General features: G+C 52.5%; 1 protein-coding gene across 1 annotated transcript; it reads right to left on the minus strand.

Annotated features, from left to right (window-relative positions):
- Window positions 1–7,117: 7,117 nt before the first annotated feature.
- Window positions 7,118–77,367, minus strand: LOC148821631 (voltage-dependent T-type calcium channel subunit alpha-1I-like). The gene is made up of 35 exons (XM_088930502.1): window positions 77,260–77,367; window positions 71,505–71,638; window positions 62,108–62,205; window positions 53,794–53,953; window positions 52,236–52,572; window positions 51,504–51,596; window positions 48,042–48,363; window positions 46,171–46,601; window positions 37,000–37,151; window positions 35,026–35,211; window positions 34,567–34,684; window positions 32,784–32,939; window positions 32,601–32,691; window positions 31,767–31,927; window positions 30,956–31,483; window positions 28,661–28,761; window positions 27,776–27,899; window positions 26,707–26,775; window positions 25,686–25,864; window positions 24,601–24,727; window positions 24,194–24,319; window positions 22,471–22,560; window positions 21,133–21,325; window positions 19,881–20,032; window positions 19,655–19,764; window positions 19,004–19,137; window positions 18,323–18,393; window positions 16,634–16,712; window positions 15,656–15,777; window positions 14,936–15,352; window positions 12,299–12,445; window positions 11,631–11,765; window positions 10,895–11,042; window positions 9,967–10,166; window positions 7,118–9,601 (listed from the first exon to the last, which is right to left on the minus strand). Exons 1-35 carry the CDS (start codon window positions 77,350–77,352, stop codon window positions 8,753–8,755), a joined length of 6,633 nt encoding a protein of 2,210 aa, XP_088786628.1. The 5' UTR covers window positions 77,353–77,367; the 3' UTR covers window positions 7,118–8,752.
- Window positions 77,368–139,993: the final 62,626 nt, after the last annotated feature.

Below are 139,993 nucleotides of genomic sequence, written 5' to 3' on the forward strand. Positions count from 1 at the left end.
CTTAACCTTCACTCTCAAAATCTGATGTTGATTAAACGTGCCTAAGCCTACCCCTGTGTGCACATAGAGTAAGCCAGCTGTTGGGACTCTTCGTTCGTTATTCTCAATTGAAATGAGTCACATCTTGGATTCACGACCCTGGTGGGATTCAGCTGGAATTCTTTCGAAATTTGCTGGTGCCTCTCTGCCAGCTCTGTAATCCTTGGCTGCCCATGACCGGCTTGTGGCAAATAAGGGGGAAGCCGTGACGCGACTCTGCTTGGAATAACCGCTGAACTCGGGCGAGCCGGATCTCAAAGCCAGACGCGCCTCACGTGGCTCCACTGAGGAATGGCTAACGCGGTCTTGAGCATGATCATTATCTCGGAGTGCCGCGCTCTCCTGATTGATTGAATTCCCAACGAGCAAACTAATTTGAGGGGCTCGTTCACAGTCCTGTGCGCCGCAGACATCTGGGAGGGATAATTAAAAAGCGGATTGGCGACGCGGCCTACGTTGGCAGCCCGTTACTGGAGACGGGGCCCCAGCGCACAAGAGCCCACGAACTCACCACGCCACGGCCCTGGCCCTCTTCTCCAGTCGCACCATTGAAATCTGACGCCCCCCGAAAAAAAAAAAACAGTTTTGGAAGGTACAGATGACTGGCTCGGCCCAGCTCTGCCACTCCCCCACGGACCCAAGCCAAACGTCAAAACCTCTGCAGAGGCCGAGGCTTGGAGACAGACGTCCTCCTGAACCATACCAGCTGGGAAGAGTGAGGACTGGGCTCCGGGTTCGGGTCAGATCGGGCGTTATTTAGCGTTAGGAGCCCAGATCGCACAAATCGCAAGTGGAATCAAGTCAGAGCACCAGGGGTCTTTATATACATTGTCATAGGATCCTTGAAGTCTAATTGAAAACATGCAGTATCTCCACCTTAACAGAGCTGCTTTGTATCCACAGTTAAAGAACTGATGGTCTAAATTATCTTGTGAGTGGCTCTATGGAAAAACCCCTTTATGTAGTACTGTTGTGCACTGCTTTACAGAAATGAAGTCTGAGCCCAGTCTCAGTGCTTCTCATGTCCACCTCCATGTGACTGCTGCAATGCCCAGTGCACTGGTTAGTGGCAAACTCCAGCAGAAGAGGGTATTAAGAAAAACACAAACGGAAAGCAGAATGTTTCACCGCACACGTAATAATGTGTGTGGCTGTTTCAGGATCACGCAAATTTGGATTTACTAGAAGAGCATGCCGGTTACTGTATGATTACGGTGCATATGAAATCACACAGTCCTGTCAAAACAGGCAAATTCCAGATGTGCTGATCTTACTGGCAATCTGAATGCACCACAAGCGCAACAGACTCACAGCAGCGGGCTGGAAGGGAACATGCAGGCCATATGCCGAGAAAGGAACATCCTGTTCCCGGATGAAAATGCCTGGACCTTCTGTTTCAGATGGTCGGTTTTGGTCATCTTCCTAAACAGCTAAGTGGAGACGCAGATCACAAAAAATACTTCTGTATTATGGTCTGTCATGCTCTTCCAAAAGATGAGAGGGTGAAATTAATGCTCCCTGCGCGTTTTGAAGTGTACTCCCTCTTTGTGTCACTGAATAAAAGGTTCCTGGCAGAGAGGCGACCAAATTGGAAAACATTCCTATTTTTAGAATGCAAGACTGGAGCACAAGGAATAAAAGCTGGCAGAGGTATACATCGATTATTCTCTTAAGAGGACGTTGCCAAGTGCACGGGAAATCTAAAGAGGAGTGCTTTATATATATTTTCAACCCACAGATTTGTTAAGACAAAGAGACAATCTCTTTGTTTCAGTGAGTCCTCCCCTCCTCTGTCTCGGGGCGTCCTGCCCTGGTCTCCGTCTCGGGGCGTCCTGACCCTTTTTGCTCCTCACCAAAAAGCTTTTGAGAGATTTTCCTCTTACTTATTCCAGCCTTAGCAAATTAATTTCCAAAAGGAGGACAGTGGAGATGGCCCTCGACAGTTGTGATTTCAATTGGACAGTAGCTACCGTCACACCGGTTAAGGACAGATCGAAGCCCGTTAGGAGATTAGCACCATGGCGGCAGTGTGGGCAGGGCTCTGGACTCTGAACTGAAAGGGTGCGGGCTCAGATCCAAGGCAGTGCCCTTAAGCTGCACTCACAGATCACAGCGGTCTAAGTGAGTAAAAGTGCAAGTCCCTTTGGGTAAAATCACCAGCCAAGGAAAAGAATAACAGCAAAGATAATGACTATTATGTAGCATGGTGCCTGGAGGCTCTGGACCTATGGTCTCCCGGGATCAGGCGTCTCCCGTGCCACCTTACCCCTATTGCTTCAGTCTGCCCAGTGGATATCCCTGGAAACCAGCAGGATCTGATGGGGCATTGTGTAAACCTGACACCTGAGTAGCTATAGCGCCACAAAGAGGGCGAGTGAGCTCCACGTTTCCGAATTTCTCCCGGGTTAACTCCAGGTAAGGTTCCCTTAATTCAAGGGGAGGGGCCCTCCGCGTTAGACAAGGGCTTTTGCTGGTGCAGTAGGGGCTCTCGGATCTACACCCTGTGGGGAAGGATCTCTTGCCTCCCCATCCCCAGGTACGGTGCGCGCCGACTCCATGGCAGGAAATCGTAAAGCTGTCCAAACGGATCAACGAAACCAGTTTCGGAGTTTCATTTCCTGGAGCCGAGTGGATTAGGAAACCGTTGGCAACTGCTCTTGCGAATCATAAAAAGCTGAGCACAAGAATAAGAAAATAAGAGAGAGACAGGATAAGACACTGTTACAATACTATTGTGCAGCAGGACGAGTCTCCCCGGCTCAACACTCACATCTGAAACGTGTGGGGGGGTGGGGTGGGGGGTTGAGAAACACTGCTACCCCCCCCCGATCGGAGCACAGCGGCTTGTCCCTCTGCCCTCCTGGCGCAGCCTCTGCATTTGAGAGAGCGTGCTCGCGCTCTCAAGATCCTGGACTCGCGTCAGATTCGTCCAACAGCTCGTCTCATTTCTGCTAGCTCGGAGGTGGGGACAGAGTCCCTTCCTATTCCTGCAAATGCAGTGTACTGCAGGATATCTGGGGCTCCCATGGAAATCGGGGAAACGTCCTGGCGGTACGGGCACCAGGGGTTGGGATATACCCCTCTCACCCCAAAACAAGAAAGGCCCTGTTGAATGTCAGTTGGAGACTCTTTAACACCTGGCGTTTTTTTTATTTCTTAACATCATAAAGCTCTGTTTTACAATTTGTATTGGAGCGCGAGATGCAATCCATTCAACAGCCTGGTTAATTTTCTTCTCCTGAATTGGAACCCAGAATGTGAGTGCCGGGGGAGTGTATAGTCAAACATATCGGAGCCCTTTTTTCTCCAAAACCGAACCGACAGGAACAATGTGTATCATACAGCACAAACAAACAGTTGTCACCAAGTATCATCACAACACAAAAATGTGGTTTTTGTCAATATTAATATATACCTTTGTTAACTTTGCCCTTCTGTGCACTTCTAAAATGATAACTGTCTCGCCCAAAATGAATATGCATTTTATCCTTTGTGTATCCACCCCCAATATGGTCATGCACTGAATTGCGCCGGTAACTCGAAGCAAACTAAATCTGAAACAAAAGTTTAAAATACAGAGCAATCCTACACACAGATTCCACTCGGCCTTTTAAAGAGAAATGATAGGCTATCTGGAAAAGGTTATAAACCACTAGAGTTTATAAAAGTGCCCTTGTCATTGATTGAAGAGCTCCTGTACTACTAAAAGATCACTCCAGGGGTATGGTCATTTTTTCAGCTTCACACACAGAAACGATGGGTCCTGTGGATATGCATCTCTAAAGTAATCTAAATGCACAAAATTAGAGAAATAATATGTGTATGTGTAGTGGAGACCCAAGGAGACAGTCCCCAAACAAATTCAATATGCTGACTCTCTGATGAGATGACCCCTATAACCTTGAGTTTACAGCCAGCATCCCAGTGCAGGATGAGCCCCTACAGCCTGATCACAGCCAGGGTCCCAGTCCAGGATGAGCCCCTACAGCCCGGAGATCACAGCCAGGGTCCCAGTCCAGGATGAGGCAATACAACCTGTACAGTCCTACTATATCTACTCGATGAATAACAGAGGTGGTAAATCATGTTAATGGATATCAGCCAGTCAGCAGGTTTGAGAGTCACTCAAGAACATTGATTGCCATACAGAGGTTTGTGAGGTCCGCAACCTCATCATTGGGACTGAGCTACCCTCCATTGACTGGATATATCTCGACCGCTGCCACAACCGGGCTGGGGCTATACTTCGGGACCCAATTCACCCTGGCCACGATCTGTTTTCACCCCTGGGTTCTGGTAGGAGGTATCGCAGTATCAGAACACTGACCAATAGATTAAAAAACAGTCAGCATCTTAAACAGCTCAAATTAGCACCTGCACTTTAAGGTACTGCACTGTTTGCACTATGTCCTGTTGGCTGTATTCTAACGTCTATTGTCTTAATTTATTGTCCATGTCTGTTTGTCATTTGTGCCTGTTTTTTTCTCTCATGTTACTGGGTACAGCTGAACGAGTAAGCATTCCAATACACTTGTTGTATATGGCAAATATAGAAATCTTGAATCTTGAAACATGTAACAGACAGTAAGTTTTGATCGATTGTGTTCAATATTCTAGGAGAGTATTTTGCATCATGTTCACTGTGTCTCAAAAAAGGCTATGCTCCAGATCTGGCTATAGCAATAACCCCACTTTAAACTTTTAACTGGCCTCCCACTCTCCTCCAGCTCACTCTCACTGCCCTCCCACTGTCCTCCAGCTCACTCCCACTGCCCTCCCACTCTCCTCCAGCTCACTCCCACTGCCCTCCCACACTCCTCCAGCTCACTCCCACTGCCTCCCACACTCCTCCAGCTCACTCCCACTGCAGTATGTATAGTACATATATACACTAGGTGTGCAGTGTGTACAGTACATGCAGTTTGTACATCAAGTGTGCAGTGTGTACAGTACATGTAATATGTACACTAGGTGTGTGCAGTGTATACAGTACTTGCAGTATGTGCACCAGGTGTGAGTAGTGTATACAGTACATGTAATATGTACGCCAGGTGTGCAGTGTACACAGTTTAGAAACAAGGCGTACATGTACTCGGTCTATGCAGTGTAAACTGTTAACATACCAGATGTGCAGTACACTGTACATCTGTCCACCAGGCATACAGTTTGTAGACTACACTATTCCAGAATTTCTATTTCTTATAATCGGATTTGAAATAACTTGTTTCTGGATGAGATTCACCCACACTGCAGCACTAAGAACACTACAAAACCCTCAGACCTCATACCGTCTTCCAGCATGTGAGAAACAAACATTAATCCCCCCACAACCCCTCGTGCCTCAGTGCTTCAGTGCTTCAGTGACAAAGAACACTGCATGGAGACTGTATTAGCTTCACACAGCACTAGCATCAGTGCCGGTTTGTAAACTGCGTGCAGAACACAGCTGGGATCTGCCCTGACTGCTTTTTAAAGCCCAGAAAATGCAGTGGCCTAACAGCAAATCAATGATGGCTAAATCTAATACCCTGTCAGATCTGTGCCAAAGCACGACTGGGAGCACTGTCTACAGTAATGGCTGTAAGGAGACAGCGATTGGCTGGCGCTCCTGCTCTGCAATATTCACCGGTGAATTCGGGCTGCCAGACTAACCTGCAATTCAAAGTGAGGCCGCAAGTCACCGATTAAACCTCTGTTGTGTCTAGGCAGATGAGACACAACTTGCTCCCTCTTCAGGAGTCTCTGCAAAATTAATTAGGGCTATGCGTCCAAAACCCTTAGGCACTAAAAATTCCTATCGTTTCCCAGTGGGATTTCAGTGCAGTGTTTTCCAATTTAGGGCCAGCAGACAGTGAACCGGGGGTCTGCTCCACTGATTCCTAAGCTTTCTATTCTGGGGTCTCCTTTTAAATTTGCCGGTCGAGTGGGATTTGGCATTAATATCAACACTGTATCAATTTCTGAGTTACATTGCAGAAAGAGAAAGAAACCTTCCCATGGGAGGCCGGATCCATCGTCTGTCCGTGAGAAACTGATCAGCTATTAAGAGCTATTGAGTCTGAAATCCATTAAACTAGTTGAGGAGAGGATGCTTCAGGTCCAGTGTGTTAAAACTGTTGGGGACAGTACCCCCTGAAGTGCAGGACTGCAGAAACAAGTTAACCAGGACTCCCATCCATCAGTCAACACAGGGGATTAAGAGACTGGTTGAATCGGTAAACAGCAAATATAGCGATCATCCAGTGTCCCTACTGGTCTTCTATATCGCACAACGGAAGCATTAAAAATGACAGGATAACACAGCCTAGGCAAGATCGATGAATGTAAAATCTAGGACAAATGTAGCAAAGAATGCTCGATTCTTCTGCCACTGGGTGTCATTATGTAGAATTTGATAAATTACAAAATCGTTATTTTGACACATGTCTCTTTGTGAAATGTCAGCGCCTGGCGTCTATAGCTATTCCATGTCTCCAGTTACTGCATCCCGGGAGACACACTTACTGAGTTAATAAAACAAGAGTTTTTTTGCAAACAAACCATCATGGCCAAACTGCTCACTGACATTTGTACCAATATGCTCAAGCTGTATGGATAGTGTGGACTCCTCACCCAAGATAAGATGGCTGTGATCTGCACAGAGCCCAGGGCATGTTAAAGAGAAAGTGACTGGATTACATCTGGTTTCCAAATTCTTCTAAACCCAGCAAAAATGTGTTCTGGACAACTTCTGTTCTGTACCAGAGCGCCACTCCTGTACATCCCTTGACTTACTTTTCAAACATGCTTATCTGCCAGTCCAAAAGTGGTCTCTAATTCTTTATCCCTACCAAAATAATGATGGGATAACAGGGATAATAATTCTTTACTGTAAAGTGTTGCCATTAGTTTTCCAGGCGGGTTTTAATTCTGACAGGAAACAAAAACCAGGATCCAGAGTTCAAATATTCTCTCCCGACCCACCCTTTTGTCTGCGGGAAACAGTGCTCTCTAATCCCTGCTTTCACATTGCTGGTTTATTCATTTAAAAAAAAAAACTGCTGGAACCAGATTCCATAGTCACTTGTACCCCTGGGGAAGCATTCTAAGAGAACTCAAGTCCGTCCTTGAACTTCTTCCCTCTTTTCTATTTTTGTCAATTATGGTTGTTTTTTTTTTCCTTCCCAAACTCCACCCCCCTTCCCAGAACGGCCTGAAAGAATACCATACCCTCTTCCCCATTTTGCTTTCTTATCCACATACAAAACTGGAAGCCGTTGCAGCATAACAATCTCAAAAACAAATGAAAATGGTAGCTCAAGACGAGATTAGAAGAGAGAGGCATTGCGACCCGTTGTCCCTTCGTTACCTCTAAAATAAAATGAAAAACTCCAACCGCACCTGCTTGCAAAGTTCTGAGCTCACACCACAATATCACCACGCGAGCGTAATCTTATCATGACCCTTTCCACTCCCCTTGTACAAAGCGAGGAACGAAAGAATTCCAAGATTCGGGCAGGTACTGTCAAAGAGAAAGAAGAGTGCTCTTTCCCCTAGTGGAAATTCTAGTAGAAATGTTTGCTTTGGTGTCTGCTTGCCACCAGTATCCTCCATTTCCGAACACTTCAAACCCCGGTACAGTACAGCATCACAGTAAAGAGAGTTTTCCATTCTACTGGACATTGTTAGCAGTACCTCACCGCTGAGCCGTTACCAGTTCGGACCATTAGAAACCCAATGCCCATTTCTGCTGGCACACACTAGAGTTTCCACTAGGTGCAGGCTGGTTGTGATTTCTCTGCACTCCAGGCAATGACAGAACACTGCCTCATTTCTTCTGGTCCTTCCCCCCCCCCTTCCTCCAAAGTGAAACCTGTTGATTTGTTTTGTATTTCATTAGCAGCAAGGGAGATGAGTATTTCATTCTTTGCCCCCGTCCGGCACATTTGTACCCGCTGGTTCTCCGGGGTACCCGTCTCTCTTCACCCTAGGAGCGCCACTGGGATAACGACAGACTCCGAGGCTCTTCTCCCACAAATCCTCTCCCGCAGTCTTCCTCTCTCCGTTCGTTCCGAGGGGAAGTGCAGGAATTTGCTCGTCCCCTGTATACCTTGCGATCGACTCTTATACAATAGACTCTTAGAAATAGAAAATGCTGCTGGCTGTACAAAGTTCCCCCGGCTTCCTAATGCTTTCACGTGCCAGGGTCTAAGGGACGGTCCCGCCTGTCCTGACATCAACTCGTGTTTTCCAAGACTGAGAAAGAACGACAGGCTCGATCCTCTTCTCCCCTCGTTTTTCCGAAATCCAACACGTTTGTTTTTTTTGCTTGTGTGTATTTCCCCACCCGTTGGCCTGCCAGAAGACGAGGACCCCCCGAGCTGGGAGAACTCAGCACCACGAGAGCCACGCGGCCCTCCGCGCCCGCCTTTCCCCGTCTCGCTCGTGCTCGTCCGGCTCCTTCCGGCGGCGCGTAAGAAATCCACTCCCTTCCCTTCCTCCCCTGTTGCGGGAAATCCCTCTCGCACAGTTTTTCCTCTGAACCCAATCCCGCCAGCCCCCGCGATTGTAAGGATACACGAACGTGACGAACGTCACCAGAGAAACGGATTGGGGGGCGGGGGGGGAGTTCGGCTGCAGACCGCCGTCGAAAAACACACGCTTGGTGATGAGAGAGGGCAGGGGGAGACTGGGGAGATGAGGAAGGGTGGGGTCACGGGAGAAACCAGGGGACTCATCTGTTTTTCTTGGATGCCATTGGCATACTCTTCATGCTGTATCCTGCCAGCCCCTTTCCCTCCGGCACCCCGCTATCTGCGTCCCCCACCTCCTCTTCTCCGTGTCCCCTCTGCCTGCCCCCCTCCTCTTCAGTCCAGGAGGCAGAGGTGGGGGCTGAGAAGAGGTAGCCCTGGGGGTCCAGGCCGTAGAACAGCCTGCCCTCCTTGGTCCCTCTCAGACTGGCGTGGTCCAGGCTGCCCGTGCTGTTGCACTTCTTCGCCAGAGGGGGAGCCAGGGAGCCCGGCGAGAGCAGCGAAGTGAGAGACAGGCTGCTGAGAGTCTCGGACAAGAGCTCGCTGTTGCAGGCCTGACTGGAGCCCCCTCCGATGACCAGGTCGTCATCCGAGGGCTCCATGGAGTCCTGCCGGTTGCAGCTGGGGCTGGTGCTGCTGCCCCCGCTGCTTTGACTCCTCTGGTGCCCCCTGCTGGCCTGGAGGCTGAAAGCGGCCGGGGAGTTGGCGGCAGCCCCCAGTCTCACCCTTGCGCTGCCGATCTGGGGGTGCCGCTGTGCCACCGGCTCCGGGGGAGTGTTACTGCACAAGGCCGGGGTGTTGTCATCGCTGGGAAGGGGGCACAACAGGGGAAGATCCAGCTCCCTGGGGGGGGAGACGCTGAAGCTCAGGCCCTCCTCCAGCGTGGTCTGCAAGCTGCCCTCTGAACTGCCCGTAGCCAGGGAGGAATCGCTGAGGGCCGCGTGCTGGAGGAGGGAGAGAGAGGACGACGGGGTCACGTTAGTGCCCAGTGGGCCAGCGGTTCTGAGGAGCACCGTTAACTCTTCCACAGGGGAAAGGCCACGATAAAATCCCTAAAGCAGAGGGAGCAGAGAGCAGAGATCACGCAAGCAAATCTAAACAAATCCCACCGACTTCCATCACCCAGATGGAGTCCTCACACAGCTCTCAGTGATGAAATACAGCAAGCTCACAGGCACCGGAAGGCCTGTCTGTTGGTAACTACAGTAAGTAACCACTGTTTCCAAGACTGCTGAATCTTTATATAACCCCCTGATAAGAAGGACCAGGACTCTCCAGGACCAGAGGTGTGGACCACTGGACTAGACAAGGACAAGACCACAAGTCAGGGGTGAGACGCCGAGACCCGTGTCCTCCAGGGCTCTCTTGTGGCTGGCGGTGGGAGCCCTGCAATCAGATCGGGTACCGCGGGGCTCACCTGCATGGTCAAGTCTCTGCTGTTGGCACCAGGAGACCTCAGGGACGCCCAGGAGGCTGGCGAGGTCAGCCTGCCCCCACCCCTCTTCTGGGACCCTCCCGCGCTGCTGGGGGCGGCCGCGGCGGCGGCGGGGTGGAAGAATTCGGCGGGGAGGTGAAAGAGAGACGAGCTGCCCCCCCTGCTGCCACTGCGGGCCCCCTCTGGAGAAGGAGACAGGCGGAGGCGTGAGACCCGCTCGCGCGGTCCAGGGTCTGGGGTCCGGATCTCGGCGCAGCCTGGGGCCTCAGTCATTTGCGTGCGGCATGGGGTGTCATTATGACAGAAAACTCAACAGCATTTCTTGTGTGCACCGGCGGGCAACTCAAACAGCGTGATAAGTCAGTAATTGTGCCTATCCATCACTGTGCCAGTCATTGCGCCCGTCAATTAATACGGCATTCAATCAGTGTGTGCCAGCCTGTGTGACAGTCAATTATTGCCATACAATCTGTCAGTGTGTCAGCCAATTAATAAACCTTTCAGTCGAGATGCCAGTCCGTCTATCTGTGTGCCATTCAGTCAGACAATGTGCCAGGTGGTCAGTGTGCCACTTATTAGTTAGTGTGCCATTCAGACGATCAAGATAACAGTTAATCAGTGTACCATTTTGTCAACCAATGTGCCATTTGGTCAGTGTGCCACACATTAGTTAGTGTGCCATTCAGATGACCAAGATAACAGTTAATCAGTGTACCGTTTTGTCAATCAATGTGCCAATTAGTCAGCGTGTCATTCATTAGTCAGTGTGCCATTCAGATGATCAACATGCCAGTTAGTCAGTGTGTCATTCAGACAATGAACATGCCAGTTAGTCAATGTGCCAGTTGGCCATGCTGCCAGTCAGTAATGTATCAGTAATGGAAGCTGCCAGCCGCTCAGTCGGAGGTACCTGCGCTGGGGCAGGGGAGCTGGCTGCCCAGCTCAAACAGCGCTCCCCCATCCTCTGCCCCTGGGCTCTGGGGCAGTGACCCTTGACCTCCAGGTTGGCTTCCCCCTAGCTCCTCAGAACTGCGGGACTCACTGCTGCCTCTCTCCTCCTGTGCACACGGAGCACACCAAGAGCAGGCCTTCAGCACAGACGCACAGGGGTTACAGCCTGTTTCCTGCCTCCCTGCTCTCCCTGAAATCTTCAGCTTCAATAGGTGATAATAAAGATCTCCCACAATCATGGGGCTGTGTGTATTGGGTCTTTGCAATACCTTCTTCAGTTCCCTGCGTTCTTGAACATCATTTAAATATCAGAATGTGATGAGGAACTCAATTTAACACTGAAGCCAGGAGGCATGTATTACCACAAAGGGTTGTGGGAGTCTGGAATGTGTAACCCAGCTACACTGTCAAAAGCTGATAAACAGGCTTCTTACAAGATGAGCTCTTCTTATCACTGAGCTACTAAAAATCCCAAAAGATAGTTAGGCTTATTGGTCTCCCCTCATTTATAACCTTTCTTACATTCTTCTCCTCCATCAGCACATGACTCATACACTGGGTAAGTCCATATTTGCATTTGAAATGTGTCCACACTGCCAATACCCTTCACAGGAGGTACATCTAAATGAACTCTGCTGTGGCTATCTAGTAGGAAGTGATGAGAGTGATGTCATCAGCCTGCGCCAGCCCCCCACCTTGCCATCCCGCACTAGGAGCTGGTACACGCTGTGGTCGTCCAGGCTGAGGTCATCAGGCAGCGCCAATGACGAGGACTTGTCCGACATCTGCTCTGACATCAGAGACGCCTGCTCCACCTCGGCCAATCGGATCTTTGAGAGACAGAGAGGCAGAGGAAGTCACAAAGTGTTTCATTTTGCCCTCATAACACGTTAACCAAAAAGATAAGCTCAGGAAAATGGTTCTGCAATTACCTGTTCCTGATGTGGCCTATTAGTGTGTATCCGTGTGTGACCGAGCGTGCATTCGAGCACAAGCCTGCGTGTCTGAGTGGGTCTGGGTGGGTCGGAGTGGTTTTGAGTGGGTCGGAGTGTGTCTGGGTGGGTGTTGGTGGGTCTGAGTAAGTCTGAGTGGGTCGGAGTGGGTCGGAGTGGGTCTGGGTGGGTGTTGGTGGGTCTGAGTCGGTTGGAGTGGGTCTGGGTGGGTGTTGGTGGGTCGGAGTGGGTTGGAGTGTTCAGAGTGGGTCGGAGTGTGTCTGGGTGGGTCTGAGTGGTTCGGAGTAGGTCTGGGTGGGTGTTGGTGGGTCTGAGTGGGTCGGGGTGGGTGTTGGTGGGTGTTGGTGGGTCTGGGTGTGCGCGGCTGTGTGGGAGCCTGTCTTTCCCAGCGGACACGAGTGAGTAAGCACCTCTTGCCGGTGGTGGCGGCAGTCCTTGCACACCGGTGGGGAGGAGTAGTGGTGGAAGACAGAGCCGGAGAGGTTGTCGATCATCAGCAGCTCCCCCTCGAAGGAGTCCTTGATGAGCAGGGACACACTGTCCAGCCACAGGCTCTCCTGTGGGGCAGGAGGGGAGAGGGAGGGGGTAGTCAAGGAAACAGCTCCACCGATAAATCAGCTTGCATCGAGATTGTGCGGTTATACTGTACGTTCAGTCGCGTTTGCTTCTGATCAAACCACTGCGCCCTAAAATCCAGGACAATTCTACAGCTCTCTTACACAGCTTGTACAGCACATTCAATACTCTCCACCCCCATGAGCGGCTCCAGTGCTCAGAAACAGCCCATCATGTGTGAAGATGGCCAAACCCAGGAGTGTCAGCCATCTCCACACAGGAGGTGGGAGAGGTATTTCATTCCAAACACCGGTCCAGCTGGGAAGACGCCCAGCATTTGGAATTTCAGATTCCCACAAGAGAAGGACTCTAAGCGCACACCTCCGGGAGACAATGAACTGGGCACGTAGTTAGGAAGTTAGGCTCCCGGAAGATGTCTTAGCTCGAAATGGGGAACTCTTTTCTGTGGTTAAATGACTTCGGAGGTGCATAATAAAGTTGGGGTTTCAGTACCAAGGGGGCATGCTGTATTAACTGTTCTGTGCAAGTAATGGAGCACAGAATTTCTGTCTGTCACACAATCCCTCCTGGAAAGAAGCCAAATGGGCATAATTTCATATTCCAAGGAAGAGCACGTTTCCAAGCACACCGAGTCAAATTCCGTTGTTTCTGCTGGATCATTCTAACGTGCAACAGCGTTCCTGATCTTTGAGCAGACTGCCCAGGCTTGAGGTGCCCAGGGCATGTGAACAGAGGGCCGCGAAGCGCTGTCCAGCGTAGGCAGCTGGTTGGGAGGTGGCGTGTCTTGTGTGAGGGGAAACCAAGCGCAGGCAGAGCCAGTCAATACGGCGCTCGGCGTGCGCCATTCAGGCATGGAGCCGCACGCAGACTGGCCTCCTGCTGTGAAGCCCCAGGGCGGCCCTCTGTCAAGGGCTTGATTGACAGGCCCTGCGCTGTTCAGGGCTGTGAGCACGCCGGCTGACCCTTGCGCGCCGCACCCCGCTAATTTGGCTGCCGATTTCCCGCAGCCCGAACCGTCATGGCTCGACGGCGCACAGCCAGAGCTTTCTGCAGTTACTAACAACCTGCAGTTCTTCTCTCTTTCTTTATACTGAGGCCCTCGAAAGAGTTCAGCTGGCACGAATACGGTATACGCGCACAGATCTGTCAGACTGATCGCATTGGAGGCTCCGTAATCAAGCCACAGAGCAGCCACAGTAAAGCACAGGTGATGGACAACCTGTGTAATTAACTCTGGCTGTTTCAGAACACTAAAAGCAAAGCCCTCAAAGCTGAGCTCCACTGCACATGAAGCCCAACGTCAGCAGCTACGCCAGCCAGCTATCCTGCCGTTATTAGCCTGATTATCCCTCTTTCTGGCCAGTGACAAACGTGCATGTACAGTATGTATCTTGTTTGGGATGTGTTTTTGTGGTTCGCTTTATTCCATCTACCTGAAGCAGATTGAGAAGTTGGCGCAGACGGTTCTGTGTTCTAGTGCTGCGAAACTGGCAAATATGTACTCCCATCATTCATAGCGACTCATGGCTCTCCTAATGTATGTCAGCCAGCGCTGGACCAGTTTGGACAGACAGATCAGGCAGAGAGATACTGGAGCTCTTTCCCCGTCACCCAGCGGCTGCCCGGCAGTGACAGAGACGAGAGGAGTGTGTTACTCACTCTCACCCTGACAGCCTGCGTGTGTGTGTGTGTCGAACGCTGAGCTCCATTGAAGAGGCAATGAAAGAGCAAATGATGCCGAATCCAATCTACAGGCCCCTTATCTCCCCAGGAAATTAGGCCTCGTTTATTAATCTCTCTTTCTTTATGGGGCCGAAGCTTTGATGAAGCCCGGGGATCTGTCGGGAGAGATAAGGGAAAGAGCCGGGCGGCCCCTCCTGCCGGGAGCACGACAGATCTTTTCTCTTTCTCCGAATAAACAGAAGCGGATAAAGGAATTGGCAGGCGGCTCCGAAAAAAACGGCTCCCTCCCTCGTCTCCGCTCTCTCACCTTTCTTCTCTCTTCCCGGAGTGCTGCGCTCGCCGCACTCTTCCAGCATGGGGCAACGTGACCCCCCCATTTTATCACCCGTATCCCCTCACCCTCGGCCCTGCCACCACCCCCCCCCCCCACCATCCTCTCTTCCCAGTGCGTCTGCGAGCATCTGACCAGGACCTGTTGCCATGGCGACTCTCGCCAGCGAGGCTCTGGTTTGGAGGTACGGTGGGTTACTGATCCTTCGCGCTTATGCGCCTCCCTCCCCCTCCCTTACACACCCCATCTTGTGCTCCTTGCGCAGGGATCTGTCCTCCCTGGGACCCAGGGCCAGAGGCAGTGGGCTCAGTGGCTGAAGCAGACGCCTCTCCCTTCAGCTGTCTAGTGGGCCATCTGGCACCTCCGCTGTCACTAACTGGGAAAGATCCACAGGGGTCCTGATGTCCCGGGACCACCGCTCGACGTGGCCGAATCAGAACGAGCAGCGGGGACTCACCTGGGCTGGGGAGTAGAGCTTGCGGGGGTCACAGGGGTCGTGGCGGTCGCGAGCGTGGGGCAGGGGGACCGGGGCGGAGGAGGTGGAGGTGCTGCCCCCTCCCCCCCCGCCCCGCTTCCCCCCTCCCCCGTCTCCCGCCCCGCCCCCCCCTCCTCCTCCTCCTCCTCCGCCGCCGCCCAGCCCCCCCAGGCAGCACAGCCCGCCCTGGGCCAGCTCCAGCTCGATCTCGGCGTCCATCTCGGCGTCCTCCTGCGCCTCCTTGTTGGAGTCGTCCAGGTGCTTCATGAGCACGGCCACCACCACGTTGATGAGCACGAACTGCGCCGTCAGCACGAAGCTCACGAAGTACAGCGGCGAGATGAACTGCAGGCTGCTCAGGCAGCCCTGCTCCCCGCTGGGGCAGTCCCGCAGGGTGTCCTGCCAGAAGGGACACAGCCGGGCGTCAGCATCGCGCTTTGTCTGACTCAGACCCTGCCAGGGTGTTACTGGGCAATCCCCCCCCCCCACACACTGGTGTGAGTGTGTGCATGTCTGTGTCTGTGAATGTGTGTGCCCTGTGGTGGACCCTGTGTGTGCTCTGTGATGGACCCTGTGTGTGCCCTGTGATGGACCCTGTGTGTGCCCTGTGATGGACCCTGTGTGTACTCTGTGATGGACCCTGTGTGTGCCCTGTGATGGACCCTGTGTGTGGCTGGGAAAGAGAGCAGGCGGCCACCTCACCTTCATGATCCCGTTCCAGTTGTCCCCGGTGGACACCTGGAAGAGTGTGAGGAACGCCATGCCGAAGTTCTCGAAGGTGGCGTGGCGACTCATTCCCTCGCAGGGGTAGTCTGCGTTGCACACTGTCGGGAGAGATTGAAGAGGGACTGAAACCGCCTTCCTGGCTGGTGACACTACTGATCACCAGCTATCCCAACAACAGCTGGCTGATGTGTTCAAGCTTTTGTTATGTGACTCTGTTCCCAGCTCAAAGCTCACACTGGGAAAGATAGTGAACAAAGGTAGAAGATAAAGATAATTTAACAGCGGTGCTGGAAGGAAAGAACTTTCTTTGCTTTGTAATCGTTGCTGTGATCTAGGATTTTCCTTTGTTTATTCTATCCATTGAAATGTTGTGGTTTCCTTGTTAGTACTGCCATGGTTTTATCACATTTCTGATCCTGGCTGTGATCTCCAGGCTGTCGTGTAGGGGCTCATCCTGGACTGGGACCCTGGCTGTGATCTTCAGGCTGTAGGGGCTCATGCTGGACTGGGACCCTGGCTGTGATCTCCGGGCTGTAGGGGCTCATCCTGGACTGGGACCCTGGCTGTGATCTCCAGGCTGTAGGGGCTCATCCTGGACTGGGACCCTGGCTGTGATCTCCAGGCTGTAGGGGCTCATCCTGGACTGGGACCCTGGCTGTGATCTCCAGGCTGTAGGGGCTCATCCTGGACTGGGACCCTGGCTGTGATCTCCAGGCTGTAGGGGCTCAAGCTGGACTGGGACCCTGGCTGTGATCTCCAGGCTGTAGTGTAGGGGCTCATCCTGGACTGGGACCCTGGCTGTGATCTCCGGGCTGTAGGGGCTCATGCTGGACTGGGACCCTGGCTGTGATCTCCGGGCTGTATGGACTAGAAACCTAGCCATCCTGGCTGTGCTACATTGTGTGTTTTTGTACCAGGCTACACCTGAGCTCACACCTTGTGCTTCTCACTCACCCAGCTCTCCGAACAGCTCAACACCCAGCGCCGCGTAGATGAAGAACAGCAACATGAATAGCAGCCCCAGGTTTCCCACCTGAAACAGAAGAGCGTAAGAGCAGCAATGTTACCTTTCACAGCACAGCCAGGATAATCGCACCCTGGGCCAGGCTCAGCTAAACAGCATAGTGTTGTGAAAGAAAACCTCACTGTGTGGTTGAAAATCTCTGTCAATCAAGTAAGAAAACAGTGTTAGCTGCTCATGCTAAATACATTTCCTTCAATCAACCGCTTCAGTGATACAACTGTAAGAAGATCCCTGGATCCATTTCCATTACATTGGATGTTTAAGGTATTTTTCCTGAGCAGGTGACGTGCTCTCATCGCCTTCGGGCATTGATCACATATCGACAGCCGAGATTTTTAAGTCTGCAAATCCAGCCTGTCTTTCAGGCTGTTAGATTGAAGCAAGGGGCCTGCGCAGGGGGTCAGTCTCACAGGGAGTTTCGCCAGCTGCTGTGAGTGTTGTGGGCCGACCCCCCCCCCCCCCAGACACACACACACACACATCTGGACAGCGAGGACAGTGAGCATGGCCACGGAGGGGTGAGAGACGTGTCAGGAGGCAAACAGGAAGAAGGGAGCTCACACAGCCCAGCAGCCGCAGAGAGACACGTGGGGCTGATCTGCACATCTCTGGCCATTTTTGTTCAAAAGCCTGCAAGGAACGGTACTGTATGGAACAGGAAGTTCATTTTTTAAAAATCCATCTTTTCGAGCAGTAGGCTCTTTTAAAAAAAAAACGCTCCTTCCTGCTAATTACCCAATAAAGCATTTAGTGAAGGGCTCATTATTCACTTCCCCCTGTTAATTACTCTCCAGATGTCCTTGAAATTCAGCGGAGGGATATAGATTAATGAAAGATGGACGTCTTGGCAAAAGCATCTGATTTTATTGCCACTTATTATCCCTGGATCGCAAGCAAGGAGGCTGGATCTCATGAGCTGGAGCCTGCCCCGAGGAGGACTGGTCGTGCCTCTGGTAACACATCCACTGAGATGCCGTCTCACTGAGACACCGGCACAAAGTGCATGGAGAGATAGAGACCTGCCCCCCTCTCTGGGGGGAACTGTGAAGACTATGCATTTTGTTTCTGGCCAGTCTGTACTTCATCAGGGCCATACCACGAAAGGTCAAACTAAAAATACAGGCAAAGTGCTCTCTTTCAATCATTGAAACAAAGGCTAAACGTTAAACAGGCAGCACGTTACAATAATATTCACAGGGGGCGCTTTCCAGATTGAGATTTTTTCCTGAGGGTGAGAATCCACTCATCTAAAACCGGCCACTCTGTTGTCAACGTGTGTCAATGCATGGGCTGTTCTGTCACCTGGGGCAGGGAGCTCAGTTGAACTGGCAGCCCAGTATGTGATCTCCTGTCGCACCCTGAGGAACACTGAGCCCGTCTCCCAGTAACGCTCTGCATGTTGTATGTTAACATCTTATGATGTGTCTGTGTTGTAAATGTCTGTAGATGTTGTGTTGTTTGTACACGCTTCGGCAACACTGAAATTCACCAGTCAGGCCAAAAAAGGTTCTTGAATGGAAATTGAGAGGAAGAGAGAGGAGAAAGGGGATAGAGAGAGGTAGGAGGAGAGAGAGGAGAAAGGCGATGGAGAGAAGGACAGAGAGAGACATTCACCGTACCTGAGGCAGGGCCTGCACCACTGTGTCCAGCAACGCTCTCATGCCAGTGGCCATCTTCAACAGCTTCAGCACTGACCAAGAGAGAGACAGACAGAGAGGGTGATTAGAGGAGAGAGAGATAGAGAGGGCGAGGAGAGGAGAGAGAGACAGACAGAGAGATGAGAGAAGAGGAGAGAGAGACAGAGAGGACGAGGAGAGTAGCTCTATGTTCTTTTCGGGCTCTTTGAGTTTTACATCAGAAAAGACCCACAACTGTCCGATCCAAGACCTTTGCCTTAAACACCGGACCACCAGGCCCCTGTCCTGCGGCTAACATTCGAGAGAAGTCTGATTCTCCGAGATACATCCAGAAACATCCCCTGCATGCGAGACTCGGGTTACGACTCTGCCTTAAAGACCAGCTATAATCTTCATAAAGAGCACAAAAGACACAAGAGAGCTGGAATGAGCAATAAGGGAGGGTCAATAGCTGTAAGTAGCAAACATATTCCTGAAGAAATCTATTCCTGAATAACACTCAGAGCTTTTGCCATGGATCCCAGAGAGCCGGCTCTAAGTTATATCTGGACTCTTCGCTCTGCGCATCCACGCTGCCGAGCACAGAGAGGGAGTCAGCAATCGTGCCCTGCGGCAGACAGACTCCCCCCAGTCCCCACTTCCAGCCTTGGCCTCCAGACTCACCCCTGGCGATCCGCAGCACTCTCATGATCCGGATGATGGTGGGGTTGATGGGCAGGGCCGCGTTGATCTCGATCTCCTCCAGAGTGATCCCCATCACCGACAGCAGCACGATGGCCAGATCCAGCTGGTTCCACCTGGGGGAGTGCACAAGGACATGCAGGGTGACCGCGAGCGGAGGGCCGACGGGGGGGAGGGAATTCAGCCGGGGCGCACAGGAAGTCTACGACCTCATCGCCCTGGGCGGGACCGCTTCTGTGTCGACTGCGCAGGAAGCAACTTATGTGCCCCCCCCCCCCCCCACCAGTACAGAAGGATCCAGTGAGTTTCTCCTGAGGGAGAGCACCGCTGGATTGCGGATGGGGGGGGGGGGGGCTGTAAGGGCTCCAGCCCCACGATCCTGCAGAGTTTCTCCAGGAGGCGTGATACGGTTCAATCGCCACCGCGCAGTTTCCACAGCGGTGAGCCGCGCGCGGTTCAGGACGGGAACTTCGCGGCTCAGTCGCTGAGGTCTGCTCGCGGTGCTTTCATTTTCATTTTGTTTACTTGGAACGCAGTGCTCCTGCAGCACCGGTGCTGCCCTCGATTATGTGTTAGAACACCCAGGGGCGTACGTGAACAGGAGATGAGAACATGAAGGCGGCGCGGCAGTACCTGTCCTTGAAGAAGCGTCGGAACCCGAAGGCGATCAGCTTCAGCACGGCCTCCAGGACGAAGGTGGTGGTGAAGAGGTAGTTGCAGTACTTCAGTGCCGTCTCCAGGGACTGGCGCAGACACAGAGGTAGACACAGTGAGTGCAGGCTCGGTGGGCATGATATACTGTAGGGGCGGAAAGGGGTCCACCTATACCTGCAGAGAGGTGGGGGGGGGTTGAACTCACCGGAGGCTGGCTGTAGTGCTCCAGGGACATGGTGACCACATTGACGCAGATGATGACGGTGATGAAGAGGTCCAGGTAGTGACTGGTGCACAGAGAGTGGATCATCAGCCGCACTGGGCTGTAGCTGGCGTAGTAGGGCAGCTTCTGTGCCTCTGAGAGTGGGAGGGGGGGGGCAGGAGGAGGGGAGGTAGACACAAGGGAGAGATCACTGCAAAGCAGCTCTCCTGTTCCCGAGTCCCCGCAGCGAGGAAAGCGCACCGCAGTCAATTCTGCACAGCGCGGGGAGTCCCCCACTATGTCGTACACTAGCTCTGAACTTTTGAACCACATGCTAAACTACAGATAGAGTAAGATCCTGCCCTCGCCGGCCATGCCGAGCCGGTCTCTCTCCGTGCGCTGGCAGCTGGATCCCCCTATCACAGCTGCCCTTGCTGTTCGGGTAAAGACATGACCCGTTTGTGCTGAACGGACCAGGACAGCAAACAGGAATGTGTTGGCCTGATTACTAATGAGAAACGCTCCTACAAAAGCAGCAGGTGTTCCTTTTCCAAAAAAAAAACCCAGAAATCGCTTTGCTATGATTGTTGTGACAAGTGTGCACTGAACTGAGGGCTTTCTGTGTGCTGGGGTCACTTTCTTCTTCTGTTATTCGCTGTGTTTCTTTTTCTCCCTCTTCCGAGGTCTCTCCCTCTCCTGCTTGGACAGCTTTGTTCGTCTCCTGGTTTCTGAGGGTCTCTGTCTCTGTCTCTGGCCCTGACTGGTCTCTGTCCCCCTGTCTCTCCCTCTCCTGCTTGGACAGCCTGGTTTTTCTGAGGGTCCCTGTCTCTGTCTCTGCTCCAGACCGGTCTCTGTCCCCCTGTCTCTCCCTCTCCCGATGGGACAGCCTGGTTTTTCTCAGGGTCCCTGTCTGTCTCTGCTCCTAACTGGTCTCTGTCCCCCTGTCTCTCCCTCTCCCGATGGGACAGCCTAGTTTTTCTCAGGGTCCCTGTCTGTCTCTGCTCCTAACTGGTCTCTGTCCCCCTGTCTCTCCCTCTCCCAATGGGACAGCCTGGTTTTTCTCAGGGTCCCTGTCTCTGTCTCTGCTCCAGACAGAGGTCTCTGTCCCTCTGTCTCTCCCTCTCCCGATGGGACAGCCTGGTTTTTCTGAGGGTCCCTGTCTGTCTCTGCTCCTAACTGGTCTCTGTCCCTCTGTCTCTCCCTCTCCCAGTGGGACAGCCTGGTTTTTCTCAGGGTCCCTGTCTCTGTCTCTTACTGCGTCTCTTCTTCTCCAGGCGCCGCAGCCTCTTCTCCTCACGCCTCTTGGCCTCCTCGGCCTCCTGGTGCTGCCGGCACTTGTGGAAGTTCTCCACCACCACGCCCACGAACATGTTGAGCACAAAGAAGCTGACGATCAGCAGGAAGGAGATGAAGTACAGCAGCATCCAGGGGTTGTTGTTGGTGACAGGCTGGGGGAGAGACAGAGGAGACAGAGGGAAAGGGGGTGAGACAGAAGGGCAGGTGGGAAGAGATTTCTGGGAACAGCAATACCGAGCAGTGAATGTAGTATGAACAGTGAGAAAGGCCTCTCCTTATTTGTAAACCTGCTCATGATCTGGTACTGGAGTACCTCTGTGCCTTTTGGGCTTTGGTTAATCTGAGTTTGTTTAATTAAGCTTTTTGAAACCTTACTGAGCTGATGTCTGATGATAATGTTTTAGTTTTTCCTCTGAGATTTTGTTTTTAGTAGTGATGTTAGTTAGAAAAGCACAGCAACACACTGTAACACTGTTACTGTAGTACAGCAACAGAACTGCTACAGCACAGTGACACTGTGACACAGCTACTGCAGCACAGTGACACCGAGACACAGCTACTGCAGCACAGTGACACCGAGACACAGCTACTGCAGCACTGTGACACTGTGACACAGCTACTGCAGCACAGTGACACCGAGACACAGCTACTGCAGCACAGTGACACTGTGACACAGCTACTGCAGCACAGTGACACTGAGACACAGCTACTGCAGCACAGTGACACTGTGACACAGCTACTGCAGCACAGTGACACCGTGACACAGCTACTGCAGCACAGTGACACTGTGACACAGCTACTGCAGCACAGTGACACTGTGACACAGCTACTGCATCATATCAAGAGTATTTCACTGCTGGAATTCGATTGCCTGTAAGGTTGTAATTAACTAGCTTCTTTTATCAACAATTCCTTCTAATTCTGTGCTGTATCACTTAATGTGATAGCTTCTAATATCTACACACAGAGGTCTGAGCTACCCTAGGTGGTACCTGCTGCAGGCTGTTATATATTAACCAGCATTCCGTGCCGGATGTGCTGCCTTACAGTGACAATGTACGCAGGGCAGAAATTTGCAATTAAAATGATATTTAAAATATTTGATGCTCCATTTCAAGCAATATGAAAAAAAATTCTGCGATCAGCAGGGTTTGTCCAAGAGCCGGCTGCAGCTGAAACCTGAAATGGATCGAGCAGCCCTGGAACGGGAATCATCTTTGTACACAAGCTGCAAGGAGTGTCCCCGATACTGCCCTGCAGTGAATGGCGTGCAGAAAGCCTGGGAGGCCTTTCTTACCTGTTGGTCAATGCCCACGGCGTCCAGTCCATTATACATGATATTGACCCAGCCGTCCTTAGAAGCCAGCACAAAGAGGGACATCAAAGCCTGTGGTGGGAATCACACAAGGACACACATACACACGTTGACATACATACACACACGCACAGAGTCACGCAGACATGAAGCCACAGACACACACACACACACAGACATGGTCAGGGTTATTAAACTGGAGGCAATCAGAGAGATGTCAGGTGAGGCAGACCCGCGAATCCGGCCAAGGGCACGCACAGGACCGACCTGCTCTGAGGCAAAAAGGGGATGAACAGCTCTCACTCGCTAGTCACAGCCAGACAGCCTCGCACACACGCCTCTGTGATGAGCGAGTACCAGGGCTCTGAAAATCCCAGCGTCTGCTGACCCTGACAGAGTCAAAGTCTGGCTCAATCCACTCTCAAGATGACGCACTGTACCGTACAGAGGGGGCGGCCTGACTTTGGGTATTTGTAACGACGTGTAGGTCAGGACCCTATGCAGACGGTAAAATCCGGAAGAGACTGGAGAACGGCAACAGGGAAAAACGACAGGATCAGGATGGGGTGACTGACTGGGGGGCGTGAGGGCAGTGTTCCAGGTGCTCGGGGGGCGTGGCGCAGGCGAACAAGTCCAAAACTATCCGGAAGGGGAAACCAGGAAGCAGTTCAAAAGTCCATAGCCGGGAGATCATCCGAAACAAAAACTAGACAAGGATAAAAACCGGAACGGCTTTTATCTCCGGTGCAGGGAGAGGGAATAAAAATGGGACCACGAGGCCAGGCGCTCTGAGCACCTGAGAAAACAGAAACCACCACAAATGCATTTCATATGCCTGCATCCATACTGGTAGTGTAGCGTTCCCGACTGTGAGACGTGGGAAGAGAATGAAAGGTACTGTACAGTTCATTAATTTTCAGCTGCAGCAGATGTGGTGGGAAGCATGAAGCTCTGCTTTTCAGAGCCCTGCTACCCTATATTTAAGAGAAGGACTTACAGACATACAAACAGCTGGAGCACAATGTCTGACCAGTGTCTCTAACATGTTCTACGTTGTTCACCACTATGCATGGCTTTATTTTCTCTGTGCTCCCCAATAATCAGACCGCACTGTGAAATTCCTCACTACGCCAAGCCGCAGTCTCATAACTCATATCAACTATGATAACTTTGTAAAAGTAGCTTCACAGTGTCTGCATGAACACGGGTTGCTGTAAATCACAGTATGGATATCACTGCAGGAGGGCATAGATTCACTGCAACAGTGGACTGTATCGCTGCAGGAGCTCTCCTTCAAAGCACAGTATCACAAAAGCGCAGTTCACAACCTATCATGAGATGTTTAATCACATGTACAGTGTATGCACATTATTGAGGACACACAATATTTTTTGTACATATTTTGGCAATTATATACCCGAAGCAGCAGATTTCTGAAACCAGAAACTGAAAACCAGAAACAAAAATGAATAAGATGAGATTTTTAAAAATAGGCTTAATTAAGGGCTCAGTTAGCTGGCAGGAGCCATGCTGCAATTTCTCCTGACAGACGTGTGTGTCCCAGGGATCAGGCTCGGAGAACTGATCTCGAAATCGAAGAACTAAAAAGAGCTTGTATTTTTATAGAAACTGCTCCGCATCAGTAACGCTGACACGGAGAGTGGCTTGCTTGGGGCTTGTGCCGCAGTGCTGTGCGATGACTCACCTGACCCAAGTTGTCGAAGTTGTACTTGTGATGGACCCACTTGTAATTGGCCAGGAGGCAGTCGGACTTGTTGGTGATGTTCTTGATGTCCGGGCCCAGGCAGTAGAAAAACTTCCCTTTGAAGAGCTGGGGTGGGGGGGAGATTGACAGAGGGAAGAGTGATACAGAGCACAAAGCAAACACTTTTACAAAACTCTGTGAAACGACAGTGAGAATGTGGAGATCAGTAAACTAATGGAGAGAACAAGTGACACGCACACTTTTTTATGGACTATTTGCATGTCTCTAAAGCTTTCGGATCGGCATCTACAATTGTGGGATACACAGCAGACACAGAAATGAGTCCGGAAGTACAGGATTACACCAGACAGCCGTGCGCCCCTTAAAACAGAGACAGACCGCAGTACCTGCACACCCAAAATCCCAAAGATGATGAAGAAGGCACAGCAGATGAGCACGATGTTCCCGATGGGCTTCAGGGAGGAGATCAGCGTCTCCACCACCAGTTTCAAACCCGGGGCTCGGCTGATGACCCTGCCGCACACAGACATGTAGACAGGAGTCAGGACTCCATGCTCCATACTGTGTGGAGACCCAGTGAGATCAAAGCGACTTGATCAAGGAAGAGAAAAATTGCATGACTGAGGAGTTCCAGTGTTACAGTGCTTTTCTAACTAACTGCACTACTAAAAACAAAACCTCAGAGGCAAAAGTACAACATTATAACCAGACAGCTGTTCAGCAAGGTTTCAAGAAGCCTAATTAAACAAGCGCAGCTGGAGCAGAGCCCACAAGGCACAGGAGTACTCCAGTACCAGATCATGAGCAGGTTGCCATTATTTATACACCTGCCCATCATCCAAAGTTCCCTCTAATTTTTAATGGCCTGTCTGCGCAAAAATTTCAAGTTGTACACATTTCTTCCCCAGTGATTAAAACGTGTGCGCACTAAATTGAGTGCATGTAAAGTTGTAAACCTGAAATTATTATTTTTTTAATATAGTCATCCTCATAGAAACATAGAGATCCAACAGACCGGGACAGGGACTCAACGAGCCCAGTCAGAGAGACTGAGTGTGGAGCGAGCATGAGCAGGGAGGTACGAGACGACGAGAGCAGAGATATCGATGATCGAGTAGCGATAATAACCCACAGAGCGAAGGTGGGCCTCTCGCAGCCAGTCTCATGTGGTCAATTTAGCATTTTTCAATTGATGACCCTGTTCGTTTTATTATCATATTTTTTGGGGAATTTAATTTTTTGTGCGCTGTTCAATTTCCTGTGTGCGCTGATTTCATCACCTGTGTGCGCTTAGAGGGGACACTGCCGTGATCTGGTACTTGATCTAGTAAAGGAAAGGCTCTCTCACCGCTCGTACGCAGTGAGATCGACGGCACGTGCCTGATGGGGCTTTTCCACGTCTCGGCACCTGTGCTTCATGGGTGCCGTCCGTGCAAAAGCCCCACAAACAGCCGCACACAAGTCCCTGTACCTGAGGGGGCGCAGGGTGCGCAGTAGCCTCAGCACCCTCAGGACCCCCAGGATCTTGGCCCCGCCCGCCATGGAGACCACGATGTCGACAAGGGAGACAAAGACCAGGAAGCCGTCCAGGACGTTCCAGCTGCTGCGCAGGTAGGCCTGCTCGCCGAAGTACAGCCCCATGGACACCACCTGCGCGAGGAGCACACACACCGAGCACTGAGGGCGGCCCGCCACTCTCGCCCTCCTGTCAGCCTAGCAGGCCTGGGCTCTCCGTTTGGCCGTTCCGCCCTTCCGTGGTCATTACATTCCCCCTCTGGGCGGAGCTGTGGGCCAGCTGCCCGCTCCACAGTGTGTGCATGAAACAGACAATTCCTGCAAAAGGGGGGGGGGACACAGGAGCCTGTGGAGCTGATGGGATTTCTCCACTAAAGGCTCCGAGCAGAAGTCATTATGCAGGGTTGTGCAGGAGATCCAGACAGGCCTGCCTGTTTTGCTTGTGGGTGTATTCACTAGTGTCACTCCACTCAGTGTGTTGAATTGCCCTGCAGGAAGGAGTCACAGAAGCCAACCTCTCCTGCACCACATCCTTATTCACAGGGCAACAAGGCGCTTCATCTGTGAGGAAGAAACTGGCAGATCAGCTCCAACGTCCAATGTCCTCTGCGCGTTTTCAGGAACCATCTGAGTTTGGAAGCAGCCGGCGTTTCTCAAATCGGTGCTCGTGCTTTGACCAGCACAGAGGGAGAGAAGATCTCATTCGCTTTCGCTCTCTGAAAAGCATGCTCTTGGCCAGTCCACGAGCCCAACAAACACCGAGGGCAAGGCCAGCTCTCAGCGGGTGACTCTCACCTGGCCCCCTGACCCGCCCACCCCTCAGCACCGAGAATGACCACTCTGATCCCACCCCTGAAGCATCAGTCAGACGGGTTCTAATAGTCCAGGGATGACCAGCACTGCTGCCCTTGTGGGAGTGTGACAGAACAGGTGGATGCATGGACAAATGGATGGACAAACACAGATCACCTCCTTACCTTGAGTGTCATCTCAGCCACAAAGATGGCAGTGAAGATGTAGTTGGAGATGGTGAGGAAGAGGCGCTCCTGTGGAAAGCACACAGAATTAATCCACTGCCTCTGTCTTCAGGGCTCATCAGGAAGTTGCAGGAGTAGGGGCTGGTTTGTGGCCAGGGTGGGCTACAGGCTATCTGGTCTGGAGCGATGGGGGACCTTGGCATGCTGTCTGGAGGCCACCATGAACACACCTACTCCTGTGCCGCACAACCGATTCACACACTAGGCACTCGCTCACACACATTTTTACTTGTGGACCTTGGCACTCATTTGCAATACGAACGTCTGCTTTCCATTTCAAACTGGCTTCAGTTAATGTTTTATTTATGTACAGGGCACTGTTTAGAAATCATGTGAATTATCACTGCAGGTGTAAATCCTGAAGAAGTACCCTGGCTTTGATCTCTGTGAAATAGGGGCTCCTCCCGGACTAGGAAGCTGTGCTCCAGGGATCTTATCTTCAATTTGAAACCAGGATGGAATTCAAAGACTGTACTCTGGAGGGGCAACCTTGGATGAGATCTCCAGGCTCTAATCAAGGGGACAGCTCTTGGATTGGGAAGCTGGGTGAGATCTCCAGGCTGTACTCAAGAGGGCTAGTCTTGGATTGGGAAAATGGATGAGATCTCCAGGCTATACTCAAGGGAATTACTCTTGGATTGGGAAGCTGGATGAGATCTCCAAGCTGTACTCAAGGGGATTAGTCTTGGACTTAGAAGGCAGATGAGATCTCCAGGCTATACTCAAGGGAGTTGATCTTGGATTGGGAAGCTGGATGAGATCTCCAGGCTGTACTCAAGGAGATTAGTATCAAACTGGGAACCAGGACGAGATCTCCAGGCTGTACTTGGGGGGACCGGTCTTGGATTGAGTCGCTTTATGAGATCACCAGACTGTACTCCAGTGGGCTGGCTGATCTTGTGTTGAGTAGTTGGCAGGCTGTACTCTTGGGGACCAATCCTAGCTAAGAAGCCAGATATCTCTGGGCTATGCTCTTGGGTCTAGATCTGGGACTGGGAAACTTTCTTACCAGGCTTCCCTGGTGGATCTTGGGCCTCTCCAAGGCCACAGTGATGCAGTTGAGAAAGATGAAGGCCAGGACCACGTAGTCAAAGAGCTTGTGGGCAATGATGGACTGGCACAGCAGCCTGAACCTGCGAGAACAGTGCCAACCACAGAAGAAGTGCGAACAGTCAGTGGAAGAGAAAGACAGAAATGATGAATCCAGAACTTCACACGGTCATAGACAGGGATGCCAACATCTGGCACTAATTCCTATCTTGTTTCTATCTGATGCAAAAGGCTCTAAATTGCATCCCAGTACAATATGGATAAAACTGGTACAGTGGTTATGATCAACTCTACATGGTAACGGAGGGCTAGAAACATTGCCACAGAGGGGCAAAGGTTGCATGGTATCATGTGTGATCCAGGAAACAAAGTCATTTATATTTATTAAGCTGTATTTTTCAGCTCCAGCACTCTCCTGACACACTGAAGCTGGAAACAAGGAAAAGACAGCAAAAGAGGTGTGTGGTTCCGTTTCACCCACGGCTGCTGGAAAATAAGGTGACACTAGGGCAGTGACCCCATTAGAGCTGGGAAGGGATTTAACAAGCTATACATAAAGTTAATTGAAAACACAAAGGGATCAGTCACTTTTGTTAGAAGATTAGTGGTAGAAATCTTCAAAAAACAGACAGAAAAGCTAATGAGACTATGACTATTATACTGAAACAGCTGAATATCAATTCAATACGGAACAAGCTGATTGGAGCATTGGTTTGAATTGCAAGGGGTCGCAGGCTGGCCAGTTTCTTCTGTGGATGGACTCAAGAAAGTCTTTGTCTGCTTGCCAACACCTCTTCCCAACCGCCGCCCCCCCCCCCACCCCCCGATCACTGGGCAGACTGACTTGTTTTGTGGGGAGAAGAGATAGACGGACCAGTCATCCCTGGCCTCACACCAGTCTGGCTTGTATACCTCCATCATCTTCTGGATTCGGAAACACAGGCTCTGGAAGGGAGACACAACAGCGGCGCATGTTGAACCAGCACAGATCTGGACTTGGCTACTGGAGTCTACTGGACAGCATCCACACTGACTTCCCAGCTCACACGTCCTTAACTGGGCCTTGAGCGAGGGCAATGGCTTCAGACATGAGGGAGTTCCTTGTTTGAACTACAATCCCCAGAATGCTGTGGGGAATGAGCGGATGCCCTCAATCACCTGACCTGTCGGTACAAGACCATTGGCTTGTAGACAATTTAAAAACCAGGGAGGGGAAGCCCTCAGTGCCAATCACCATCTGCCGTCTGTTATGTAAACTGTACCAGAGGGAATGAAAGAAGTAAGACAAGGACTGTGTTAGCTTTGACTACTGAAGAGGTCTAGTCAGAAGCGCAAGAAGAATTTTGTTTATTTTGCATTTTGAATATTTGCACACTGTTAATTAAAGAGCACTTTTCTCTTTACCTTATAGCCGATTTGTGTCAGTTTTACCCTGATTGATCTAGTAAAGTTACTATTTCTTGACATGCCACACCTGGGTGTGTACCAGGCCTTTATCTGAAAGAAAACTGGTCATCTACATCCAATGTGTTATGATGTCTATCTTCACTGTGCAGTACTGTCCTTACATGAAAAAGACATCTAATTGAACCACTTCTTCATTCCGTTAAGGGTGCATTCAGAAGATTCGAACAGTGGGTGCTCCAAAGAGCCAGGACAGACAGCTGGTCTGCACCAGTCCTCAGGGCCCAGGTCCTGACACAGGCCCAGTCCAGTCCAGGCCAGAGACAGAGGCCCTGTCCAGTCCAGGCCAGAGACAGAGTCTGTCCAGTCCAGGTAAGAGACAGAGGCCCTCTCCAGTCCAGAGACAGAGGCCCAGTCCAGTCCAGTCCAGTACAGAGATAGAGTCCCTGTCCAGTCCAGTCCAGTACAGAGACAGAGGCCCTGTCCAGTCCAGTCCAGAACAGTACAGAGACAGATGCCCTGCAGGTTTTACAGGCATTATTCGATTAGCAAATAAGAAAGACCGAAACACATGAGATTTTGCCTTTTTACCCCAAATAATTAGCTCAATAAATGGAAAGCGAACTGCAGGAATGACTGCCTGAACGGTCTCCTCTTCCCATCTCATTTCATATCTTTAATGGCCAGTGATAAATATCTAACAAATAACTGGGGCGAAAAACAGACGCCAATCTTGCTGTTTTGTGCACTGGAAGACAGCAAGATCCTTTTTTCAACCTGCTTGAACCGGCATACAGATTGCATCACAGCAGCAGTGTGTTTTTATCTAACCTTTGATGGTTTTCCAGCCATTTTCCAGATTTAGATATTAGTGGATTGCCTGGTGGGACAATGTCACACTGACTGTGTTTCACCGGGGGCTATAAGAACCAATTCACTTTAAAAGAGCAATACACGCGGTCATGTGGACTTGACGGTAATGAGAGAGAGGGCCTGAAAGTTGTGCTTTGTCGCCTCCCAGCAGAGGCAGATTCATGGATCACCCTGGGCTCTACAACAGCGCCGTCCATCACACACTGCTGTTGAGACAGAAGCCGACTGGCGCAGGATTTCATATTAGTTTAGCAGACAGACGAGATAAATCTGAAGCATTTCTTCATTTCAGGGCAGGTGAAGAAGTGCTGACCCCTGTCCTAAGCAGGTTTTTGTGTGTAGTCAAGGTGTGCAACCCACAACTGGCAGCCCATTGAAGCTAAGCAGGTGTGAGTACCTGCGCCAGTACCTGTGATCTGTGTGGGTCCTATTGCCCCAGTACAGTAATGGGGACTCTATACTGTAAAAAAAGGTGCTGTCCTTTGGATGAGATGTAAAACTGAGGTCCTGACTCTTTGTGGTCATCAAAAAATCCCAGGGCGTTACTTGAAAAGAGTAGGGGTGTTACCCTGGTGTCCGGCCAAATGACCCCCTGCCCTTTACCCATCGTGGCCTCCTAATCATCCCCCTCTCTGAACTGGCTTCATCTCTCTGTTCTCCTCCCCACTGATGGCTGCCGTTGCATCATCCAGGTTGGGTCCAATGGCACATTGGTGGCGGTAGTGGGATTCCCCATTACCTGTAAAGAGCTTTGAGCGGACTGTCCAGTAAAGGGCTATATAGAAGTGTAAGGAACTATTATTATTATTGTTATTGTTATTCTGTCATGACTCCGCTATGCTGTTCAGCCTCTCACACTCACGTAGTCGATCTCCTCCTCCAGTTCCTCCCTCTCCTTTCGGGTGTTGAGCTGGGGGAACACCTCGCCCAGGAGGTGCTGCTGCTGGGGGCCGGGGGTCTTGCCGTTGCAGTCCTGGTGATCCCCTGGGGCCCCCTGTGCCCCTGAGAAACTCTTCTTGCGCTGCAGAGCCTGGGGGAGGGGCGGGGCGCCGGGGACCTGCAGCAGCTCGGGGAGCTCCAGCGAGAGGGCGCGCCGGTCCCGCCGGGGGGGCGGTGGGGGGTGGGCGGACACGTGGCGTGCCATGGGGGCGGGCAGGGCGGCTCGAGGGAGGGAGGGGTGTGAGAGCAGGGACTCGTGCTCGGCGGGGTTGGGGGGGTTCCGGGTCCGGGCGCTACTGCTGCCTCCGCCGCCACCGCCGCCGCCTCCCCCCACCACGGTCATCCCCATTCCCACAGAGGGCCAGCGCAGGCTGTTCCAGCTGGACCTCCGGCTCCAGGAGGACTGAGGAGGGCGCCCCCAGTGGTGGTAGTGGGAATTGCGCCTGCCGCACTGTAACACATGATAAGATAAGATCAGATCACTTTATTAGCCATGTGCAATTTCTTGCATTAGGCATCCGTCTTTTTGCATGAGGGGAGAAGCAAGGAATGGTTGTGCAGGAGAGAACTAGAAGGTACCTGTTTCGAAAACACGATTAAAATACTGTTAATTACAGATCATCAAACCGTGTTTTATCTTCAATTATTTTACAGGGTAAAATCAAGCAGTCTCCCTGGAGGAGAAACGAGATCTGGCTACTAGATGCGTTAAAGAGCTGGGCAGCTGTCCTTACCAGCGACCTTTGCTCCAGGTTGGCCCGGCCCAGGGAGATGACACTGCTCTTCCTCGAACCCAGGCTCCAATGCAACCTCTCCGAAGCGTACGGCGCCTTGGAGGAAGGCACAGGGCCGGGCTCCAGGTGGCCGTTGGGGGTCAAAGTGCAGATCTTGGGGTCTGGAGTGAAGGGAAGGGCAGATCGGGAGCCCGATGACGGTGGCGGACCTGGCAGCTCGAGCTCAGCCAGCCAGGCGCGAGCTAATACAGGAAACACGCGCTGTTGTCCACTCCGACTTCACAAGGACACACTGCACCCCAATCCTGGCCGCTGGCACCCCAGGACCCTGAGACTTACTGTCCACCAACACTCTTACTAAACTGGACCCTGAACTGAGATACTGGCTGTTTAATTACAGCTTTCGAACCCTTCTGAGGTTTTATTTAAAAGCATTGCGATTTCTTTCTTGTTCAATTTAGAAAGAATACTCTGGCAGTCCCTTCCATCCAGGGCACCCTGCATTATCACAGGGCTGTTTTATAAAGAAATACAGCACGACACGGGATACTGTACAACATTTACAATACAGCCCCGGACAATGAGATAACAAGAGCAGAATTACACATGTTAACAATATTTCACAGAGACTGAATTAAAGGTGGAGTGACCGATTAATCAAAACAGGAGGAGAAGTAGCAAAATCTGCTGCTTTGTAGAAAAGGTCTAATTAATTAAACCAATAATTGGGTGAAGGAAAAGAGAAAGGGGCAGGATTCTCTGAGAGGCAATGGGACAGGCCCACTTGCTGCCTCCCATCTGCCTGAGGGTCTGATCGCGCCCAGGCCGGCGTACCTGAGAGCTGAAGGGAGTCTTTCTGCTTCTCGCCCTCCTCGAAGTTAGACGAGGACCTGTCGTCGTCCGAGTACGAGCGGTTGGCGTCCCCCTGTCACGCAGAGAGAGAGAGAGAGGAAGTGGCTGTCTCGGACCCTCTCTGGGGTCGCTCCGCCTGTGCCCCTGGTGTGGCTTGCCACTCACCTCCGCCTGAAACCCCTCCACCAGGATGGCCACCAGCAGGTTGAAGAGCACGTAGTTCCCGAAGGTCATGAGGGCCACGAAGTAGAGGGCTGCCCAGGGGGAGGTGGAGGCCATCCCGTTGTACAGCACCACGTTCCAGTCTTCCTGCGTCAGGATCTGTGACACACCCGCATACAGCTTAATACAGGGCCGCGCTGACCTCCTCCGGCCAGCAGGGGTCACTGTCACCAACATCGCGATGTATCTCATCCCTGGGCGGCCCTGACCTCCCTCCCCCTCAGATCTCTGCCTGATTCGTTTCGGCCTGGGCTGGCGAGGAGTTGCACTCAAAGGCAGAAACTGGGCCGGTTCTGTCCTGCGGGTCTCCCGGGGTCGGGAGTCCAGGCAGCACCTTGCATGCCCTAAAGCCAGCAGCCGGACACACAAGAGGCCACACGAGCTGGCGAGAGGAGACGCATGCGTGGGACACCCAGGGGGTGACATCGGACACTTCCCCCCCAGATCTGGGGATTCTTAATGCAAAGCTCCTGCTTGGACATGCCTCACTGCGACTGACGTTTCTGCTAAGGCTGGCTTGGGAACAGTATTTACGAACAGTGGTAGCCACGCCACAGCCCCGCAGGGCCAGGAGGGGCTCCTGCTGCTACAAATTTCCCATCTCCTTGGGCTGCACTGTTCTGGCAGTGGAGCTGAAGGAGCCAACGTCTCTACATCCCCACAATGCAACGAAGACAAGAGAGCACATCCTCCAGAAACTGCTAGATTCGGAAGGGAATTAACAGTTACAGCTAGTGCTGTTAATTCTCACTTCACTGCTACAGCACACAGGACTAACAGGTGGTCACGCTCATCTTGCTGTTGGCTAGCTCCGCTTCTCTGCGATACGAGGAGAGCCGGGAAACCGGAGCGCTCCAGCGGATCGGTGCAGATAGCAAAAACAGCCAGATCACCCTGCAACTCCCCACTGAAGCTCAGCAGGTGTGAGCCTGGCCAGTACCTGGATGGGAGGCCTCCTGGGAAAAACTATGGTTGCCGCTGGAAGAGGTGTTAGTGGGACCAGTAGAGGGTGCTCACCTGCGGTCTGTGTGGGTCCTAATGGCCCAGTATAGTGAAGGGAACTATAGTGTAAAAAAAGCGCCGTCCTTTGGAAAAGATGTAAAACTGAGGTCTTGACTTTCTGTGGTCATTACAAATCCCAGGGCATTTCTTGAAAAGAGTAGGGGTGTAACCCCTACTGTCCTGGCCAAATTACCCCCTGGCCTTTACCAATCATGGCCTCCTAATAACCCCCCTCTGTGAACTGGCTTCATCACTCTGCTCTCCTCCCCACTGAGAGCTGGTGTGTGGGGAGCGGACTGGAGCATCATCCAGGTGGGGCTGCACACTGGTGGTGGTAGTGGGATTCCCCATTACCTGTAAAGTGCTTTGAGTGGAGTGTCCAGAAAAGTGATATAATTGTGTAAGGAATTATTATTAATTATTAAAACAAAACGGGAAACTGTTTTTCTTTTAAAGGGAAAGTTTTCCCCCCGGCTCTGTAGCAAATGTTTTAACTGAGGAGCCTGTGTGATGGGCCCAGCTGGTAGCTAGCGGCCGTTCACACGCAGGCCTGCCTCAAGGGTGAGATTTAACGCGAGGGTCCCGGCGCGCGGCTGGAAATGTCAAAGCAGCAGAGGCTAACTCTAATCGCCCGCCCGCCTGCCCGATACACACATCCCCCACGCCCGCTGGTCAGCTCGACGTCTCCACTTCCGCGTCCTCCTCGCGGACCCGGTTACCGTACCTGGAAGACGGTGACGATCGCCCACAGCAGCGAGTCGAAGTTCTTCCGGTCTGGAACCGTGTCCCCGGCGTCCGTCTTCAGACTGAACTTGCACCCGAAAATGTGCATCCCCAGGATACTGCCGGAAACACAGACAGGGGACGTGGGAGTCGAGGAGTCCTCCCTCTACGGTATCTGCTTGCGAAGTGCTTTCTCCGCGCCCAGGGGAGTAATCTCCGACTGTCTTCTCACAGTCGGAGAACTGGAAGTGTGCGCTGCACTCGGATTTGCCAGAGACAAACCCAAGAGGATCTCTCACTTGTTTAAGTTAATGAACAGGAAAGGGGGCAGAGCTGGGCCAGCGAAGGAGTCACGGGCTGCTGCCCTCCGCCTACACTAACGACACCTCGCTGCGATATGAGGAAGCCCCTCCTGTGAAAAGCGAAGCTTGCACACGGCCCCCCCCCCCCCCCCGCTCACCTGAAGATGAAGATGAAGAGCATGAGCAGCATGCAGAAGGTGGCCACGTTGTCCATGGTCTTCATCAGCACCACCAGCTGCCGGCGCAGCGCCGGCATGAAGCGCACCAGCTTGAGCACCCGCAGCAGCCGGAAGGTCCGCAGCACCGAGAGGCCCCCGTCGGACTGGCCGATGATCTCACACACACTGGGGGGGGGGGGAGAGGAGAGAGGAGACCAGGGGAGACCGGGGGAGAGAGGAGAGAGGAGACAGAGGACACCAGGGGGAGAGAGGAGACCAGGGGGGAGAGGAGAGAGGAGACCGGGGGAGAGAGGAGACCAGGGGGGAGAGGAGAGAGGAGACCAGGGGAGACCGGGGGAGAGAGGAGAGAGGAGACAGAGGACACCAGGGGGAGAGAGGAGAGAGGAGACAGGGTGAGAGAGGAGACCAGGGGAGAGAGGAGAGAGGAGACCAGGGGAGAGAGGAGAGAGGAGAGCGAGGGAGAGAGGAGACAGAGGACACCAGGGGGAGAGAGGAGAGAGGAGACAGAGGACACCAGGGGGAGAGAGGACAGAGGAGACAGGGTGAGAGAGGAGACCAGGGGAGAGAGGAGAGAGGAGACCAGGGGAGAGAGGAGGGAGGAGAGCGAGGGAGAGAGGAGACAGAGGACACCAGGGGGAGAAGAGAGAGGAGACCGAGGGAGAGAGGAGACAGAGGACACCAGGGGGAGAAGAGAGAGGAGACCGAGGGAGAGAGGAGACAGAGGACACCAGGGGGAGAGAGGAGAGAGGAGACAGGGTGAGAGAGGAGACCAGGGGGGAGAGGAGAGAGGAGACAGGGTGAGAGAGGAGACAGAGGACACCAGGGGGAGAGAGGAGAGAGGAGACAGGGTGAGAGGGGAGACCAGGGGAGAGAGGAGAGAGGAGACCGGGGGAGAGAGGAGAGAGGAGAGCGAGGGAGAGAGGAGACAGAGGACACCAGGGGGAGAGAGGAGAGAGGAGACAGAGGAGACCGGGGGAGAGAGGAGAGAGGAGACAGAGGAGACCGGGGGAGAGAGGAGAGAGGAGACAGAGGACACCAGGGGGAGAGAGGAGAGAGGAGACAGGGTGAGGGGGGAGACCAGGGGAGAGAGGAGAGAGGAGACCGGGGGAGAGAGGAGAGAGGAGAGCGAGGGAGAGAGGAGACAGAGGACACCAGGGGGAGAGAGGAGAGAGGAGACAGAGGAGACCGGGGGAGAGAGGAGAGAGGAGACAGAGGACACCAGGGGGAGAGAGGAGAGAGGAGACAGGGTGAGAGAGGAGACCAGGGGAGAGAGGAGAGAGGAGACCGGGGGAGAGAGGAGAGAGGAGAGCGAGGGAGAGAGGAGACAGAGGACACCAGGGGGAGAGAGGAGAGAGGAGACCGGGGGAGAGAGGAGACAGAGGAGACAGAGTGAGAGAGGAGAGAGGAGACAGAGAAGACCGGGGGAGAGAGGAAAGAGGAGGAGACCAGGGGAGAGAGGAGAGAGGAGACCGGGGGAGAGACAGAGGAGACCGGGGGAGAGAGGAGACAGAGGAGACCGGGGGAGAGAGGAGACAGAGGACACCAGGGGGGGAGAGGAGACCAGGGGAGAGAGACAGAGGGAGGCGGGAGAGAGAAGAGGAGAAGAGAGAAGGGCAGACAGAAAGGATAGAGGAGAAAAGGGGCAGGTGGTAGCAGCAGAGAGAGGGGAAAGTGCAGATAGAAGAGAGGGGGAGAGGGGAGTGAAGAGAGCAGTGTCAGAGAAGCACACTGGCCTGCAGCGGGTAGCGCTTTACGTGCTGGATGTATTCTTAGTGCTTATTAACGCTAAGATAAGACAGGCAACGCCACCCCATTACACAAAGAGGCCAGCAGCAACAGAGTTCAAAACCAGAGCTCTCAATGGCACTCGGCAGCACTCCCTTCTTAACTTCAGGATGACGGGGCCCTGTGGTTGAAACACCACACGTGGCCCATGCTGGCAGCCCCACTCACCTGATGATGACGATGATGCCGTCGAAGATGTTGTAGGGGTTCCTCAGGTAGCTGAAGAAGCCAAAGGCGGTGAGCTTGAGGATCATCTCCAGGGCGAACATGCTGGTGAAGACGATGTTGGAGATCTCCAGCACGTTGGTCAGCTCCTCCGGCTGTGGGGGGGGAGTGAGGAGACAGAGTGTGGGCAGCGCGCATGTGGCGTCCCTCCAGGTGAATCACCGCCACCACTGGCACAGCCATCGGTCAGGTGTGACCACTGCCAGCGTGTCTGCTGACCGGGCGTGGTGTCTGGCCCAGGCTGACCACTGCCAGAGTGTGTGCTGACCGGGCGTGGTGTCTGGCCCTCGCTGACCACTGCCAGAGTGTGTGCTGACCGGGCGTGGTGTCTGGCCCAGGCTGACCACTGCCAGAGTGTGTGCTGACCGGGCGTGGTGTCTGGCCCTCGCTGACCACTGCCAGAGTGTGTGCTGACCGGGCGTGGTGTCTGGTCCTCGCTGACCACTGCCAGAGTGTGTGCTGACCGGGCGTGGTGTCTGGCCCTCGCTGACCACTGCCAGAGTGTGTGCTGACCGGGGGTGGTGTCTGGCCCAGGCTGACCACTGCCAGAGTGTGTGCTGACCGGGGGTGGTGTCTGGCCCAGGCTGACCACTGCCAGAGTGTGTGCTGACCGGGCGTGGTGTCTGGCCCTCGCTGACCACTGCCAGAGTGTGTGCTGACCGGGCATGGTGTCTGGCCCAGGCTGACCACTGCCAGAGTGTGTGCTGACCGGGGGTGGTGTCTGGCCCAGGCTGACCACTGCCAGAGTGTGTGCTGACCGGGCGTGGTGTCTGGTCCTCGCTAACCACTGCCAGAGTGTGTGCTGACCGGGGACGAGGCCTGGCCCTCGCTGACCACAGCCAGCGCGTGTGCTGACCCAGGGGTCGCTGGCGAGCAGAGGAAATACCTCGGCCCGTCCAGCTCCGGCGGCCCTCTGGACAGCCGCACGGAACCACAACCGTGGCATCTCTCTGCACAAGCGGGTCTTCAGACGCCTGCGATTGAACTCAAGCCCTCAAGAGCAGCGCAGGGGTCTGACCGCTCGCCTGTCGGGTCAGCAGGGCAGCTGAGATGAGCTCACAGCTGGGTGCCGGACCCTCTTGTGGTGCCTCATTTTCTCACCTTCAGCTCGGCAAAGGAGCCTGCAGCCGGTTTGACTATTTTAAGTTCTGCCTCCGTGTCGCTTTAGGAGGGGTTAAAAACCACGAGTCACGGTGGGGGGCGGGGAGAATCCGAAACCGGGCTTTGCAGCTTCATAACACAATAACCTCGGCTTTGCTCGAGTCCCCGGCTCAACCTGCACCTTTGTGTGATTTATGTGTGAGCCCTAAAACACGCTGCCAGACAGTGAACTAATTAAACTTTTGTATCTAAGTATCTGTAAGATGTTATATGATGTCATACGGTGTCTGGAGTAATAGACCACATTTTCCCCAAAGCAATCAGCCTGATATTTACAGTGGAGAGCGAAGGGCAGCCTGCTATCCGGCAGCGCTGCGGACGAGGTGTTGGCGGGGTTTGCGACTCTAGCAGAGCACAGAGCAGGCAGCAGGGTTCCCACATGTGCCTGTGCTGGGCATTATCCAGCAGCTCCTAGCGACAACCACCAGACCGACAGACAGACCGACAGACAGACAGCAGCCTCCGGGATACCAGTCTTTTACTGCTTCTGCTGTGGCATGGGCCTTTCTGGTGGAAGCAGAGAAAAGCACGTGCTCGAACTGTTGACTCATGGGACATCATTTTTGATGATGTTGTATATGTTTTAAATCCTGTCTCTAAATGAATTAAAAATAAAACAAAGAGGCTTGACAATGGCAGCAAGAGCACGTGCGTGATAAGGTGTTCTGTACTACTGTGAAGCACAGCAACACCGCAGCACAGCTACTGCACAGCAATTCAGCTACTGCACAACAACACAACTACTGCACCGCAACACTGCTACTGCACCACAACACTGCTACTGTACAGCAACACTGCTACTGCACAGCAACACTGCTACTGTACAGCAACTCTGCAACACTGCTACTGCACCACAACACTGCTACTGTACAGCAACACTGCTACTGCACAGCAACACTGCTACTGCACAGCATCACTGCTACTCAGCTACTGCACCGCAACACTGCTATTGCATAGCAACACAGATACTGCACCGCAACACTGCTACTGCACAGCAACACTGCTACTGTACAGCAACTCTGCAACACTGCAACTGAACCACAACACTGCTACTGTACAGCAACACTGCTACTGCACAGCAACACTGCTACTGTACAGCAACTCTGCAACACTGCAACTGAACCACAACACTGCTACTGCACAGCATCACTGCTACTCAGCTACTGCACCGCAACACTGCTATTGCATAGCAACACAGATACTGCACCGCAACACTGCAACTGCACCACAACACTGCTACTGTACAGCAACTCTGCAACACTGCAACTGAACCACAACACTGCTACTGTACAGCAACACTGCTACTGCACAGCAACACTGCTACTGTACAGCAACTCTGCAACACTGCAACTGAACCACAACACTGCTACTGCACAGCATCACTGCTACTCAGCTACTGCACCGCAACACTGCTACTGCACAGCAACACTGCTACTGCAACTCAGCTACTGCACCGCAACACTGCTATTGCACAGCAACACTGCTACTGCACAGCAACTCTGCAACACTGCAACTGAACCACAACACTGCTACTGTACAGCAACACTGCTACTGCACAGCATCACTGCTACTGCACCGCAACACTGCTACTGCACAACGACACGGCTACTGCACTGCAGCACAGGCTACTGCACAGCAACACCGCTATTGCACTGCAGCACAGGCTACTGCACAGCAACACCGCTATTGCACAGCAACACAGATACTGCACAACAACACAGATACTGCACTGCAGCACAGCTACTGCACAGCAACATCGCAACACAGACATTGCTACACTCACACTGCTATATACTATAAGGTAATTACAGGAATGAAATTTTCTTTGCAACAAATCCTATCACACATGATATGAACATACTGTACGACCCAGGCTAAACTAGGGGAGTTCTGTCTGCAGTAAGGTTCTCTCTTCCAATACGAAGGGGCTGTACTGTGTTTAACTTGCGCTGTCCGTGAGAGGGTTAAGTCCGAGATGGTGGTCAAAGCGACAGCAGCCTGGAAAGGTCACTGAAGAGCATGGCATTTTGGCTGGCATCACTGCGGCACTCAGCCCTGAGGTCACACACTGACACAGAGAGAGCGAGCGAGCAGGGGGGAGATAGAGAGGCACCGCGGAGCTGCAAACAATGCTTCGCGTTAGCCATCGACGAGAACACGACCCCAGAGGTCCGCTGGCACACGCAGGGGGCTGAGATGTGCCACCCGCAGCGCGTATCACAGAGCAGGACGGGCTCGGCAGCTGGAGTCCGGCGCTGACTGACCGCGACCTCAGACACAGGCCGGAGGACTTGTCCTGCGAATTCGCTCAGCGAGGTGACAGGGGAAGGCTGGGGCCGCCTGTCCCTGCCAGCCAGCTTGACACAGCGCTTTCTAGAAACTGCAAGGATTCATGACAGCGGACTCCTTTACTCCTTTGGCCTCTGCCCCCCTCGGTGCCCGGGGTCCGTCTGCAGGAGGAAACGCTCCAGTGAGGAGCAAGGCGATCTGGGGGGCTGTGGCTTGGCAGTCTGAGGGTCCCGTTGAAGCCTTCCCGAATCGGAACTGTGTGCTTTCCTCAATCGGGGACCCCCCCTGCTGTCTCCAATTTTGGGGTTCTTTCTTGCCTCCAGCAGTTGGCATTGTAGCCCTCTTACTGTAGGCTTACTGTATCATTCCCTTCTACTAGGGCTGACACCTCCCCAGTCCCAGCATCCTCTTCAGCAGGAAGGGGCTCCTCCTGGGCAGCCCTCTGCTGACAGAAACGGCCTCTCAATAAGCTGAAGTTGCTGCATTGTGACGGAGCCCTCCCGCCTCCCTCGATGTGCCGAGCTCGCAGTCCGCAGGCTGGCGAGACACCGCGGTGTGCGCGGACACTCGCCATTATGTGCCGTGAGAGCTCTGCCAGCAGCCTGCGGCTTCGGCGCCGCTTCTCAATCGCACAAGCCGGGGCGCCAATCATGCCGGGCTCGCCTGTGAGCCGGTCAATGAAGGGCTATTGAGCGGCTCAAAACTGAACGGCCAGACAATGAGAGGCGTGGGGAGAGACGGGCAGAGGTTTAATGGGGGGAGTGAAAGAGGAAGGGGGAAGGGAGGAGAGACGGCCTGCGGAGGGAGAGACGGAGCGCGCCGATGGAGCTGGCAGCCCCGCTTGTCGAATTAGGCTCGGCTAAACGCACATTCCTTCTGGGATAGACTCCGGGCGGCCGCGACCCTTTCCGGGAATAAGCCGCTGTGTGACGGACGCAGGGAAGCTCATCTCAGTTTTGCAACAGTCCAAGCAAACGCACAACACAACCCTGGGGAATAGCCAGGGCCCGTCCAGGGGCGCCCAGTACATTATCCAACTGGGAATGGCCAATTTGTAAATGAAGAGGTCAGAGTTAAACGTTTATACCCCTTATCCCAACACTCGCTGGGAGATGGAGAAGCTCTGTGAATGGCTGCTCTCCGGATCTAAGCTAGTGGCAGGCAGAAATCCCCATGCTTAATGGTTATAAATTTAGGGTCACAATTTACATCAGCCCCAGTCTTTGAGGGTCATAGAGCTCTCTGCGTTTCATTACACCTATGAAATAAACTTGAGTAACTCAAACAGCCTGATCTAGTTTTGCAGCCTATGTCGCTCATTGAAAAGCACTTGTAGCGCCTGTGGGAATCTGGCTCTCCATAAAGTGGGGTCGCCCAGTCCTGGTGTAGACAGCGTGTTAGCTACAGTTACCAGATATACTGTACCCCGGCAGCTCTGCTGGGCGTCTGCACCCTTTCCCTCTGCGAATCCTGGGCTCGTGCCCCTGTGAGTGGACTGGTCGGCAGGTCAAAGGGCACAGCTCTGCCCTGACCAGAATGCACGGTGACCAGAATGCACTGTGGTAGGCGTGACCATGAGAGATGTCACCCCTATGACACCTCACTTCAAAAGCACATCAGTGCAAGTCAGTACAAATGACTTGCACCGATAAACACAGGCAGCATCCCAGTCATGGGATGAACAAATACCCTGAGGTCTAGAAGGATGAACCCTGCAGTTTACAATGATCAGTTGGCCTTAAGTTCAGAGGAGGAAGAAACAATCCAGCCGTGATATGCGCTGTCAGTTAAAGACCGACGCACAACAGAATGCACTTCCACCCACTTTCGGTTCTGAAAATGTCAGGCTTTGAATGCAATCTACCAAAAAAACAGTCTGGTCGCAAAATCTCCAGCTTTGCTTGAGCTAAGAGGTGCAATGACGCAAAATCCCCGGACCTCTCAGGGGTCTGGAGTGGGAATGGGAAATAAAAACAGGATCTCGACGGGGAGAGCCCAGCACACCAAGTCCCGCCTGAGAAAGCCCTGTATCGTCCGATGTGCGCGTCCACCAGTGAAATAACCCAGCGTGCACCCGCTTTCTACTTTTCCCATCAGCGTGTGCAAGTCAGAGCGTGCATCTGTACGCTCCTTCTCTCTCCCACGGTTATTTTTAATCTCCAGGCGCCCACTCAGCCGCAATGTGCGAACTCTGACCTCTGCTGGCTGTGCGGCAGTGAGGGGGTGGGCGAGAGTGCGGGGGACAGCAGGCTATCTTTAGCTCCAGCGCAGGGCTACATCTTCATTTCCCGGGATGTGTTTTTCTCCTTCTGACAGTTTCTGATCTCCTGGCTGCGAAGCCCCACCCGTGGAGCTGGGAACTGGCCAGACCGTACTGCAGGCTCACAGGGAGTTCTGATTGATGACTGAATGGCCTGGAAGGACACATGGCCGTCTGGACCGAGGAAAGAGGTAGCACGGGTCTCAAAAAAATGAGAGCTATGTCTTCACAAAGGGGGCTGAAGCTTATTCCAAGAGGCCTTTCAAGACATGGGCTGATGACATTCGCTGGATCAGTTAGCTCTTACTAACCAAGTGATCAAGAAGGTCTCTTCTCGTTTTTACCCTTCCTGTTGTTACATTTTTATTGGCATGTGTGCCATAGATGACGTGTTCTCTTGTGCACTACACTGTTGGACCGGATCAGACAACTGAAATGGCCATTTTGTCTTGGTGCACTGGGGCCAATGCTGGGCCAATACTCTGTTGTGTAGTCGGGGGGAGTGGGGTAGTCGTGGCTGCAGCTTTTAGCTCTTCCAAGTCCAGTTCCTGGGGCTGTGCTGCACCCTGCAACACCCCAGTTGGCTGCTGTGGGCATGCCTATTCTCCATCACCTCTCCCTCACTCATCCGCAATCTCCTGGCTGTGGTTTTTCTTCATTCAGGGGCAGAGCCTGAGGTCTTCGCTCCGGGGTGGGGGCCAGATGTCTACGCTCAGGGGGCGGGGCCAGATGTCTACGCTCAGGGGGCGGGGCCAGATGTCTACGCTCAGGGGCGGGGCCTGGCGTCTTTGCAAGTGGACAAGTGTCTGTGCCCCCCCTCTCCCAGAGCCCCATGAGAGAGAGAGAGAGAGAAGCCATCTCTTTTTATAACCCACACGGGCCACCGGGCTGTGGAGGGCACAGGAGCTTCAAATTCTGGAAGCACTTTCACTCTGGACACCAAACAGGCTCCAGGCTCTTAAAGCTGAATTATGCATGCACCAGGCCCAACAGAACCTGGACTCTGGAACGGCCCAGTGTTTAATATTTATAGTAAATTTACATGTGAATGAAAAAATAATGACATAAAGACTCAAGGGCTTATTAATGAGACACTTTCAGACAAGAAATGATTGTCTTTTATATGCATATCAGAGTCTTTCATGTGCTTGTCCAACACAGGAGCTGCGGTGAGGAAATGGGATGTTATTGCTGTGATCTTCTTAGTTTCGTGCCACATTTCTCCCGGGCTCCACAGTGAGCTCCGCCAAAACTTTATAATAAATAAAAGACATCAAAATTAGGATGCGCTAGAACTGAAAATACCGAAAATAAAGAAATGGGGAAAACGAACCGACGGGGTCTCCAGACTCTGAGAGATTCCAGGCCTCGTTAGGCACCAGTTCCACTAGGAAGGCGTCGAAACTAAGGGAGGATCCACATGGGGAGCTTTCAATCAGCGAACCCCTGTCCGTCCCCACCCCCTCATCTCAGCCTCGCTCTGGGTCGGCACCAGAATCCAGGGCAGGATGTCCCATGAGCTGGGATGCCAGGGGGTGCTGCCAGATCACTCCCCTGCTCCCTCTGCCAGCCCTTCCTCCCACACCCGCGCCCACCGGGATCGCCTCGCCCGGGCCAGCCCTCCCGACGTCCCCCTGTTCTCGACCACTCGGGGGGGGGGGGGGGGCAGGAAGTGGTGACATGTTGAGAGAGCGAGTGGAGGAGAGTCCCGTCAAGATGTCTTTCCACAGTTAACGCCCTTCACGAGCTCTGAGCTCTCGCGCGAGCCTGCTCCTGCTCAGCCATCCTTCTTCTAACCACCTCCTCCAGGTCAGGGGCGCGGGGGAGCCGGAGCCTATCCCAGCAAGCAACGGGCACAAGGCAGGACACACCCTGGATGGGACACCAGTCCATCACGTGGCAGATGGACACACACACACACACCAGAGCCACTTTCCCAGAAGCCAATTAACCCACCTGCCCATCCCTGGACTGTGGGAGGAAACCGGAGCACCCAGAGGAAACCCACATGTACACGGGGGGAACATGCAAACTCCACATAGACAGTAGCACCCCAGGTCGAGAATCGAGCAAGGCAGCAATTCTAACCACTGGGCCACCGTACAGCTCAATGCTCCTTTCAAACACTTAGATTTTTACCAGCAAAGTATGCTTTCAAATTCTTGATGATGTTTAAGTTGTCTGTGACACCTGTAAATTGGGGTGGGGAGCACTCTAATTCGAGCAGCTCCATCAGCTTTGATAAATTTTGATTAGTTCGCCATTTCTTTTCAAATGGACAGGTTTTTATCCGTTAAGTGCAACTGCTTTGAAATATTTTAGTCCAATTGACCGAGAGACACGCTCTGCTAGCTACTGTACATCAGCGCACAAGACAGACGATTATTAACACTCCTTTTCAGGACACATTTCACTGGCGAGAGCCTGAAAGCACAAGAGCTGTGCGATCTGACTTTTTCAGCAGGTGAAAAACTAAATGAAATGCTAGGCTCTTTACAGAAGGATTGCACGGTTAATTAGTTTTAATGATCCATCCAACGAATCCTTCAGATTAAAAGGTTTGTACTGTATCTTTGCCACGGTACTTTCACAGTAATTCTAAAATGTCGAATGTCGAAAAGGAGCAAGATCATTTGCATAAGTCCAGAGCATCTTAAATGATGTTGTGTTTGTGGAATACGTTTCTAGTGCTCGTTACTATACATACGACTGCTCCCGTCCTGTGGGATAGCATTGTAACACAGGGCTGGACACCAACTCTCCCAGACAGCCACAATCCAGCAAGTCTGGGGCAGTCTGTGAAGAACTGGATCACATTGTCCAATGCAGTAAGTTTGTAAGTTCAATTAAGTCAGGGATGCACGTGCAGTTCTTGAGTGCTACCGGGCGAGTGTTAGGATTTTAATTTCGGACGATCTCTAATCTGTTTAATTGAACAAGTCAAAACAAAGCTGTTCCAAATGTCTAGAAATTGCCACTTTAAGGGGTGACCCTAAACTCCTGCTGGGCTGCAGGGGGTCAGCACCGTGACGATGGCTGGCCTTGTAGACAGAGCTCTCTTAGCGGAGGAGGCTGGCTGTGTTACAGGTAGGTACGCTAGATAGGATTCCCCTAGTTCAACAGCCATGCGGAAATCTGTGCTCAGTGTCTCTCACATGCCAAGCAGCTCATATTTCAACGGATCAAACTGTGTTTTGGTTGGTTTTTTTATGCCAGAATTGTGGAAGTATGTCGCTGTGCTGCAGCAGCGGACGTGACCGCATCCATGCACAGACTCCTGGAAGCACAGCTCGACCTGCCAGAAAGCACGACGCCCTCTTGTCCAGCCGGTGGGTATTTGATTTAAGACGTCGTGCACAGAGGTACCCGCTGAGTTAAGGATTTGTAATCCGAGGGGCGCTTACCTGCTCGTGGTGCTCGATGCCCATGCTGATGGTGTTGATGAGGATGGCCATCATGATGCCCCTGTTGAAGTACTTGCTCTCCACGATGCCCCACAGCTTGGCTCGCATCTCATCCCACAGTTCCTTGCACTGCCCTCCGCACCCTTTCTTCTTGCCCCGGGCTCCTTCCTCCTCCTCTACCTCCTCCTCGTCCTCCTCGGGCGGCCCGGGCCTCCTCTTGCCCACCCGGTCAGCGTCCCCCACGCCCCCTTCCTCCTCCTCTTCCTCCTCCTCGTTGGCCCCGCCGCCCCCAGTTCCCACCCCTTCCTGAAGCAGCAGGGCCGGCGTACAGTGAGGGCAGCTCTCGGGGTCAGGGGTCACGCTGAGGGCGATGGGGGTCACCAGAGCCTGGGCAGTGTGTTCCACGTGCCCGTGATGCGGGCAGAGAGCAGCTGGAGAGGAAGGCAAACGAGAGGGCGTCAGTATGGCACAGCACGACTATCAGGCACATCTACCCTGGCCGCTAACTTACAGGGGGCCCTGACACCATGAGGAGCGCACTTCAAGTTGTCTCCAAAACCAAGCTCCCCGGCACTGGAGGCTCTATCCAGTATGAATTTCAGCAAACTTTCTTTGATCCTGCCATCCCTCTTCTCCCTCTCTTCCCCCTCTCCTCCTCCAACACACCATGTGAAGATCCGATCATTCAGTCTGCTTGCCTGAATACTGTCTCCCTCTGTGTCTCCCCACCTCCACCTCAACTCCTCTCTCCAGCACAGCATGTGAGCTGATTAACATTTAATAAACTCTTCTGGACTGCCAGTGTCTCTCCCTCTCTCTCTCTCCAATACAGGACATGAACTGATGGTCTTTTAATAAACTTGGTCTAATTTGCAATTGCTCTTTCCCATCTCTCTTTCTCAATCATCCCTGGCTCATACCTTCCTCTCTCATTATCTGACAGTTCACCAGCACTAACAGTGTGACAGATCAGTCTGACAGCTCACCAGCACTAACAGTGCGACAGATCAGTCTGACAGCTCACCAGCACTAACAGTGCGACAGATCAGTCTGGGAGTTCACCAGCAATAACAGTGCGACAGATCAGTCTGACAGTTCACCAGCAATAACAACGCGACAGATCAGTCTGACAGCTCACCAACACTAACAGTGCAACAGATCAGTCTGACAGCTCACCAGCACTAACAGTGCGACAGATCAGTCTGAGAAATCACCAGCACTAACAGTGCGACAGATCAGTCTGAGAAATCACCAGCACTAACAGTGCAACAGATCAGTCTGACAGCTCACCAGCACTAACAGTGCGACTGTCCAGTCTGACAGACCACCAGCACTAACAGTGCGACTGTCCAGTCTGACAGACCACCAGCACTAACAGTGCGACTGTCCAGTCTGACAGCTCACCAGCACTAACAGTGCGACTGTCCAGTCTGACAGATCACCAGCACTAACAGTGCGACTGTCCAGTCTGACAGCTCACCAGCACTAACAGTGCGACTGTCCAGTCTGACAGCTCACCAGCACTAACAGTGCGACTGTCCAGTCTGACAGCTCACCAGCACTAACAGTGCGACTGTCCAGTCTGACAGACCACCAGCACTGACAGTGCGACTGTCCAGTCTGACAGACCACCAGCACTGACAGTGCGACTGTCCAGTCTGACAGCTCACTAGCACTGACAGTGCGACTGTCCAGTCTGACAGACCACCAGCACTGACAGTGCGACTGTCCAGTCTGACAGACCACCAGCACTGACAGTGCGACTGTCCAGTCTGACAGACCACCAGCACTGACAGTGCGACTGTCCAGTCTGACAGATCGCCTGTGCTAACAGAGCCCCCCACCCCTCACCCCTGGCCCCCTTCACTCACAGGGCTGGGCGTGTCCCTCCCCGCTGCCGCCGTTGACCTTGGCGCCCCGCTTCTCCCTCCTCCGGCGGGGCGGGGGCGGGGGGCGCCCGCGGAGGGCGTTGTAGAGGCCGGCGGTGCGGCGCCGGGCCTTGCGCAGCACGTGGCAGACGTACTGGAAGATCTCCTCGTAGCAGTCGCCGGGCTCGGCCAGGCTGGCCAGCGTGCTGGAGGAGTGGCAGCGGGCCCGCTGCTCCTGCATCAGCTGGTGCTCGCGCTGCTTGGTCTCCGAGAACTGCGTGGCGATGACCACCAGGCACAGGTTGATCATGAAGAACGAGCCCACCTGGGGGAAGGCGAGGGGGGGCGCTGAGTTATGGGACCTGGGGGGGGGCCAGGTGGCACCCCCAGTCTGACCTGGGTCACATGTGAAGCCAGTCTTACGTCCTAAAGAGCATACACCTGTGCTTCACATAGTCTTTCTCTGGCACAAAAAGCAGAACAACACAGAATGATAAATAATGCAACACAAAATACTGTGTAATACGACTGTCGTATTGTCATATACGACTGTCAACTGTTGTAATACGACAGGAGTATTGTTGTTGTTTCTGTTTGTTTTTGTTATACTTATCCCATCCTTTTACCAAATGTAAAGTACGGTAACAGTTTATTGCATATCAAGATTATGTTTAAGCCATTAACATATAATATAATGAATATATTACTTATTAATAATAACAATAATTATTCATATATACGATAATAAATGTTAATAGTCCTTAAATATATAATTTGTATTTTAGTATTAATTATTATTTATATATGCATTATTCATATGCAATCATATCAATATTAGGCATAGTTTTCACAGTGCTGCCCAGGCTTATATGTTGCCTCTACAGCCGGCAGATTCAGTCGATAGCTGTCGTGGGATCAGGACCGATGCAGGACCTGTGAACGGCCTCAAACACAGCGACTTGGTACCCGCCAGGCCGCGGCGATTTGGAATTGGTTTCCTATCCTGACGGCGAATTTTAAATGCCAGCCTCCTGCCTGTAGAGTAAATCAGACTGTGCTGCACGTTGGTATCGGGCGTCTTCACACACAGGTGCACATACTGTACACCCGGCCAGCAGGGGTCACTGTTACAAACTGTCTTAGGATCCCCAGTGGGGCGAGAGCTCTCTGCAGCTGCATTTCTATCTTGGTGCCCTTGAAACACTAAGCCCCGTGCAGATAAAAGTTTGTTTGGGATTTCCGAGCTCGTCGTGCTCACGCTGTGACTAACGCGCTATTGTACAGCTCCCACTGTGGGCGATGACACATCACAAGATGTCTTTGAGTTTAATGAGGAAATTAACCGCCAGGGGGAAAGTATTACACAGTCACCTTGACTATTCTTATGTCCTGGGGGTGATGTGTTTCCTGAGAGGCACCCAGAAAACTGGGATGTGGTAGAAAAACACAGTTCCATCACCTCCATCGCCATGAGCAGCTCTGGTCATTTTGCCTGCTAAGGTGCAGGGAAACAGGTCAGAGTCCATTTGCACAGCAGTTTGATCCACTCCAGAAACCCTGGAGCTGTACAAGTCAGGCACACTTGTGACCTTATTTTGCCTGAATCTCCAATTGGCCGATAATAATAATGATTCGTCCAAGAGCCAGCTGCTCTGAAAACCTGAGGTGGATCAAACATCACTGCACTGAGAATTGGACTGCTGGTCTTGATCCTTGCATTACACCTCAAAGTTTGATCAGTTCTTGATAGGTTTTGAGAAAGACCTGCCTGATTAAGTTTGCCGGCTCTATGTTAATTACGACCTTCTTGCAGAAGCTCGTTCTCAGCTGGAGAGAGCATATCTTTAAAGAACGCAATCAACTATTTCTAGCACAGGGGGTAAATAAACACAGGGGTGCTGGGCTGGTCATGGCTGGAATACACCCAGATTTCTTGGCTCATCGATCCAGGCTGACATAAGGGAGGCACGATGGAGTCCCTGTGCTTGACTGGGGGCTATGGTGCCTTCTGGGTGGAGTTTGCATGTTCTCCTCCGTCTGTTTGGATAGGATTCCTTCTAGTGCTCCAATTCCTTCTGTGCACTCCAATTCTAGTGCACAACTTCCAAATCTATGCTGTCGGTTGAAGCTGTTTGAAGCTGGCCTCTCCATGATCCATTTCACAGAATAGCACGGCCACACCAAATGTGCACAAGATCTGGATTATGAGGACAATTCTGTTCCCGAAGGAAACCAGAGATTCAGCCTTCTCAACAGGATTCGGCTAACAGGCAGAAGACATGAAGCACCTCCCGTAACAGCTCAGATCAAATAAGCTTTCCATTTTTGACGTTGAGCAGCACCGGTTTGACTCAGTGAGGTCTGCCCTGACAATTGATTTGAAAACCTAAGAACATAAGAAAGGTGACAAAGAAGAGGGGGCTGCTCAGACCATCGAGCCCCGTCGGTCGTTAGGAGTTGCTCATCCAGCTATCTCTTGGATAGCATCAAGAACATGGCTGGGTAGCTCGTGCCACACTCCCACAACCCCTTGCGTAAAGACAAAGACTTCTGTAGGTCAGGAGGATGATCTGACCTACTCCCTTTATTTGCAGTTCTGGCACAAGGCAGAGCTCTTGATGTTCCTTAATACCTGTCGTCTCCTTGAACCTGGGCACAGGTTCTCCCTCTCGCCTCTCGCCCCTCGCTGTGCGCGTCTGGCGGGGCCACACGGTTCAGAAACCGCCACCTGCTAGACCGGGCCAGTCCGAAAGGTCAGGGACACATCTCTCTCCGTCCTTCAGGCGCAAGCAAAATGGCCTCATTGTGTCTGAAGGTGTCTCTTCAGGCCTCCTTTATGAGGCAATTATTTTGACAAGTGCTGTGCAGTGCGAACATCCCCAGATCTGCCTCTAATCCCCTGTCAGTGAGCGCCTGGACGTGCTGCTACCCTGGCAGGAGGCAAACCAGTTTCACATAGGCTTAATTAAACTGTAATGCTCAGACACAAGGGTCTACCAGGGATTAGGCACTCTTATTTGGCAGGGACGATTATAAACCATAAAAACGACCAACGATCTGAAAGCTCCTGCAAAGCTTAGGCACTCTCCCTTTGAAAGAGAGCATAACCGCTTTGGAAAGAAAGGAGCAGAGCTAAAAAAACAATAAAATGAGAGTGGTAATGGCAGGGGGGGCAATTAGCGCTAGAAAAGTAAGCTTCCAGAAGTGTCCAGTGACCACTGGAGACGAGGGACCTTCCGCAGAGATGCCATGCTTCAGCTGGGTCGCAAAGTGCCAGCTGGAAATCTCTGCCAGTCTCAGGGGACAGAATAATCTTGAACTGCCAGCACACCTCCGACTGTATCGCCAACGATACGTTATTGACGGGAGCAAACGCGACCGCCAGCGGTAATTAAAGGGAATGATTGCTGGTGAAGACGTGCCCAGGACACGAGCAAGCCATAGGATCTGCAGGGCTGTACTTACTATGATGAGCAGGATGAAGTAGATGAAGTTGTAGAAGGAGTGCGCGTCCATCACATAGTACATGATCTCCACCCAGCCTTCCAGAGTGATGACCTGCACACAATCACAGACACCTTAACACAGGCACACTGTCACAGTGACGCTGCTACACAGTCACACACCTTAACACTGTTACACTGTCACAGTGACACTGTTACATAATCACACACCTTAACACTGTTACACTGTCACAGTGACGCTGCTACACAATCACACACCCTAACACTGTTACACTGTCACAGTGACGCTGCTACACAATCACACACCCTAACACTGTTACACTGTCACAGTGACACTGCTACATAATCACACACCTTAACACTGTTACACTGTCACAGTGACACTGCTACATAATCACACACCCTAACACTGTTACACTGTCACAGTGACACTGCTACATAATCACACACCTTAACACTGTTACACTGTCACAGTGACACTGCTACATAATCACACACCTTAACACTGTTACACTGTCACAGTGAGACCGCTACACAATCACACACCTTAACACTGTCACACTGTCACAGTGACACTGCTACACAATCACACACCCTAACACAGTCACACTGTCACTGTGATGCTGCTACACAACCCCTCACACAGACACGGGTGCTCAGTCCCCGTGACGCTGCTGCACAACCCCTCACACACACGAGCGCTCGGTCACAGGCGCCAGCTCTGCCGTGTTACCTGGAAGATGACGATCCAGGCGTAGCCGATGTTGTCGAAGTTGATCGCCCCCTTGTGGGGGTTGGTGAGGCCGGTGTTGCAGCGGGTGTAGTACTGGTTCCAGTTGACGCACAGCCCCCCACCGCTGCCGTTGGCCAGCGGCTCGGGGTGCAGGCCCAGCGCCAGGCGGTGCAGGTAGTCCTCCTTGTCCAGGCAGCACTCCCGGCCCTCCTCCCGGCGTGCAGGCACATCCCGGCATGACATGATCCCGTTGTCGGCCGCTAGGGAGCAGATGAAGGGCTTCTCGTCATCTTCCTCCGGCCGGTAGTATGAAGAGGACAGGGAGATACCTGTCGATCTGGGAGGAGAGGAGACCGCTGTGAGCGCGAGGGAGGGAGAGGAGGGAGAGGGGGAACAGGAAGGAGGGAGGGAGAGGAGGAAGAGGAGGAAGATACCCAGCGATCTGGGAGGAGAGGACACTGCTGTGACCACAAGAGAGGAAGAGGAGGAAGGGAAGGGAGAGGAGGAAGAGGTGGAACAGGAAGGAGGGAGGAAGAGGAGGGAGAGGAGGAAGAGGAGGAAGAGGAGGAAGATACCCAGCGATCTAAAGGACTCGCTTAATGAAGCTCAATCAGAGACAAGTTCCCCCAAGTCCTTCACCAGATCAGTCAATCCCAGAGACAGAAGGACAGCAGAGACAGTCGTGCTTGAGACCAGTCACAGAGACAGCAGGACAGGCAGAGACAGTCATGCTTGAGATGAGTCAATCACAGAGACAGGGGGACAGGCAGAGACAGTCATCCTTGAGATGAGTCAATCACAGAGACAGCAGGACAGGCAGAGACAGTCATCCTTGAGATGAGTCAATCACAGAGACAGCAGGACAGGCAGAGACAGTCGTCCTTGAGATGAGTCAATCACAGAGACACCAGGACAGGCAGAGACAGTCGTCCTTGAGATGAGTCAATCACAGAGACAGTCGTCCTTGAGATGAGTCAATCACAGAGACAGCGGGACAGGCAGAGACAGTCGTCCTTGAGATGAGTCAATCACAGAGACAGTCGTGCTTGAGATGAGTCAATCACAGAGACAGTCGTCCTTGAGATGAGTCAATCACAGAGACAGCGGGACAGACAGAGACAGTCGTCCTTGAGATGAGTCAATCACAGAGACAGTCGTGCTTGAGATGAGTCAATCACAGAGACAGCGGGACAGGCAGAGACAGTCGTCCTTGAGATGAGTCAATCACAGAGACAGTCGTCCTTGAGATGAGTCAATCACAGAGACAGCAGGACAGGCAGAGACAGTCGTCCTTGAGATGAGTCAATCACAGAGACAGTCATCCTTGAGATGAGTCAATCACAGAGACAGTCGTGCTTGAGATGAGTCAATCACAGAGACAGTCGTCCTTGCGATGAGTCAATCACAGAGACAGCGGGACAGGCAGAGACAGTCGTCCTTGAGATGAGTCAATCACAGAGACAGTCGTGCTTGAGATGAGTCAATCACAGAGACAGTCGTCCTTGAGATGAGTCAATCACAGAGACAGCGGGACAGGCAGACAGGCAGGGAAACTCACTCGGTGAAGTTCTCCTCCAGGAAGCAGCGGTTTCGCAGCAGGCCGGCCCACAGCTGCACGCCGATGATGCCGAAGATGAAGAAGACGAAGAAGCAGAGCAGCAGCACATTCCCCAGCATGGGCAGGGTGTCCAGGAGGAGGTTCACCAGGATACGCATACCTGAGATGCAGAGAGGGGCCATTACTGCCTGCCTCCAGACTGCAGCACGCTAACAACCCGGGGCTCGGAGACACAGGCTGGGCACACTGTAGTACACAGCTGCTCTGGGCTTTAAAGAGAGAGGTTAACACACTGGACACTCCAGTACCTTAACACTGCAGGACACAGGACTGAGACAGTCCCCACAGAGACAGGGCAAATACCGTGTGTGCAAGAAAGGGCTCCTTATGGATATTTCTTCTACGCTCTCCTGAAGACTTCCTTGCTATAATAGCTGGCATTGTTGTACTGCAGCCGCTTCTTAATTAAATCACAGATGTCTAATGATGACAAAGCCATCATCACCCAGTACTCCATTCTGCTGCTTAATTGGACGTGATTTCATTTGGTTTTATCTGCAGAAAAAAAATGAAATATTGCCAAATTGCCAATTTCCTGTATTCACACTCCTTGTGAGCGAAAGCTTCAATTATTCTTAATCGACTTTCCGGGAGCTTCAGTGGGCTTTTCCAATAGCAAGGCCGCACAGAAACAAAGAGAGCCCAGCCAGGGCAGGGGGCAGCTCAGCTTTCAGCAGGCCGCCTGGTCTGGAAGCCCAGTCTTGGTGCGGCGGTCGGATTGGTTCAACGCGGAGCAGTCTTGGCCGTGCTCTCCAGCTTTCCCGACACAGCGGCAGGACGGATCTCATTAGATCCGCGCACACGACGTGCTGTGACTCCTCCGCAGGTAATGGGTGGGACTAGGACAGACAGGGGACGGGAGAGGGCTTGAGCGGCCGTGGGCTGTGGCTTTAAAGGCAACTCAATAGACTCAAGAAAACTAATCCGTAACCGAAGAGGCCCTGAGCAGCGCGGCCTTAATGCTCTGCAGAGCTGTCAAGCAAATAACATGCTCTCTGGGTAGATTTCACGCTTGCCAGGAGCAGAGGAGATTTGTGCATCTATTCATCTGGAAATAAATATTTACATACAGAGTAACGCGGCGCACACATGAACACATTTTGCAGAGGGTGCAAAATTCATTAGAACGCTCCTCAGCCCTGCCTTGCTCCTACGGCACAGCTCAGCATACAGGAGCTGCCGTCACCTGGTTGAAAAACCGAGCAGTGTAGAGGTGTCCCAGGGCAGGGGGCCTGCTCTTTCGGCTGAGCCGAGCCCGCCGCTGTCTGAGGAGCGACGCTGGGCAGGCGATCGAATCCCGGGCATCGGAACAGCCCATCGCGCCATCCACCACAACGGGGGCGGTGCGGTGCGCCAGATCCGCCAATGCCAATCCTGGGGAAGGTCGAGCGGACTCACCGATCCCGGCGATTCGGGGTCATTTCAGACCGCGGAGAACGGCCACGCTCAGAGCAATTCTGCGGGACTCGCTCAGCTGTAAAGGTGCTGCGGTATTTTTTTCCAACCAGCCGTCAAAAGAGACACACCCGAATTCCGTACAGTACCTTTTCATGACACCTCATCTCGGCCGTACTGCATCAGCCTCGTCTGATATCGCTCCCCGAAACGGGACTGTCAGTCCCATTCCGGCAGAGGAAGGGGTCCCCTGCAATGAAATGCAGGCACCCCGAACCCGTGCCGGGGTGACAACAGGGCCAGCAAGGGTAAGCAAGCTTAAGGTGGTCCTGCCCAGAGCAGGCTGGGAATCGTCGGAGGGCACAATCTCCAAAAATGACCTCCAGATAACAACCTGGTTCTTGCACTTGCGGTAAAAAGCATAAAAATCTGAAATCGTGACGTTCCACGGCCCACCCCTCATTCCCTGACCACTTCAGAGCGGAGTGACATTGTATATGGTGGTGCCCCATCAACGCCTTGCGGTCTTGCTGGCGATGGGCTTTCTCTTCACTCTCACAGCTGTTCACACGAGCGCGTGGAGGGGGTGTGGGCCTCTCGGGTCTGTTTCTAGATCACGGAGGGGGCACTGCTGGGGCTCTCTGTCTCCAGTCTTCATTTTCCGGCTGCCCACCTCCCTGTCGGCGGTTCTTCAGCAGGATCCCGAAGCAGTGGAGAAAGCCCTGGGCGCCCTGTGAGTTTCGGACGCTGTTTGGCTTCCTCCGCAAACTGGCCTGTCTTCGGCACAGCCGATCTTGGAGCTGCGCGAACGAGGCCGGGGAGACTGGAGGTGCTCGGGGATACTGAGGCGGGGGGCTTCAGGTGGCTAACAGCCGCCTACCCCGCTGTCTCCTCGGTGTCGCTCCTGATCAGCACATGCCCCCTGACTCGGAGGAACCGCCTGTGATTTCTGGCCTCTGCAGGGGACCCTTGCAATCAATCTCCTTTCCTTGAGCTTTCGAAGGCACGGTTTCCTGGAGGAATGAGGCAGGTGGAGAGGAAAGAGAGGGCCTGACTCATCCCGCTGACTCCCCCCCGGCTCAGGTGGTGGTGACCCGTTGTGCCAGTCGGGGGTCAGACTTCTTAAAGAAAGGGGGCGATATCACTCCCCCCCGCAGGGGTGGCCGCAAGGCCGGGAGAGCGAGACAGGAACAGCTGCATGCCGGTTTCCTCAGGCCCTTTCCGTGGCTTCTGGATTGATATACCGGTCTCCCCTGTGCTGCTAGCTCCTCCGGGCACGTATCTGTCTCGGATGGCCAGTCCTGACACGCTCTGGCTGCCTGGCTCCCTGTCCTCCAGTCTCGGCAGCTGACACCTGTCAGTCTCGGTTGGCTTGCTTGAGTTACCCCCCCTCCTCCTCCCTTCCTTTCCCCTCTCCCGCTCCATCTCTCTCCCCCCCCCCCGGCCCTCCGGCTCTATCCCAGCCTCGACTCCCACCCCAGACCGTTCGATCAGCACCTTCCCAGTCTCGCCTGCTTCAGCTCCTTCTGAACGCCAGCGAGCGCTTTCTGAAAGCGGTCCTAATGAGGAAGAAAGTTTCCCAGCGCCGGCGAGTAACAGGGAGGCTCTCCACCAGTCAGCGAGAGCACGCGCCCTGGTGCTCGCTATTTGGAAGCGCCGTGAATCGCCGCCTTTGAAATAACGGGCTTATTTTGTCAGCGGATTTCTTGATCAAAGGCAGCAAAAACAGCACTAAACGATGAGGAACACGGAGGAGTGCGGATTGGCCTCGCGGAGGAACAGGTTCAGGTGAAGAACAGCCATCACTGCCACCTGAACAATTAGCAGCCCGACTGAAACACGAAGTGAACGACTCTGTGATGTCCTTGTGCTTTCCGCTGACAGACCACATTGCTTCAAAAGGGATGTCGAGAGATCAATAACCATCCATAACTGTAATCCCAATTCTAATTAATTATTGATGCACAAACAAGGGATTAGTTGTGCTTTACCACCTACAGAATGAAACAGTGTTTCTTGGTTTTATTCTATTGAAACATGAGGCGAAAGTAATGCGCCCTGCGCACTCTGATGCTTTTCTGCTCTTAGCTCACATTGACTGGTCATCGTGAAGTGCGATTAAGAGCTGTGGGGAGGGCAGACAAAGTCAGACAAGGCCTCCCTGCCTTGCCATGCCACAGCACCCCCCTGTGGTCTGCCAAGCACCCATGCGCTTGCAGCCTCACCAGCGAGAGAGCCCGCCCTCGGCTGCCTCGCCCTGCAGAGGGCGCTGTAGAGCTCACACCACGCGTCAGACGTGGGGTGGCCTGACAAGTGGTCCCTTCGCAGGAAGTGCACCTGATGTCATATCCTCTGACTGGTTCACACAGAACTGCCAATGGCAATTGCAGAATAAAAGGGTAAAAACAGACGGCATGCTGGGAAATGCTGTGCAACAGGGGTGTCGCATGCTCAGAGCTAGATTAGAACGGGCATGTCTCCACCCTGGGAGCGTTGCCATCGCACAGGGGCTTGACCACTGGGATCCCTTATGTTGCACATTTATACTGGGACTGATGAGACCATCTTTTTTATTCCAGCACTGTAACCACTTCTGTGCTTGAAGGGATCACACTACAGTAAGTAAACACTGTATTTCAATAAACGTAGTACTCCCCCTCCTCAGCTGAACTGGGTCACCTCGAAAGAGTGTCTCCTTCCTTTCAGGACATCCCATAACCTCAAGCCAGCCACAGAGAGATTTTTAAGGAAACGAAGCTGCCTGTGCAAGAGCTTCAGCGGACTGCTTAATAGGCACAGCGCTAAACCCAACGCTGATTTTACCACTGAACGCCGTTGCAGACATACAGTACGTATTGGCACCCTTTTTCTCCCTTGCTTCTGGTGATGTTTGAGGCATTATGGAAAGCACAGAAAACTGACTAAGTGTGGCCTTCTTCTTGCAGTGGTCTAAGCTTTGAATTAAGGCCTTTTAAAGGTGACCTGATCAGGCATTTATCCACCTGGACCTCGTCGGGTAAAAGTGCACCTCACGAGCTTTCGTGTGACTGGTAGGTTGCAACGCCTCACTGCACAAGCTGTATTGCTGGTCAGAGGGCTTAAAACAAATTGCCAATTTTTTGTGAAAGTACATAAGCTACAACTATAGTATTCTCATTCCAGAAAATGTTGCGCTTCTCTTTTCCATCAGTATATGTGAAGAATAGAGATTTCTTTAGGAACGGTCAAGGCTAACTCTACACATATCTAGCCATCCAACCAAAGAGATTTATTGCCTCTTCAGAACTGATCCGCTTTGTTGTGACCTGACAGACAGGTGCACTCTGTAATTTGCGGAGGCTCTTCCCTCCCTCCCTGTCTGCCAGTTTGACGGCTCAATTAATCCAGACCCCTGACATTAGGTGCTGTCCCTGCCTCTCTCCCCCTCTCCTCCAGCTGCGCGGCAATCGCTCTCTCCCTCCCTCCCCGAAGACGGGGTTGAGCCGAGTTCCTGCGCTGGGGCCGACGCCGATCCATCACACAGCGAAAACAAGGCCAGCCAGGAGAGACTTTCTCCGGGAGGTTTAATTGGATGAGCCGGAAGACTGGCTCACACTTCCCGAGCTGAAGGATCACATCAGGCTTTGCGTTTCAAGACGGCGGTTGAGGAGCCCTTTCCTTTCTGGGTACCTTTCCTATTATGTTTGTGCTATTTTAATGTAGATTGACCAGTGGCTGAGATAAAGACTTGCTACTAGAAAGGCCCTCGTCCAAACACTTAAGACTCTCAGCAAGTTAGCTGAACCTCCCATTCTCATCCACAGATGAGCTGAAAACTGAATCTCTTTCAGGTGGCTGGGAAGCTGCTGTCAATGCAGAATATACTCCCTATTAAGCAGAATACTAGCCTATTAAAGCCCGATACTAGTCATCTGCAGACTGATTTTATTTTGGTTGATGTACTTTGATGTGGCTGACACGCTTACTTGAGGAGCAGGAGAGAGAGAGGGGGGAGAAGGATGGAGAGAGGGGGGAGCAGGAGAGGAGGAGAGAGAGGGGGAGCAGGAGAGAGAGAAGGGGGGAGCAGGAGAGAGAAGGGGGGAGCAGGAGAGAGAGGAGGGGGAGCAGGATGGAGAGAGAGTTTCCTGAACGCAGTGTTTCCTGTCTTCACCTGTCAGCCTGGAATGAGCTCTGCCTGCTCCCGAGCCGCGGCGTCAGAGCCCTTCTCGAGGCCGAAAGGGAAACTCTGGAAGACTGGGACAATAACAAACAGATCTGGCCACAGAGACTCAAACGCAGGCTGTTTCCTGGACCGTGAACTGGCCACACAGCTCTGAGCCGCACGTGGGGAATGGACTGGGGTGAGGGTACGGACTGGGTGTCCACAGCAGACTGGTCAAGACCGCCAGGCTGGGATGATCTCTATCCGGTAAGAAAAGCGTCGATTTAACACAAAACTGGACACCTATACAGATGTTAGGTTCCTTGCTCACCGTTCACCATCACCCTGTGGCTGTTAGTGGATTCTGCAAAACCCTCTCCCTCGTTATCTCTCCCCGTCTGATTTTTCCTTGCCCTGGGTCTCGCTCGGCTCCGAGAAAGTGCTGTCTCTACTAATCTCCCTCTCCCTCTCTTCCCTATTATAGGCTGTCTCGCACAATATTGTACGATACACCTCTCAATTCGGCGTTCGGGGAAACAGCAGCGTGCGCCAGTCTCCCGTTCTCTCCCTGTGTACCATTATCTCCGGTCAGCCCCAGATCTCACCCTCTCCAAACCTGTCCGCAGCCTGGCTGCGATCAGAGATCACAGAGCTCCTGACTCACTGAACGCAGGGGCCGGGACAGGGCTTGAGGCTTGACGCAGGAGCTGGTGTCCGTCGGCTCTTGCCATGTCTGTTTGCTTCCTAACTCCCTTCAGATCCCAGCAGTGGGCACTGCCCGAGCTTCCCTGCGTCCTTTAATAACTGGGATAACCGCAGTCCTACACTGCATGAGCTCACCGAACCAAATTCCATGCAACTAGCTGTTATGGGAACAAAGTGTGGGAAATGAATTGTGTGCAGGCTGTGTTTCTGGTCCCTATAGGTCTTTACTGGCAACAAAACCCTCCCATGAATGGTGACCATAAGAAAGCCTATATTAAGGTCTATATTAAAAAAAATAAGCCGCTCGGCACTACAACTGTAGCAGCTTTTAGTGCTTCTGTAAAGTCAGAGTCTAACCCCAATCGTTAAAGAAGCACTAATGAGCTAGGCTTAAGAGACCCCTTAGGGGTCTTAACATTAAGATAAGAACCCAGGAGGATTAAGAGATTGTATGAATGTGAAATTATTTAAGTGCCCCACTTAATTGGCCAAAATAAGTACCTTACTTAGCTTAAGTGCTTTTATGAATACAGGCCCAGATCTTTATAAGATCAGATTTATATGAGATTAGCTCCCTGGGAGGTTTGACACTTATAAGATTAGTCTATTGTAAGGCCCTTTACTGTACAATTCCATTCCTACAACATTAACCCCTGATAAGATTAGACTCCCCAGGAATCAACTCCTCAAAAAATTAGACCCGTACGAGGCCTGAACCATTTACAAGACAGGGTATAGCATGGATAAACACAGGCAGCCACACAGCAGCAAAGGCATGAGAAACACAGAGAGAGACAATGACACTTATACACTCACACAGCTGGGCAGGCTCACGGTAGCACGCACACACAAACTGCCCTGCAGGACCCCCGAGGGCAGCTGGTCACCCTGGTGCTCAGGACTTGATTAGTGTGACACTCTGTAAGCACTGTATCACCCTGCCATCCCTGCAGAGAGCCAGAGAGCCAGAGAGAGCCCGTAAGCAACACTATGACCTGCATTCAGATAGTCCAGGGCAGAGGGGGAGATGTGAGAATGTGACAATATTCACACTCTCCTTCTCTGGCATGTTCTCACTGTGCCCTTGTGTTCCTGGGGTTTATACCTCCTCCGTGGTCCTGACATGGAGAGATGGACAGATGGACAGAGGGCGCCGGAGATAAAGAGAGAGACTCGGAGACAGACCCCCTGTTTCCATCGACACAGAGAGAGACAGATGTGGGCGCCGGTGGCACCTCCGAGAGACCGCCTGCCTGCCGCGCTGCCAGTGAGGAGCTCAGCACCCACGCCCCTCCCCTGCCGCGGCGCCCTGATCTGCCCTCCCCGCCTGGCGCCGCCCCGGCCGGCCGTGCACACGCCAGCTACGCGGACAGCGCTCCACCTCTGCTGCAAACCGACTGCGCAGTGTTTTTAGACAGAGGTGAAAACAACTGTCACTGCCCTGCTCAGGATGATCTGACAAGTCTACAGCACAAACTGAAGGCACCCGTGCCTGTTAGGAGTTAACCATCAGGCCCTGAAGAACTGTCTTACTGTTGTTTGTGTCCCCAGCTGTCCTGGGTTTCTTCAGGGTCTCTGGAGTGGAGGTGTGTAACTGGTGTCCTACCAGCAACATGAAAGGGGAACAGGGGTCTCAGCTAATTAGGGGTCTTGGTTGATTGCCCAGGGCTGACCTAAGTGCCTGACTTCCTGACCTTGTGGACGCCTTGCAAGGCAACAAACTGCTACTGACCAATCAGGAACGTATGTTTGTGTATGAAAATATTGCTCATCTTCAAGAATAAAAACCTGTTGCCGTCCTCAGAAAAATGAGTGGAGGACGAGGTTAGGCTGTTAACTTCGTCTTTCCTCCTTTCCTCACTGCAATAAAGCAGTCTCCAGCTTGACTTACCTGAGCTGTGTGGTTTCCTGAGAACACTCCTGAGCTAAACTCCTGAGCTACAGGGCTGAATCCCCTATACCTGTCATGAGATCCGAACAGGAAGTACAGCGGAGCGGGGACAGGCTACTCACTGGGCACCCGGTTGATGGCTTTCAGTGGCCTCAGGACCCGCACTGTTCTGATGGCCGAGAGGTTGATATTCTGGAGGTCCAGGGAGTACTCCACCATCCTGGGGAGAGACCACAGAAACAACATGGTGAGCTGTCAGCACGGGCTCAGGGGGGAGCGCAGGTCAGAGGGCAAAGGTCATCACTACAGTCTGTCCTTTCTGATGCGCCTCTGCTCCGGGCGCCTGACTGAGCCGCCTGTTGGCCTGCCTCTTCTGCCCCTCCTGCCCCTCCCGTCTCTCCCCTCTGAGGATCACAGAGGCCACCCGGAAATGCTCACTTGGTGCCCCAGTATCGCCGGCTGAGCCGAGGGCACCTCAAAAAAGGCTTCTAACCTCCCTCCCTTAAGAAACAGAAGCAGGACAGTGTAAAAACAAACACACAAGCCAGAGTGCAGGGGTGTCGGGGGGTCTGGGGGACCCCCGCGTCTCGAGATTCAGGGGTTTTGAGGGCTCAGAGGCGCGCGATCGCTGCGCTGCGCGGAGCCCCTTCACTGCCGCGTCTCGACACGAGCCAGCTGCCTCTGTGTTCACTCAAAACAGTCATCAAGCGTCTCGGGGGGTCTGACGGAGGGGGCTTTGGACTTTGACTTGATTATGATTTGATTATTTGCGCGCACACACCAGCAGCCTCCGCGTTCCTCGCCAGTGTCCAGCCGCTGTCTCTCCCTGCGCCCGCAGAGCGGTCAGCGCCAGGATAGGGGGCGTCCGGTCACAGTGACTGCTCATCCAAGTACAGCCGAGCAGGCCAGTAGGGGGCGCTCACCCTGCGGTCTGTGTGGGTCCTAATGCCCCAGTATGGTGACGGGGACACTACACTGTAAAAAAGGTGCCATTATTTTAATGAGTCATAAAACCAAGATCCTGAATCTGTGGTCATTAAATATCCTGGGGTGTTTCTCAAAACGAGTAGGGGTGTTACCCCCTGGCAACCTGGCCAAATCTCTCCCTGGACTTCACCAGTCATGGCCTCCTAATAACCCCCCTCTCTGAACTGGCCTCATCACTCTGCTCTCCTCCCCACTGAGAGCTGGTGTGTGGGGAGAGGACTGGAGCATCATCCAGGTGGGGCTGCACACTGGTGGGGATGGAGGGGATCCAGCACTGTCCAGCGCTGTGAGTGGGGTTGTCCAGAGAAGCGCTGTCAGGATTTTTTAAATGATATTTCTGTAGGCTTCAAACCCTCTCCTCTCCTCTCCTCTCCACGAGCCTGCTGGTGCGGAGAACGAAGAGACCCGCGGGGTGCCGCTGTGTGCAGACCGTGTGCGGCAGCGCTCAGCGCCTCAATCTGGAAGAGGCATGACGAGCTCTTCCCAGAGCACCCCCGGCTCCAGCCCAGTCCAGGTAACGATCCCGTAACGAGCGCGCGGCTGTGTGCTGCAGCAGCCCCTGTGGCTTCCGCGGCTTTAATTAAATCATCCCGCGCGCAGCGAAAGTCCCGCACACCTGTCGAAACTGGCAGCTCACGTTCACGTCAAAATCGACAGTTGACACCAATTCCGTGCAATGTGAGAGCAGCTCCGTGAGAGCAGCGAGGAAAGAGAACGATCCCGGAAGATTCACGTGACTTTTGGCACGCGAGAGCTGGGGTTCGATGGTCGGAGAAAACACGTTCAGTTAAACGAGCAGCAATTAACTGAGCCCTCAAACCGTCCAACGGCTCCACCCGTGGTCAGAGCCCAAAACAAAGGGTCACAGAAGACGACAAGGGATGGGCTTTTGGAGGCACTGCGGTCACATCTCCGACTGCTCCATCCCAGTCCGCCCAACCCAGAGCCTGCACCCTCTGCTCGCCATGAGACCTGTCTACAGAGCAGCACTGACTGCAGAAATCGGGGCTCTTCACACCTGCTCCCTTTGCACAGGCCGGCCGAGGAACTGCAGTGTTCCAGGCTGCCCTGCTGCCGCACCAGGGGGGGAAGCTGAATGGGGAACATTCGACCATGTGAGCACCAGCTGCACCGTGGGAAGACGAATCGATCGATTCAGCTGGACAGGCAGACTGAAAATGGACAGATCGACACCTCCAGCTTTCAGGTAGATGAAAGCCTCGAAAAGCAGCTCTCAGAACTGCAACGCCAAGGCGGACAACGCGCTCGCTGGCCGATATATTAGGAAGCCCCGGGGCTAACGCCAAGACCTGCTCAGCGACCGGCGATGCCCTGGCTGGCTCGAGGAGGAGACCAACGGTAAGGTCGCTCTGCTTGCCCAGCTCCTCCAGTGGAGGGGTACTGGAGTACCTGAGCCCAGACGTTTAAGAGCTCGTGTGAAATGAGAGGCGGGAAGGTTGTGCCTTGCTCCACTGGGAAACGCCAGCTCTCCCGGAGGCAGCACGGAGAATCCACAAGCGGAGTCAGGGGCAGGGCAAGACACCCCCGTCCATCCCTAGCCCGAGGGCGACAGGGGAGTCCCCTAGTGCTGCCCCCTAGGGAAGGGGATGTATCTGCTGCCCCCTGTGCCTAGGCACGGAACTGCACTGAGACAAGCAGGCTGGCGGGAGAGGGCTGTATGCACACACTGCACACAGAAACCTCAGCAGTTAGCGGCTCTGGGCTTTTCCTGAGACCGTTCCTGGAGTTTTGGCTGTCTGTCATGCTGGCTCCCTGCTCCTTCCAACCCCACCCAAGACTTCATTCCGCCTCCCTTCCCCGTCCACCTTCCCGAGTTTCCTGCTTTCCCCTGCCTCTCGCCCTAATCCCTCTGCCCGTGCCGTTTCTCCCGCAGGGAACAGAGGATCGGATATCTCTGGCACCAGGAAGAGATTACCGCTCCCTCTTAAACTCTCCCTCTGTCTTCCTCGCCTCCCCCTGCTCTGCAGAGTAACGTCTCCTGGCACGAGAGAGACAGGGGACAGGAACACCGAAGCACCGTCTCCCCCTACACTTTCTCCACACTTGAGTCCGGTTTTTTCCCCCCGTCACCCCGCCACAGCGGAGCCAAAAGAGCAGGAACTCATTTCCGGCCGGGGAGCCCAGACGGAACTGGAGCGGAGACAGAAACGCATGTCTGGCGTGGCGCATCGCCTGCCCTCAGAGCCATCTGCTCCCGGCCCTGCGCGACACGCGGGGCCCGGCCGTGCCAGGCACAGCCATGCCTGCGTGTGCCCTCTCTCCTTGAGCGCCTGGCGCTGTGTCCCAGCTCTGTCGTCCCGGCCTGCAGCTCATTCCCTGTTTAACACGGAAAACCTGCCAGACGCAGCCTCACTGTCTGGTTCCGGTGTGCTCTGTGTGTACAGTGGAGATTGTGCATGCGATCTGTGTCTATAGAGAGTATCCATGTGCATACATGAGCACTGGGTGTGCAGACAGGTTAATATAGGTAACAGACAGACAGGCTAGTGGGCATAAATGCCTGTAGAGAGTGGAAGGTATAGGTTCACTTGGTGTGTGTCTGTCTACTCAAAGCAGGTGAGTGTGTGTGCCTGTGTAGGCTGCAGGTGAGTGTGTGTGCCTGTGTAGGCTGCAGGTGAGTGTGTGTGCCTGTGTAGGCTGCAGGTGAGAGTGTGTGCCTGTGTAGGCTGCAGGTGAGTGTGTGTGCCTGTGTAGGCTGCAGGTGAGTGTGTGTGCCTGTGTAGGCTGCAGGTGAGCATGTAACGTGTGCTGCTCCTGTGTTAGTCCCTTGCTGTGAGCAGACCTGGCGTTCTCAGCTCCTGCCTGATCGGCTCCAGGAGGATTTGAGCCCGCTGAGCCACAGAAAACCAGGGACAGCACCAGACTGCTGTCCACAGCACGGCTTCACTGCTGCAGCCCAAGGAGCAGTGGTTCCGAAAATACTGCTTTATTGACCACATTTCTGAAACAGTTTCATTTTGGTTCCATCTCCTTGATCTGATTGAACAGCACTCTTTTAATACAAAATGTGCGATCAATTATGTCTGTGTGGCTTCTTTGGTAATTCCACCCCCTAATGAGAGAGCTTGACACCCATATAAATAACTGCACCTATGAAACTGGTTATACGGTCATTCTGCCAGACAAACATCTTTATCTTTAACCAGGAAAGCGGTTCTTAAAGGTGACACATTGTGTGGCTGGCTCAGACTGCTACAACTACATCCTGACAGCCAGACCCGCTGGTAACAACTGTGTGTGAGGAACAGTCTGTCTCCATTGTGCATATTATGTATGTTTGGACTGTGTGTCTGTGTACCAGGTGTGTGTCGTGGATCTGTGCGAATCTGTTTGCATACAATATAGAGTTGTAATTGGTGTTGCATATTCGTGTGACGTGTGTCTGTGTGTACAATGCATCCGTGTGTGCAGTGCATTTTTTGTGCATCTTCCTTTGAGTGGTGTATGTCTCATTTGTGCGTCTGTGTGTATGGTGTGCAGTGTTGTTATTTTCTGTATGTGTACAATGTGTACTGCAGTGTATGTGTGTGCAGTGAGTTTGATTTGTTTGTGGACCTGTGTGTGATCTGTTTGTACCTGTGTGTATAGTGATTTGTGACTGTAGGAGTACAGTGTATGTGATCTGCTTGTACATCTGTGTGTGTGATTTGTGCATGTGTGTGTACAGTGTATGTGTTGTGTTTAAGATGTGTGATTTGTTGTATCTGTGTGTGTACAGTGTGTGGCAGGTGTATTTGTGTCTGTATAGTGTGTATGCCCACTGGAGGGGGTCAGGGAAGAGGTCAGTCCAACAGCCACTAAGACACAACAGGCGCACAAGCAGCCAGCTCTCCTGGCTACACAACAATGGCTCAACAAAGAGCTATTCTAGCAGCTCTTTCCACCCTGAAGAGCTGGGAGGAGGGACTCGGCCAGCCTGCCATTCTCTCTCAGTGTGAGTCAACAGGCATCGACCTTCTGTGCAGACAGCAGCTCTCATTTCCTACAGGGCCTGTATAGATGCTGTAATCTCGCAGCTCCAGCCTGAATTATTTTAATTGCTAATTTTATGGTTTTGTATAGACCCCTTCACCATCACCCTCCCCTTGCCAGCCCCTTTGCTATACTCGCTGTCACCTTGATCAAAAGCGTGAGACGCTTGCCAAGGTGTACAGCAAAACATTATTCACCATAACACAAAAAGGCTATCTCTCTCCCAGTCTCTCAGCTGTAACCACTAGCCCACACTGCCTCCCTCTCTCTCTCCCAGTCTCTCAGCTGTAACCACTAGCCCACACTGCCTCCCTCTCTCTCTTCCAGTCTCTCAGCTCTAACCACTAGCCCACACTGCCTCCCTCTCTCTCTCCCAGTGCCTCAGCTCTAACCACTAGCCCACACTGCCTCCCTCTCTCTCTCCCAGTCTCTCAGCTCTAACCACTAGCCCACACTGCCTCCCTCTCTCTCTCCCAGTGCCTCAGCTCTAACCACTAGCCCACACTGCCTCCCTCTCTCTCCCAGTCTCTCAGCTCTAACCACTAGCCCACACTGCCTCCCTCTCTCTCTTCCAGTCTCTCAGCTCTAACCACTAGCCCACACTGCCTCCCTCTCTCTCTCCCAGTCTCTCAGCTCTAACCACTAGCCCACACTGCCTCCCTCTCTCTCTCCCAGTCTCTCAGCTCTAACCACTAGCCCACACTGCCTCCCTCTCTCTCTCCCAGTGCCTCAGCTCTAACCACTAGCCCACACTGCCTCCCTCTCTCTCTCCCAGTCTCTCAGCTCTAACCACTAGCCCACACTGCCTCCCTCTCTCTCTCCCAGTGCCTCAGCTCTAACCACTAGCCCACACTGCCTCCCTCTCTCTCCCAGTCTCTCAGCTCTAACCACTAGCCCACACTGCCTCCCTCTCTCTCTCCCAGTCTCTCAGCTCTAACCACTAGCCCACACTGCCTCCCTCTCTCTCTCCCAGTCTCTCAGCTCTAACCACTAGCCCACACTGCCTCCCTCTCTCTCTCCCAGTCTCTCAGCTCTAACCACTAGCCCACACCGCCTCCCTCTCTCTCTCCCAGTGCCTCAGCTCTAACCACTAGCCCACACTGCCTCCCTCTCTCTCTTCCAGTCTCTCAGCTCTAACCACTAGCCCACACTGCCTCCCTCTCTCTCTCCCAGTCTCTCAGCTCTAACCACTAGCCCACACTGCCTCCCTCTCTCTCTCCCAGTCTCTCAGCTGTAACCACTAGCCCACACTGCCTCCCTCTCTCTCTCCCAGTCTCTCAGCTCTAACCACTAGCCCACACTGCCTCCCTCTCTCTCTCTCCCAGTCTCTCAGCTCTAACTGCTAGCCCACACTGCCTCCCTCTCTCTCTCAGCTCTAAGCACTATTCCACACTGCCTCCTGTCTTACTGTACAGAAGTGTACTGTATTAGCATCAAGGCCAGGCTCTCCTCACAGCATCACATTAAAGACTCAATCTCCTTTGATCAGACAAGACTGGCCCTTTCTCTCTGCAATAAAGGCAGCTCTACAGGGACCTCCCGGCGCAGACCTCTCAGTGCTCCATTCAGCACACACAGTAACACATTGATCTCTTATCTGAGGAAAGAGTTATCAACCCCACGGCGCATCTACTGTGAAAACAAAAAGATCTCCTATCTCCCTGTGCTGTGAAGTGCTGACTGCTGAAGCCACAGGCCCACAGTGCCTCTCCAAGAGTCTCAGCTCTAACCACAGGCCAACAGTGCCTCTCCAAGAGCCTCGGCTCTAACCACAGGCCCACAGTGCCTCTCCAAGAGCCTCAGCTCTAACCACAGGCCCACAGTGCCTCTCCAAGAGTCTCAGCTCTAACCACAGTGCCTCTCCAAGAGCCTCGGCTCTAACCACAGGCCCACAGTGCCTCTCCAAGAGTCTCAGCTCTAACCACAGGCCCACAGCGCCTCTCCAAGAGTCTCGGCTCTAACCACAGGCCCACAGTGCCTCTCCAAGAGTCTCATCTCTAGCCACAGGCCCACAGCGCCTCTCCAAGAGTCTCAGCTCTAACCACAGTGCCTCTCCAAGAGCCTCGGCTCTAACCACAGGCCCACAGTGCCTCTCCAAGAGTCTCAGCTCTAACCACAGGCCCACAGTGCCTCTCCAAGAGTCTCAGCTCTAACCACAGTGCCTCTCCAAGAGTCTCAGCTCTAACCACAGGCCCACAGTGCCTCTCCAAGAGTCTCATCTCTAGCCACAGGCCCACAGCGCCTCTCCAAGAGTCTCGGCTCTAACCACAGGCCCACAGCGCCTCTCCAAGAGTCTCATCTCTAGCCACAGGCCCACAGCGCCTCTCCAAGAGCCTCAGCTCTAACCACAAGCCCACAGTGCCTCTCCAAGAGTCTCAGCTCTAACCACAGGCCCACAGTGCCTCTCCAAGAGTCTCAGCTCTAACCACAGGCCCACAGTGCCTCTCCAAGAGTCTCAGCTCTAACCACAGGCCCACAGTGCCTCTCCAAGAGTCTCAGCTCTAACCACAGGCCCACAGTGCCTCTCCAAATATCTCGGCTCTAACCACAGGCCCACGGTGCCTCTCCAAGAGCCTCAGCTCTAACCACAGGCCCACAGTGCCTCCCCAAGAGCCTCAGCTCTAACCACAGGCCCACAGTGCCTCCTTTCCCACTCTACCTCTACAAATACAGTAAGTCACTGCCACCCTGCCTACCTCATGCTCAGCTCTGAGCAGGAGCCCATGCTGCCTCCCTCTCTCCTAGCCTTAGAACAGACAAATATATTGTACATCTTCCTCTTTCTTCTCCTCTTGTGAGAATCTGTGCGTGTTTCTCCCAGTTGTTGCTCCCACGCTATCTGTACAGCCTCAGCCCCTGTCTCCCTCTCCCTTTCTCTCGGCGCAGTGTAGGTGGGTGTTTAGCTCTTGCACGTTTGACAGAGTCACTTTTCATTCTCTACGCATCCCAGACAAACAGCTAAAAATAGCGAAAAGAAACGCCCGAGAGTGTCAGGAGAGCTGCCTGCCGCCTTCTCTCAGCAGGAAAGAGAGGAAAGAGGTCTACTTTTTATAGCACTGCTGCCCAGTCCTGTGTCTGTGCTTGTCGTGTGCGCAGCTGAAAAAGTGATGATCACTTCAGGTTTTTCCATTGCTTTTAATCTCACACCCACCCAGGCTGGGGTCCAGACTTTGGCCAGAGCTTCTGCGCCCCCACAGGAAGACACGCCCTCCCATGATCCTCCTCTGACACGCTACGAGCTCCGTGTTCCCTACCGACGCCACCATCAGTGATGCCGGACAGGACCCCTGTCCCAGCTGCAAGTCGCAGCAAACCGGAGCTGAGACTGGAGACTCGTGGCACAGGTCAGGACTGTGCCCTAGACACAACGTCACACTCCAGCCAGCACGTCTTTAAAGGGCAGGAGGACACTGGAGCACCTGGAGAAAACCCACATGCAAAAGGGAAGTGATGGAGGGAATGCAAACTCCACTGGTGCCCCAGTAAAGAATCGAGTCCAGGACCCAAGCGCTTACCCTCCAACCACAGAGCCAGCAAGCAGCTCAAGTCTGGCAAAAGTGTGGCTCATCAGCCACCAAACCAGTCTAAACAAACAGGCTTCATGTAATCCCTGGCTACACTGGCACCCTGACTGGAGTCTCTCTGATGCCCTCCTGTACTGTATGGTGCTGTCTGCAGGAGATCAGAGGCGCGTGTTGTGATGCAGGCAAAAAAAAAAACGTGCATGCTGTGATTTCCCAGCGGAAATGTAATGTCAATGAATTACTTAGAGAAAAAAGGGAGGCTGGTTTATCTTCCACTTGGTCCTGCAAATCAGGCTAAGAGGTCTGGATGTTCAAGTGATGTGTTAGCCGGAGACAGATGGTTCAACCTCCAGCTCTGCCAGCCTGTGACGTAACTGCAGGATTTTATATTTGAAGAGGGGGGGCAGGGACTCCAATGGGGGGGGGGGGCATTTCTAAATGATATTATTTGTCTTATAAAAGAGGCAGCACCACTCAAATGTCATTTCTGCACCAGCGACACGGGCGACCCCTGCTTGACACCGCAGATGAGGCAGCGGAGCTCGGAGACCCGACTCTCGCGCGGCTCTCACAGGGCAGCGTGGGAATCAGGCGTTTCCGTTTCTATTATTCTCACACCCACCGAGGCCGGGGCCTACACTAGCAAGCCAGGCTGCGTGGACACTGTAAAAAAACACGTAAGACTCTCTGTAATCGTTTCCTAAGTTTACCGTTTCTAGTACTGGTAAATCTACGCCAGTATGGGGATTTTAACTATACCACAGCAGGAGGTGCGGCTGCTATATTTCTCCCAGGCTTTGCAAGCCCTCTGCTTGAAAGACTGAAAACAAAGAGGAGGGCTTTCAGGACCGGTCACTCCACGGGGACAATGTCACCTCTGCGACTCTGCAATCAGCCATCCTCGCTGGGCTGTGCTGCAGGAGCAGGAGGAGGAGGAGGAGGATGATGATTAATAATAATAATTTCCGATTCCCCACAGCCCGCCTCAGCGAAGAGGACCTCCCCAGTCTCCTACCCGGCCATGACGATGAAGAAGTCCAGCCGGTTCCAGGTGTCGCCGAGGTAACACCGCCTCCCAAAAATCCCCAGGGCTACCATCTTCACCACCATCTCCAGCGCGAAGAAGATGTAGATGAAGGCGTCGAAGGCCTGGGGGGGGCAGACAGAGGACAAGCAGTGAAGCACACAGACAAAAACCAACACACGCCAATCACAGTGCTGGACAGACCCACCCCCCGCCGCGGCACACCTCTTACAGCCCATTCTTGGTGCTATTTTATTTTTTTTACCTCCGAGCCTCTTGGCGCATGAATTCAAACCCAGCGACATGGGATTTTGCAGGTGTATCACCACTGTTTTTACCACCAGACCCCAGCGGTCAGGAGGTGACCATCCTCCCTTCAGGAGAAGCACAGGGAGTCCCTGCTCTTCCCACAGAAGGGCTCCGCGGGCTCCGTCCTGATTTTGCACAGCGGCCACACACAAGCTCGGCTGCTCTGACCGCCTGGCTTCTCCCTTTCCTGCTCCGTGGCGTTACCTGAACGCTCCGAGCCGGATTCAGAAGCGCACGCCAGAGATCCGCGCCGTTACGGCCGGAGGTTGTCCAAGAGGAATACAGTACGCGCACGATTCACCGCGTTCCAGATGGGCCTGTTCCCAATTTTTGCAGCATGTTTTCACCATGGACCAGAACAAGTGTCTACATCTTTTTTTTTTTTTCATCTCTTTCACAAATTAATCCCCTGGGCCCGACTATGCAGTCCCGTCGTTAAAGTCTTTTCGTTTTCATTGGAGTCTCGTTTAACTGCTGCAGATTTTCTGAACTGTTAGTTTTTTTATCATCGCTGTTCTTTCCCAGCTGAGCTGCCGCGCAGAGGTCACGAAGAGCAGGCATTCACGTGCTCGGAAATAAAGAAAGGGGAAAGAGGGGGGCTAGACTCAAGATATTAAATACTGTAGCTTTCAAAGGCGAGAGAAAAGAGACTACCTGTGCCAACTCAGATTCCAGCGTCTTTAAAAATATGAACGATATCCAATTCAGCTACTGGTTGGTGCAATTAAGGGGTCGCATGACGTCACTGAGAGCACAGCTGGGAGAGGAGTCGGAAGGCCAGGGAGGCGTTGCCCTGCCACTGAATCAGTTCAAGCCTTTCCAATTATTCTGTCTGTCCATTTTCTGACCATTTCACCCAGTACGGGGTAGCAGGGGAGCCAGAGGACATCCCAGCAAGCAACAGGCACAAGGCAGGGTTCACTCTGGATGGGAGGCAAGTCCATCCAGGGCTGACACACACACGCTCACTGGGCCAGTTTTCCCAGAAGCCAATCAGCCTGCCCCTTTGGACTGTGGGAGGAAACCAGAGCTCCTAAAGTAAACCCACGTGAGCCTGGAAAGAACATGCAAACTCCACCCAGACAGCACCCCGGGGTCCGGAATTGAACCCAGGGCACCAGCGCTGCAAGACAGCAATGCTGACCAGTGCGCCACGGTGCTGTCCCTTTTCCCAAGCCTCTCTATTTTTAACCCTTCGACAGCGGTGTGAGGTTCAAGGAGCACCGCAGAGCGACTCAGGGGAACGTCTCAGGCTTTTGTTGCAGTAATCCGCGCCTTCAGTTCCAGGGCGCTGCAGTGAAACATGAAGGCGCCTTCAAAACGCGCCCAAAGGCGAAACAACGAGGGCCCCGACACTTCATTAAAACCCGCGAACAAAACCGCCTGACGACTATTGTAAGAAACCAGGCAGGGTACTGGGCTGAGAAAAAAAATAATTGCTGCTGTGTGTTCTGGAGTCTCTGTGGAGTGAGCAAAGGAGTGACTGCAGGGTCTCATTTACAGTCGGCAATCCCCCGCTGTCCGAATTATACGCGTCTTCTGAACTGCCTTGCTGGGATAGGCTCCGGCTCCCCCGTGACCCTGTACTGGATACAGCCGTCAGAAGATGGGTGGGCAGGCAGGAGCAGGCTGATGCGTGAGCTAAGAGCTTGTGAAGGGTGTGGTCTTCTGGTATAAGCAAAGCTTAAGGTTCAGATAAAGACGTACAGATAAAGATGATCACATACAGCATTAGCAAAACATTATGGGGGGCCTGTGCAGAGCAGTGGGTAAGGTCGAGGGTTCAAGTCTCAGGAGGCACAGCTGTGGAGGCTTTGAATGAGGCGCCTAGTTCAAACTGCCCCTGTTGACACCCCGCTGTACCACGCGTCTCCTGGCCATCACTGTCGACCCGAGTCTGCTCTCCCTTGACTGGTCTTGTCACACGAAGGGTTACAAAGATGGCGCTGGCCGACAGAGGAGGTGAATCAGGGGCTACAGCTGTTTCATAGGGAGGCCCTGAAACTTCCCAGTGTTACTGAAAACTTAGTTTGCCCCTCAAAAGACAAAACACGCACAAGGTTCCTTCGCTTACCATCTTCTGTCTTCTCCCCTTTTCTTTACCGACAAACAAAACGCCTTTGAATTTTTTTCCTCTCTCCCGAGTTGAACCTCAATGTATTACGCTGAACCTCGCCGGCGCTCTCGCTGTTCCCGGGCGCCTCGCTGGCGGAGACGCCGGCGGACTGCGCGAGCAGCGCCTCCCGTGTCAGGACCCACGACTCCGCTCTCGCCGGACACACCCTGCCAGGCTGCGGCTCCTGCCCCCGGGGGGGGGGGGGGGCACGTCTGCGCAGAGGAAGATCCTGTGGGACCAGCGTCCGAAAATCGGCAGGCTGGGGAAGGGCCTGCAGATCGAAAGCTTAGCGGCCGAGAGAGAGAGAGAGGGAGAGGGAGCTTTCCTGTGCAGCGGGACTGATCCGGCGAACAATAGTTTGTGCGATGCATTGTTGAAGGTGTCACATCTTCCCCCGGAGATTATTGATTGGATTATGTGGTCCTGATTCGCTTTTCTCTCGCGAAAGGCGAGAGCGGAGCCACAGCCAGCTGTGTGGGAGAGATGAGGTGACTGGGGGAGGTGGGGGAGGTGGGGGGGGGTGCTTCCTTTCCCAAGACAGCTCCCTTCCTGAGCGAGGGAGCCCACCTGCCTCTTCTCTCCTGCAGGGCGCCCCCTTCAGGCCATGGGGGAGAGCTGCGCGGCCTGTGCTCGTGAACCGGGAACTTTGAGGAGGGGCAGGTGAAGAGGAATTTCACTTGCTCACCAGTCAGCGGCTGAGGCCGGGGCCTGGGCTGAATTCTGGCCGCACCAGGCAGGTTAAACAAGCACCAGGAGCACCTGAAGGACATTAGCAGTGCCTTTTCTCTGCGTGTTGAATTACCCACAGCTGAGGGTCCTACTGCAGAGAAGATTCTGCAATCGAGCAGATAAACACCGCCAAAATAAAAACAGCTTCAGGCAGGAATAAGAGATGTTTGTTTAAAACTGAGAAAAGGACAGGGTGAATTTTAAGACAATGGCAATGCATATGCAACAAGACACACGAACACTCCCACGGTTGCACAGCTCTCAAACAACTGGAACAATTACTGCAAAACACAGTAATGAGCTGCCCTATGAAATTTTAATTGTGTAAATTCACGGCAGTGTTTTCACACCTGCAATGTGGTCTCACAGTGGCTGTGCAGTAGCTGTATTTGTGCCCCACACCTTCTCTGCGCTCCCCTGCATAGACTCATGGCAAAACCCGAGTGCCTGTGCAGTGGCTGCCTCGTGCCCTCCCTGCAGACACACTGACCCCTCCAGGACCAGGACTGGACAGCCCTGCTGCAGCCACACTGACTGACCCCTCCAGGACCAGGACTGGACAGCCCTGCTGCAGACACACTGACCCCTCCAGGACCAGGACTGGACGGCCCTGCTGCAGACACACTGAGCCCTCCAGGACCAGGACTGGACGGCCCTGCTGCAGACACACTGACCCCTCCAGGACCAGGACTGGACAGCCCTGCTGCAGACACACTGACCGGCCCTCCAGGACCAGGACTGGACAGCCCTGCTGCAGACGCACTGACCCCTCCAGGACCAGGACTGGACGGCCCAGCTGCAGACACACTGACCCCTCCAGGACCAGGACTGGACAGCCCTGCTGCAGACACACTGACCCCTCCAGGACCAGGACTGGACAGCCCAGCTGCAGACACACTGACCCCTCCCTTGTCTCTTTTCCCAGTTTCCACTACAAACTCCAGCTGTAACACAGGACGTGTGATTTACTGTACTCTTGCTGGCATTTTCAAACTGAAAAGGATTCACGCTCACGATGCTGTGGAGGGAGGCAGAAGAACGAAGCACAAAACCGAAAGACTTAACACGAGGCTTATAACTTCCAAACCATAAAATGTATATGGTCCCCACGACCTCATTGATACAAAACAAATCCTTATGCATTTTTTTCCAGTTGATCAGTAACTGTGAAGCACAGTCGCGAAGCACTTTGAAAAATCCTTCCACAAAAGACGCGTTTCAGAATTAACTTACGAAATGGCGACCTGCACGTAATCCACTTTCCCCTCTTTTAATTTCCCAGGCCATTTGCTTCCCACACGCAGCAGCTTTAATTTGATCATCTGAGGTGAGAACCTTCTCTTTCTCCCTGGCTTCTGCCAGTGTGCACAGTTTAGTCAGTGCAGTTTTCTTGTGTCACTTCATTAGAACCTGATAAAAGTGCCGCTTAATACAGAGTTTTGCGTCATTACTCAGCCTGTCTATAAACACAGTGAATACGAATGCTACTAAATGGCGTGGATATCACTCTGAGGCATTCAAAGGGATTACTGGATACAGGAGGCCCTGATCGATGCTGAAATTTCGAAGGCCAGCCTGTCACTTCTCAGGTTTTTCAGCTGCCCGGGAGGGAGCTCGGACATGGGTGCCACCACACGGTCGCTCCAGCCGCCCCTGCCTGCGCAAGAGTACCTGGGCAGCGGGAGTCTGATCTCCTCTGACGAATCGTGTCGCCCCCCCCCCCCAGGCTCTGGCTCTGCCACCGATCCTCAATGTGTCACCCCAGGCCAGCTGCTGGACCTCCGTCCTCCAGATGAGCTGCAGGATCCAGGGGCTGCCGTGAGGGGCTCTGCAGCACGCTGGATAAGTGTCAGAGGCATGACTGACGGCCACCTGCTCCTCCACGCAGAACGCCCGGCGAGGTCGCGGTCTTACCGGCAGGCACTGGGCTGCCAAACACACGTCACAGAGCTCGCGCTCCGTGCTGCTCGGCAAGGGCCTCCTCGTTGCAGCCCCCCCGATGGAAAACCCCCACACTCGGGGTGTCCCAGTTCGATGCTGTGATGTAGCCCTGCAGGAACAGAGCCACCACCAGCAGCCTCACCCTGGGCAGGTGCAGGAATCATCCCGCCTAGACTACCAGTTTGATCCCGAGAAACTTGAGACACAAGAACCAGCTTCAAGGAGGTTTCGGAACAGTGGGTGACACCTGCCTTGAAGGGAACACTGGAAACAAACAGCAGCCTCCAACTGGTGTGAGCTGAGAGGATCTCAGCACTCACACCTGAAGGAAATCTCTTGCCCAAGCAGCCTGGTCATCTGTTAAACCTCGTCTGATCTGGAGCTTTGGAGCAGGAGTCAGCAGCCCTGGTTCTGGGAATCCACCTTGTGGATCTGGATCTACAGAAAGCTGGGTTTGGCATGACCTGACTGGACCGTCACGTTGCAGGCCTGGTCCCTCCTGGTCAAGGATCTCAGATGAAGAGCACAACTCCCGTACCCACCACTCCAGCAGCAACTACCCCCGCCCCCCCCCCCCTTCCCCTGCCGGAGAGCTGGGGGACAGCCGGCAGAGGGTCCCGGTTTTAAGGGCTGTGCGGGCCGGAGAGTTACCTGCAGGATCTGGCAGCGGTCCGAGGAGCAGTCGATGTTCTCGCAGGGCTGGTACATCCCCAGGGTGACGCAGTTCAGCAGGATGACCATCATGCTGATGTGCTCGAACCAGGTGCAGACGGGGGCCGTTAAGGAAAAGACACAAGGGGGGAGAGAGAGAGAGAGAGACCATCCCAGCACAGAGAAAGAGAGAGACACATAGCCAATCATCCAATCATCAGGCAGGGGCTACCTCACAGTTTTTCCTTCTGATTTGATTTTCATTACACACTGTGCCAACTAGAGGCTGTTGTTGCTAAGGTAAAAGGGTTTGTCAACAGGAACAGATTCAAGTGTGTGTATGAGCGTCACCCTAAAGGAGTCACTGAACCTCCCTTGTGCTCAGACCACCGTACGAGCCGATAAACCACAGCCTACAAGTGTCTCGGCCACAGCAGATTTTGATGCATAGCCCTCCCACCCAGGCTACGCATGAGGCCTTGTGCCAAGCCCCTCAGGTACTTGAGTAATTATTATTACACGTTTTTAACAGCTTCCGAGAGGGCAGCTGTTTCGCCTGTTGGAGGTCTGTGCACGGTTTCCAACCTGGTCTCAGCTTGGGAAGAGGCCTCGTCTTTCAAAATCGGCAACGCTGAGCAGGAGTAATAAACGAGCGCGACCAGTGTCATTGTTCAATTGGCGTGGAAATACACCGTGGTAAATTTGCATGGCAATCTGGTCTACTGCCACGGTTTTCCCTTGCATTAAGTCTAATTGACCTCATTTTGGCTGCGCCACACACGGGCCCTCACTGTCCATACAAATCCGGCTGGGATTAGTGACTCACGCTGTTCTCTAAAAACCCTAACACAGCAAAAAGAAAAAGTCGCTTGAGCACCAGCTGACAACAGAAATCCATACAGGTCCCTGAGTCGATAAACAGGTGGAGAGTGCTTGAAACACTGCAACACCGTGGAAGCAGTGGGTGTTGTGGTCTCAGTGGGAGCATCCTCAGTGTTTCTGAGAGGGACACCAGCACATATGAACATGCAATTAGTGCAGTGACGCCGCGAAGAGGCGCAGTGCGGTCAGAACTGAGAACAGGAGGCACTTCTTCCACTAAGGGTTGCAGGAGCGTGGAGCAGGGTACCCAGCCATGAAGATGAAGCCGGCACCCTGCCTGCTTTCACGAACAGAAGAGATGAGATCCTCCGATACTGGCGATTAGCTACCAAGCTAGACTGGGCGAAAGGCCTTTGATTTCTGGCGTTCGTATGGTGCCACTGCTGCAGAGAACACCTGCACCACACAGGGGACAGACACTGACCAGCAGGCCACTGCCCTCCGGTCAGCCTCGCTCTAGGGGCTCGGAGACAGCGCCGCCCAGCACAGGGGGAAGAGGCCATCAGCAAAGCCAGGGCTTTGACACGGCCTGACACCAGGACTCGTGCCCTCGGGAGGGGAGCCGGCCCTCTCAGCCTCCTTTGCCGAGAACCTGGCCCCTGGCAGCCCAGCGCTTCCGACTGCAGGGGGGAGTAGGACTACACGAGAGTGCAGGAAGACGATGAAAGTGATGAACAGGGAGTTTATATCAAGCCGGCATCCCGCTGACAACCCCCTTACTTTGAATGCACAAACCATGGGCTGAGCACATCAATTTCGAATGATGTGATGAATAATTTAGTGGAATCCGATGGAGTGTCCACTGATCTGTAATGGGTGTGCCCGTGTCACCTAGGGCCTAGCATCCTGGTGCTGGTGTGACAGGTCACCTGGACGTCCGTCGCTGCTCCGAGCCACCCTGCTGACAGCGGGCCTGGTCTCCATCCCCAGTTTCCTTTATTTTAGCACTGAAAAGACTCCACGCCGCTTCGGAAAGCACGAATAATCTACACTGGCTCGATCCTCAGAGCGGCACTCGTCTCGAGAGGAAAAGAGAACAGAGCCCACCCCCGTCGCCGCTCTCGAGATGTGCGGAGGTGCGAGGGGCCGCTCTGGCAGGGAGCCGGCTGCTTCACTTAACCAAAGGAGCCACAGAACGGGGATATTTAATTAGGAAGCAACGTGGATCCAAAGACTTTTGAAGGATCGGCTGCTAAGAGGGACATTAACCTCTGGCTGAAAAGCACTGTAGAGACGGCGGGGGAGGGCCAAGTGCTTATAGCAGCCAGTCAATCAGACGGAGAACAGCACGCCGGTCTCTCGCCCTGACATTTAGATCGGGAGTGCCTTCCTGTAACTGTGTTAGCATCTTTTCTTCCTCTGAGCAACTCAGGCCCATTGGCCCTGGCCTTGCTGGGCAGCACTGTACTGTAGCTCTACTCCGATCTCGCTGGCCCTCGCTGGCCGTGAGCGAGCAGGTGCGCACGGCCAACACTGAGCTACAGGGAGTCCAAGCGCCGCTACAAGGGGCTGCGTCCCCCCGCAACGGACCGCACGCCCCAGATCTCCCCTCTCCTTCAGAAGGGGAGCTGCAGGCAGGCTGGTTTCCTGGGGGAGGGGGTGGGAAGAGGAGACGTCCTCCAGATCGTGGGTGGTCATCCGGTTGAGTTTTTGTCAGCAGGCTGCGGTCCGGTGCCGTCCATCATCAGCGCCACGGGCCGACGGTCACGGGGCACCCCACCTCCGGCAGCTCCCCGAATAACACGCCCGGGGTGAGACGTCATGCGCTGGGCCAGCGGCATCACCAGAACAGACCGGCTTATTTACTGAAACATCCCGTAAGCGCTCATGTTGATGACCTCTCACCCTTTAACTCGGCCCCCTGTCGTAACTCATCTACTCCACTGCCTTCTTGCCTGCTTTCCCTATGGAAACGGCAAAACCTCCATCATAACTCCCAGCTGCGATGTTACTGTTCCACACCTTCGCTCCCGATGTCTCTTCGACGGCCTCCCAGTGTAACCCGAGTATTGTACCGTGCTTTTACTACACTCCCCTGTGGTAATCGGACTGATCTACTCTGCTTTTACAGTGGCCCCTCTGCTGAAACACGAACGCCGTCTCCGCAGACATTGCAGACCCCTCACTTAACGCTGACGTGACACGGGCACAGTATTCTGCAGCTGCTGTGTCTCGACAGCACGTGCGCTCCCCTGAGCGGCTGGGAGGGAAAGGGCCTGCAGCCTGTGTCAGTCTGGGTTAATCACCCCACTTCATCACAGCCCGCCCGGGGCGCCCCAGCCTGCCGCCGCACCAGTCGGCCAAGTCCGTCTGGCAGCAGGTGTGAGCCCCCCCCCCCCCCCGCAAGAAATCTCTCCGGGTCTTCACTCCAGATGGGCTCAAGCGGAGCACGGGGCAGGAGGGGGGTGTGTGTGTTTCTAAAGGATGTGGGCCTGAGATGTGGGGAGCAGTGTTAGAAAGTGAGGGTGCTTCTATGGTTAGGATGCAGGTGTGAGTAGCAGTCCAGCAGTCCCCCAGTTCCAATATAATCCTCCTCACAACCCACTTGAAAGCATCGGGTAATTAACATGGGCTAAACTGCATCGTGCATTGATCCATCGGTCCGTTTTCTAACGGCTTCTTCCCATCCAGGGTCACAGCAGAGCCAGAGCCCGTCCCGAAAAGCAGCAGGCACAAGGCAGGGTTCTCCCTGGACAGAACACCAGTCCATTGCAGGGCACGCACAGACACACACACACACACACACACACACACACACACGAGGGCCAGTTTTCCCTGAAGCCAGTTAACCTGTCAGCAGGTCTTCGGACTGCAGGGGGAAACCAGAGCACCTGGAGGGAACCCACACGAACATGGGGAGAACATGCAAACTCCACACAGACAGCACCCCTGGTTGGGAATCGGAACCTAGGGCCCCAGTGCTGCTGGCGGCAATGTTGACCACGGTGTCACCGTGCCACCCAGCACTGGGCATTGATGTTACATGCAAGAGGTGACAGTATACAGCAGCACAGTCATGGCTGCAGATGGCACTGGCATCATCCAAATGGCACTGGCCAGAAAAACACCCCGTCCCTCACCAGCAAGCCTGGCAAAAACGCTGATCGGTGCGTTAGACAATGTGCACGCTTGTCCGAAGACATCGTCCGTTATCCATAACTGATAATCTCCAATACCAGGACATAAGCACACGTACAGCACAGGTGTGTCTTATCATCAGCAGGGGAGCTTGTTGGTGCTGCTGGAAGTGTTTTCTACAAGCCTGCGTGCTGGCGTGGGCTTCTGTGAATGCTGGCCTAGGGTGCAGTGGCTGTTGGAAGATGGGAGTCATAGGTTACAGAGAGGAGAGAGGGAGAGAGGGAGAGAGGGGCGTTTGAGAGAATAAGTAGAGACAGCTAACAGACAGCTGAACTCAGGAAAAATGACAGCAGTCAGATGTGGCCATATAACACCCCCCCTTCTCCAACAGCAGGCCCTGTCCTGTCACACACACACATACTCTCCCTCCATCTCTCTAAACACTTTGTGAGCACCCTCACTCTCTCCCTCCTTCCCTTTCACACTGTCTCCCCCTCACTTCTCTGTCCATAAATCATAGTCCTGATTTAGCGCTGATCCGCAGTTCACTGATGATTACAGAATCAGCCACAGACTAAATATAATTTAGCTGGTGGATGTGCTTAAATTCAGCAGTGGAGTGCACTGGTGTGACTACCGTAGATTGAAGAGGTAACACCTCCATCACAGCAGGAGCAGACAGCCTGTGCCCTTCAGTCCCGTGGTTTTGCAGAACATCGACCCAGCCTTGATTACTTAATCGGACCTTAATTGCTCAACTGACCCTCTTGCTGGCCAATCACTTCAAGACTCGAGGATCCACTACAACAGAATCTCGCTTTGAAACAGAGTGGACACATTTCCTGAATGGAAAAGTCACACCTGCTGGCCCCTGCGCTACGGTTGCCTTTCCTAAAACGGCATCAGAATTCAGAGCAGACCACAGACAATATAGCTCGTTACTGGCGATAAAAAAAACCCTGCAACCTCATACGCGATCGAGCGACCCCTGTCACCCCGTCTGACCGCACAATTGCAGGTATTACTGTGCAACAAGCCCGTTGCCGGAGCTGTGTTTAAAAAAAGAAAGACACCCTGTAATTACTGTAACTCAGCAGCCTGAGACAACGGAGCCGAACGGTTTTCTACCCACACAGCATGTGCGCTGCTGTACAGCTCACAACTGCCGCACTTCAGATAGACACCGGTTTCTAATTACAGAGAGCTGGGGAGAGTTCATCTGGGGGGAGCAGACACGCAGTGAAAGGGCACAGACACGTGCACAGATACACATGCTCTCACATCACCCCCCTATTATACCCTCTCAGGAGATGCCATGTCTTTATGCGGAGCTTTGTCCTTGACCCCAGCTGTAACCCTAATTTTAACCCTAATCCCAGCCCTATATCCTAATCTTGACCATAATCCTAACCATAGCCCTAAATCCTAATCCTAAAAGTAACCCTAAATCCTAACCCTAACCCTAAATCATATATTTGACCATAACCCTAAATCCTAATCCTGATCATAATCCTAGCCATACCCCTAAATCCTAATCCTGAGAATAAATTAAATTGCCTCCTTTGGGATTGAATAAAGTATTCTGAATGGAATGAATAATCTTAACCATAACCCTATATCCTAACCCTAAATCCTAAAATTGAGCATAATCCTAACCTTAACCCTGAATCCTAATACTCGAGCATATTCCTAACCATCCCCCTTAAACATAATCCTCAGTATAATCCTCACAATAACCCTAATCCTAATGCGAAACGACCCTCAATCCCAACCTGAAAATCACAAGATCTGCACTGTCATACGCTGTGTTAGAATGAAAAACTCAATCTCGAAGGATAACCTCAAAGAGCCTGGTTCTGAGAGATGAGTCACACTCAATTCAACACATTTTAAAAGGAATACATTTAAATATATTCTAGGCAGACACTAGCACATATTTATACATGTAAATATACAGCTGGGGACCGGCAAGCACTATTTAGAGGATCTAAATTAACCTCTCACGGTGTATTTCATTACACTGGAATTTCCAAATGCAATCACAATGTAGCCCATCCACCCATTTTCAGTAGCCACAACATCCCTACAGTGTCGCAGCGAGGTGAGATCTGATCCACCAGGCACAGGGCACGGAGCGGGGTTTTCATCCCAGATGGAACGTCACAATACACAAAAGAATTGTGGGGGCTCAGGTAAAAGGAGCAAATTTGAGACGCCCCCATATCTTCGGGCTGTGAGAGCAAACCGGAGCCCCCGGAGGAACCGCTCATGGACACAGGTAGAACATGCAAACTCCACCCAGACAGGCCGTGGGCATGCTGTGAGCCCTGAGGCCACGCTACGCCGCCGGAGTACAAATTCAAAATTTCGTAGCTGAACGTCTCTGATATGTATTGCTTTGTGTGCTTTTCCGTTTTAAGAAAGCAGTATCCCTTCTCCTGCATGTGCTGCTGGACTGGGTATGGACATACAGAAGCGGCAGCAGCCCCGTTTTCAGACACTTTAGATGAGCACGAGGATGAATATGAAAGGCTCTTTTCGTCACTCTGCTAATTCAGAACAAGCAGAACAGGTCCCTTTGCATTTTGCTTCAATCAGAGGGGATTTCATTTGTATTTATCTTTCCCTCCTCCGTCGCTTCACGGGTAGTTAGGCATGTTAGACGCGCGCCGGCTAGGATGCAGACATCTGCTTGTTAGTCATGTAGAGCCGGACGCGGGATTTATAATATCCGTTTATCCCCGAGCTGCGCAGGTGCTCGCAAGAAGATGGAAATGTGTAAAATGTTCCTTTAAAAAAAAAAAGGGGGGAGGAAAATCGAATCGAACTAAAGCCAGCTAATTGCATTACTAAGAGAGAAGAGTCCGCGGGATTTCAAATGCAAATTTTACAGCTGTAAAAAATGGCACATGCCGAACAATGACAGGGCTTCAAAAGAGGCTGCACTTCCTGTTCGGATCTCACAGAGCGCGGTCTGTAGGAAAGGTGATGATGGCCATCGCTGCTGCTGCTGGTAGTACAGTAGGAGCGAATCGCAGCGGTGGCGCTTCTGGTGAAAATTTCCCAAAGCATCTCGGAGAAGCAGGGCAGAGGAATAACCTTTAAGTTTCAAGGGGCGATGTCTCCTAACCAGCTCAGCAGTATTGATCACAACACGCGTGCAATGACAGTTTAAGACCCGTGCCTGGAATTGTCGGCGTCAATCCAGATCCTGTCAAGCCTGTAAATTCACTTGCCTGCTCCTGCTGTCTGCCCGGATTTACACCAGCACGCTCCTCTCGTCACAGTGTGCTGGAAATGAGGGCTCTTTTCGTGAGCCCTGTCCTGCGCAGCCATAGTAAAGTAGGTGCAGAACAATAAAATTGAAGCATTCACGGTCGTGGTGTCTTTAAGCACAGGAGCAGCTGTGGGATGTACTGTACGAATAACACACCTGTTTCACAACGCCGCACAGCAGAAGCATGTCAAGAGACCCTCAATTCTGCTTCATGTGCGCTCAGTCAAAGGCTCAGAACAGGTTTCTGTTCTTAAGAAAAGTTTGTCTGCACGGTGTTCATGGGGTAGGGCTGTGAAGCTGAATGCCACACAAGTATGCAAAGCAGGCCTCCACAGCTGCTGGCGTTGACTCAATACAGGTGAAGCACAATTCGATGTCTCCTGCAACCAGGGCTACTCAGCCTGTGGCCCTTCCAATCAGCAGGACTGTGATACTTAACAGCTGCGCTGAACTCAATTCAACAATTAAGGAGTGGATTGGAATGGCTGAGGATTACTTAACCCTGCTCTAGGCAGTTCTGTTTCTAGCCCCGAGAAATGGTCAGGGACAGTCCATATTCTTCTCTATCCCCATGAACTTGAACATACTGTAACGCACATTAACAATGCTCGTTCGCAGATCCCGTTTGCTCAAGGAAAATGTTGTCTAGCGTCAGAAACCGATAGTGGTCGCCCACGCTGCTAGCTTTACAGCACGGCTAAGGAATGAAGCACTGTGCCATGTGCGGAAATATTTGTACCGTTCTACTTGCATATACAATGGTCTCCTGTAAGCACCCATTCACGGTAATAAGAGGAAGACCAGAGCTGTACTCAGACTACAAAACTTCCCGGAAAGCTGCTTGGATTCGGAACATCATGGGGGATGGAGTACACCTTGTGCATGACTGCTTTGGTGCTCCCCGGAAAACGTCTGATCTCGTCAGAAATCCAAACTCATTTTCATGCCCCTGCTGACCTGTGCTGCGACTTCTTGCATCCTCTAATAAATGCAAGCCTGCAACACCTGCCTATCTGGGGGGGGGTTGTCACTTGCTGCCTTGCAGCCCAGCGAGCACAGATGTCTGGCTCACTCCAGCCCCACAAGGGTGCCTGTCACACAACGGGCATGTTAAACCCCCTGGCCAGCACGAGCCCCGGAGCCACTGCGCCTCCAACACGGGCAGCCAGAGGCACACAGCCCGGGTCCGCCGACTCCAGAGAGCGAGAGCCCCCAGAGCAAGCTCTGCCCTTCAGTTCTCAGGCTGTTCTCATTTCTACCCCAGCAATTGCAACCACAGTCCGGCAGCTGGGCTCCAGGTTCAATGTAGCCCGAGCTTCAGCGCGCCTGTTCTGGGAGCGTTAGAGCCTCTGTAACTCCCTCCTGCATCTGCACCTCACTAATTGGTCTCCAATTAAGCCGGAGCCACAGGGGAGCAGCCCCACAAAGGCTGAAAGAAGATGTCCATCTGATGCATTGCTTGACAACAGTGCAGCACTGGTATTTCTGAAACCAGGGGCTCGGGGAGCTGATAGCAGCTTAAAAAAGGATCTCATTAAGGCCGTCGTTCAATTAAGGGATCAATAAGCATAAGTAATTAAGAGCACGGCGGCATCAAACTAGAAGACGCGGGAGGTCTTGGAAACAGAGGCTGAGGAAGGGTGCTCAAGCTATTAAGACACCGATGGCTCATTCTATTCATACTGGGACCCAGCTTCTCCCACGGTACAGGTCACGTCCTGCAGGTCAGCGACGCAGAATGATGGACAGGCAGAGGAGTCTCCCAAGAGGATCGGCCCACCAAGGAACACCGCAGAACAGCAAGCTGAGACACTGTCGAGACAAACCCTGGGCCAGATGCTGGCTTTCCGATCTCCGCTCATTAAGGATTCTTGCGGCGATGATCTGGTGGAATTTAACCAATGAGTCGACGCATCGATATATAACTCCACGCTCTTAAAAACACCCTCACGAACACTAACAGTGAACTACAGAGAGCACAACGGGAGAGCGACTGTGTTGTACCTGACTGAAACAGACCTGTTCGCTACATTTCCAGGAAATAATACCCACGAAAGGAATTAATTATAATGTTAAGCCTTGATTGCAAAAAAAAATCAAACAACTGGTGAAACCAAGGGTCTGATCATTTCACTGAGAGCCGAGCTGTGACTCAGAGCGGGAGGCACAGGGGAGATCCCAGGCAAGGGCTGGGAAACACTGTGCTGGGATACACTCGCACTTGATAAACAACCTCTGTGTAAAGGCTGACAAGGTGCTTATTACCTTACGCTGTCGTTAATAAATGACTAACGCAAGCTCTTCGTGTTTCGCTTATAAGACACGGAACAGGAACATAACAAGCAGTTCCTGGCACTTCAGCTGTTTCAGTGATACAGAGGCAATCACATGGTCCTTACACTGTTGTTAGCCCTCACTGGCTACTCCTGTTCCTGTGCATTAGAGAGTTAGGATGGTGGTACAGCGCACACGCCCCCTTCTAAAAAGCCAGGCTGCTCCTCTCCTGAACCGTTCTGCCAGCCCCGCTGCTGAAGGCTGGGTTAGAGGCGAGAGAGCCCCAGGGAGCGGCTCGATCGGAGTCTGCTGATCGGCACGGCAGCGTGTCTTCGGGGGGTAGCCCCAGGTGGGGGGACCCCCGGAGCTGCGAGGCAGCCCCGCCCAGCTCCACGCTCCCAGCCAGGCGGGCCGGGACAGGGAACCGATCAACCGCGGACGTGGTCTGATGTGCTTGCTCTTTGAGCGCGAGAGAAAGGCTCGGTTCCGCATGGCCACGCAGGACAGGCTATCGAGCAAGGGTGAGCACGAACATGACGCATCTCCACACTCAGGCATGCGAGGGCTGTTTTCAGCAGATAAGGCCTGAACGCACACAAAGCGTCCTTTGTTATCCCTCTGTCTCCCGGCACGTTTTCACTGCTACTTTTGCTTCGAGCTCCTCAGCTTGAAAGTTATTTTTTAATGAAGTGCCAGGAGTTGAACACTGTTACATTCTTGCATCAGTCATGTGTCAAATGCCTTCTCTTAAGACTAGCATTTCCCGAACAAAAATGTGACAATCCATACAACACTTACAACACAGACACAGACAATAATCTCAATCAGCTCTATTTAAGACCTACAGATGTTAATGTCTAAAATAGCGCCTTTTATCAGAGCATGTCAGAGCACTGTGTAGAAATCCATAAACACAAACTCATAGGAGCACCTAGAATGGTATAAAGTTGAAAGACCTATTATATCTGTCCTGCAAGCATACTAGCAAGCAGGGGTTCATTTAAAGATGGAATTTAAAACCGCCAAGTAATTCTGACACGATGGTGACCTTCGGGTGGCTGTATCAATGTCTTATTATTACTGCAGTTTGTCTTGTTTCCCACTGGGAGCAGCCTGGGTTTTAGAACAGAGGTTAGAGGTCAGAAGTTCTCTCTGCTGAGCCTTCAGTGTGTCGCTGTGATAGAGACACTAGAGACACAGCGAGTCTGGTGTGCTCTCAACACACGCCATCGCTTCTGCCCTGACAGATTGCAAACAGCTGTTTTTGTTTCGGAACAAGATGAATTATGCACTGAGAGAGGACCAAGAACAAGGGAGGCAGTAGAGGCAGAGAGGGCCAAGGACAAGGGAGGCGGTAGAGGCAGACAGGGCCAAGGACAAGGGAGGCAGTAGAGGCAGAGGGAGACAGGAAGGGAGGTGGGAACAGAGAAAGACTTCAGGCAGAAATAAAAGAATGGAGCACACAGGAAGAATGGGGGTTAGCAAGAGAGTCAGTGGGAAGCAAAGAGTGAGACAGAGATGGCTCCAAACGACTCGCTAGAAACCGAAGGGGGGAGAGAGACTGAGGAAGGTGGCAGGGGAGCAGAACGATCTGTTCCTTCTCACATGTCGTTCCTCCTTTCATCTCGGCAAACACCTGCCCTGCCTGTGCTTCCTCTGATCCCTCCCCGGCCTTTGTGGGGCGGCGGCCTCCTTTGTAGCACGTCACCTCCTCCAAAGACCCCCCCCCCCCCCCCCCCCGGGCTTCGCCACTCTGCCGCCGTCCTGCTCAGGGTGCCGGACGGTTTCTGTTCCGGCACCAGCGTACCAGTGTTCTGCCAGTACAACAGGAGCGGGCGCGGCGCGGGGCCTTGATCGCTTGAGCGCTTGCCTACCTGTCTGTGTGGCGCTCTCTGAACCATGCCTGCTCAGGCAGCCCTCTTTGATGTGCCCGGAGATGAGAGAGTACAGCTGCACCAGTCGGCGTTTTGCAGGCCGGTGCCTCTCTCGGGATGCCAGGCAGAAATAATGCTGTCCTGCGGTATGTCGGCAAATCGTGCGCGCGGGGAGGATCTGTACCTACCACGATCCTCATTTGGGAAGAAGTGTAAGGGCGTTTATCCTGAATATACTGATAGTATACAGTCAAATATGTATGTGATACATTAATACATTAATATACAGAAGCGTCTTGAAACTGTAGTGAAATGCACTTCAAAAGTGTGCTCGTTCCTTTTTTGTTCGGGCTCGTCTTGACATAATTTGGCACTGTGAAAGTCTGTGCCTAAAGTCTATTGAAATACAGTACTCTTCCAAGAACCGGCTGTTCATGATGAATTCATGAGGTCTTATGACTAGCCTATAAATACTTGGTGAATTTCATTAAATGTAATTTTATGTTGGCTCTAGTATTACGCATTGATATAAATTTATCCCTCAGATACCGTATTTAGCATGAGGTGTTACCAAAAGGAGAACGAAAATGCTTTAAAACACGTTTGACAGTATGTTCAAGTGTATTGTGAGATACTGTATGGTTTTTGGCACACTGGTATTTTTTAATTCCAAGCTACATTCATTATTGGTTTTGGAGAGCAGAGCAGGGGTCTCCAACGTGACTCCTGGACAGCCTGTTGTCTTCTGGTTATGTTGCACCCCTAAACTCAGATGCATAGTTGGTCTAATTACTTAATTAACACAGTATTCAATATTTATTACAGGACTGCAATACGTCGATCAATCCGTCAGAGGTTTTATATGTAAACGAACCTTTAATAAAGCACTGCTTTGCGCTAATCAGCAGTAAAAGAACTTTAGAAAACACCTCTAGATATCTACGAATTTAACTGGGTTAATCGTTTAATAGTCTGTTCAGGGCCCTCAAGGAACTGAGTTTGAGACCCCTACAATGCAGGTTCGCAGGCATCCAGTTGGCCACAGGGGGCGCTGTTGCCTGGCATGCTGAGCAGAGCTCGATCAGTTGCACACATTCTCTTTGGGAAGTCGTAGTCACAGGTGACAGCTGATTAAGGGCAACTTTGCGCCAGCAAATCCATGGACCTTGGGAAAATGCTGCTCACCGATTGTTACCAGTCTAAAAATATCTCAAACACACTTTCAGACTTTGAAATTTTAATGCTTCTCATTCATGTGGTACAGCCTGCGGGCGTGAGTTAACACGTTAAGAGTGCAGGTTCAGCGTGTGTGTGTGTTCACAGCGACTCCGGTGTGTTGGGCGTTTGCACAGTGTGTGTGTTTTCATGACGTGTATACAGAAAGATCCAGGTACAGCAGCGCTGTAGCCGCAGGCAATACCTGACAGCTGTCTGACGGCTCTCTTCGGCAAGAGCAGCACGGCGTGTTTGTGTGTCTGTCTGCCTAGCACAGAGAGAGGAGTTTGTGTGTACTGTGTATGCATAAACAGCAGAGATGTGTTGCATTTATACAGTGCAGCTCCTCCTAAACTAACCTGCTGCTGGTGCAGAATGGCCGCCTGGTTCCCCCCAGGTGGAGGCTGCACCTCAGAGGTACAGTAGATAAAGTGGGATCCCCCCCCCCCCCCACACAAGAAAAGCGCTCTGCACGTGCTTGTACTGTGTTACTGGTCGGCCTGCTCTGGGAACCCATCACCCAAGCACCATCCAGGCGAACCGGCGAGGGAGAGAGAACGAGGGACCAAGATCAATACGGGCAGACCTTGGTCAGGGATTAAGAGCTGGGGTTAGCCGGCACAGGCCACCAAACAATACAAGCAGGCTCCTGCCAGGGACAGAGGGCTCGGACTAGCGAGCCAGGCATGTCTCCCAGCTCCTACGGCGCCACGTCTCACACTCCTCCTCACAAACGCCGCGGCATTCCCAATCCCTTTGTTTCTCGCTTTCATCCCCACTGGAACCACCACATTCTCACGTGCACCAGATTCCACAGATTCTCGCTCCTGAGCCGATTCCCTCATCACCTCTCTCTCCCTCCCTCACCAGCCCACGCTCACTATTGCGAAGCCTCCCGGAGAGCTCTCTTGTGCTCGTTCTAACCCCCTCCCCTGATCTCCTGGTTCCTGATCTTTACTCCTGCCTTTTTTCGGCCACGCTTTTTGGATATCGTTTTTTGGATTGTCTTTCTCGGATTTCTCCGGTTACCGGACTCATTGCGTCTCCTATCGACCAAGCCTCCGGATGACGTGTTTCGGATATTGTCCCTGTGCTACCCTGCATTCCGCGCGGTTCACGGCAACGCATGAGGATCCTCCCATTCAGCCTATTGGTTCCTTGGCATATGGCCTCCCTCAGCACCTGCAGGCTTGCAGTGACATCACCGAGACTCACCCGTCAGGCACTACGGAGCTCTCGACCTGCAGCTCAGCGGGTGGGCGAGGGGCAGGCGTGGCTGCTCGCCTCCTTCCATCCCGGCTTGGAACAGGAGCTGCTGCTGCTGGGGCTTCAAAACAGCTTTAAAGCAGTTTCAAACCCGGCTTCCTCACACATGGGGCAAAGCAGAGGAGGACCGGGACAGAGCGAGCTGGAGGGTCAGAGAGCAGCCCAGATCAAGAGAGACAGCAGAGTGGCGCAGAGGTTCAGGCCCTGGACTGAGAACGGAAGGAGAGAGGAGAGTGGAGGACCGAGGGAAGACAAGGGAGGCGGAGGAAAAGAAAAGCAGGAGAGCTGGAGAGGGAGCGATGGTGGGAGCAGGAGAGGAGCCGGGAGGGGGAGGGGGAAGGGGAGCAGGACAAGGAGCGACAGGGAGCAGCGAGGAAAAGGGAAAGCAGACGGGGGGGTAGGCAACATCCATTATTAACAGGCGCTCTGCGTTCAGCCAGCCTGACACGGCCAGCCAGGAGCTTTCATGTACAGCTTAATATTTGATGAGTCTGCTGGCTCTGGGTCTCCTGTGACAACACTGGGGAGAGAGGGAGCGCAGGAAGGCAAGAGGAAGGGAGGGAGAGGCTGTGGGGGTGCAGAGAGGGAGAGACAGGCAGGAACAGGGTCTGAGCCGACACGGGAGGAAGAAAGGCAGAGGGCAGGAATGGAGAAGAGAGGGAAGAAAAAGGAAAAACGGAGACTGAGACAGAGAGAGAGAGAGAGACAGGGGGCAAGGTGGAGATGGAGAAACCCCAGGTGGCGACACGCCGAAGCACCCCCAAACCGTTAACTCGGGGCGCAAGAACCAGTTCACACGCCGACCACCTGCCGCTCCTCAGTTTTCCACCTCTGTTCCCCCCGCCTCCTCCTCCTCCGATCCCCGCCAGGAAACATCAGGCCTGCACCCTCGGCACCGCCGCGTGGCACCTCCGCTGCTCAGCCCACAGCCTGCACTCGAGACTCCACTGTCTGGCGCCCCCGCTCCCAGCACGAGCCCTGCGGTCCTGTCTCCCAGGAGGCCAGACCCAGGAACCTGCTGCTCAGGGTTCTCCGCGTAACGAATTCTGATCTGATCTCCTCTGCTGGCACCGTCCTGCGCCACTCATTTCCGACGGCCCATCCGTTTTCCGACCGCTTCAGGGGAGCCACAGCCTGTCCCAGCAAGCAACGGGCACAAGGCAGGGCACGCCCTGGACGGGACGCCAGTTCATCGCAGGGCGCACACACACACACACACTCAGGGCCAGTTTTCACAGAAGCCAGTTAACCCACCAGCATGTCTGTGGACTGGGAGGAAACCCACATGAACACAGGGGGAACATGCAGACTCCACCCAGACAGCACCGTAGGAATTGAACCAGGGGCCCCAGCGCTGCGAGGCAGACATGCTGACCACTGCTGCCATGAACTGATCCCTGTAATTTTCTTGACACATAATGATACTTCTGCATTGCCTGCAAGACGTTCTGGATAAAACAAACAGCCAAGGTACACAGCAATCTAAGCAGCAGAATGCAGAATAAACACAGCACAATGGACAGAAGTTCATAAAACATTTATAACGCGCCAGGTTTACACTTCCTTTTTCTCCCTATAAAAAAAAACACAGAACAATAAATTTCCCCCATAAATCTTTCAGGGAGTTATAGTCGGGCCAGATGGATAAAGAGGGAACCAAATTGAATTTGCCAGCACTCAGATCTACAGAATAAGGAGGGATGCTGTTAGCTTTCTTATTTCTGTCTCCGTGCCTCCCCCTCTCTCCCTGCAGGGTAAACGTGCCCAGCGTCTGGGCGGCGCAGGTTCATGCCCTCGGATTTCTGTTTGGCAGTCGCAGCCGCCACCCCCCCGCCCGCCACACACAAAGACGCACGAATCAGGAGGTTAAAAAGGGACAGCAGCTCTTTGTCTCCATCTCCTCTCGCTCACCGGTTTCCCCCTCCTCTCTCTTTGAGATTCAGTCTTTTTTCAGACTCCCGGGCACTTACGGGATTACAGTGTCAGAAGACAGGTAACGGCAACAAACGAGAGAGGACCCCCTCCGCCCAGCTAGGGAGCCCGGTAGTTAATAGTTAATCGAACAAACTCTATACGCAGAGCTACAGCACAGATGAGATTGGGCCATTCATCCCATCTCGTTGGCGGTCAGTACTTAATTGATTCGGGGATCCCATCCCGCTGTTTCTTAAAAGAAGCCAGGGTGTCAACTGCAAGGACAAGCTGGGCAGCTTGTTCCACACTCCCACCACTATGTAGGTAAAGAAGTGCCTGCCTGTCCTGGTTGCTCTTCTCTGGTTAAAGGACAGAGCACCAATGTCTACGAGAAACCTATATAACTGCATACAGCTGACTAGAAGTGTACACAGATGTGAACGTAAGATTTTAACTTAACATCCCTGGCTTTCAACTCCACACTTTTAATTTTATGTCCTGGCATTCTCTTCGGCCTTTTAATTGCTTCCCCCCCCCCAACACTGTCTAGAAAGCAATCACAAAGCTTTCAAAGCAATAACACTCAGCAGAACACTTCCAAGCGTTTTTCAACACTAGCCAATTATTACTTGAGAGGCTCGGTGCTCCCGGGGCAGGGTGGCCAGCTTCCCCCCCCCCCCCCCCCGGTTCTGGCTGTGGCTGACGGTGGAATTCTGGGATCTGATCTCTCCCTCTGTCTGCCCACATGCCCCACCGTCTCCCCCGGCACTCCCTCAAACCGCTGCCCTGCTGTGCCGGCTAATATCCTGCTGCCCCTGTTCGCGCTGTGACAGCAGAGCCTCCCGCTGTTTCTTTTCCGAACCTTAGGATCTGTTGTCCCTGCCTCCGCGTGTGCCCTTCAACCCATCCGTCCATTTTCCAACCGCTTCTCCCAATTCAGGGTCGCTGGAGAGCCAGAGCCTGTCCTGGCAAACAACGGGCGCAAGGCGGGGTACCCCCTGGACAGGTCGCCAGTCCATCACAGGACACACACTCACACACCTTGGACAGGACGCCAGTCCATCACAGGACACACACAGACACACACACTCACACACCCTGGACAGGACGCCAGTCCATCGCAGGACAGACAGATGCAGACACACACAGCAGGGCCAACTGTCCCAGAAGCCTGTTAACTAACCAGCACGCTTTTGGAGGAAACCGGAGCACCCAGAGGGAACCCAAGCGAACATGGGGGAGAACATGCAAACTCCACACAGACAGCACCCCAGGACTCCAGCGCTGTGAGGCAGCAATGCTATCCACTGCGCCACCATGCCAGCCCCTCACCAACAAGCCCATCTCCAACAGCGCTGCGTCACTCCTGATGCTACGCCGGGAGAGCCTGTTTCTTTTACCTATTTTCCCTTCTTATTATTTTCCTCCCCTGCCTCAGCGGCGTGCGCCCTGTCGTTCGTTAGTGGCAAAACATTTGCGTTGTGCCGAGCGGGTTTTCTCCCCCGAGTCCTCAGCGACCCGATACCATGTTAAACCTGAGCTCCGGAAATTGCTCTGTCTCTCCCGATTACTGTCATCCGGCACGCGGAGCTGTCCCTGGGCCTCTGTTAGCTCTCCCTGCTTTACAGCGGGGGACCGTCTCTCCATCCCCCCCCCCCCCACCGGCGCCAACGACCTGACCAGCGCCTCCCCTGCTGCTCCGGGGACTCCCAGTCTTGAAACGGCAGCAGTAAATCCTTAAGGAATTCCAGCACGAGGAGATCCGGGTACCGATCGCAAACGCGACAGGGAGGGTGGTGAGTATCCGCGCGGGATCGGTACGAGTTGCTAAGATCTGGGATTAGGACAAGCAGAGCAGCGATCAGGATGGGGCTAGGGTTCACGATCAGGTTGAGGAAAACGGGTAAGAGATAAGGCTTTAATTAGGCTTAACAGTGGTAGAACGAGGCAGAACTTATTGGAAAGTAGCATGTTCCACTCTCCCTTGTGGATACTGTTCATTTCGTCCTTGCCCGTTCTCTGTTTACACAATCTCCCCAATCTCTACCCTATTCATCAGGGTCTTTTGGCTTCCATTAGCTGAAGGATCTGGAGACCCCCTCCACTCGTGAAAGAGACGGGGATATCTGGCTGGGTCGCTTGTTCCAGACCCCCACAACCCTTTGTGTAAAGAAGTGCTGTTCTCAGTGTCTAACACAGTTCCCCCTGGATTCCGGCTGCTGCTCGTGAGTCGCTTCCACAAATACCTCCCTCTCTTTCCCTCTCTCCCCTCTCCATTTCCAGAGGTGGAACAGGGAGCAACATCACGCCTCGGTCTCTAGGTGTTGTAGGGACAGTCCAGTATAGTTCTGAAATAAGTTTATTGTGAAGGCCCTCCCCAGAGCAAAGCTCATTTCCCCAAAGTGCATCTCTAAAGAACAGGCCTTTCTTCAGACACCTTAGTTTATACCTTAGACACAGTCACAGACTGCCTCCACAAACTGCTACCATAACACAAATGTCCATCAATTTTTTAAACCACTTTGTCCAATTCAGACTCTCAAGGGTTCAGACACACAAAACACTGCCCTCCTCCTGGCGCAGAGCTCTCACTGTCTGATGCCTTTAAGTGCACAATTGGATTGTGTTGCTAATCGTGGAGACAAACAACATTGCAGCTCTCACCTGGGGCTCTGGCCTAAACTAATCTACCTTTCCTCCCTCTCTCCTTCTCTCACTGTCCTCTCTGTCAAAATCTCTATCTGCCAAAAGGACAGAGTGATAGATTTGATTCAATTTTTTCCAAAACTAACATTGGGGGTGCGTGGTAGGTGTGCTCTTCAACTCTTGCCTGAGTGTGAGTAAAGTAAGAAGCACTGGCATCTAGTGGGCAGACTTGCCTTCATTGAAAGGTTTTCACGGTTGCACAACAGCGTATGATGTGCCAGCAGGTCTCTCTGCACCCTTGCTCAGTGGACCCACGTGAAATATTTCGATGCTTTTAGGTCGTGAACTTATTGTTTTATACAAAGAGTGCATGCGGTATTTATTTTATCAGGCACATAAAACTATCGGTTCTATCCATTTCAGAGGATGATGAATGAGATGCACGGACCAGCTGATGCCGTACCATGTCTGCTTTTACAAACAGGTGCAGAACAACCTAATCTCAGTTATAAATAATAATCCACTGGGTCTCCTGGATTATTCCTTGGACACCTCTGGAGTCAGTCACAGCAGTATTGTGCAGTGTGTGAGGCAGAGACAATTACAGGCAGGGAGTCCCGAGAGAGAAGGGCCAGGCTGAGGCAGCTACAGGCGACTTGTTCAGGAGAGCCGAGCTCTGGCTACAGTGCAGTCCGTCTCCCCACGGGACTGCCGACTCCACTTCCAGGCAGACTGGAATACTTCACCCTTGTAAACCGGTGAACCTCACAAACGCATCATTTCCTCACTGCATCATTCCAGTACTGGATTATCAATGTTACACGGAGCGTCCTTCAGGGCTATGCTGTGCGCTAAGAGCATGCACGAGCATTTCTGGGATGATGGGAATTAACATGCATTAGTTCTGGCTGTTTCGCAAAGACGGGGAGTTCGGAATCATGTGAACAGGCATCTAATTCTGCTTCTGTGTGTACAAAGTCAAAAGCAGCAGCCACGAAGTGCTGTTCCAACCCTTTCTAGGGCTCATCAGCGTGACACAGCTAACCGACTTGAAACACACAGGTGCAGCGTTCTGAAACCCGAGTGCTCATGAAACAGTAAGAGCTGATTAATATTCTTCTGTCTCTCTGCCTATCTGTCCATCTATGCCCTGTATCAATCATGCTGCTCTGAATGAATCGGTTCGCTGGCTGCCTTTTACAATGAAACAGTCAGCTGCTATCTTTCCCTCGCTCAGTACAGTTCAGTGTAGGCAATTAGCTGTGCTATAGTATAGTGCCGTTTGTTCTCTCCGCCTTAAGACCTAACCGGATTGAATTTGCCCTCGGATCTACAGATTACAGCTCTTCCTAAATCTTTTTCTTCTGTCTTTCTCCGCCTCCCTCCTCCCTGTGTCCTAGGGCCACCACCATAAAATGGGAAGATTGTAAGCAACAAAACAAAACAATGAAGCTGTGAAATGTCCCTTCCGTTTTCCAGGGTGCTAATGTAAGACTCCCTCTAGGCAGAGTGAACATTACCTTTTGATTGCACAACATCAGGAGTTCAGTTTTCAGAAAGGCTCGTTTTAAAAGGCTCAGCAACCTTAGCGTGGTGGATAATGCTGTCTGAAAATGTCCCTGTCTCTAGATTAGTCTATTGTGAGCATGCCAGACCTGCAGAACAGCACAGATCTTAACTCTCCCTTCTCTCTGTGCCCCTGTCTTTTCGTTGTCTCTCTCAAATTCAAATGTGCCTTACTGGCATTGGTGCTCCCAAAACATGATAACTAATAATATATTAGACTCAGTTTGTTTTCCTGTCTTTCCCCTTGAGAAAGATCACAGCCAGGGTCCCAGTCCAGGATGGGCGCCTACAGCCCGGAGATCACAGCCAGGGTCCCAGTCCAGGATGAGCCCCTACAGCCCGGAGATCACAGCCAGGGTCCCAGTCCAGGATGAGCCCCTACACTACAGCCTGGAGATCACAGCCAGGGTCCCAGTCTGGGATGAGCCCCTACAGCCTGGAGATCACAGCCAGGGTCCCAGTCCAGGATGAGCCCCTACAGCCAGGGTCCCAGTCCAGGATGAGCCCCTACAGCCTGGAGATCACAGCCAGGGTCCCAGTCCAGGATGAGCCCCTACAGCCTGGAGATCATAGCCAGGGTCCCAGTCCAGGATGAGCCCCTACAGCCTGGAGATCACAGCCAGGGTCCCAGTCCAGGATGAGCCCCTACAGCCTGAAGATCCCAGGAAAGTTCCCAGGCCATAAACCATCCTTTTATAAAGTAATTTTACTACTGTTCCACTATCCACTGCTGCAGGTTAATCAGTTTGCCCATTAACTTGTGTCTATTGACACACAGGGATCTACTGTTTATTCTGCTTGTGATTGCTTTGGCTGCTGTGCTGGCAGTGTGGCACAGTCATGCCAGTGGAGCAGACTGGACTGCCAGAGGGAGCGGGAGGGGGGAGAGAGATGAAAGACGGAGGAGGGGGAAAAGGGGAGAGAGGAGAGCGAGGGAAAGAGATGGAGGTATTCATATAAGTGAATCATGAGCCAGGTGGAAACCATGGGAAGCCAATTAAACATTGAGAACGACTCTTCTTTACACAGAGGGTTGTGGGGGTCTGGAACAAGCTTTCCAGCCATGCTGTCAGGGCAGATATCCCAGTCTATTTCGCGAGTGTATGAGCTCCCCAGATCCTTCAGCTAATGGAAAGAAATAGCCTGAAGAAATAGCCTGTGCATCTGCCATTGCAGAGCCCGTTCCTGGACAGCAAGCTGGTGGACGAGAGGTGAAGGCGCCGTTGGCTCTCAGCCAGAGAGCATCTGCGATGGCGCAGTGCTGTACTGATCGACGAGTGTCGTTCTGTCCTTCACAGGCCCTGCGGGCAAGCAGCGTGTGATGGCACAGCGTGGTGCAGGGCTCACTGGGAACAGCCCGCCACCCTCTCGCGGGCTGCAGTGGAGCAGAGGAGCATCCCACAGCCGTCTGTCCAGAGGCTGATCAGGTGCGTGTGTCAGCGCTGTCGTGATCGTGTTAGTGCTCGGGGAGAACGAACCCGTCACCGACTTTGCGCTGTTTTAATTCCGACAGCCTGTCACGTTCAAAACTGGAACTCACTTTTTTTCTAATCTCACGCTTAACGCATGTTTTGCATTTCTTTTGTGCAGCGGTGTAAGATTAGAAGGCGGAGGCAAAACTGAGGGAAGTGGAGAGAGAGAGAGAGAGAGAGAAGAGTTGACAGCACTCCATTGTACAGCAGATCAGAGCATGTTCAGCGCTCAATACCACACACTCTCTGTTTCCAGTGTAATTCAGCCTTTTCATCTATTCCTGTGCCCCAGAGCCGCTCTGTCACCCAGGCCGGGCATCCCTGTCTGTCTCATTGCTTTATTCCTCTTCCTTTTTCCTTTTTATTTGCTAACGGGTTTTGCAGAGCAGGGATTTTGCAGTTGTCATGGCAACAACATACTAAATGGTCTCTGCCTCCTCCCGTCCCCTTGGTTACAGCCCAGGTGCACCCTGGGATAAGGCGAGCATCTGGCAACTTGGGGATAAAACTCAGGGGTGGGAGAGAGCTCTTTAAGGGGGGAAAAATGCTGTAGATTTAATTGAACGTGTAGAGTTGAGTTTTAATCTTCTCGCATAAGAATGTGCAAACCGGAATTGCACATGTAGATTTAAAAAATGCTTTGGCAACCACAGTCATGGCAATAAAGCATCTTTGAATTTGAGATAGAGAGGGGGATTGAAGAAGGGAGAGAGAGGAGTAAGGAAAGAGAGGGGGAGGGAGAGAATGCCCAAATAAGAGTATCTTCTCCCCATAACGTGGTGGACTTTTTTAGTTTTTGAATAACAACTCCATTTCCCTGATGCTATAGAGGACAGGCTCCACCGGGTACTGCTGCCACTGCTTGCTCCATTTTGTGCTGGGTGTTTTGTCACGGCTATCATATCACTGTCAAGGGTGCCGAATTTAATTTGGCAGTGCTGTATACTAACCCGGTAGAGCAGTGAGGCTCAGAAAATACCCCCAGGTCTGCGCGAGACTACTCCATTATATAATACGACAGTTTGTGCAGCAGTATAGCTGCCTTGGGACTGTCTGCAGAAGAATCAGCCCCAGGCAGTTCTCATGCTACACTGCTTACTGTACCCAGCGTTGCACAGCACTAATATGATAATTGTACGATCACTGTTCCTCCCTAAAGTCATCTAATCAACTCAATTAGGAATATGTGTCTGCATGCGTTCAAGCACTCGTTTCGCGAAGTTGTTAAGGTGGTTTGCGATTTCGCAGGATTCAAGCCTCAAGACTCTCGCCTGCTCTGAAGCCTCGGGATTAGGCCAGCATCTGAAATGGTGCCATTTCTGAACAAGCATCCATCCACCCATTTTCTAACCGCTTCTCCTAATTCAGAGTCGTGGGGGCGCTGGAGTCTATCCCAGCAAGCAATGGGCACGAGGCAGGGTACACGCTGGGCAGGACACCAGGCCATCACAGGGCACACAAGGGCACAAACACAGACACAGGTGCACACACTCACACCAGAGTTAATTTCCACAAGCCAGTTAACCCACCAGCATGTCTCTGGACTTCTGTTTCAAGAATAACATGAAACCACAGGATGGCTGTTGACCTACTGGGCTAGGTCCTGCAAGATCCGAGACGCAACAGAGCTAATGCGCACAACGTCTGGGGCGCTCGATTAGTGGTGATCGGCTCGAACCCGACTCGTTGCTCATTTTACAATAAAGGGCACGTTAGCTACCGCACCTTCAACGACGGGCGGAGAGATCTTCCTCTTCGGGGCAGCCAGGCTAGAGAGCCGCAGATCAAGCGGAAGAAGGCAGAAATGAAGCTTTGAGAGGGAAACTGCGGCCGTTTTTCACTGCAGCTTCTAGCAGCGGGTCTCTGGCACTTTAAACCACTGTCTAACTTTACCCTTCACCCTGGCTGCACAAATTACAGTTGCGCTGTGAGATGGCACATTAGTGCAGCTCACAGGATCTCGGTGGGGAATCTGCCAGTGACGCTGATGCACTCTGGCAGCCAGTGACCACGAGGAAGATGTGGTGTCCATACAGAACAGCAGGGGGCGCTGCCCTGTAGGGGGGCCGGCTCCAATGTGTGCATCCACTAAAGCAGCACAAAGCTCTGCGTGCATTTCAGGTTGGGATTCCAAGCAAGCTCTGGAGTCGTGCTGAACAGCAGCTCAATATTAAAGAGCTGACTGAAGAATAGATTCTCCCTATTTCAAATATTTCAAAGGCTGCGTTCAGCGGAGGGCTGGTATTGATTTCCTGGGTTTGTGGTTTAAAAAGAGAGAGTTTGTAATGTCAACTTCTCTTTTTTTCTTTCTTTTTTTGTTGCCTGCTTGCTTGCTTGCTAACCCGTTCATGACCAGCATGCTTGGAAAGTTCAGCAATAAAATCAGAAGAATGTCAGAAAGGACGACGAGCGCAATGAAGCCATCTGACTCATCCAGCACTTTTGGTTTCCGTTATTTGTGCTTTAACAATGTGGCTAGGCACCTTGCTCCAGACACCCGCCACTCTTTGGGAAAAGAACTGCTTCCCGCATTTGGTCATGAAGGCCCTTTCCCAGACCAGAATGAAAGAAATATCCCAGCAGCAGCCTGGCTTTGTCAGCATCATCCCCTGACAGTTGTGTGTTTGTTTGCACAGTCTGTGACTGTATCGTTGCCACACAACGCAAAGCCCCTGTGTTGAGTTGTTGGATTAGGGGAATCTCTGCGCTTGGATATAGTAATACTTGCCATAATTAATTAGGAGAGCGCTGCATCTCTGCTGCTCACATTTCTGCAATGCGCTTTTTTCTGTCCTGTGAGATCCACAACCCAGCGCAGAGCTGCACAGGAAAACCTGAAGTCAAAAGGAGTCTGCAGCGGTGTTTCCCTGCACCAACAATTATACAGTATGGCATCCTGGTGCTTTTCTCATTCAGCTTCCTGCCTGCTCTAACAGCAGAATAAAAGTGTGAAAAAGAAACAAAGCAATGTGAAACACAGAGCCTGGGCTGTGCGAGTACTCCACTACAACTGGGCCTGTAAGAGTCTAGAGCCCTGTGACTGGGCTGTGTCAGTGTGCTGGACTCCACAGGGACTAGAGGAGTCTAGAGCCCTGTGACTGGGCTGTGTCAGTGTGCTGGACTCCACAGGGACTAGAAGAGTCCAGAGCCCTGTGACTGGGCTGTGTCAGTGTGCTGGACTCCACAGGGACTAGAAGAGTCTAGAGCCCCGTGACTGGGCTGTGTCAGTGTGCTGGACTCCACAGGGACTAGAAGAGTCTAGAGCCCTGTGACTGGGCTGTGTCAGTGTGCTGGACTCCACAGGGACTAGAAGAGTCTAGAGCCCTGTGACTGGGCTGTATCAGTGTGCTGGACTCCACAGGGACTAGAAGAGTCTAGAGCCCTGTGACTGGGCTGTGTCAGTGTGCTGGACTCCACAGGGACTAGAGGAGTCCAGAGCCTGTGACTGGGCTGTGTCAGTGTGCTGGACTCCACAGGGACTAGAGGAGTCCAGAGCCTGTGACTGGGCTGTGTCAGTGTGCTGGACTCCACAGGGACTAGAAGAGTCTAGAGCCCTGTGACTGGGCTGTGTCAGTGTGCTTGACTCCACAGGGACTAGAAGAGTCTAGAGCCCTGTGACTGGGCTGTGTCAGTGTGCTGGACTCCACAGGGACTAGAGGAGTCCAGAGCCTGTGACTGGGCTGTGTCAGTGTGCTGGACTCCACAGGGACTAGAAGAGTCTAGAGCCCTGTGACTGGGCTGTGTCAGTGTGCTGGACTTCACAGGGACTAGAAGAGTCCAGAGCCCTGTGACTGGGCTGTGTCAGTGTGCTGGACTCCACAGGGACTAGAAGAGTCCAGAGCCCCGTGACTGGGCTGTGTCAGTGTATTTAATTCCACAGGGACTATAAGCAAGTGCATTAACAATAGTTTCTGGTGCTTCTATAAATAGCCGGCTCACACTTTTTCCAGCTGCTCACCTATAGCTTTTCGCAATGCATTTGCCTACTCTTTCACCATAACAGTTTAGAACATTTTCCAAACCCCTGAATTTCAGAAAGCCTCGCTTTCCCAGGAGGTAGAAAAGGAAGTAATCATTGAGTCACTCACACCAGAGGGGAAATTTAGGTAGAGCTGGACTGATACAGAATAGACTGGAATTCATCCAGTTACCCTAGTCTGTCAAACAGTGGCTCTTTAATGACATGGTGTCAAGACAAGTCAGTTAGAAAGGCACAGTGTAGTGGCACCTCCTAAAGGTGTTATGTCACTCAGCCAGAGCACAGCTTTGGAGCTTCTGAGGTATGTAAGTAAGTGCTTAAACCACAGTGCTTCTTATCCACAATCAATGCAGCAACCTGATTGTCCAGTGCTGTCTTCCCTCTGCGGTCTGACCCAGACCCGGATTTCCTGAGCTGCCGGATCCTGAGCATATCAGAACCTGGAGGGGGGGGCGGGCAGGACAGCTTGCCGACACCAGACAGTCCACTATGAACCAGGCCACCCAGGTCAGCGTGCAGCCCGCTGTTCTCCTGCGCTGGTCCTGCCATGCCGATGTGCAGCTCGCTGGCAGTCAGCGCCGAGCGCAGCCCCCCCCCCCCGTAGAGCTGCTGTCAGCCTGCTCAGCCGCCACCAGAGAGCCCGAGGCTGACAGCACCAGTCCCCAAAGCAATTAGCGCGCTTTAATTACACCTTCAAGCTTCTGCGTCGCTGAATCACCAGGCAAAAGTCGCAGCTGACAAAGGTTAACTTTGGCCTCCTCCCCCTCTCCCTAATCTCCACTTTACGGACCAGTTCTGGAGTCGGCAGCAGTTAAACTCTTCGATTAGGGCGATCGCGGTCACCGTGCCAAGGGTGAAAAGTGGCCAACTGCAGCAGGGTGATCTAATCAATCACACCCACAAGACTCGCTGCTCCAGAACAGTTCGAGACACCAGGAGGCCGTTCAACACATCTGGCCTGGTTGATACAGTAGGTGGTCGTTAATTAATTCAAGGATCTCGTCCAGCTGATTCTGGAAGGAAACCAGGGTATCGGCTGCAACCACAAGGCCGGGTAGTGCGTTCCACACTCCCACCACCCTTTGTGTAAAGATATCTTTAATGTCTCCTCTTTTTAGTCTTATACAGCCGCTGCAGCTCCCTCCTTTCCGGACAAGGCATTTAATTACATGTAGTGTAACGACAAATTAAACTTGTAAGTATTTGAAATGGTTAGTCGCCCATTCAGCCATTCAGCCCTAATGAGGAGAGCCTTACTGGTCTCCTGATATTAGTGTTCAATGATCCAATACCAAAAAGCTATCTGGGACAGCCTTTTAGAGAGTGAGGTTCCTTTATTGTGGAATATTCTGAATTACTACTGTTGTTTTGGCACATTACGACAGCAGATTGCGATAATATTATAAGTCACAACAGTACATACTGTACCTACAAGAGCCGTGTGACAACATCCTTAGCAATACCGCCTGTTGCAGAAAAGCAGAATGGTGCTACTTTTAATCCAGGGCAAAGATGGAAGTCGTAAAAAAACAAAAAAGAATGGAGAAACCACCACGCGTGGTGTACACTGCTAAACTCTCCTCGGGGACAGCAGGCAGATTGTGTGCAGAGAAACAGCCGACAGAGGAGCCCACACATCTGTGGGGCCTTGGCGCTGCTCTGTTGACTGTCACCCGCAATTAGAATCAAGGCACCTAATGGGGGCCGACAGCTCCTTGAGCCAAACGAAGCAGAAGAGGCTCAATGGGTTTGGACAAGCTACGCAGTGGTGACTGTCAGGGGTCGAGACCGTTTAAACGAGACCAGAGAAGACTCGCGAGTTCAGTCCCGATGAGGCCCCAGCAGAGAGAGGGGAAGGCAGTGAGAGAGAGGCAGGTGAGGAATATAAGAGCTCGGAGGCGCTTGTGGGAGAGGGTGGTTATACAGTGAGGAGAAGAGCAGGGTTCAGAGACACTGGAGGGGGGGGGGGGGCAGTGCAGGCAGTGCAGGTAAGAGCAGAGCTTAGAGGCTGAGGCAGGGAGGCAGAGGGAGGGAGGCTGTGTCAAGTCATGGAGCTGAGTGACACAGCGAGAGAAACAAAGAGAAAGAGAGAGAGAGAGACAGGCACCGGGGTCCCTTCAGGGAAATTAGATCATGCGCATATTTGCTAACGAAGAAAGAGTATCTTGTTGTGGTAACGTGGTGATTTAAACACATCGCCGCCCACGAAGCGTCTCCTCCACCTCACGGAGGAGAAGCGCTCTGCTCGGCAGTGAGCCGCAGGCTGGCTCTGCCCGGGCCCGACCCGCTGGCCTCGGAGACTGACGGAGCCGGGCAGCACGAGGGGGGGGTGAAGTGTAGTGGGTGCGGAATGAGAGAGGGGATGAGAGCGAGTGGGAGTGGAGAGAAAGAGGGAAAGGGAGGGAGAGGGCAGGAGGAAAGAGGGATGGAAGGAGGAGCTGAAAAAAGGGCTTTTCCAACCGAAGGATGGGAAGAAAGTGACTTTAGGACAACTCGCTCCTTTTGTCTCTGAAATCCCGTCAGCAGCCCCAGTACCTGACACACGGCCCAGCGTGGCCCAGCGTGGTCCACCATGGTGAAGTACAGTCCAGCGTGGTCCAGCGTGGCCCAGCATGGCCCAGCATGGCCCACCATGGCTAATTAAGGTCAAGCGTGGCCCAGCATGGCCCAGCATGGTCCACCATGGCTCATTAAGGTCCAGCGTGGCCCAGCGTGGCCCAGCGTGGTCCACCATGGTGAAGTAGGGTCCAGCATGGTCCAGCATGGCTCATTAAGGTCCAGCATGGCCCATTGTGGCTCAGTGTGGCCCAGCATGGTCCAGCATGGTCCAGCATGGCTCATTAAGGTCTAGCATGGCCCAGCGTGGCTCAGTGTGGCCCAGCATGACCCAGCATGGCCCAGTGTGGCTCAGTGTGGCTCAGTGTGGCTCAGTGTGGCTCAGTGTGGCCCAGCGTGGCTCATTAAGGTCTAGCATGGCCCAGAGTGGCCCAACGTGGCCCAGCGTGGCCCAGCATGGCCCAGCTCCAGAGTACGTGTACAAACAGGCACACAGCACATCTGCCCTGTTCAGAAGAGAGGGACTTTACTGGGGACTGAGGACATGACCCAGCTGTTGGTGTTGGGGGGGGGGTTATGCATTGTTTTTCCAACAGCTGATTCCAGCTCCTGCACTCTCCCGCTCTTATTTCAGGAGCACAGATTGCCAAACGGTGGAAAAGGCACGTCTATTTTTAAGCTCCAGAGATCTGGGCTGCTTGTTAAATAATTGCAGGCAGATGCTTAAATAATGCACAGCCAGGGAAGGAGTCACATCAGTACCCATCAGTCTCTTTCTCTCTCTGTGACCAGAGCGGAAAAATACAGCAGAGACATCTGACAGTTCTGGGCTCCCTCTCCGTCTCGTACAGTCCCTCTCGTTGTCAGAGCTGAGCGAGCACGAACGCGGAAGCCGTTTTCTCTCTTCCCCTGCCACTGCCGGAGCGGGCGAATTCGCCCCTGCTGGAGCCTTGTGCGTGGCAGCCTCAGTGTCACAGTAGTGTGTCTTTCCCTCTCTCACTTGGGCGGCCATAGCTAACGTCGCTCTGGACTTCCTCAGTCAGCCAAGCCTACAGGACTGTTCCCTCCCCTGCCGACGCCGTCCCAGGCTCCTCCATGTGTTGCAGGCCAGAATACAAGAAATCACAATCCCACTTCCTCTCGTCTGTACCCACACTGAACAGCTTTCTAAATACCACACGCATCACGCACAAAGTTCAAAGGTCAAACCAAGATGCCCCCACAAACCCACTTCCTCGAATTTGTACCCACACTGCAACGGCTTTCGTAATACAACACGCATCACGCACAAAGTTCAAAGGTCAACCCCAAAAGTGCCCCCACATATCGACTTCCTCACACTGGACCCACGTTGCACAGCTTTCTTAATACAACATACGTCATGCGCAAAGTTCAAAGGTCAACCCAAAGTTTCCACGAATGATACTGCAAACACATCAGTAAATTACCTTTAATATGTAGAACGAAGGTCATCGTCGCATACCCCCGGTCCTGGAGGGCCAGGTCCCAGCAAATTTTCTGAAGACTTTAACAAAGTGCTAAACTGGTCCAATTACGCTAACGATCATGATGGCCCAATTAAGCCACTAAGAGCAGAAGTGGAATGATTACCCGCAGACACAGTGGCCCTCCAGGACTGGAGTTCCATACCACCAATCTCTAAATTCATCTCGTCTTCCCATCAGACAAGAGTTTGCTTTCTGGAAGGAGAGGGGTCCCGTATTCTTCACCTCACAGGGCATCAGCTCTCTTATGTGTGATCGCCTCTTAGACCTTACCCATCCATCCATATCCATTCTTCCCATTGAGGGTTACGGGGGAGCCGGAGCCTTTCCCAGCAAGCAACAGTAGGCACAAGGCAGGGTACACCCTGGGCAGGATGCCAGTCCATCACAGGGCAGTCAGACACGCTCACCAGCCTGTCTTTGGTCTGTAGGAGGAAACCAGAGCACCTGGAGGAAACCCACACGAGCACAGGGGGAACATGCAAACTCCACACAGACAGCACCCCAGGAACTGAACCCGGGGCCCCGGCGCTGCGAGGCCCTGCCCGTCCCCCTTCCCCACGCCCTCTCCCGACAATTATCCTGAGCAGTTAGTCGCGTAATCGAGCAGCACGCCGGGGACTCCAGCTTCACGCCCGGCTGAGGCGAAGCATGAGTGGCGGGGGAGGGAGGGAAGAAAAAAAGGCGCAGGGAGGTGAGAGGAGGTGTGCGAACATTAGCTGCGTCTCGGAAGAAGCTGTCAGAGCCGCTGTGAATCCCTCCCCGCAAAGCTGAATCAATTAGAGCCGCAGCTCCCACTAAACCGCGAGGCTCCCAGCAGCTGCGGAACAGGGCTGAGATCTTCAGATCTGTCCTCAGAACGCTGCACGGCGCGATGATGCGGGCTCCGCGCCTCCGCGTCTGCAGGAGCGCAGACAGGGGCTACGACCTTGAGAACAACGCATAACAAACATAGCTGGTGCCCTGGGTTCAATCCCTGGGGCGCTGTCTGTGTGGAGTCTGCATGTTTCCCCTGTGCTTGAGTGGGTTTGCTCCGGGTGCTCTAGTTTCCTCCTGACAGGCTGGTGGGTTAACTGGCTTCTGGGAAAACTGGCCCTGCTGTGAGTGTGTGTGTGTTGTTGTTGGACTTGTGTCCCATCTAGGGTGTACCCTGCCTTGAGCCTGTTGCTTGCTGGGATAGGCCCTGACTCCCCCCTGCGACCCTGTATTAGATAAAGCTGTTAGGAGATGGACGGATGGATATTTTTTATTTGTACCATGCATTTCCGAAACCTTGACAGTCTGTTTGTTCTGGAAAATCTGAAAGCATTGGAAAAACCTTTCCAATGCATATTACCCCCTGACAATTAGCAAAAGAGTGATTTTTAATAGGGATCATTAGCCCCAAAAAAAACAACAGAAATAATGTGAATAAAAATATTGGAATAATTATTTAATAGAAGAGTGTTATTAAGTTGTCACGAGGCCTAATGATGACATACTTAAAGTCTTAATGCTCAGTTTGGGCATTGTAGTACTTTCAAGGCAATTCGGAACCGAATGTCCTGTCTCTGAGTGTTCTCGGACCGCAGGGATCACAAGGGAGCTCCGGTGCACTCTCTGAGCGCTGAACAGAGAACATCACGCACACAAATATTTGCGGATTGGAAACCTGGGAGGGCTTGCAACATTCCGGTCTTCCTTTCCACACGTACCCCTTTCGTTTCACGCATCGCCTCGCCGGCCCCCGCCGGAGGAATCGCTGGGCCCTCCGGTAAGGACTGGGGACAGAGAGCGGCGCGCCGGTGACCTGTCCCGTGGGCACGCCACTTCCCCAGCCAGCACCCTCGCGTCGCGGCCGTGGCGCACTTCGCCCACGCGTGGGAGTGGGAATTCGAGCAGCAAAACGCTTTCTGCTGCACCGATTCCCCTGCCGCAGGAGAAAGACTGAGACTCGAGACCACTGTCTCTGTATGCCTGCTTTAACACACTTACAGCACTCTGGGTAAGCATGCCCAAGACAGACGTTCTGTCTTTTATCTGCTCCTTAATGGCACCACTAAATAAAAATAAACCAGAAAGAACTGGGGTGACAGTGGCAGCTGCACAGGAGAAAACATGAGAAAAAACATGGTGCTGTAGTGACAATTACTATGGCAGCACAGTAACACTGTGACACAGCTACTGCAGCACTGTGACACCGAGACACAGCTACTGCAGCACAGTGACACCGAGACACAGCTACTGCAGCACAGTGACACTGTGACACAGCTACTGCAGCACAGTGACACTGTGATTACTGTAGCACAACACGACTAGTCCACTAACCAGATTCTCTCCACAATAGCAGCTCTGCCACACCGTGTAATCCAATTCTGTGCTGGTATCTCTTCACATCAAACCACTGCAGCGTGACTTCAGAACAAACTTGCCTCCTCCTCCCAGTCTGAGGGAGTGAAGCAGCCCGTGTCTGTAAGATACTCATTGTGAGCCACAGAGCAGGGGAGGCCAACAGCACAGCTCCCCCAGTCTGAAGGGCCGTGGCCTTCTCTCTCTTTCATTCCACATTAGGCCTCCGTTAGGTGACTGAATTAACGAGCTACAGTCCAACCTAGGCAAGTCTAAGGCAAGTAATGACAACCACCGTCAGGAAAGCGACAGCCCAGAGCACGATCATTGCGTCCGGCTACTGCTCCATTCTTCTGAATTTCTGGATTTTTTAACAATGATGTCACCCTCGCTCCCGGGCCTCGGGGGGAGCCAGCCTCCCAGCATCCCCCCCCCGGAGAGCCGGCTTCGAGAGCACGACCAGGCAAGGACGGGACGGGCCGCTCCAGCTCAGCACCTCCTATCCCCAGTCAGAACATCCTGCCCGCAGGGCGGGTCATCCCTTCCTTCTAGAGCGAGCGGCCACAGGAGAGCTCCAGGTGCTCCTTGCAATCACTTGACTGACCACATCACTGTCAGAGATGGATTAGAGCCCCCCTCTGAGACACAGTGCCTGACCTATTATTATTAATAATGGTAATAATTCATTTCACTTATCTAGCTTTTCTGGACACTCTATTCAAAGTGCTATACAGGTCACAAAGAATCCCACTGCCACCACCAATGTGCAGCCCCATCTGGCTGATGTGACAGCAGCCAGAGTGCACCAGTCCGCTCCCCACACACCAGCTCTCAGTGGGGAGGAGAGCAGAGTGATGAAGCCAGTTCAGAGTTGGGGATTATTAGGAGGGCATGGCCGGTAAAGGCCAGGGGGGAATTTGGCCAGGACAGTAGGGGTAACATGCCTGCGTTTTTTTGGAGAAGCACCCTAGGTTTTTCAAGAACCACAGAGAGTCAGGACCTTGGTTTTACGCCTCATCCGAAGGACAGCGAGAGTGTCTCCATCACTATACTGGGCTGCCAGGACCCAGGGTGACCACGTGTCATCTACTAGCCTGGGAGAGCACGGATGGCTGTGACCCGAGGGTGGGCAGTACTCACGGCTCCCTGGTCCGGGGCTGGAGCGGAAAGGATATGGATTACAGACCATGCGGATGCACCAGTTGCGCGGGCAGGTGGTCTGCTTGAGGCAGAAGAAGACGACGGGGGCCAGCTCGGGGTAGGGCACCACCAGGGCGCTGAGGTCGCTGCTGGCGTCGTCGGCCGAGGTCGGCCCCTCCTCTTCCCCCTCCCCCTCCCCGTGGGCGGGGCCGGAGTCCTGGCGGGGCCCCACCCCCCGGGGGTCGGGGCGGAAAATTCCGGAAGAGTCCGCGGTCGTCATGGCAACGGCGCGGCCTGCAAAGACAAGGACGGGAGGAGGTGAGTGGGGGGGGGGGTGAGTTCAGCATCTCACCGTTGTACTTATCCGACCAGCGGTGACACCGTGTTATAAATAAAACGCGTGCTGTTGTACAAGTCAAAAACAGAGTCGCTGGCTGTGTCTGCACGGCTCCCGAACGCATTTCTCCAGATCTGGGGTGATAAATGGTCAGTTAAATACATTTAAATAATTAGAACTACTTTCAGGACATGACAAACACGATCCATCAGTGTCGAGCCCTGGGAGTACAAGCAGGCGGCGTTCCGCGCGCGCGTTCCTCATTCAGCCTCTGCCTCTCTCCAGCGGGAGTGACCGAGGCTCTGTGGAATTCGCCGGAGCAGCTCCCATTCATCACGCTTACAAGGCGGCGGGCACGCGCTTGGCGGGGGCCCTGGAACCCCAGGACCGTGTGTGCGTTTTGATCGGAGTCGGCCCCCGCCCTCTCTCCGTCTCGGTTAGCGCCTCGGAGTCCCTCGGCCCCTGGTGGCCCAGCTGCTCCTGCAGGCCCCAGCCCAGCCAGCGAGGTCCCCCCCCGCCCCAACAGCGGCCAAGCACGTTCCCCTGCGGAACCGGGGTCACGGTCGGCGGGGCGCGTGGATCTTGTGAACCAGCGATCCCTGGGCTACAGCGCCCGGACCGCGAGCAGCTGGGGGAATCCCATCCCGTTCTGCAGCGGGAAGCGTCACTATCCAGTGAGCCTGCCCGGTGTGCCCGGCCCTGCTGGGATAGGCTCCGGCTCCCCCGCGCCCCTGACTGGGATGCAGCGGCTTCAAAATGCACAGATGGATGGATTACCTGGAGATCAGACTCCAAAAGGAATCGAAGGGCCAGGAAACGGAGAAATTTCAGCAGTTTGGTCACGATATGACTACGGGTCTGAGCTGCATGTAGTATGCGATGCTGCATACTGCACTGGCGTACTCTTGGGTTGCTGCTGTGCAACATGAATTTGGCTTCCTTGCTAGATTTAGGACACTACAAAAACCAATCCATTCATTCATGGGATTGCAAACGACACCCTGTAAACGCAGATTAAACAAGCCAGGAACCGGCTATAGTAAGAGACTGTGCAGCGCTCTCATCTTCACAGAACTGCAGAAACTGTCTGCGTTGAAGGTTTCAGCCGCAGGTATAAATCAATACCACAAGGAAACAGCCAGACTTGGTTAGAAAATGCCAAGGTGATGAGCATATGTGCCACCTGCAGTTAATCTGCAGACCTGTGGCTGCCTGAGTCTCACAGGGGACGAGTGTCTTTTAGAAGTGAACACGTGCAATAGAGACCACCCACTCTGTTCCTAGTGGAGATTCTTTCGTGAACTGAAATGTACAAATAGCATTAGCTCTCATCCTGAGTGTTTTATGATACATTCATAAAAGTTACATTAGGCAGGGACAGGCTACTTTGTCAGAGGAGGGGAGCGGTGCTGTCTAGGAGTGAAAGTGTCACATAGCGACAGCCTGTTTGTCACGGGATTAGATGGCCTCTAGGAAGCTAAGGGTGAGCAATCAAGGAGAATCCTGTTGCTGGACCAGAACTCTGGAGACAACAGCAGAGAAAACTGAGATGACCTCATTGTCTTTCTAGGACAGTGAAGGCAGCCGTGTGCAGGCGCTGAAAAAGATCCCTACATGCGTCTCCCCAGTGCCCAGGGCTGAGCCTCAGAACTGCCATGGGCACCCCTGGAAACGAGACCCAACCTGGAATCTGAAGGAGCTTTTAATTTCCTGTTCAGATGTGGGGTTTTTTTTCCTCTCTCTCTATCTCTCACTGGCAGGTCTTACAGGAAAATCAATAACGTTGCAAATGTCATTGTTGTTTTAATGTTCTTGTGTGATGTAAGCTCTTTGAACTTGAAAACAATAAAAGAGAATTCAATAATAGTAATAGAATTCATGCATCTATCAATATACCGTTACAGAGGAAGCGTTCGGCTGCCTCCATCTAAAGCATGGTTATTCACTAATGTATTTAATGAAGAACAATTCCGGGGATGTCTATACTATGAACAAGTGGATCAGGCTGTGACTCTGACGGCCATCTTGAGCCCCTGACTGGGCCGACCTGTCTTTGTGGTACCCATCTCGAACACTGTGCCGGGCCGGGCTGTGTCTGTGACACCCATCTTGAACCCTGGGTCAGGCTGGTCTGTGCCTGTGAAAACCGTCTCGAACCCTGAGCTCCGGCAGGCCATTTCCCTGACAGCCGTCTCGAACCCTGAGCCGGGCCTGGCTGTCTCCGTGACAACTGTCTCGAACCCTGAGCCGGGCCCGGGTGTTTCTGTGACATTCATTATGAAAGCAGAACTTTGTCTGCAGTCACCCCACAAGGACCATGTGTCCCTGCAGCAGAAAAGACTGTCCTTTGGCTACACGGATGTGTGTCTAAAATCAAAACACGCAATGCTGTGCCAGCCAGGCTCTCGGTAGAAATGTTCCATTTGAGCGGAGTGCATCCGGTCAGTCAGAGACAGGCAGGGGAATGTGCCTTCAGTTGCAGGAGAACCTAACATAAAAATCTGAGCGATAAACAAAACAGTGGCTTTAAGGTTTCATGGTGGACTTTAAGGACAGCTAGGTGTAATATAAGAAATAAGTAGCTTCCTTTAGTAACTATTGTGCCCCTCTCGCCTCTCTTACTGTGGGACAGAAGTGGCAATAGAGGTACTCACAGGTCTATAGCAGCTCTGTAGGATTTGTGCAATTTGCGGTGACACACTTTAGGACAGTTTGGATATATGTTATTCTGTGACCAGAAAACGTTACGGAAATTAAATGCATTTTATCCATCCAGCTATTTTCTAATAAAGGGTCACAGGTCGCATGTCTCTGAAGTGCGGGAGAAAACAGAGCACCTGGAGGACAACCTCGCGCAAATACAGGGAGGACACACAAACAGGTGGAGACAGAACTCCGCCCCAGGATTTGGGCTCAGGGCCCCAGTACTACGAGGCAGAAATGCTAACCACTGAGCCACAAATGCATTTTATCTCAAATGAACTAAATTACTGAATGCACTCCTTTGTTAGTGATGTATGCATGATTGCAAACCAGTACTTTCTGACTTGTGTGGTCGCCCGTGTCTTAATGCTTTTAATGCACTCTCCTTCCAATGTATTATTTACATTCATTAGGGTTTTAAAGAGGAGAGTAAGGGGCTGAACAGAGGGAAAGAGAGGGAGGCAGCAGGAATTGGGCAGGGAAGTAGGGTTAGAAAGAGGGAAAAGAGAGTGGGGCATCAGAGATTTACCAGGGAAGCGGGATAAGGAGAGGGAGAGATCGGGGACTGTGAAAGGAAGCAGAAGGAAGCCAGACACGGAAAGATGCCTAAATTACACGGAACGCCTCAGCAAGCGAAGCTCAGTCAGCGCCAGAGCCTCCTTTGACCTTCAGTGTGCGCGTGATCGCCCCCACCCCTCCCCGGCGCCACGCCGCACACATCTCTCCACGATTCTGGGACAGATGTGTCTGAATCCGGCCCCCGGAGAGCCGGCTAGGCCTCATTTTGTGCTGGAGCAACTCTCTGTCCTCGGAGAGGGAGTTCCTTAGGGGTAGCTCTGATGTGGGCTCGGTCACACTTCAGCAAGCAGCCTCGGCTCAGAGCTAACATGCTTGTGACGCAACACCAGGCACAAAACAGAGCCAACCCAAACACAGAACAGTTTGTGAGTGCTTGACTTTGTGTGAATCAGGTAGGACCTGGCTGAGACAATAATATACTATTGGCAGACTGTTCTGTCCCTGTCAAATGGCTTATCCACCCATCCCTCCATTTTCTAACTGCTTCCTCCAATTCAAGATCGCATGGGAGCCAGAGCCTATCCCAGCAAGCACCGGGCACAAGGCAGGGTACACCCTGGATGGGACACCAGTCCATCACAGGGCACACACATTCACAGACACAAACAAACTCACAACAGGGCCAATATTCCCAGAAGCCAATTAACCCACCGGCATGTTTTTGGACTGCGGAAGGAAACCGGAGCACCCACAGGAAACCCACACCAGCACAGGGAGAACATGCAAACTCCACACAGACAGCACTCCAGGAACTGAACCCAGCACTGTGAGGCAGCAAAGCTAAACAATGCAGGACTGTTCAGCCCTAAGATGCCTTATATTTTTTAAGCTACTTCAAGCTATCGCTACTGCCACAAAAACATGTCCCATTACTTCTACATATATTTTCATACGGCAACAATTTGACAGTCAGAATTAAATGTCCCCCAATTGTCTACAAAAAATAATGCTACTTTAAAATGTCAGATTCTGCAGCAAGGCACTGCGGTGTAAAAACTGCAATCAATGTACTCATTTTATGGTTATTGCCCATATGAATTGCTGTAATTTGCGTAGCAATTCACCTGAAGTACTGAAAAATTAAAGATAAATCCCAGTAATGGCGCATTTCTGCCTATGGCCAATTACATCACTGCATTCACCTCAGCGGGGAGCCCTACTGCAAGCAGAGCAGTTAGACACACCTCCTGGAAGCACAGTGGCATAACACAGACCAGAGCCTTCGAAAGAGCATCTCCAGCTGGTCACTGTACTGGTCACCACACTGGTCATTGCACTGCGGGCTTAGCAGCACACAGTGAATTGTAACTAAGGCAGAAATAGATCTAACGCTACTCCCTTCAGCCGAGTGCTAAACCACTGGATGGCACCCTTGATTGGCCTGATAACAAGCCTTTTCTTAATTGTCTTCTGATCTTCAGCGGCCTGGGACTTCGAGGCACCTGAGCTACGAGCTTTGATCCGCGATCTCGGGCTCAAACTGACTTTCTGAGGGTGCAAAGCCCTGGGCAGAAGGGCCCCTGGGTCTGTGGGGGTTGCAGTCGGAACGTTGAGGCTTCAATTCAGATTTACGCAACACGAGAAATCTCCCTGACCTTGGAAATTGAACTCAAGTACGTGCAACCAAAACCCACCCCTGCTCCAATCCATCTCTTTACTTTGCAGGTCTTCTTCAGATCCTGCAGTCAATGGGAATCCCTGGGAATCAGCAGCTTTGACTTTGAACAGGGCCTCTCTCGGAGAGCAGTGATGTCATCTGCTGTCTGCATGATTTGTGTCTCTTCACAAATTTACCTTTTGAAACCACTTTCATTTCGGTGCAACAGTCAGACTGGATAAATTGGATAAACGACCAGGTTTCTTGGTCCCAAAATAACGTATAACCCAATTGAAATGACTTCCTAAAGTGTGTCACCACGCTTTGTATGTCGTACATCTGGTGTCTGCAGGTATCCCTTCCTTCTGAGCTTCCCTAGCGATTTAAGTATTTGCTTTACAGGACTCTGTTCTCAATTCACGACATGCTGGCATGAGGTGTGCAAATCACCCTCTAACAGGATTCGATCTCTATCGTTCCTGAGTCACACAGCACCTCCTCCATGCAGCGGTGAATTCCCCTACACCAAAGGGCCAGCAACCCATTGGGAGTTACCCTCAGGCCACTGGGGCTCCTAAGGGATTTTCTAACCATAACAGGGGTTCAAGATTCAAATCAGCCCCTTTACACAAGTGAAATAAAGACCCGCTCCACCAGACTGGAGTTGTGCACCTCTGACAGACAACATCACAGTGACAGCAGCCAGTGCACAGCTTTTAGATCCAGTCCAGGTTTTATCAGCCACAGGACTCTTGTATGTGAGCCAACACCAGGTGCTTAACATTGCTATTTTATGGTTATGCCCTCTTTCTGAATGCCTCTACATGGTAGTCCGATGTTGATAAACAGGATAACACCACAGGAGATATACAGTATATCACCATTCTGCTTTCTCAGTACAGTTGGTGCAGGACCCCGTTGGCAGTAAAGCCTGAATTGGCTCAGACTGCTAGGCAGTGGGAATTTGATTTTTTGGGAATTTCTGCTGTCCTCTTGCTAATGTTTTCTGAAACAAGATGTACTGCAGTACATACGGCTGTGGAGCTGGAGAGGAACGGAAAAGCAAAAGACAAGTAACTTAAGTTAAAGTGATTGCATGGTAACTTGATTTTCCACTCTTATTTATGCACGAACGCGTTTGAAGTGATCGCTCCAAGGGGCTGTTGTATTAAGTCAGCATACTGATGCGCAGATAGATATATTACATATGTATTTTGTTTTTGGACTGTGCTCTCGTAGAAGCCCCTGGGGAAATGGCATATACGAAAGAGATCCTCCACCCAGAACGACAGGGAAATCGTGGTATTTAGAGAAAAGCAATTTAAATGGTATTTGGAGATAAGCTGGAATGCTCAGTTGGCATTTAATATGTACGGCTCTCGATGGCCAAACGCCAAGCTTACTTTAAAGGAGCAGTTTAAAGCTGTTCTAACTTAAAATTGCCTGTGACCCCTGTACAGCTCCAGTCTCATTCTTCACTTTCTCTGAGGCGGAGATGCATCTCTCATCTCTCGTGGAACTGCACTGGAACCAGTCTCAAACTGGGAGAAAACGTTGGATGCCATGGCAAGACACCTCACCATTTACCAGATGAAAACAAAGGTCAGGAGTGACATCAGCCTGCAGGTAAATCTTTTGGCCTTTGTCCTGTTCCTTGTTCTTTTTTCCAAAAGGAAAATTCAACTTCTAATTGAGTTCTGATTGAACCGTGGACTCTGAGTCACAGGGCTCTAGACTCTTCTAGTCCCTGTGGAGTCCAGCACACTGACACAGCCCAGTCACAGGGCTCTAGACTCTTCTAGTCCCTGTGGAGTCCAGCACACTGACACAGCCCAGTCACAGGGCTCTAGACTCTTCTAGTCCCTGTGGAGTCCAGCACACTGACACAGCCTAGTCACAGGGCTCTAGACTCTTCTAGTCCCTGTGGAGTCCAGCACACTGACACAGCCCAGTCACAGGGCTCTAGACTCCTCTAGTCCCTGTGGAGTCCAGCACACTGACACAGCCCAGTCACAGGGCTCTAGACTCCTCTAGTCCCTGTGGAGTCCAATACACTGACACAGCCCAGTCACAGGCTCTAGACTCTTCTAGTCCCTGTGGAGTCCAGCACACTGACACAGCCCAGTCACAGGGCTCTAGACTCCTCTAGTCCCTGTGGAGTCCAGCACACTGACACAGCCCAGTCACAGGACTCTAGACTCCTCTAGTCCCTGTGGAGTCCAGCACACTGACACAGCCCAGTCACAGGGCTCTAGACTCTTCTAGTCCCTGTGGAGTCCAGGACACTGACACAGCCTAGTCACAGGGCTCTAGATACTAGTAATTGTGCTTCCATTCATTTTTCTTTGTGAAAGCTGAAGATGAATAAAATGTGCATATCTGTACATTGGCTAATCACATTTCCCAGAGTGTTTTTATCTTGCCCTTGTATGTCAGATATTGTATCTCTCAATTACTGAATACAAATCTTAATTATCCTAATTAAATCCATCGCTTAATTTGTCTAGTCAAGTTTTATTCAGCTCTTTTAAAAGCTGGTGATTTTAAATCATACATGTATCTTGAAATCTCCAACCCTTCACAAAGTGAAAAACAATTACAAAGGTCAATGTGATCTGTGAAAGTTAAGTACAGGTTTGATGAACTCTTTGACAGCAGATCTGGCAGATCTGAGAAAGGTTCCCAACCTGAGATGAAAGCCCTGTTTGTTTAAGCAGGTCCATCTTTGGATGCATGAACAGGAAGTACAGTAACACATACTGTAGGAGGCACAATAACGTGTGCATTGCACCAGGTGTGTATGGGTGATCAATCCCAACACTGGTCAGGCTCCAAAGCAGGGATGTCTAGCCCTGGTTCTGGATTGGTGAGGTATTTCCACAAACCCTGCTGCAACTGCACCCCTCCAGGATCCAGACTGGACCCACCTGTTACAGAGGAGGGTATCTTGTTGTCTGAGAGATGCCACCTCGCAGAATTTGAGTATGATGTCCATGAGGAGCATCTAAATCCTCCTTGTTTTGTCTCTAACCCAACAGGAGCCAACACCCCTGTTCTGTGCTGTGTTGTGGGTTCAAAGCCCAGGAGAGACACAGCTGTTGTACCCTCAAACGAGATATCTCCACCGGAATTGCTCTGGCTAAAATACTAGGCTGGATAAATGTACATCACCTTGGAAAAACAAAATCAGAAGAAATAGTAAAAAAAATCGGAGAGCCAGCAATGTCAATACAGTCTAGTCTCGACAGAGGCTAAAGGAGCTACACTGTACTGTGTAATCAAGAGCAGGCACAGTCAATAGAGCCTAGAGAGAGGAGGTGAGATAGTGTGGGAGATGGAGAGAGATAGAGGAGTGCTGATACTGCTGCCCTGTGCTGTACATCTGGGAGCCAGCTCATTTAATCTAGTCTAGGCTGAGAGCCAACCAACTCAATGGAGTTGAGAGAGAGTTCATCTTGCCAATTTTGTGCCTTTGTGCTCAGTGCACGCTTGACACACACAAAACAGCTGATGGGTTTCAAAAAGGACCGTAGTTCACACCTTGGGGGTGGAGCGGGGTCTAGGCAGGTGTTCCTGCCAGAATTCCTGCTGGCTTTAATTGACATCCTGTTTTCTTTTCACTCTCGTCCAAAACAAGGAGGGAGGTACTGTAGGTAACAGACAGTTTGAGTTAAACCTGGCCCTGCTGATGCCCAGCTTCAAACACACGCAGCCTTGACAATCAGATCTGGGCAGTACAGGAAGGGAGCCGGTCTTCGCTCACCCACAATATCAGCTGCTCTGATCAGATATGCACAGCACTGCAAAAAGTCCGCCTAGATCATTCACAGCTCTAAAATCTATGCTACCGTCCGCATTATCCCTTTCTCCAGGCTTGTGCCATACTGAGAGATATCCATTCCAGCTCATCCGTGACATCCGATTAATGTACCAATCGTCATCATCACCACACCCTCTCCAGGGCTGTCCGGGACAGCACTGACACTCAGTCCAGCTCAGCCACAACTTCCCACCCCGGAGGCTAGTGGGAAATCTGGGATAGTGTGGAGTAAGCTGGATTAGGGGAGGCAGAGAGGAAGCCAAGGTGAAGAAATGAAATGTAAATTACTTTCAAAATGATAACAAAGACATTATTAGTTCACAAAATAAGGAAGCAGTGAGAGGGACTGTGTGCCTTCAGCACTCCCTCAACCTCACTAAGCTGTATCGAGAAGAATAACAAAGTGGTACTGCACAAGATCTCACTAATTACCTCATTTGCATAAGCATGCATATTAACCGGAAGGGCCCTGGATTGTTGTACAATAATTATTGTACAGTAATTACCATTAACACTAAATCCTGCAGTAAATGCATAAGTGGGATGTATTCTCAGTTGTTATTCTTGGAGTGGTTTAAATAAAAAAAAAAAACAACAACGTTTTTTTATTGCCTGTTCCCTTCATCCAACTTTCTGCATGGGCAGGAGGTTTTGTGTCCGTCGTCGTTGTCGTGAAGTGGCTTGCGGATTATGGGACGGGGGGCCCGACGCCTGCGCTGGCTACAGGAGGTGAAAGATCCCCGGGAAAGGCGCGGCGGTGATTGTAATAACGCGTCCGGAGCGCGCAGGGGAGGGTGGGGTTAGCGTGACGGAGAGAGGGGGCCGTGAGAACAGGGACAGAGCATGGGACTGGGGCGGTGGGGAGACAGGCCCGGGAGGAGAAGACTACAGCAGGACGGGCAGGAGAGAAACGGCCCAGAAAAAGAGGGAGGGAGGGCGTTCCTCTGACGTGCCGGAGCTGGGGTTTGCCCTTCAAACTGTAACAGGCTGTTTTCTTTCAAGAACAGATTCACACAAGCACTACCAAGTGCTAAACTGAAGAACAGAGACATCTGGAGAGGAAGACTAGACACCACCTCACTGTTGACAGAAGCGAAATGCTCCTCATACAGGGGCCGAGTTCGGTTCTGGTCGGTAAAGTGGTTTTCCACTGAAATTAGCCGTGAGACCCTGTTTTACCCCAGGACAGGGAGATCCTCTCTTTAACGGAGGTGTGGCCTCAACTGGCGTACACCCACGCAGACCCGGGGAGCACACGCAGACTCCACACAGACAGGCGAACCCTGGAGCCCAGGTCCGTGGCACAGGAGGACAGCCAAGACTGCCGAGCTGGAAGACCGGACCGGGGACCCAGGGAGCTGGCAACACTTTTGAAGTGCCTTTAACAGGCTCGCCCCAAATGACCCCTGCTACAGTACATCTACCACACGACCCTCTTTCACAAACACCCGGCCTCCTGCAGATCCCCCGTCCTGCACCCCCACACAGCGGCTGGCGTTCGCTGCGGTCGAGCCCTGCATTACAGGAACGAGCCAGATCCCCTCTAAATCCTTTCAGTTCTGGAGGCCACCTCTGGACCTACCGCTTTTTCACAAACGACTGAGCACCGCGGGTCTCTGTGGTGGGAAACAGCTGAAGGAACAGCCCGCACCATCAGATGGCGAGAGGACATTTACTGCTGCATTCTTTTCCTCATTCTCCTCGTACACGGGACTTAAAAAAAAAAACAACAACTAAAAATACACCCACCATCGTCGTGATGGCAGTAATGAGCTTCATTCATTTAATGAGCTCAGTCCATTCGGAACAGGGTCTCCCGTTTGCAACCACAGCCCGGGGAGCAGCCAGTCCTTCAGCACATGTGAGCGAAGCAGGGTACAGCATTCGAACCCGGGTACAGGCCCAGGGCACCAATCACTGCTCCACACTGCTAGTCTCTCCCTTCACTGCTCTTGTGTAATTTAATAGATACCTACATGCATTTCTATAGATGCCTGTGTGTGATTGCTGCGATTTGCCCTGCTCTGCTGATGCATGCGGAGAGAGAGGGAGAGAGGTGGTGGGGGGGAGACGGGGGGCTGGCGATGCCAAATCGCATTGCTGTTTCCTGAGCTGCGTGTTTGTGTTTCACCTGCCAGTGAGCTGCACTCCGGTACACAGCGCCGCTGAGCCACTCTAATTGAGAGATTTGTCAAGAACTTGCGATGGCCTGAGGAGGGGAGTGGGGGGGGGTAGAGTACAGTCAGGAGAGCGAGGGAATCGAGACCGAGAGCGAGAGCGAGAGCGAGAGGGAGGAGACACAGCGAGAGAATGGGGTGGGGAGGATGGAGGGAGGAAGAGAACGGGAGAATCGGGAGAGGAAGGGATGGAGGGAGACAGGCAGGGAGGCAGAGAAGAAACGTTGGAAGGAGGGCAGACCCGAAGGAGAAGGAGGTAGAGGAGGAGTATTTTCAGAGGAGAAGGAGACAAGCCGAGAGGAAGAAACGGGGGATGGGGCAGACCCAGAGGAGACTGAACCAGCCAGCGAGAGCCGAGAGGGGGTTCCTACACCAGCCCCGCCAACACCAACACACTCCCATCAGCCTGACAGAGGCAGAACAGCACAGCACCAGCGCACCCAGCACAGGGAGCCTGGTCTGCTCTCACCACAGCTCGAGACTCCTTTGCTTCCTGCAACAGGATAGTAACATGCGTTTTCTGTTACAACAGCAGGAGGATCTTGAACACCCAAGAACTACGAGAATCCCTCCTTCCCCACTGCTTCGCCCTCATCAAACACACACACACACCTGAACGGGGACCGCCAAACTTTCCATGCAACTTCTAGCACGCTGGAGCTGACTGCTACAATGTCTGTAGAAGCACTGGGGGGGAAGAGGACTGTGTGCACTGAAACATGCGCTATTGGAGACGTAGGGGCTGTTTTCACACTGCCTGTCCCTCAGCTCCTGCAGCACACTTGGCGTTGAGCGGAAGAGCGATCTCCACTGAGGGGGGTCTCCACTGAGCAGCCAGCCAAGGACACCCCCCTCAATGGCCTGGGCATGCCCACGCCATCCCCAGTAGCACTGGGCCAACCTCCTGGGGAATAAAGCAAGAGATGCAGCCCATCCCAAACACGAACCAGACAACGCAAAAGAGTATATAAAACTAAGAACCAGAGGCACTCCTTTGCACAAAGGGTTGTGGGAGTGTAGAACAAATTGCCCGGCCATATTGTTTTGAGTCTTTCAATAAACGGCTGAGTGAAAGTCTGAGATCATTTAGTTACTAGCCACCAAAATGACAGAATGATCTCCTCCCATCTATAACCTTGTTGTTCTTACAAGCTGCGTTCGTGACTGAACCCTCACCAGCTGAGCCATTCCAAATCCTCTACCCGGACACTTAAGGTGGAAAATGAAGGGGATTGGAAGCATGGTGTTTAAAATGTCTGACACAAGTGAAACGGAGGATTTTTCTAGAGCACGGTTATATTAATCCGTCTCTCCGCAGAAGCTGCTAGCTTTGCAGGGACTTGAGAATAAACTAGCCATCACAACTCTCCACTGCAGCAGCATGACAACAGGCCAATGAGCTGTTTTAGGCTCCTAAGTGCTGAGCGCACACACACACACACACACACACACACACACACACACACACACACACACAGGTCCTGCAGGACCTGGACTAGACAGCCCTGCCCTGTACATTGTGGTTTGCAAGACTGCACGGTTCTGAAACCACAGGAGTTGTTGTTTCAGTGTTCTTGGATTTATAAATGTTTTATTATTCTTATTATTATTAATAATAATAATAATAATAATACAGGGCAGCCCTGTGAAAGAAAATGCAGAAAACTCCAGCCGCAAGGTGCCTAATGACTGTTCCAGTTTGCGAGGGTAAATATTCAGAGGAGCTGAGAGCGTCCGGTGGGATGGTCATCCCAGGGGCACTACACAACATGCCAAGGAGCAAACGAAAGTACACAGGCGGAGACTGCTGGGTCCATGGATATATCCTGGAGAAGCCCTCCTTACCCCCACGAAAAACTACTCCAGGAGCCCATGTAGATCCCAGTGCTAATCCTGACTGACTCAGATCTCAACCGCATACTAACTCCACTAACCCCTGTACTGAGACTAACTGTAACTTGAACCCCATCCCTAATACTGAGACTAACTGTACCTTTAACCCCACCCCGAATCCTGAGAGTAACTATACTTTTAACCCCCCCCCCCCCGAATCCTGAGTGTAACTGTACCTTGAACCCCACCCCTAATCCTGAGAATAACTGTACCTTTAAATCCATCCCTGACTCTAATGCTGAATGTACACTAACTTCAAGAATGAGCCTGCTGACTGTGCATCTTTGGCCTAATTCAATAGTCCAGGAGAACTGGTTTGCAGATACGCACCTGTCACTGCACGCTCAACAGGACAGGGGATAATCTCGGTGATTAAAGCACAGGCACGTCCCCACCCCCCCGATTAAAAACTGTTCTCTCGCTGTTCCACATGACTGGACAGCTTGTTAAGAGTGGGAGGCAATCGGGGAGCTTGTGAGCCATTCGGTTCCCCACGCATTCATCAATCACAACTTCGTTTGTGGGGTAATCGCCCATGGTAATGAGCCGACGGCTTCAATTACTGTTCGCTGAAGGGGGGGCCAGCGCCCATCCAGGAGTCCCTCCCGTTGGCGGGGATCCAGCTGGCGATGGAGTCGGATCCAAAAGAGACGATGGGGTGTGTGGATGGATGAGGGGCACTAGAAGAACTTTCAATCCAGCCCCCAGTGTATATACTGTATGTATACTTATAAGTGGTGCATTGCCTTTAGAAGCAGAAAGGAGGGCTTCTGCAAAGTGCATTACAACACGATGCCCAAACTGCTCACATTTCGGGGGCCGTTATCATGAGGAGCTTTTAGACTCTTGGGTTGTAAATCCATCGTCTGCCCTTTGTGGGCATCAGGAGCAGCAGCAGTGGTGTCGTCCTGCTGGCTGCCCCAGGTGGAGAAACTCCTTTTTCCACCCCCGCCCAGGTGGGACAATGGCTCCTATGGTTGGAGTTTCTCCAGCGGATGTGAGCCGCGCCAAGGCAAAAGGCAGCCAGGAGAGTGCTCTCCCGCCGCCCCTGGGCCGCCGGGTTATCAGGAAGCGAATGACGCAGCGAGTACTGCGCCGGCTGTCACGTGTAGCACCATGGCCTGGTGCTGCCTGGGACCTCACTGTGACATCATCATTACCTCACAAGGACATTATTGTGACATCATCCTGACCTCATCACGTGGACCTGCGATCCACCTCTCCCACCCACGAACCAAGCATCACATTATGATGAAATCCAGCCACAAGGCACCTCTCCTCTTGGGTATGTTTGGAGAAGGGTGGTGGGGGAATTGTGCTCATCAACAAAGTGCCACACAACTGGGAGTCTATGTCTGTCCCCGGGAGAAACCAGGAAAGCTCAGCTCAACATCGGGCAGCCTGTGGAAAATTCCTCTTCAATAAACACGGAGGGAAGAATCTCGTCTCCATGTGACCCCTGGTTCCTTCCAGAATCAGAGAGGCTTTGGCTGTGTCCCATGATGTCACTTCAGGGGGGGGGGGGGGACGACACCGACCGTTTGACGCAAAGACTGATCTCCTGTTTTCTGATTCAGATGGGATCAAAGGGCACACCACTGAGTCACACCAGAGTCCTCTCTGTTGAGAACACAGCTCACGGGAGAACAAAATCCTTAACCTCGTTTTTCATGGTAAAAGAGTTTTCAGCACACTGATCAGGAAGGGAAGAAGCATCTCTAAGCAGCCAAGGGGAAGAACACTGCTGCGGTTCTAAAAACGTTCGCTCTTCAACGACACCGTCAGCTGTAAAAACGGCCCCACGCCAAGATGAGCCTTCAATTAGGGGATAAGGTGCTTCTGCAGCAGATGAAGACTTGGCGCGGAGCTTGGCAAATGGCAGATCTGAAGGTGTCCTGCTAAATTTGCGCGGTGCTATAAAATAGGCTCAGAACTCTTCCCGCCTCTCTCCGAGCCTGTCACATCCAGTCAGGTGTGAAGAAGCCCTCAGGCGGGGAGAAGGGGTGCGTTTTCCGCCGTTAATTCCCCGCGCTGTCTCACTGTCGTCCCCTCTCCCTCGCGGAGCGTGGCGCCGGCGCTCCAGTTTCCCCGTTAACACCGGCGCCCAGCGGCGCTTGATCTGTTAGGGAGCCGAGCACTGCGGCCGATTCAAATGGAAAAATGCTGGTGCTAATTGCACAACGGGCCCCGCTGGTTAGACTGCAGGGAGGAACACCCAGCAGGCTGCTCTGGGCTCCAAACCCTCTGTTGTCTCAGCTTCCCTGGTTTCTCCTGGCTGCCTAGCACTTAGTACCACTTCGGTCCCTGGAACTCGTACAACTGCGCCAGCAAAGCAGATGTCACCATAATGAAGGGATCTGTTATCGATTGAGGTGTGTAGCTAAGATCCTTCCTACTTCATTTTTTACTGGAAAAACAAAAACATTTCATCAAATGCAAAAGCCACCAGTCTCGTGACATGTTCATGACGTAATCCACATGAGCCCATAACATTCACCTGGTCAACACGAAATAAATATTATTGATCACTTATTAGAAGGCAGGACAGGGTGGAGTCTGGGCTAGGATTAAAGTTACTCCTATACTGAATAGGACTAGTAAAGGTTAAGGGGTTGGGTTTAGGATTCAAAACTGGTTAAGATCAAAGTGAGAGATCAAAATGTGATCAGTTTCAATGCAAAGTAGTTGGGATACAGGAGAGTTCTGATGTTGTTGCTTATACATGGGGTCAGAAGCTGGGCTTAAATACTCAATTTTCTCGTCCTGTACTTTTAAGTGAGTATTATCAGACATTTACAGCCTTATCTCAAAACTGAGCTGAGCAGTGATGTGACATATTGGGCTCACAGAGATGAGCTGTGCAGTGCTAGGGTTGCTGGGTCAGGCAAACTGTGCAGGGCTATGCTAAACCTGGCTGTGCTGTGCTCTGTCCTTCTCTCTCCTGATGCCATGGCTCTCTTACTGTGCATGCCAAGCCCAGAGGCCGGGTGTAGTCTTCCATTCTGCTGGAGAAAGACAGGTCATCAGGATTATCCTGGAAACCTCATCTGCTCTCCTGTCTCTGGTCAGCACAGATGGGAACACCACAGCGCCCGGCTGTAAGGAGGCCTGGTGTTCTCTCCTCTTTCCTCTCTGCTTCTGATAATGACGGTCATGTCTTCCCTTCCCTCTGGCAATCTCTGTCTCTCTCGTCTCATTATTCCTTTCACATTCCAGCCCCCTGATGCTCCTCCCTGATTCCTGCGTCCCTCCTTCAGTAAATAACTCTTTCTCCCTATTTTTCATTTTCTTCCTCTCTCCATTCCTCTCTTCCCCCCCCTCTTCTTCATCAACCCTCACCCTCTCGTAATCTCTCTCTGCAGGAACCCCCCCTTCCCTTCTTCTCCCGATGTCCCTGCCATTCCTGAAAGCGAAGAACGCACATTGATTTGTTTCGACAGCTTTCCCCGCAGACCGTACCTCCCGATCTGAGCCGGAATCGGGGTGGGAGCGCGGCCTGTCCCGAACGCGGGGCTGAGCTGGCCCGGGAGGTGCGCCTGGATGACGTATAGCGGTGCTCTCGTTACAAGCGCGAGCCCTGGCACAGGAGGCAGGCCGCGCAACTCCCAATTCCGCAGGTAGGAAACACAAGCTCCGTTAGAAAAGGTCCCCCCCCCCCCCAGCATGATCATGCTGGCTGATCACCAATGGGTAGCAGCAGCAGAAGCAGCAAACTCATTTCCTCCCTACCTCCTTCCACGTTGAGGTTACGTTTTCAAAACACCCTCGCAAGAGAACCAAAAAAAAACCCCACAACAGCGCGCGCATGCAGACAGACATGCACATGTCGCATTGCATAACGTGCTCTTTATGTAAGCGCGTCGCACGCCCACTCGCTCCGAAGCCCTGAGACGGCTGAGATCGCCGCTTCAGCCAGAGCAGAGCTGAGCCATTGTGACGGATCTCAGTGCCTATAGCAACCGTGCCACTGCCTCTCATTAAACACATCCTCCCTCGCCCCTGCCCTGCCTCCTCTTCCACTGGAGATGTTCTCCAAAGCACATAATTGCTTTCTGCGGATGTCTGAAGAGCGGCGAGAGGCGCGCACACCCGCTCGGGGGCACGTCTCGGACCCGCGTGCGCGCGCGCGCCCTCATTGGGGATCCCAGCAGACCGTGATGCACATTTCATCTGACTGATCTGACAAGCGCTGGGTGATTGAGGCTCTAGAAAATGTGCCAAGTTCCCCTGGACTCGCGATTCTGTTACTTCCGCCCCGGGATGGCAGGGAATGCACCGGACACCCCAGAACAGTTCGGTTTGCTTTGGGGGTCAGGGTTTGCCCACATGGCCCCACAAGACAGTATCTAAGACCAGGCAGGGTTCGACACTCCCGACACTGAGCTCAGTGGTATATAGACAGAGCGTGTTGACGTGCTTTAACTGACCCGCACTGGACATCTGCACTCACTGACCGCTTTCCTCCGCGCTGGGTATCAGTCCTGACAGCTCTGACGATGAGTAAGATGCCCTATGAGATCAGGGGGCGAGGAGGAGTCTGTGCACACTTGGGGTTACAATAAAATACAACGACAGCTCTACACGTATTTTGCGCAACAGCGAAAAATGAGTTTGCAGTGTTTCTGGACAGGTCCCTCCACAAATATATATTTTTTAGAGAAATAAGTTTCAAAACAACAACAACAACAACAACACTTTGCAGTACCTTCTAATTTCCTTGAACTCTGTGCACATCACAAAAGCTGCCCTGGGATGGTGGAGCCAGGTTTCAACCCGTTGAACCCGAGTCGTGTGAAAAGGTTCTAATAACACAGGCAGAGAAGAAAAGTGGAGGACAACGTCTCCACTGGAGCCAAAAAAACTCCAATCAAGAGCTCACACTGCACGGGGGCGTGGAGTGCAAATGCAAGACACCTCCTAGACACTGAGAAGGGAATATGTCAGCCTTCTGAGCCAAGACTGGACCTGAACGGAGCTGGCGTCCCCCGGCCTCATCTTAACCAGGCGCTCTCAGTCCCGCGTCCTGGACGTGCACAACAACCATCACGAGGACACCAAGCCTCGTCCGAAAAATCAGGCTTCGAGGAGCACGAGCTGCCATCGGCTCTGAAGGCAGGTCACAGGGCGTCGCGCTGCGCCTCCTCACCCAGAGTATCCAGTGCTGAAGGCCAGCTTTGATCGCATTTCCTCCCAACTATCCAGCCAGCTAGCATCAAAAACTCCTCCGGAAAACAGGAGGGGAATAACAGACATTTTTACACACGTTTGTGCAAGGGTGGCGGCTGAACAGCGGTCGCAGGCGGAGTTGGGGAAATCAGGCAACGGTATACCTTCCACGCAGGTCCCTGCTCTTCCCCGACTCGCGAGGAATTAAGGAGCTCTTCGGCGAGCTTGCCTGCAGTGGGGAAGGAGCTCATTTTCCTTTCTACCGCTGCTGTGCAGAGGAAGCGGAGTCCGGCAAGCCCGCTGCCGTACCAGATACCGCCGATCTGAGGGGACGGCGACGCCACGAGCCTATGAGTTGCCAGGAAGCGCCAAGTCTTGCCTCAGAGAGCCCTACACAGCCAATCCCAGCCTCGCCCACAAGCGGCGCTCTGCCTCTAGAGCGCCACCAAGTGGAGAACTGCGGTCACGATCAACTGGGTGAGCTGGGCTCAGACCCAACGTCTCATCTCCTTTTACTCATGGAGAACTGGAACAGGGTCGTCACACAAGGTGACCCCCAGTGACATGCGTGTATATCTCTCTTAATATCCTAAGTCACTCAGGAAGGAAGAGTGAGCCTGTATCTCTATTTGCCAGTCTATCCTGCCTGTCTCCTCCCATACTTCACCATCCATATATCTTTAACAACCCGCTGATCTACGGCATCTGTGAAAATCGCCTGCCGAGACAGTAAAACACCCCATCCATCACTGCTGTGTCCTCACTTGAGTTACAAAGAACCCATCCACCCATCTGTTAAAGCCTGAAATATAGGGTGCTGAAATGCACGTCAGGGCTGCGCTGAGCCCCTCGTTATTCAGGGTCTCCCAGCGAGTCACAGGAACACGGTACAGCCCACTCACCTGGCCCGTCATTTAGCCTTGGCAATGGACAAGGGAAAAGCCTTTTATTATTTGTCATCAAAGTGCCATAGCAAATCTAGGGCCCTATCCAGAGATCTGCTTAAGCTTGTTTCAACCCAGTGTGCTTTATTGAACTCTCAATACTCCATATAAAAGTAATTACACACAAGCATTAAAAGGGTTAGGAGAAGAGACCGGGGTGGTCTGGTCCACCTTCCTAGTCTGGCTCTTTGTGGATTATTGATCCTAAGGCTTCCTGGGTTCATTAAAATAAAGACCTGATCGTTATTTACTCGTCTGCCTTTCTTTAGAAGCTCATATATCTTCTGCATTCTTTTCTTCACTTTCAAAGGTCTTTTCCACTGCAGAGCCCCACACCCTGCCTGTCATCACTTGACATTTCACTGCACAATAAGCAGTGGCACTGCTGCGGTCTCCAGCGGTGCAGTTTTACCAGAATGTGGCCCCTGGATGTTCGGGACCCAGTCGAACCCCTGCAAGAGTAACGCACCAGGGAGGACGTTATTGGACGATCGGACTGAGGGACAGAGTGGCACTGTGGGCGAAGGAACACCCTAGCAGAAGCAGGTGGTTTCTGGGACTGGGCCTCGTCTCGACCCAGTGGAAGTTATCACTGGCAAGCCTGCGCGGCACAGCACACTGCGACGGACCACGATGGGATCGCACGCAGAACCTCTTCTGCCTGCGCCATCTTTTCCGTCTTCGGGGAATTCGTTTTTATTCCAGTGGGGGGGGGACCTTGACAGACTTGGGATGGCTGTGCTGGCTTGGCGGTTAGTGCTTCTGCCCTGTGGCTCGTGGGTTCCGGGTTTGAATCCAGACCAGGGTGTCCGGAGTTTGCAGGTTCTCTCTCCGCGCTCCAGTTTCCCTCCCTTCTTCCAAAGTCTCTCCTGGGCAGGTTAAAAGGTGTCTCTTGATTGCCCCTGCGTTTGTGTGCGTGTCCCCTGCTCTGGGCTGACATCGCCTCCATGATACAGCCCTTCTGGGGCCGACTGCTCTGAACCTTCCTGATGACGGCCGTGCGACAGGCTCCAGGGAAAATGACAGCACACACTTGATTACACGACCACCAGTCCTGAGATATATTCTTCATGAATCAAAGCGAAAGAAAAATGCATTTCAGCAGCTGTTGCTCAGCACGGCCTCTTGTAGTTGGCTCGTTTCATCTTTCGGATTGTCTGGTTTGTCAGACTTCTGCCTGCTCAGCAGGTCAGTTCTTTCCTTAAGCTGTCAGTGATCTCTGTTGCTTGGTTAAGGCTGCTGTCAACTTCCTTGCATTTGCCTTCCTTCTCCTAAGTGGGTCCTCACATACCTACTCAAGAGAGCACCAGTTTCGAGAGAGAGGACCGCAGCTCCCGACTACTGCTTAGGCAGCAGCTACTGGCGACTGTGTCCTCTCAGGTGATCACGAGCTGACAGTCTGTCCTAGGGTGGATTTAAAGAATTTCTGAGACTTCAGATGGATTGTCAATTCATCACAAAGAGCCAGGTCAGGATTCGTTTCCACCATCTTCATTTGCGTTTCTCTTCTGCAACCTGTAACTTCTGTATGCTGAGCACACGCAGAAAAAAATACGTTTGCCGCCAAGATCAGTCCTTACTGCTTGCGACATAAACCACTTCAGAAACTAAGGCACAGATTGGCATTCTGAGGCAGTGACTCTTGGCCCATATTTTTTTTTTACAATACAATGGAAAATCGGTAATGTGCGTGCGTCTGGACACACACCTTCTCAGGATGGCCTGTTTCCATGGCTTCGATTCCCCCTGCGCATCACATCGAAGCCACACGGTGCTGAGCTCTGTTTTCCCTAAATACCCTCCTCATGCCTTATCTACCCTCATACCCTTCTCACACCTCTAACTTAACTGCCCCATCTACCCCCTCCCACCTCTAATCTACCCTCATTCTCCACATGTGCCCTTCCATGTTGATAGTTTATCCTCCACACCTGTCTTCTGCCCATCCCACCCTTCCTCCACCCCTGCAGTCCTCTACTGCCCCACCACGCACTGCCCAGTTACCCCCCTACACGCAAACCACTCACGTGCCCCCCAAACTGCATTGAGCTACGGGAGTCTCTTTCATCTCACACCGTACATCACGGCGTTTCTTTCTACTCATCAGCTGCGGCTGCAGCGACAGTGCAGCTGCTTCGTCCTGTGGGTTGAGACCGGGGAGGAGTGGCGACGTTTACGCCCAGTGGCTAAAGACATAACAAGAGTTCCGGTTTTCCCACAGGCCTCTGCACAACGGAGCGAGCGAGCGAGCAAGCGAGCAAGGAGGACGGGGGAGGGGGGGGGGGGGGCTCTGTGACTGTTACATCAGCCGAACTGACTGACCGTCCTGTCCCAGCGAGCCAGGATGACATCATCTCCATGTCCCCATCGTGGTGACGGATGGGGCTGTGCTGGCTCGGCGAGCCGCTGTGGGAACTAGGCGTGATCTTGCGAAGAGCTGGAAGCAAGGAGAGAGATGGGCGGCAAGGATATGGGCAGAGATGGGCAGGGCTCCAGGGGCTCTTTCCTGTGGCATTGGCTCTTCATTATTAGACTTTTTTGTAAAAAAAAAGCATCATGAGGACACAGGGTTCTTGCAACGAGTTTATGCTAATTTGCGAGCTCACTTGACCTCCAGTGAGGTAGCTGGAGGGGAAAGAACAGTGCAAATCACTTCCACATTCCCTCTAAGGACACAGAGATCCCAAGAGAACGTGTGACTTACTCCCGGGAGGCACTGGACCTGCTTCACTGCCAAGGACCTCTCTGCAGCTGTATCTGCTCCTATCTGTCACTCTATAACCTTTTTCCTTTTAAGTGGAAGATCATGCAATTAATGCATTTTGATTAAAGACTGACATCAGTACGTGACAGCTGGGAATTTCGGAAGATCTTCCTCTAGGGCAGTGCTTCCAAATCCTGGTCTCGGCTGGAACAAAAACCAACAGGTGTGAGTGGGTGACCAGGAGCAGGACTGGGAACCACTGCTCCAGGGTCATATGGGAGTAAAGAAAAGAGACCAGCTTAAATCTGGATCTCAAGGAAATGGAGTACAGCAGACAGACTGAAGGAGCAGGATGTCTTCGGCCCTGAAGACAACGGGCTGTGAAAGGGTTTGATATAGACTTTCAGAAAACTCTGACACTCCAGTACCGATAGAGTCGACACAATGGCTTGCACTTCGAGCTCGGCAACAAAAATACAGATTCCAGGTCACGGGCCGGAATGAAGAGAGATGCACCGAAGGATGAGAAGCAAGATTTTCTTTATACAGGGAAGATGATAAAGACCTCAAACAAGAGGAAGCCCTTCAACCCATTCGTTTCTTTTTGTAGCTAGCAGCTCACTGATAACCAGGTTCTCACCCAGACGTTTCTTGGAAAGGGCAAAGGTTAACGGCTTCAATCAGATGGCTGGGTAGCTTACTCCCCTCTCCCACCACTCTTTGTGTAAAGAAGTGCCTCCTAGCCTGGGTTTCAAATGGACTTCCGGGTAATTCTTGTTTCGCATGCTCATTTGTCCTGCGGAAACCTGCTGGGCTGAGCTCATCGGTGCCCGTGAGGAGACTCGTGGAGGTCTAGCACAAGCTCAAGGTGATGCTCAGGGGCCGTCTTCACGGACGTCAACAAGATTTCGGAAGAAGGCAGGACCAACCAGGATGAACTCCCCCACTTTTGTTTCTTCCCCAGTTGTACAGTTTAGAGTAAGGGGGTCCCAGGAACCTCCTACATTCTTGCACTAGATTACAGTTGTCTCACCACTAGTTCTTCACAGACAAATTTAATCCCAGCTGATTTACAGAGGCGAGGGTGTGCGCGCAATGCATCAGAAAATACCGCTGTAGAGTCACGGTTATTCCTCAGTGCCAGAGATGGGGCATTAACCAGCAATCACACAGTAACAAGCCGCTTCGCTTCCTTTGGCAAACACCCTTCCATCTTGATCATGTGCTCAGAATGATGGGATGTATCTTGTAATGCATAGCTCTCCCAACAGCTCCTTGATTAGCCTTGGGGATTATCTACTCCATTAGAGATGTTAACAAGCTGTCCTCATCTGAATAAGTGAGCCGTGCGTCACTCACCCCCTCCTCCTCCTCCTCCCCAGCCTCTGCTAATGACTCAGCACAGATACCGGGACCTCAGGGTCTGTTCAAAGCTGGGCAGAACCCACACTCCACTTGACCCCGAGTCTTCAGCCCTGTGGGCGGCTGCAGTCAGACTCCGCTCTGCTCGTTCCGTCAGTGCGCTGAAAGTCGCACGTTGAGAGGCCCTTCTGAAAGTTTGCTGGGGCCCCTGAACCCCAGCACTCCAGCATCTACTCAGGATTTCACGGTGCCCTTGACGCTTCACTCTGCTCCTATGCCACCACACCGACTGCTGAAGGGACATCACTAGGTAAAGGCTATTTCTGTACATGTTTTGATAATCAGTCCATCCCATCCATTTTCTAACTGTTTATCCAATTCAGGAACACAGCAGACCCGGAGCCTATCCTGCCAAACCACAGGGTACACCCTGGATGGGACACCAGTCCAGTTTTATGGGCACAGACACACAGACACACAGACTCACACTGGGGCCAGCTCGACCAGTGCTCTGCGTCTTTGGACGATGGGAGGAAACCAGAAACACCCCAGGCAGACAGCACCCCAGCACAGCAATGCAAACCAAAACGTAAAGCACAAAAACTGATGCGAATCAATCTAATGGTGTACTGATGGCTGACGTGGCAGGGATACACACTCAGGACTCTGAGAGAGATGGCTGTTTGTGAACAGACATCGGGTCACAAAGCAGTGGGCTAGAGAAGGCCATGACCTTGAGTTCAAACACTAAACATGTTCACGTCTGTAGGGTCCACAGAGGCTTCTGGATTTAATTCTTCCTTCATTAGATTAATTAAATAAGTAATGATTAACTGGATAAAGTGGTAATCTTCATGCATCTCTGACACCTTGGGAGAGATTTTAAATGTATTCATAATTTCAGTCGGATTTAATTTACACTTACTTAATGCAACACAGAGTTAGCGTACATGTTCTGGCTAGATAAACATGGCAAAATCTACAGGGACTAGAAGAGTCTAGAGCCCTGTGACTGGGCTGTGTCAGTGTGCTGGACTCCACAGGGACTAGAAGAGTCCAGAGCCCTGTGACTGGGCTGTGTCAGTGTGCTGGACTCCACAGGGACTAGAAGAGTCCAGAGCCCTGTGACTGGGCTGTGTCAGTGTGCTGGACTCCACAGGGACTAGAAGAGTCCAGAGCCCTGTGACTGGGCTGCGTCAGTGTGCTGGACTCCACAGGGACTAGAAGAGTCTAGAGCCTGTGACTGGGCTGTGTCAGTGTGCTGGACTCCACAGGGACTAGAAGAGTCTAGAGCCCTGTGACTGGGCTGTGTCAGTGTGCTGGACTCCACAGGGACTAGAAGAGTCCAGAGCCCCGTGACTGGGCTGTGTCAGTGTGCTGGACTCCACAGGGACTAGAAGAGTCTAGAGTCCTGTGACTGGGCTGTGTCAGTGTGCTGGACTCCACAGGGACTAGAAGAGTCTAGAGCCCTGTGACTGGGCTGTGTCAGTGTGCTGGACTCCACAGGGACTAGAAGAGTCTAGAGCCCTGTGACTGGGCTGTGTCAGTGTGCTGGACTCCACAGGGACTAGAAGAGTCTAGAGCCCTGTGACTGGGCTGTGTCAGTGTGCTGGACTCCACAGGGACTTTTCAAGAATCACCACAAGAGGAACAGAAAGGAGGCCGCGGTGGGGCAAGCACACACGCACATCTCGCACACGCAGGCTCGGGGCTCCGGCAGCGGCGCGGCGCGAAATCACGACGCCAAATGAAGCTCCGGCTCTTTGATTTGCCGCTGCCACTTCGCTGAGAGCGTCTCGGGAGAATTCCATTTGCTCCTGAAATTGAGGTTCTGACTCGCCACGCGCGCAGGGTAAATATGTGAATAACCGCTCCCGCGCCCTTCCCTTTGCCGGGCGGCTGGGTTCTCCTCGCTGCTTTCATTTCTCTATTAGAGATGTCGGGCTCCGTTCAGCAGCGTTTCTTTTGATCCGCCACGGACGGGAGGAGGGGAAAGGGAGGGAGAGAGAGAGAGAGAGAGAGAGAGACGCGGCCGGCGTGGAAATCCCGTCTGGGGAAGCAGTCCTTTCTCCTTCTGCTGATACAGACGTGCTGTAGAAGAGCGTCGCGTCCGTTTCAATTCTGTTCCTTGGCGTCTCTCCTTCGTGCTTGAAGGAACACATGCACGAACGCGGTTCGACCGTATTGCTGCTCAGGACGGCTGCGGGCTCCCGCTGCCGTCTGGAAGAGGCCATCCAGCCCGCGCGCTTGGTAGCAGCTCATTGATCCCAGTTGATGAAGGACTCCACGGGGGATCAGAAGAGAACTTGACTCACCACCCTTCTGAAGAGAAGCCAGTGTATCGAGCTTGTCCCAGACTCCCACAAGCCTGTGGTCTTCTCGGACTGAAATTCACCTCCACACACTTTCCACCTGTGTCCTCCGGTTCGATTGTCAGCTCTTATTCTCAAGAAATCTGAATAGTCCGTTTAAGCAGCTCACCATAGCTGTTCTGCCCTTAGAAGGGATCCTCAGCGTGGCATAGCTGTGCTTTGACAAATGGAGAGGGCTTACATAGTTCTTACAGTTGTTGTGACTTAATAGAGATAGTTTTGCTTTCTAGCACTGTTAAATGGTCAGAGCTCATTAATATCCACATATCCCATAATTATCCCAGACGCCATCACGATTTTTGCTTCCTCTCCTTCATCCTTAATCCACATAGACGGATAGACCAGGTTTCCTGCCCGAGCTCCTTTAGGACACACCTTTCACAGACACCGGCAGTGCATCTCAAATGATTTCCACTTCCAAGGAAAAGGAAAAAAAAAATCTTGGATTCAGATTCCGTTTGTTTATTATTAATGCAAATTTTCTCAGCCATAGCAGCCAGCTTTCTGTAGAAGCCACAGGACTCCGGAACTATTTTTAACATTGTATGGGAACCTGTCTGGCCAATAATGACGTTTTTTTTTATCTGTCTCACACAGCGCTCAGCTCCAGCCTGTTCGGTTACGAATAATGGTAATTATACCTCACATTTCCCTGCCCAACAACCGACACTCAAATTAAAGGGTATTGGATAACTTGCACAGCCAGATTAGTGTGAGATTTCTATCCTCAACCCAGCATAAATGTCATTACCTGACAAGGGCTGGCTGGCACTAATTCACTGGCTTTATTCATAGAACAACGTAAATTTGCTGGGAAAAAGAGTGAATTAACCGATTAATGCACCAGGAGTCATGCGGTGCTGGGACTGCGTCACAGGGATAGTTTCCGGGTCACATCCCAGTCATTAATGGTCCAGGAACTGATCCAGGAATCATGCACATCTGTATATATACACACACACACACGCAGATTTCTGGAAAGCTCTGAACCTGAAATCGAAGCACAAAGCAGAGCCCACAGAGCAGAGTGGGCAGGGCACTCTCCCAGCAGTGTCAACCTCTCACATGCCTTGGCTGTTGTAGGTCTGCGTTGTCCTGTGTTGTCCTGCTGGACCGACTCTACACAATGCACGAGTGCGAGATCACTTAGCCAGGGCATGCAGTAATAGAGTAGTGCTGATCTTGTCTTATTGAGCTGTGGAACCTATTACAGGACTGACGTGTAACCGCAAATCTGTGGTGTCACAGCTCTCACAGCAGGGGAGGCGATGCTCCTGCTCCTTCCAGCGAAGTACTGCGCCCAGACGGCTTCAGTAAAATGCCCCAGCTGTACAAATGGGCACGAATGTAAATCGCTTTTTCATTAATCACTTGTTTAATTGGCTGATGCTTTTATCCCCAGGTCACTTCGTATTTGCACCCATTTTGCTGGAGCTGCCTTGGCCAGGTGCCTTGCTCAAGAGTAGAGCAACAGCATCTCACCCGGCACTTGAACCCACCACCTTCCGAATTTACTCCTTGTTTTCTACAGGAAGATGCCCAAGGGAACTACAGCTGGCACACGCCTACGGTACGACACTCTGCACCACACAGATGGGGGCTCCCAGCTCCCCACTACACAGGCTACCCTACGGAAAGCATGGCCGATCAGTGCACGAGCTGAGAGAGGCTCGTTATTAAAAACGAAGGGATTCATCTCACTTTCCGTTGAGCATACACAAGCCGCCTAAACTTTGAATTACAAGTATGCCCATCCATTTTCTAACTGCTCCATCCAGTACAGGGTCATGGGGGGGATCAAGGGGTGCAAGGTGGGGTACGCCCTGCCAAACGGGGTACACCAGAACACCAGTCCATCGCAGGGCAGACACACACTCACAACAGGGCCAGTCTTCCCAGAAGCCAATTAACCCAGCAGCATCTCTTTGGACTGGGGGAGGAAACCAGAGCACCCAGAGGAGGGGGGGGGGGGGGGGGGGGGACATGCAGACTCCACACAGACAGCACCCCAGGAATTGAACCCAGGGCCCCAGCGCTGCAAGTCAGCAATGCTGACCACTGCGCCACCAGGCCACCCACAACACTACTTCGATACAGTAGGCAACTACACAACTGCCAGGGTTAAGTCAAAGCAAAAGTGTAATTTCTTATTAAAGTCAAAATCCAAAGTGAATTACATTGTAACTATCCATTATATCACTGTAACACTAAATACTTTTGCATTGCCTATACTTGATTATAATCACTATGTAAAGACCCTGTAGGCTACATACAGGAATAACACCCCTAGAAAAAATAGCCTTTTATGAATTGTCGCTCAGTCTGTCTCAGCTGGACAGGTGAATTTACGCAGGATGCACGTGTTGGAGCTGAGCAACCAGCACGAGGTAGAAGTAATGGGAAGATCTCGGGATTCCTGCCAAGCAAGATCTGGGGGCACACGGAAGACAATAAGCTCACATCATGGGTCATCAGAGCATGGTCGTACACGAAAGACTGTAATAAACAGACACTGTAGTTGTAGCACATCATACCACACTATTTGTTCTACACTATGTACTGTGGTTTACCTACTTTTCACTGTGCTGCTTGACCTGGGATGATTTTACATTACACAGAGTGTGTCGTGATTGTATGCATTGATTTGCATAAGGCGCCGCCATGGAAGACAATCTGCGTGCTGTTGGATAGGAGGCACTGCTGTCCAATTACAAAATTCTGTCACATTCAGCACATGATTACTTCTAGGAGGCCCTGCTATCAGTCATCCCCCCGGTCTGACACCACCAGCACATATTAGGTCTTACTTCCAGGAAGGCTGCTGTGTACAGCTGCAGATAAGGCCTTCTAATCTGAAATGCCCCTCTGTAGAAACGGAAGTGATTAGGATTAAAGAGCCATCCAGCTAAATCAAGCAGGAGCTGCAGAGAAAGATGGCTCCTTGATTCTCTCTCTCTCTCTCACACACACACTCACACACACACCGTCAGGCTTCGCACCCGAGCGCGGTTACAGGCATATCAGTCCTCTACAAGTGCGGCTCTGGAAACAAAGTCCTCTTCGTTAAGGACAGACAGGCTGCGCTGGGTCTCCAGGGGGGGCTCCTCTCATGTACCGCACGCCAGCACATGAACTCGTGAGGGATAACACAGGAAGCCTGGAGAATACTGGGAAAAATCCTACCCCGGGACCTTAAACAGGGATCACAAATCCTGTCCCGGATCCCCACACACCTGCTGGTTTCTCTTCCAACTCGTTGACTGTTCTCAGCTCTAAAACATGTCGCCGGTTTCCCTTTGACCGGTGCATTTCCTAAGTCACGTAAACTCCCCAACGTCTGAGCAGAAAGGGAAGCTTTCAATTATCCCGATCCAGTGGCTCGTTAGTTCAATTAAGGCTTTCGATAAGTGCTGAAATACCCGCAGGTGTCCAGTCCTGGGGGTCCAGGCCTGTTTCCAGTCCAGGGGCTCGGGACACACGCTCCTGAGCTCTCAGTCCTAGAATCGAACCCCCAGCCGGCCTGATCACAGGGCTAATCTGAGCTCTTCAATTGTTTTCAGCTCCTGAATGTGCCGGAGGCAGCCGTTTAAGTTGTGGTTTCAGGTCAGTAGGTGTAACGTGAAATCTCCAACTCTTGAATGGAAATAAAAAGGGTCCAATTAAGCAATTTGCCAGTTCAATCAATTGGGTAAAGAGCTCAGCTGGAATGAGAACCAGCAGGGGTGGAGAACCACTTCTATAATACATTTAATAAACCATGATGATTTAATAGGCCTATTAATTATACACTATGGCCTTAGTATATGATGAATAGGCTAATGTATATATTTAATAGGCCATGGCATATAATTAATAGGCTAATGTATATAATTAGTAAGTCATGGTATATAATTAATAGGCCAGGGTATATGACTAATTGACCATAGTATTAATCAGTAAGTCATGGCTTACACTACAAGAAATTTGATAGTATTTGGTTAAAACAACAGTGTCATACTAGCAACGTCAGTGTAATAAACATACCATCCAGTGTTAATTCAGTGGTAGCAGAATCCAAAGTAAACAATGAAAACCAAAAACAGCCCTCAGAACGTAAATTTCCATGAGC

The sequence above is a fragment of the Atractosteus spatula genome, chromosome 13 (assembly GCF_055471065.1).
Source record: "Atractosteus spatula isolate fAtrSpa1 chromosome 13, fAtrSpa1.hap1, whole genome shotgun sequence".
NCBI lineage: Eukaryota > Metazoa > Chordata > Actinopteri > Semionotiformes > Lepisosteidae > Atractosteus > Atractosteus spatula.

Excerpts from the sequence above, each read along its gene's own strand:
- LOC148821631 (XM_088930502.1), bottom strand. The coding sequence starts at position 77,352 with ATGATGGTCATCCTGCTGAACTGCGTCACCCTGGGGATGTACCAGCCC. Across the intron at positions 25,865-26,706 it reads TGGCTGAGATGACACTCAAG|GTGGTGTCCATGGGGCTGTA; the intron begins GTAAGGAGGTGA and ends CTCCTCGCGCAG. Across the intron at positions 21,326-22,470 it reads CCGTGGGCATTGACCAACAG|CCTGTCACCAACAACAACCC; the intron begins GTAAGAAAGGCC and ends TCTCTCCCCCAG.